Source organism: Dama dama, chromosome 12, assembly GCF_033118175.1.
Source record: "Dama dama isolate Ldn47 chromosome 12, ASM3311817v1, whole genome shotgun sequence".
Lineage (NCBI taxonomy): Eukaryota > Metazoa > Chordata > Mammalia > Artiodactyla > Cervidae > Dama > Dama dama.
This window is the reverse complement of record NC_083692.1, coordinates 29,911-174,089: the sequence shown is the minus strand read 5'-3', so window position 1 is coordinate 174,089 and position 144,179 is coordinate 29,911. Positions and strand designations below refer to the sequence as shown.

Here is a 144,179-nt window from a genome sequence, read left to right as displayed (position 1 = left end):
CTATCCGCCAGCCCTTTGTTTAGCTGAGCCCTGGCACTGCCACCCCCTTAAATCATCTCTGCAGGGGACTTCCGACTGTTCAGATGCAAATGCACCCCTGACCCCCTCTCTCTGCACTACCTGTGCACACACACGTCACACACACACATGCATTGCATGCTGGCATCACAGTCACACATGCATCATGCATACACACACAACCACACGCCTGCACAGTGGAGCCTCCGAGGCCTCAGCACAGCGAGGAGAGAGCCTTGGGAGAAACTCGTGCAGGATGCAAAGGGCCCTGGGAGCCAGAAGACCTGCTCTGCCCTGTGCATTTAGCTGAGGATTCCTTTTCTGGACCCGTTTCTGTATTTTCCCTTTTTTCTAAAAATGCCTGTTAGGAGCCGGTTCAGTGCCAAGAGCACTGTGAGTGGGGCTGGGGGACATCTTCCCTCTTAATGCAGGTCAGCCGGTTCCTCCTTCTTGGCTCCCACCCCATGGGCCTGGCCAGGTGTGGTTGTGAGGTGGGCTGAGGCAGGGCTGGACCAGGTGGGCCTGGCGTCAGAGGAGAGGGCACCATCCTCACCAGCCAAGGTGGACAGTGTGGGACTGGATGGCGACACTGGCCCCTGGGGTCCTTCTGGATGTGGCAGAGTGGACCCTGGGCATCAGGAGAGCGGAGGTCAAGCCCAGTGCACTCCCAGGGCCCTGAGGTCAGGGGACAAAAGGTCCTTGGAACCAAGTGGCGGGGAGGTGGACTGGCTGTGTCATCAGCGTGGAATCAGCCGCTCATCCCGTTCTTTTGCTGCCTGTGTTTGGAATCACGCCCAGTTTGCCCTGCTCCAAACGAGCGCAGGAGCGAGTTTATCTGATTTTTGCTGCTGGCTTGGCCATGGGATGGCTTTGGCCAGCGAATGTTAGCAGACAGGACGCAGGCTTGGCCCCTGGGCTAACATCTGCTGTGGGAAGGTGTGCCCAGCAGACACGGGTCCCAGAGGCACGGAGCCGGCTGACCACACATGGGCCAGGGGCGGTGCCCCAGCCTGCCTGCAGCCCCGAGGGCCAGGAAAAGGAGGGCTCTTCCTAAACCGCCGGCTAGGAGGGTGGTTTGTGACAGACATTACCGCAGCAGAGACCTAACTCACACACAGGCTTTTATACTCCTGAGAAAATACTTCACCCTTTCTGAGCCCGACTGTCATTGTTCATAAAGGTAACAGTATGAGTGTAGCTTTGTGGGGAAGTGTGTTAGTCACTCAGTCGTGTCTGACTGTTTGTGACCCCACGGACTGTAGCCCGCCAGGCTTCTCTGTCCGTGAAATTGTCCAGGCAAGAATACTGGAGTGGGTTGCCATTTCCTTCTCCAGGGGATCTTCCCAACCCAGGGATTGAACCTAGGTCTCCCGTGCTGTAGGCAGATTCTTTATCATCTGAGCTGCCAGGGAAGCCCAAAATTTAATTCGATTCTGTCTGAGCCTGACTCTGGAAGCGGCTCAGAACTCCTGAGCTCTTGGCCAGCCGCTGCCTCTCCAGCCTCCAGCTTGGAGTTTGCAGATGGCTCCTCCAGCCTCCACCCTCACAAGGATACGGCCTGGGCAGCCGCCCTCGTGGCTGAGGAAACCAGGACCCAGGGGCCTGAGGGGAGGCGCCCACACGGTAGGGGCGTCACGCTCCCAAGGCCTCCAGCTGCTCTGCGATGGGCTGAAGCAGGTGGCCCGCTCCCACCTGCGCTGGGATTCTGTGCTTCTCTCTCTGGCTGCAGTAAATGCAGACGTGTGTGGGGCCAGTCAGATGCGCAGAGCACCCGCGAGATGCACCCGGGCTCGTCCGGGGGGCTCCCGCCTGGCAGGCAGAGCCGCACTGCTGACCCTCCGCTCAGGATGCGGGAGGCCGTGTTCCAGCCGGGAAGAGCCGCCCCTGCGTGTCCGTTAAACAGGGGTTTGCAGAGACGGGACCCAGCGGTGCCCCTCCACTGTCCCTTCTCCACCAGAACTGCCCGCCCCTGCAGGTCAACTCAATCCAGCCACAGGGCCATTAAATCAGGGTCCCGTCAGGCTGAAGGATGAGCCTAAGGGACTGGACGTATGAACAGCGCCCAGTGAGGATGGGGCCGCACACAGTTGCTAAGTGTGTGTCACCACCCTGTGGACTGTCATTCCCTTCACAACCTTTGACATCCACGGTGCTGGAGGACACAAGGGTCCCTGCCCTCCTGGAGCTGGATGTCCGATGGGGGAGGGGCACAGAAAATCAACAGGGAAGTCCAGCAAGTGGCTGTAGGTGGTGGTGATGCCACAAAGCTGATACCAGGGGGTCTTGATGGCAGCAGAAGTGGACGGCGGGTCAGCTCAGCACACGTGGCCACTGAGCGTCCACGTGGTCACGAAGCACCCACACGTGGTCACCGAGCGGCCACGTGGTCACCAAGCATCCACACGTGGTCACCGAGCGTCCACGTGGTCACCAAGATCCACATGTGTCACTGCAGGCTGGACAGGGCTCACAGAGGATGCACACTCAGGCTTATCCAGTGGAGCTCGGGGGCTGGGGGGTCGGATGCAGTTGTGCGTCCTCACTGTCTGTGAGCATGAGGGGCAGCAACCGGTGGGGTCGGGGGTCGCTGAGACAATGTGGGCTGGTGGGGAGGGTGTCCAGAGCCAGGCGCCTGCTTGCTCAAACCCAGGTGGGAGGGAGATGCTGCGTCCACCTGCCTGGGGCCGGGGTGTGCCTCTGGCCGCCCCCACCGCTGTGTGCTCTGGGCTCAGGGAACAGCTCTGGTCTCTGCTGTCCATTGTGAAATGGGCAGCATGTGAGTGTGTGATCTCCTTCAAGGCCCCTTTTGTCCCCAGAGCCTGACCTGTGGTGGTGAGGCGGGCAGTGGGCACCAGGCCCTGTGGCAGCCTGACTCCACCCGCACGGTCTGCCACTCAGCAGCAGGCGCCATCCCCGCACCCTTGAGCACCCAGACGAGGTGACTCCCTGAGGCCGAGTCTCCTGAGGAAGGACCAGGGTCGTGATGCCAGCTCTCCCTAAATGCTGGGCAGCTTTGGCTGAGATGACGGACACTCAGGCACGGTCCTCAATGACCAGAGCTCGGAGTGCCGGATGGAGACCCTCACGTGAGCAGAGACTTCTGGCAGGAGCAGGTGGGGGGCCCTGCCCTCTCTGCCAGCTGCCCGGTGGGTGTGTGGAGGGCGGGCCTGGCCTCGTGGGCCCCGTGGATGAAGGTGTCCCAGGCCACAGTCGCACCCCGTGCTTGCCCGTCTTCCATGGCTGCCCTGGGGCTGTAGGAGCGGAACTGAACGGTTACGGCGAAGGAAGGCTTGCACAAGTGGGAGCATTTCCTCTGTGGACCTTCACAGAAAACGTTAAAGAGCCCTGGTCCTGAGCATATGAGCATGGGGGGAGGAGAAGGCTCCAGACGGGGTGGAGGAGGGGCTCGTACATCTGGAGAAGCTGGGGTTGTGATTCCAGGGGTGGGCATCCCAATCAGGCCAGGGACCCCAGGGCAGACTGTCCCACGCTGTCACACAGACTTGAGGGCTTGCCCTGTGTCTGAGGCTCTTGGGGCCCCAAAGGCTTTGAAGGTTGGCTGACATGCTGTCCCCACAAGAGGACGCTGGGCAGTGACTGCAGCCCGCCCGGCAGGTTCTGGAGCACTGGCGGCCCGGAGATCCCCGCACACCTGGAGGGAAGACGCCACAGCGCAGTCAAGGCATGGAAGTTGCTCTTGAGCACTACTTGATTTGTGTTGAAATAAACATTCCAGAAGGAGAGATAAAGGAGAAGTCTCCCAAAAGAAGAGAAAATGCTCCCAGCTGTCCTCTGACTTGTCCCAGCCACACCCTCCAGCTCACACAAGAACCAAGCGTTCTGTAGGGCAGAGGCAGGCAGTGGTCTCTACCATTGCTGTCAGAGAAGGAAGCCAGCTCGTCTTAATGAGGGAATCAGGGAAGACTTCCTGGAGGAGGGGGTGTTAAATAAGGCATTGGTGTGGGGCTAGAAGGTTGGTGGAGAAAGATGATAGGAGAAAGGGCATCACAGAGAGAAGACAGTGTGAGCAGTGTCTCTGAAGTAAGAGGGGCAGCAGGACTTTGGGGGACAGTGAGTGATCCAGTTTTGTTGTGGGACAGACTGGCCATAAAGTTGCTGTTAAATGATGAGGCTGGACAGGAAGACCTGGGCCTGGCAGTGGATGACTTCATCAGGCACATGTGTTTATTTTAATTTGACAGATAAATAGGAAAACAGTGTGCTCAGAGAGCAGGGGCCACTACTTTTTAACCTTTCTTTATCCTCAGTACCTGGTACATTGGGGCATATTAGGGGGCTTAATTAGTATTCACTCAGTGGATAGTGGATGGTTAGGTGGCTGGCTCGCTGGCGGGCTGGATGGGTGGATAGCTGGATGGATGAATGGTAGATGGATGAAAGGTGAGTGGACGGGTGGATGGGTGAATGGATGGGTGGATGGGTGGATGGATGATGGTTGAGTGGATGGCTGGATGGGTGGATGGATGGATGAATGGTGAGTGGATGGAAGGATGGATGAGTGGATGGGTGGATGCATGGGTGGATGGGTGGCTGATGATGATGATGAAAGTTGGAAGGCTGGAATGGAAAAATGGGTGGTGGATGATGGAAGATTAATGGACAAATGGTTGGAGAGACAGATGATGGACAGATACAGGCATGGAGGCATGCTGGGGTGAAAGGATGGGAAGGCAGGCAATGCGTGGGGAGAGGAATAGATAGACGGATGGGGGGATGGATGGATTAATGGGTAGATGGATGAATGGGTGGGTGATGATGCCTAGATGGACAGATTGGCTGGTGATGAGGCACATATGGATGAATACATTAGTGTGGTTGGGTGGACGGGTGGGTGGATGGATGTACATTGTGGATCCTGCAATTCCTAGAGCCAGCATAGATGAGGAAAGGGTGAGTATTTTTGGGGGGGCTATCACTTATTAGAGATAACCACATCTCTTCCCACAAGAGAAGTCAAAGATCTTCCACTCAGAGGCAGGTTTTCACCTCCCCACTGTAATTTGAGGTCTAAGTTTCTTCATAATCGTGTCCCTTTGTGTTTGGGATTAGTGTCCTAGGCGTATTGTTTTTAAATCATGGAAATGCTGTCAGGAAAGTTACTTAAGACTTGTGAATATGTTGCTGAGAGACAGAGAAGGAGGGAGGGGGAAGGAGGGAGGGAGATGGTGTGGGGTGGCGGGCAGCCCCACGATTTGCCTCCAGACTGCCAGTGGGGAATGCTTGGCCTGGCAGGCTGGCTCCCAAGCTGTGACTCGGGGCTTGGACCTGGTGAGGCCTCGGTCTGAACGGGGCCACCTGCCCAGCTGTGAGCTCCCCGCCTCACGCGGGCCCTGGGCCTGTCCCTGGCTGCGGCCGGGCCTCGCCCGGGGGCCCCACCCCTGCTTGGTGTCTGGGTGGCTCAGGTGGTCAGCTTCCTCTCCGAGGACCTACTGTGTGTCCCCGGCATTCGCTGTCTTCTGGGGGCAACCAGCTGCACCCTGATCCCAAGGTAGTGGGTCCCCGCGGAGGGACTCGTGCAGGGTGGCACCAAGGGGGTGGCACCCCGGAGCTGGGACAGGTACCCCGGGAGGTGGAGGGAGAGCTGTCTGCGTGGGTGCTCACGGTCCCTGGGGAAGGCAGTGGGCATCCCAGGGGACAGGCAGGCTCGGCGCCCACGTGAGTGTGAAGCCCATTTGCACCTTTTTGAGCCAGGACCACCTCCTTTCTCTGCCTGGACGGCCTTGGCTTCCCACTCCCCGAGCTGAGCCCAGGGTCTCTCTCCAAGCAGACAGAGCGTCATGCTTGTAAGGCCGGACAGTCAGGGGACTAAGCAGGACACACGTCACCGAGCCTGCTTGGAAGGACCTCGCGGCTGCAGGTGCACGACGGAAACCTCCCACAGCCCGACGGTCTGCTTAGGTATACTTCGAATTCTTACTGAATTATATATGAAGTTTTCTACAACACTAATGGATGTACTCAATATGTTAACAGAGGGATCATCCTGACCTGTAATAATATTCGGTGAATTATGAGAAGTAACAGTTTAAATAACCTGTGTTTTTTAATCCTAACAAGCAAGTTCCCACCCACAGCAGCCCCGTGGGTGTCGGACCTCCCCCGCTTTCTGGAAGAGCTACCATGAGGACTTGCCCCTTGGCCCCAAGCCACTGGCTGCAGAGGACCAGGGCAGAGGGTGGCGCTTGGGGCCACTGGCAACCAGACTCCTCCCCCTCGGCACCCTCCAGCCTCGTCCCGTGGGCTTTCCCAGCGCCTGCCCTTCTTGCCGACGGCGTCTAGGGAGCCGGAGGCTAGCTGGCTATGAGTGGTCAGACCCTTCAATGTTTGATTTCATTGGGGCTGCTTGTCATTGTGTTAATTAAAGTTCGAAGGTGTTGGCAGCAGCGAGGGTGTGGAGGGAGCGTGTCCAGTCTGGAGCAGCCGTGCGTTGGCCTTTGTGTGTCACTGGCTGACAAAGGTCCATCTAATCAAGGCTATGGTTTTTCCAGTGGTCATGTATGGATGTGAGAGCTGGACCATAAAGAAAGCTGAGCACCGAAGAATTGATGCTTTTGAACTGTGGTGTTGGAGAAAACTCTTGAGAGTCCCTAGGACTGCAAGGAGATCCAACCAGTCCATCCTAAAGGAAATCAGTCCTGAATATTCATTGAAAGGACTGATGGTGAAGCTGAAACTCCAATACTTTGACCACCTGATGTGAAGAACTGACTCATTGGAAAAGACCCTGATGTTGGGAAAGATTGAAGGCAAGAGGAGAAGCGGACGACAGAGGGTGAGATGGTTGAATGGCATCACCGACTCGATGGACATGAGTTTGAGCAAGCTCTGGGAGTTGGTGGTGGACAGGGAGACCTGGCGTGCTGCGGTCCATGGGGTCACAAAGAGTCAGACACGACTGAGTGAGTGAACTGAACTCTCACTGGCCGAGATCCTCCGGGAGGGAGTGGCGGGGGGCGGGGGGGCAGGGACCACTGTGCCTGGTTGCTGAGAAAGGAGCAAACAGCGTTCTGCTGGCCCGTGGCCGGGAGGGGCTCCCACGAGCCTTCCGGGAGCCCCTCTGTCTGGGCCCATCAGGCCCATGCACACCTCCCGTCTCACCCCAATGACACTGCCAGCCTGTCCCTGAAATACAGGACCCCTCCCTCGGCAGCGTGGCTCCTGCGGGGCTCTGCACGCCTGGCTCCCGCTGCCCGCCCTGAGCTTGAGTCCTGGGGTGGGGCCACCCTGGCTCTCAGCACACAGAGTCCCCTCGGAGCGGATCCCGCCTCAGCTGCCTGCTGTTCGCGCCTCAGCGCTCTCACTGGATGGCTCAGGCTGGCAGGTGGACCGTGCCTGTGGGCCAGTTGGTCAACAATGCCCAGAGCCGGGGGTTGAGAAAGGTTCTGAGGCTGCATCTGGGCTGCAGGGGAGACGCAGAAAGCAGAGGGTCAGTCCCTTCCTGACCTCCGCCTTCTCCAGTCCCTTCCCAGGAGGGTGGGGGCCTTTGGAAGGGCCCCTGAGCCCAGCAGGCTCTTCTGTTTGCAGAAGGACCGGCCCCAGAGAGGGGCCTCCCCACATGGGCTCGAGGTGGCAGGCAGGGAGCGCTCCCTCCGGACGGGCCAGTGTCAGGTGGGCGTGCTTCGGTTCAGTTTTGTCTCCGACCTTCTCTCTGGGTGTCTGGCTCAAGCCCCGAACACGCTGCTCACATCTGGAGGTCAACAGAGGGGGATGAAGACTCCACCCCGTGGCGCAGCTCTACCTCCCCCCCCCCCCCTTCGGCCACCCCCGCCTTCCTCTCTGTCCCCCTCCCTCCACCCCTCCCTCCACGAGAGCCGCGGCCTGGCCGTCCAAGGGCTGGGCTTGGCCTCAGATGAGGCGTCCCTGTGGACAGCGGTGACGTCACGGATTAGTCTGTGGCTCCCAGGGTGTGGATTGAGAAGGTCTGCTTCCCTCTCCAGACTGACGGTGGGGGTCTGGATGCCCGTCCCCTGGTGTGACCCTGAAGGAACACAGAGGGAGATTCAGTGAAGGACAGTGGGTGTGGAGGGGCAGGCTGCCCAGGATGGCCTCTCCTTGCTGGGAAAGACCCTGGAGAGGTGCTGCCTGCGCTAGGCTGTAGACCATCCAGTGGAGGGGCCCCGGGGAAGGACCCCTCCCCACCAGGATCAGTACCCAGCAGACGGCCGGCGGTTCCAGGCCTCGGCTGACTCGTGTAGCCCAGAAACATCTGTAGAGGTCGTAACCCCCAGCAACTGTGAGTGTGACCTTATTTGGAAATATCAACTTTGCAGCCGTAATCAATCAGAGGAAGGGGAGGTCCTCCTGGAGTCGGGGAGGACCTAATGCAAGGACCTGAGAAGATGAAACTTGGACAGGCAGGCAGGGAGCCGGCGACACGTGCCGATGAGGCAGAGACTGGTGCAATGTGCTGCCGCCCTAGGAGGGTCGGGGGCGTCCTGCCGCCCCTGGGAGCTGGACCGGTCCTCCCCCTGGGCCCCCAGAAGGAGCCCTGGCTCTGGACTTCCGGCCTCCAGGCCCCGAGGGAGCAGACCTCTGTTGTCTAGAGCTGCACAGGCTTAGGAATTTGGTGGCGGCCCTAGGGGTCGGTGCCAGCCGGGCATTCACTGCCTGTGGTCACTCTGGCCGGCAGGACCGGCCATCCTCGCTGCAGCTGTCTCTGCCCCCATCCGCTCCCTCTCACACGGGCTGATGGCGCTGGTGCTCCGTGCCCTGGGCTGGGCTCTGGTGATGCCTGCGCCAGCTTCTGAGCAAGGAATGACGGTCTCCGTTTCCTGCTCCGTCTAAATGGTAATGCAGAGGCTGTCCCACTGCCTGGCCCTCCAGTTCCCCGTCTGCCACCTGTCCCTGGAGGGACCCGCACCCCTGGGCTGGGACGGTCATGGTCTGGTGCTGGGCACGGGCCGCCGTGGGGCGACAGCGTCCATTTGCAGCGTCCTTTGTTCACAGGGGGACACATGCCCAGATGTGACAGAGCAATATCATCTCACTGGCAGCCCTTGGATCCCCAGATAAGCTGTTGATCGGACGGCGCCTCCAGTCTCTCGCTATCTGGCTTTATTTCGCTGTAATAGCGGGGAAGATGCAGTTGGTAACGACCCGTGACAGCTGCTATATGGATATTCCCAGTCTTGGGGAGAGAGACAGGAAAAAAAAATAAACACTTGATAAAAGTATGATTGAAGATTAATAGTTGTCTGGTGACGATTCACAATGAAACAGCCCGTAAAGAGATTACTTGTCTGCAGAGTCCAGCTGCTCCCGGCTGCAGAGAGGCTGGCGTTCAGAGAGGGTGCTGCTGGGCCGGGGGGGACAGGTGCCTCGTGCAGGCCCTCGGGCCAGCCCCGGGGCTCGAGGCGGTTTCAGGAACTCTTGGCCAGCAGCTTGGAAGAGTCCCAGCTTGGGGAGGGCAGATGGAAATTGCTTTGGAACTGTTTATTTATTTATATGCCAGCATGTTTCAGAAAGGATTTAAAGAGGCTTAGAAATTGCTTTGTCTAAGAAGCTCCTAGTAATCCTCAAGGCTCTCCCCCAGTGGTGCAGCAGATTCTGTGGCATCAGAGAGCCAGGTGGGGAAGGCTGGGCCAGGAATAAGACTCAGGTCCTTGTGCTAACAGTAAGGAAGCTGGGTCCCATTGGACTGCAGGGACCTCAGTGCCATGGGTGGAAAAGCCAGGACTGAAAACAGCTACTCACTCATTCATTCATTCATTCTCTCATTCATTTTTTTCATTGGAATCCTGCATCCTATGTGAAATTTTGCTCATCAGAAGAAACCAAGAGACTAGTTACAAACTGGGACAAGTTATCTTGCTGCAAACATAACCAAGGAAAGGTCAATGTCCTGAATACAGAGACACAGCTTGCACCTCCGCCCAGAGGAGACCCCCTTGGCCAGTGAGGACCAGGAAGTGACTTTGGTCACTGGCCATCAGGGGAGGCAGGTCCAAGTTCTGGAGGATGTGATGGTGCCTGTTAAATTGGCAAAAATTACAAATTGGAGATGAAAATCACCTGGATGGGGGAGCAGGGGCACGGGATACAGGACAAAGGGTTAAGCATGGGTGGCTGCCGTGGCTGTGTTGCTGAGGGGGTTATGAGGGTTTATTGCATTTTACAAATAACAGAGTAAGTGCATTCATTCCCTGTGGCCACCAAACAAATTGGCACAAACTAGACAGCTTAAAACAACAGAAATTCATTCTCTGCCAGCTCCAGAGGCCTGACAGCAAGCTGTACCAGACCCCCTCCCCGAAAGGCTCCCAGGGAAGGGCCTTCCCGCCTCTCCCAGCTTCTGGTGGTCCCCGGGGTTTCTCGGCTGTGGCAGCATCACTACAGTCTGTGCTTCTGTCTTCACGTGGCCTCCCCACTCCCGGGGTGTCCCTCTGGGTCCGCCTCTCCTCCGTGTCTTCCGAGGACAGCAACCATTGTAACAGGAGTCGGCCCTCAGTTTAAGATTGTCTCATTTTGAGACCCTTAACTACATCTGAAAAGACCTCTTTTCTGAACAAGGTCCCACCCACAGTTTCTGGGGTTTGGGGCATGGGCGTACCTTGGGGGGCGTTCTGTCCACCACAGTGAGTGGGTGTGAACAGGGATGGAAGCAGGTCCGGTGGGGAGCATCAGGCTCGATCGGGGTCTCTCAAATTAGAACAGCCATGAAAGGCAGACGGTTCATCTGTCTCCTGGGGTGGGTGTGTGAGAGGACAAGGTCCTTCTCCCAGGAGACCGCAGCCAAGCCTCCCAGCTCAAGACCACCCGCCTGGCTGGGCCTGTGGGCCTCCAGATCTCAGGGCTTCTCTGCTCGACCAGGGTTCTCTGCGCAGAAAGCACACAGCCCTCTCCGGAGGCTTTGTCCTTCTGTGGGACGTGCTTGTGTGTGTGTGCATATGTGTTGTATGTGTGTGTGTTGTGTGTGCACGTGTGTATGAGTGGCATGTGTATGTCTGTCGGTGTGAGTGTGTAGGTGTACCTGCATGTTGTGTGTGATATATGCATACGAATATGCATGTCCGTGTGTGCATGTGTGTGCGTAAGCAAGCTTGTGTTCACAGTGTATGTGTGTGATGGGCGCACGTGTGTGCACACTCAGGAACGTGAGTGATGTGGCGCTCACAGGCAGTGCATCAGCTTCCCCAGCATGGTGGAGCGGTCCTGACCGGTGAGCGGGGTCCTGGCAGTGTCCCCGGAGGGCAAGGCTCAGGGAGGCAGAGGGCGGCGGGGCGCCTGTGAGGCACAGGCTCCTCCTGGCCCGGGAGACCCTGCTTCCCTCTCCCAGACCCTCATTCATATTTCTTTGTTCCAGTTTATGAATCTTCATAAGCTGTCTTAAATCCTTTTTGAACAAGGCAGGGCATAAGGAGATAAATAAATAAAAACCCCGTGATTCCAATTTTAAAACATCTTTCCCAGGCCCCTCATTCCGGGAATGATCCATGCATTACCTCTGACAACTCCCCGTCCAGGCCCCAGGTGCTTCGGGGCTCAGAAAAATGAGCTGGTTCAGAAGCAGCTTTCATCGTCCTGCTAACACTTACCAAGTGTCTTCTGACACCGTGGAGGAAGCGTCAGCAAGCACTGGAGACAGGAGCTGGGGCCTGGGAGGTCCCGGGCTGACCAAGCACCTACACCACTCTGCCTCAGCTGACGCTGCAGCTGGAAGGCCATCAGAGACTCCAGGCAGCAAAGCACCCCTACCCCCAACAAATCAGTGCTTACTGAAAACCTACTGTGTGCAACCCAGGAGGCTGGGTGCCCACAGGAACTGTGTTCTAGGAAATAGCTTTAAGTCCTGCCCTTCAGCTTCCCCAGTGCTGAGAGCCTTCAGAATGGGACTTGGTTTCAGGTACTGGAGGCTGGCAGGGCTCCCGGTGCAGAGAAGGTGTCAGTGAAGGTGTTTGCTGATTGGTTGACCTATTGGTTGATTGGTTAAGAAACCAAGAAAGTCACACTGTTAAGTAGCTGCTGCTGCTAAGTCACTTCGGTTGTGTCTGACTCTCTGCGACCCCATAGACGGCAGCCCACCAGGCGCCCCTGTCCCTGGGATTCTCAAGGCAAGAACACTGGAGTGACTGTTAAGTAGAGGCTGAACTAAAAGGTGAGCTAGTTTGTTTCTTCATCAGATAGACCAGGATGCGTGTGTGTGTGTGTGTGTATGGATTAACATCCAGATCGGATCATTTTTTTTCCCTTACCCCAGTGCTCTTTTTGGTGCCCCAGACAGAAATCAGTAGTCAGCCCCTTCCACTGTGAGCATAGAACACGTGTGAGCACGCATGACACAGTCTCAGTTCCACCGAGATTCAAGGTCATTCTCAGTGCATCCCTGATTTTGGTGGGTCCTAAGTCAGAATTGGGAGGAATTCTGAAATAAATCACGGTGCCTGAAGCCCTTTCCCGAAATGAAGGCCCTCTCCTAGGTGCAGGCGTCACCCTGGCCCCGGCCCAAGCGTTCAGTCTGATGTCAGGGGCTCTGGGTGAGTGACGGAGATCAGATCCCAGGGACCCGTGAGCAGCTGGCACTTGACCACCATATTTCAGGCCCATCCCCACCATTTATTCGGTGGTTTATTAGGGGAAGCACACATTTTGGCTGTATTGTCCTCTGTTTCATGAGCTGGAACCAAGATTGTTGGCTCTTCCATGACCAGACACATAGGCAGTTGTGCTTGGCTGAAGCTATTGGAGACGAGGAGGTGAGATTCTCAAACATCTGAGGCTTTCCTGAAGCACAGGCTCAGTGGATGTACATTAATGAAGGGAGAAGTTGGGTGTGTATGTGTACGCCATAAGTGGGTATGGGTTTTTGGTCACTTGGGCTGCCCTTGGAATTGACCTCAGATGGGAGACAAACGATGCTGTAGAAAGCATGTCGGTGTGCGGTTAGGACTTGGGCTCCGTTCCTCAGCACGATTTAATCAGCTTCTCTGACCCGCCATGTCCTCGCCTGTGGAAACGGGGCGGCAGCCATGACTCCGTCCGGTCCGCCTAACGCTGCTGCTTCGCGGACTCTAAGTGCACACGCGTACAGAAGTTCAGACAGGCAACACGGGGCATTTTCTCCAGAGATACGTCTAATCATCTTTTTTTCTTTATGCAGGATGAGGAATAACTGGTGCCAATTAAAAAACACACATGCATTTATCGTATTAGCATATGAAACATGTTTGCGGCAAATGCAGGGGATGCGGTTGGGGGCTGGGCCGGTTACTAAGTCCACATGCCCTGAGATAGCCATGGACTCCAGCTTTCCTTGGAAGTGACGGGTGATGCTCAGTGGCCTGAGTTCAGGCGCATCAAGCTTGCGGGGATCAGGGTTCTGTTTTCCTCTGGTGGGGACAGAGAGGAAATAGAATTCATTCTATTTGAATGAAGAACTTGGGGACTCAGGCCCCAGACACCTTCCCAACCTCAACTCCAAGTCATCCTCTCAGACTCGCCTCCCCAAGGGACCCACAAGGCTGGTCACTGGTGTCTCCAGACCTCCTGCCCCAGTCCTCCTGCCTGGAGAAACAGGAGAGTAAATCTAACTGGTGGGATGCTGAGCACAGAGCTAAAATGTAAGAGAGTTGAGGCTGCAGACAGGCTTCTGCTCATCTCCTATCAGCAATGACATGGTTGACAGGCCCTGGAGAAATGCAGAGATGCTGGTGGTCCCAGGGGGAGGACAGGGCACAAAGGCCCGGGCAGTGGGCGAGGCTTGACCGAGTACAGGCTGGCCACTCATAAACGGCACAGCCTTTGGAAAATTTTCTGGATGCTCTGAGCCTTGGTTTCTTCATCTCTACCATGGGTGTAGTGGTTGAAGTGTGTCCCCCTTCCCGAAACATCCAAGTCCTAACCCCGTGTACCTGCGAGGGTGACTATATTTGGAAGCAGGTCTCTGCAGATGACCAAGTTAAGATGAGGTCACGGGGGCGGGGCGGCCACCACCTGATGTGACCCTGCCATGGTCAGACGAGGGTGATCGGGACAGACAGGCACAGGGAGGCGGCCATTGCAGACCAGGGGAAGGCCGGAAGGAGGCCTCCACACCCCAAGGGTGCTGAGGATCCTGTCCACGCCAGTGGCTGGGGGCTGGGCAGGGAAACACCCTCCCCTGGAGCCCTCTGTCGGAGCCCAACTTGCTGACACCCTGATTTCAGATTTCTGGCCTCTGACTGTGAGAGAATAAATTTCTGTTGCTTCAAGCTGCCCCAGTGGTGATATTTTGTTATGACAGTGCCAGGAAATCAGTACACAGGCTGCAACTGCAGCCTCCCCGTTGCGCACAGCTGCTGACCGGGACTGGGCAGGCCCCAGGCATCCCTGCTGCCTCAGCGGCTGGTCCCACATCCTCCAGGTCTGCCAGGCCACGGTGCTCGGCGGGGTGGTCTTCAGCAGGAGAACAGAGGGGTCCCACCCAGACCCCAGGCCCCCTCGCTCCTTAATGCTTCTTACTGGCATTTACCCACCATCATTTAATCACTCAAAAATTTACTCTAGGTCAGAGCTAAGTAATACCAAGAGTAGGGAGAGAAAATGCTCCTGGGTGTGCAGTGGAGTGGTGTCAGGAGACGAATCAGGTGACCATTCTATGATGTGCCTAGCGCAGCCCGTGAAACATACAGGAGGCATCTCGAGAGCGGGAGCAGGGCCATAGAGGTGAGCTGGACATTGGGGCAGCTTCCCTGGAGGAGGGGAGAGTGTGGCAGGCCATGGGCACCAGGAAGGGGCATCCCTGGAGGCCAGTCTGTGACGAAGGTGACAAGATGCCAGGGCTGCCAGAGCTGTGAGTTCCCAGGTGATGCCGCGTTATGGAGGGAATTTCTCGGAGGACTTCATGCCACATGGAGGGCTGGGGATCTACGCCCTGTACACCACTGGCATTGATGGGGTGGGGATGGGGGCTCTGGAAATGCAGATTCTTGCTGCCCTGGAGACCAGTGTGGGCCCCTGCTGGGACAGACTGGTGCTGCTTGGACCGTGGAAAAGACACAGCCTCATGACGCACCCCCGGGATCTGAAAGATGTTCCCCAAATCCCATGTGGGGCTTTCCATGCCGCTTCCTAACCGGTTTCTCTCGACTTTCTTCCTGGCTCTCAGAGTTGCGATTTTCATTCTGTCTCCATGTCTGGGAGCTGCTCTCTCCCTGTGCGACCCGGGGACAAATGCACCAGCCGTCCAAGAACTCAGATGGCATGGGGCCTGCAGTGCAGGGTCCACCAGGGGTCCCCAGGGGACGCTCAGCCCAGAGACTCTCCCAGTCCCACATGCAACGGCGCGGGAGGCAGGCAGGGGCGAGGCCTCTGGAGAAGGACCCGGCCATCAGGTCCAAGAAACTCGGACATGGGTCCTCGTCACCCCACGGAGCCAGCGGGAAGCTGGCTGCCACGATTCCCCGTGCAGTGGGCGAGGCACCGTTTGCCTCCCTTCAGGAAGGGACCGGGAGGAACAGCTAGAAGTTTCCTTCTGCAGGACAGATGCTCCTTCTCAAGGGCTGGAGTGATATGAAGGGATCTGGGAAAACTGCCTCAGGGAAATTCTTTTTCCCACTCTCTAAGCAGAAGGTAACCTTTGTTCATTCTGCTCAGGTTAAATTACCATATTAATTATTCAAGAGACTTAATGCGCTCAAACCAGAATCCATGTACCGGATCCAAGGGGGAACCAGAAACAAAATCAATGGGTCCAGAGGCCTTGGCAGCTCATGAATAATTAAGTATCCTCCCCCTTGGAGTGAGACTGGGAAAGAAAGTTTACATGATGTGCGGACAAGACAGATAATAGACAGTGCTGCGATGAACATTGGGGTGCACATGTCTCTTTCAGATCTGGTTTCCTCAGTGTGTATGCCCAGAAGTGGGATTGCTGGGTCATATGGCAGTTCTATTTCCAGTTTTTTAAGAAATCTCCACACTGTTTTCCATAGCGGCTGTACTAGTTTGCATTCCCACCAACAGTGTAAGAGGGTTCCTTTTCTCCACACCCTCTCCAGCATTTATTGCTTGTAGACTTTTGGATAGCAGCCATCCTGACTGGCGTGTAATGGTACCTCATTGTGGTTTTGATTTGCATTTCTCTAATAATGAGTGATGTTGAGCATCTTTTCATGTGTTTGTTAGCCATCTGTATGTCTTCTTTGGAGAAATGTCTGTTTAGCTCTTTGCCCCATTTTTTGATTGGGTCATTTATTTTTCTGGAATTGAGCTGCAGGAGTTGCTTGTATATTTTTGAGATTAATCCTTTGTCTGTTTATAATAGCCAGGACATGGAAGCAACCTAGATGCCCATCAGCAGATGAATGGATAAGGAAGCTGTGGTACATATACACCATGGAATGTTACTCAGCCATTAAAAAGAATTCATTTGAACCAGTCCTAATGAGATGGATGAAGCTGGAGCCCATTATACAGAGTGAAGTAAGCCAGAAAGATAAAGAACATTACAGCATACTAACACATATATATGGAATTTAGAAAGGTGATAACGATAACCCTATATGCAAAACAGAAAAAGAGACACAGAAATACAGAACAGACTTTTGAACTTTGTGGGAGAATGTGAGGGTGGGATATTTCAAAAGAACAGCATGTATACTATCTATGGTGAAACAGATCACCAGCCCAGGTGGGATGCATGAGACAAGTGCTCCGGCCTGGTGCACTGGGAAGACCCAGAGGAATCGGGTGGAGAGGGAGGTGGGAGGGGGGATTGGGATTGGGAATACATGTAAATCCATGGCTGATTCATATCAATGTATGACAAAACCCACTGGAAAAAAAAATAATAATAAAAAAAAAAAAAAGACAGATAATAGAGAGATAGACAGATAGCAGGTAGATAATAGACTGACAGATAGACAGACAGATAGATGACAGATTGACAGAGGGGGAGAGAAGGAGACAGGTTGATAGCTAGATAGATGATAAATAAATAGAATGGCAGACAGACAGATGATAGATAAAAGACAGAGAGAGAGACAGGGAAGGGACATGCGACCAAGTCTAGCTGAGTCTCTCTGTCCTGAGACCCGGCCCAGCTGTGTCTTGGGCGTCAGGAGTCACAGAACTAACCGGGTTTAGAAATGACTGTCTTTCAGTGTGACCCCGAGGGAGGAGCTGGGCCCCTGCGGTACTGGGATGAGTTTCACGCCATCTATTTATATCCAAATCAATTCTAAGTTGGTTGCAGGACTCTTAATCGAATCTGTTGTCCTTCATCCACAAGATGAGCCGCCCAGCTCTATGCTCCTCGGGGAGCCAGGCCCTTCTCCTGGTGGTCAGGCCACTGACCCAAGGCAGCCAGTTCTCTGATTGGCTCAGTCTGGGGTGGGCTTGTCCTCTGTACTTCTCTGATGGCCCAATATTTGCTCATGAACAATAGCGCAAAGAGCCCAAGCTGGCCAGACTCTGGGGAGACCTGAGGGTGCCCCATGGCACGGATGTCCATCCCATCACTAAACTTCTCGGAGGAGCCTGGGAGTCCTCGTGGAAAGTGGGAGTGCTAACACACTCATGACATGTCCTCGGGGCCGGGAGGAAAGCAAATGAGACATGCATGGCCTTTGAAGGGCGAATAAAGAGGCTGCTCCATCGGCTCAGAGGCTGGGCCGGAAACCCAGGGCTCACAGAGGCTGGTCCCAGGACCTGCTGGGGACCCTAGGCATCCACCTTCCTCATCAGAAGCTTCAGCGTGTGTGCCAAGCACCTAGTTCACCACTGAGGGGAGAGACATGGTTCCCCAGGACCCCTTGGCATCATGGGAGAAACCGCCGGCCTGGGCTGCAGAGTGGGCTATCTCCAGGAGGGGTCCCTCCATGCCCTGTCAAACCGCCCCCTCCTCTTGGCCCTCCTGGGCCTCCCCGCACTCCCCTTGTCATCTCTGCTAAGCTGTCCCCAGGGTACTGCCTTGGTGGCTGGAGGCAAGGACACCTGCAGCCTCTGGGATTGTTAGGAACGTGGCTTGGGGTTCCACCACCCTGGGCTGCAAACTTGCATCCACGTGGCCTCCCGACTTCCCGTTTCTAATCCTCTGTGTCTTCATCTTTAACATGGAATAACAAGCATGCCCACCTGGGAGAGCTGTTGGGGGTCAAATGAATAAAGTGATAATAAAAACTGCCAGGGCCTTAGCACAACTCTGGCCCAGAGGAGGTGCCTGATAAGTGTTGAGTCACTAGTTCTTCTCTCACAAGTATTAGTGAGTAATTTACCCAGGCTCGAGAACGTGCCTATTTGCGTCGTAAGACACCAAACTCACACCTGCTATGTACTCTCCTGTGATAGCCTGGGGGGCACCCACATTGGAAAAAACTAGCCGTGTGATTAGATCTGGATCCAGTGTAAGGGGAGCCCAGGCCCTAGACCTGCTTGAGCAGTGAAATCACAGGATCGCGAGGTTTTAGAAGCGGAGGGTTTCCTCTCCTCCCGGGAGCAGGAATGTGAGCTCTGCATTCCCTCTCTGAGCCTGGCGAGTGGGGAGGAAAAGTCTGGAGAAGGGAACCGCCTGCCCAGGTGACGGAGCTGCTCTGTGACCCATCGTCACAGGTACTGTGGGCAGAGGCCTCGCTCTTGAAGCAGGCTCCACGGGTGGACTCTGGTCCTTGACAGAGTGCCCCAGGGTGTGCACCCATCAGCAGATGGCCAGTCCAGCGGCAGGTGATGTCAGGGAGCACTCAAGGAAGGAGAAAGCCTGGACGGAACTGGTGCCATGGCCCTCTGGGAACCATGAATCAGCAGCTTTATTTCTCTGGTTCTAAGTTACATAAAGCAGCCTTCAGCCATAAATGGAGCCTGCAGAACTCACCCATCATCCGTGGTAATGTTCTGTATTATTTCCATTTTAATTAGAAACAACTGATTATGCTTCTTGCTCACCCGCCCTCCTTACCCCAGCTCAGTGCTTTAGATAATGCCTTTCTTTAATGGCTGCCCCAGGGGGCTGCTGAAGAGGACAGTCGCATCTCAACACGCAGTTCCCACGGCAGCAGGACAGTGAGGAAATTGGCAGGCAGCAGAGGGCGCTGGGAGCTTGCCCTGCCCCTGGGAGGAAGCAGGAGGCAGGGCATGGGGAGTTTACACTGTGTGGCCAGAGATGCCCTGTGGTTGCCCATCCTCTTGTACATCACCAGATTTCTGATCAATGTCCTATGGGAGACTGCATGAAAAGCACATGTGTATTCTGACCAGTGCTTGTCCTGGATGTCCTGACTTCAGGGGACTAGTTCTGTACAATTTAGATGAAAATAAAAAGAAAACAACAACCCGCTGACCCGATTTTTTCTCTTTTGACCCAGCACCAGCCACACACCGCTGGTAAAAGATGCCCTGTAGCACAGAGAGCTGCCCATTCACCAGCAACCCGCTTCCTTTCTTTCTGGGGCACAATTAGATCCCCAGCTGCTTTTGGTGCCAGGTATGGCCAGGCTGACTTCCTTGGTGGCTCAGACGGTAAAGCATCTGCCTACAATGCGGGAGACCCAGGTTTTATCCCTGAGCCAGGAAGACCCCTGGAGAAGGGAATGGCAACCCACTCCAGTGCTCTTGCCTAGAGAATCCCGTGGACAGAGGAGGCTGGTGAGCTACAGTCCACGGGGTCACAGGAGTTGGACATGGCTGAGCGACTTCACTTCACTTTATGGCCAGGTGACCACGCTCTGGGCAGCGGGTATGAGCAGACGGGATGTGCTTCACTTGGGGTCTGGGACACAAGTTTTCCTTCCTCCAGCCAGATGTGGACTCTGGGAGGACCTGGGTAGCAGAGCCACGAGAAGGGAGGCTCCAGGGGACTCTCCCTGGATCCTGTGAAGCCTGCCTGCTCAGCTCGCCTCCAAGTGCTACGTGAGAAGTCAATTCCCACCAAGGCCCAGCCAGGGCACAGGTGGGTCTGTCTGGTCTCTGGTGTTTGTGGAGTCACTCCCACACTCCAGGCGCAGGGCCAGGTGAGTGACAGCTGAGGCCAGGCTGTGGGCCCTGCCCTCATGCAGGCAGCACTGTGGGGAGACAGACAATGAGGAGTCACCCCCGGCAAGTGAACTGTCAGGAGGAAATGCAGGGACAGTGATGGTGGCAGAGGACCCGGGGACGGGTGGTGGTGAAGGGCGCCCAGAAGACGGACCTTCCTGCTGAGGCCTGGGGCTGGAGAGGAGGGCCCTGGAGGACGGGTGGAAGGGCCCCCCAGAGCAAGGAACGGCCTGGAGGCAGGGACACGCTGGGCGGGCTCACAGGTCCGAGGGGAGGGAGCGTGGCGGCAGCCGGGAGGGCCAGCGGGGGACTGATGGGACGGGCGGCTGTGGTGCGGTCCTCCTCTCAGGCCACAGTTTGGCATCTGTGAGTGCGGAGCCGGCCCCTCATATGAGCGTCGGGCTGGTGGAATCAGAAGCATGGGCTGCACACAGCACGGTGCCCGGCCCGCAGCCGCCTGCTCTTCTCCCAGCCACCTGCTCCTGGGAGGGGCCCGGGGCGTCTGTGACTCCCGCTTTTGCCTGAAGCAGTGGCCTGAGGACAGCCGATGACTCCAATAATTGCCTCCTTTCCAGCCGCAGGCAGTGATGAATGGGCCCTGAATCCGTGTGGTTTCAGGAATCGATACTGTAATATCTTTATACTAGCAGGGAATGAGGTGAGGAAGTAGAGCACAGCCTTTGAATCTCCCCTCCAGGCCCGCAGAGGCCACAACCTCAGGCTCAATGACCTCTGGGGACTTGCAGGCGCACGTCCGTGAGGGAAGGCGAGGGGACGCGGTGGGCAGGGTGCAGAGACCCGGCACCCAGGGCCAGCCCGGGCAGGGGCTCTCATCCTGGGCTCTCATCACGGACAATGTGAAGAGCTCTATAAAGTGCCAAGTGGCCAGCACATGCATCCAGTTGTCATGATGGCAGAGAGCTGAGTCCTGGGGACCGCGGAGCCCCAGCCCTGAGATGCGTTCGGCAGTGTCCCTGTCTTCAGATGGTGATGAGACCTCAGGCATCTAACCTGGTCCCACTCTGACAGGTGATATCGCTGGCTTCTAAAAGATGAAGTTATAGACTCAAGGTCATGCTGTAAGTTGGGATCAGAATAATTTTCCAGAACATTTGCTCTGAGCTTCACTTTGCCCACCGAGAGAGTTCAGGAAAGAGCAGCTTTGCTCTAAGTCAGCTTGGAAAGTGCTCTGCCCATGGGACCAAGGAGCAGGGTGTGGGACAGGGGCCCGCAGCGGGGGCTCTGCCCACGTCCCATCTGTGTCTTCAAGAGGAAAACCGGAACACCCTCCTTTCATAGCAAACATACATCCATCTCTGTTTTTTTTTTTTTTCCCCAGAGCACCTAGGGTGAGAAATTGACTTATTTGCCATTGCACCAAGACTAAAATAAATGACACTATTTCCTGCTCATCTTGTGAGCGATGTTTTCTTCTTTAAAAGAGAAGCATCGTGGTCTCCTTCTGTTTGCTCAGCTGTGTGGGTTGCTCATTTGTTCAGATGAGTCCTCTGAGAGCAGACATCCCAAGCTCCTGGCCAACAGAGTGATCAGAGACCAGCACATCCACCTGGTGGTCAGGGACACACCCTCCGTCACCCTCTGTGGAGAGAGCCTGGGCTCTGACAGAGGAAACTGTGTGAGCTGTCCTCCACTGAGAAGGAGGTACCGAGCTTGGTCACGAAGACACAGCTCCTGATCTCAGGGCATCTGATGGAGGAGGCGGTTCCTGATCTGCTGGACAGATGGAGGGGATAGAGCCTCTGATCCATAGCCCCTGGCCTTATGCTCAGATGGGAGTGATATATCTCCTCAACTGCTGGTCAGATGCAGGACATACCACCTGCCAAATCTTACGGTCAGATGGGGGACCCTCTGCCTCTCCACCTGCTGCTCAGATGTGGGAGATGTGATCTCTAGTCTTCATGGTTCCCTGGTTGGGGCAGAAAGGCAAGATTCTTTCTTCTGAGAGCCTAGCCTCCCAGGGAGACCATAGCCTCCAGGGGGCTGCACAGTCTTACAGAGGTTGGAGACCCCCTGGTCTCTGCCCACCAGGCACCCTGCAGTCTGAAGCGGAGGGTCAGCACCTGTCCACAGAGAAGCATAGGGATGGCGTCAAGACAGATGGATTGCTGCTCCAAAGACAACCAGCATCTGCCAGGGCTGAGGAGGTGGCTGCCTGATTTGGTTTTATTGACTCTGGAGGGAGCTAAGAGGCATTTAGCCAACTGGTTGAAAGGGAAAAATCCAAATGTTCTCAGTCACACTCTTGCTGAGCAGCACATGTGGCAGATTCTGGGTGATGGACTCGGTGTCCTTCCGATTCTGACCCTTGGCTATGGCTGGGGTCCCAAGGGTGGCTGGGCTGAAAGACTTCCCAGGAGGAACCATGAAGACTGTGATATGAAGCCCTGGGATTGGGTGGGGGTGGGGTTGAGGGGAGACCCATGCTATATCTTCAGTAAGAACTCAGGCCTTACCTGATGGGCTCTGCTTGAGAGTATCCCAGAACCCCTTAACCAGTGTCTTTAGAATAAGACCCCAGAACACCCATCCCTGGAGAGCTCAGGGCACGGACGCCCCCCTAGGACTGGAGAATGAGTCATGACCTTCGTCCAGTCTCTATGTCCAGGACTCTGACAGGTTTCCAGGTCAGACTCATCCAAACCGCTGTAATTCCTGGACAGTTCGGGGCAGGAGGGGGCAGAAAGCCGAAGCTAAAGTCTGGCTCCAGGAAAGTGTCTCCATGAGCTCTCCATGGTGCTGAAACCATCTGCTTTCCCTGGCACTGGGTCTGTGTTACGACTTCTCTCCCGCCTGGGGCCACTGTGAGCCCTGATCACTCAGAGTGGGTGGCTCTCGACCTGTGGTTGTAGGGCAGCCCCGCGGGGCCTCCTGCCAAGAAGTACCTTCCCTCGGCATCCTGAAGCCCCTCCTGTGTGTCTGCACGCTGGAATGTGAGGTCATGGGGTCAAAGAGCCAGGACCATTTTCTCTTCCCTGCAAAGAACTCTACACAGTGTCCTGAGTCCTTTAATGCTTGGTCAACAGTTTTGGGTGCAGTGGGTGGAGATTACACATAGCTCACCAGATCCTTGGACCCATTTCTTTACCTAGCCCAGTGAGAGGTGAAAAAAGAGTAACAGCATGTAATAGATAAAAAGAAAACTCACAAAGAATTTTCCATGATCTAGTTTTATTTACAATTCACCTTTCAAATAGACCCTCCAATCTTTGCCTTTATGATTATCAGAGTCCCCACGGCTTCCTGAGTGTGGTCTGAGGTCCACGTAGGAGTGGTTGCCAGGCTTCCTCTGAAGGTTAGAGCGTGCAGCTGACATAAGACAGTAACAAACCCCAAACGCCCACATCAACGAGGGGTAGGGTTTCAAGAGCCAGCCTCAAGTATCCAGCTTCTCCCTATCGTTTTTTGCCCACACTCATATTCAATAAACCTGCAGGCTGACTTCCCCAGTCATCTGATCCAACATTGATCCCCTCCTCCCGAGTGCCCACGGCATCTCGCTTTCTGGAGCACGTGTCCAAGTGTGCTATTTTCATATTTGTTCTATTCTCTACTTGCCTGAGTGTTCATCTTTCTGTGAGATCAATGTCTGATTCATGTTCATACCTTTCATCACCTAGCACAGGAACTTGTTGACCTTTTAGGGAGTTACTGAAGGAGCAGCTCCTATGACTCCTGCCCCTAGTCATACTGATAATGAGAGTGCCATCAGGTGCAGTTTCAAGTCCACTTTAGCTTTGTCGCTTCTATTTGTGCTCCAGAGAATTTCAAGAGGTCTAATAGAGAGTATTCTCAGTTTATATAGAGAGCACAGAGAAGTTAAGGAAGCTGCCTGAGGCCACACAGCCCAGTCAGTTTGTTCCCAGAGCCTGTGCTTCCTGAAAAGAAACAAATGGAACCCAAGCACAGTAAACTGGTTTAGTGAGTGTAGGTGTATGGAGCAGGAAATAAAGTCAGGCCTGTTTTCCTAATGATAGACTCATATAGAAATCTGAGGCATTATAGATCATCTGGTCCAAAAGAACGGTTTTATAAATGAGTCTTTGCATGAATGGGTGGTGAGGAATTACACTGCACTTGGCTACAAGCAGATCAGCCATGAACAGCGCCTGGACTTCTCTACCTGTCATCAGGGACCTGCAGAATCACAGCGCATGGGTATTTGGGGAGCTGGAAGACTACATGCATGTACGATGCCTTGGGTCACTGTGGTGCTTGTTTTTCTAAAATGAAGTGATCATAGTAGGTAGTGGACTGCATTTGCAGAACATGGCAACATTTTTTACAATTTTTACAAAAAACTGCGTTTAGACCGTGTATTTGTTAAGTTATGGGTTCCTTTGTACATGATGGAGAATCTGAATTTCGAGTGACTTGAACACGTGTAAGTGCAGCAGAAGTGAGCCAAGGAAGCCCGGGGAGCAGGGCACGGGGCACGTCCAGGCTCAGCTCTCACTGGGCACGCCCGCCGTTCAACGTGGGAGAGACACGGGCAGAGGGGCAGGTCTGTCCCTTCCTTCAAGGGCACGACATGTGCTCCCATCTGAGGACGTGAGCTAGTTCACAGGAGCGCTCTGAGACACACAGGGAGACGACACACCCTCTTCCTGGGCAGCAGGTACCCTGCTGAAAACTGGGGAGGAGCCGAGAGTGGACGCCGGGCGCAGCCTCCCCCACAAGCTGGCCGGCAGGGACCTGTGCCGTCTCTCCATTTCTCTCGTCTGCCCTGTTTCTGCCTCACCTGCTATCTGTGCTACGGTGTCAGATCCCAAAGCATCCCAGTGACCTGGGTAGGGCTGCGGCTGGTCCTCGGCATCCAGAGGCAGTGGGCATCCCAGGACTCTGGTCCGTCCCAGGTCAAGAGTAAGCCCAGGCTCCTAACTGCTAGGGTGCGTGCCCCCGCGGATACAAGCAGCGCTTTCACCACTGGGTCCTGGCCTCCCACTAGCCTTTGCAAAGCCTCGTGGACTGACTCAAAGTGCAGAGCCTGTGCCTCGGCTGGAGGGCCAGCCTGCAGTCGGCGTGGGAGCGGCAAGTGGGGCAGGCGCCGTGCGCTGGCCTTGACGCTGAAGGCAGCAGCTGTCTCGCCTCAGGGGTTGTTTTATTCTCATTGACCTGTCCCTCCCCTCCCTGCCCAGCTCAGATCCAGATGACCCAGGTATCTTGTGGGCAGAGCCAGTCCTGGGCCTCTGCCAGGGAGGGAAAGGCAACAGGACAGGGGACATCGGTCGCGGACCTCCGGTGATGGGGCTGTGGGAGAACCGGGCCTCTGGCGGGGAAGTCCGCATCGCCCTTCCAGGCCCAGACCGCACACCCTCGGGGCCTCCTTCTTGCCCCATTGTGGGAGTGAGCGCAGCTCTCCCCACTTCTTGCTCACATCTGGGCACAAAACAGAGCCCGGCCTGGAGGATCTGTCTGCATGGCGGAGCGGATCAGTAAGTGATTAACGACTGCCTGGCCCAGCAGGGCGAGTGGCTGGATGCTGCCCGGTTAGACTCAGGGTCTCCAGCTCCTGTGCAGTGTTTAGTGTTTCGACCTTCACAGTGGACTTTTCTTCCTTTTGAATTTTATTCCAAGTGCATTTGACTATAAGTAAGAATTCAAATTTTAAAAATAGTCAGTTCCTTGGGGTTAGCCTCTTGCCCTGGCTGGCCTCCTCTTGCCCTGATGGCACACGGTCTCCTGATCACCAGCCCACTCATAAGGGAGCAGTGTATGCCCAGTGGTCAGCACAGCTCTGGACTCAGGCGTAGCCGGGGTCCCAGCACTGGCCCTCCTGGCCTGGCCGCTGTGGGTGAAGTCACGTCCTTTCTCTGTGCCTCTGTTTCCTCATCTCAGATGCGGTCTGAACTAGCTGAAGCGGTGGAGGCCTGGGCCCCAGCTCCAGGCAGCCCCAGAGGGATCTGGTTCCATCTCATGAACTCACCTTGAGGGCCTGGGTGATGTGCTGAAGGGCAGGGGGTTGTGGGTCTCATGGGGCTTATTTCATTTCAGACACCCCATGGCCTCACAGAGTCACCCCACAACACAGACACAGCCTGCTTGTCCTGTGCCAGGGGCCTGGGTGGGCAAGAGATGTGGGTGCTTAAGGAGATATTAAGTCACGTGTCTCAAAGAGATGCTTCCGGTTAGTCCTGTGTCATTAAGCATCCCTTAATTATTAAAAATTAATAACCTTACAACTGTGAGACACATCTGATTACAGATACTTGAAGTCCATAAATATCTTTAAAGGACCAATTACAGCTTCATTAAGGGACACTACTGATGACAGATCATACCCCAGAGACCCTCAGAGCTGAGCGGATGCACGGGTGGGTCCCCTCCCGGTGGGTCCCCTCCCTCCCCCGTCTTGCTCAGTCCTGCTCCCCCTCGGGCACCCCCGCCCTCAGATTACATCAGCTGCAGGAGGAGCCTTCCAGGTGCGCCGGGCAGAGCATCTGCTCTTCCCTCTCCTCTCTCGACTTGTCATCGGTGGGTTTGCCCCACCCCTGGCCCTGAGCGCTCTATCCTGGCTCCTCTCCTCCCCCTTTCTTTCTCTCCCCCTTCTTTTCTCCCCAGCTTTATGGAGGTCTAATAGACAAATAAAACGGGTGTATACTTAGGGTCGCACGACACATTTAAACATTGTGAAATGGTCACACAACCAAGCTAATTAGCTCACCCATCGCCTGACAGGGTCTCACCACTTCCTTCTTTTTCTCTTTTGCTTTGGTAAGAACAGAGGATCTGCTCTCTCAGCGACTTTCAAGCACAGGATACAGTATTTCCAGCTGCAGTCATCTGTGCATTAGAGCCCAGACTCACTCATTCCACACTAGGACCTGGTGCCTTGACCACCTCCCTGGCCCCCACCTCACCCCAGCCCCAGTGACCGGCAGCCTGCCCCCTGCTCCTGTGGGTTCGTGTTTTTCAGATTCCACATCTAAGTAGTATTTGTTCGTCTCTGACTTCTCTCAATCTTAAAGTCAATCCTAAAGGAAATCCTAAAAGACTCCAGTCAATACTAAAGGAAATCAGTCCTGAATATTCATTGGAAGGACTGATGCTGAAACTCCAATACTTTGGCCACCTGATGCGAAGAACTGACTCATTGGAAAAGACCCTGATGCTGGGAAAGATTGAAGGCAGGAGGAGAAGGAGATGACAGAGGATGAGATGGTTGGATGGTATCACCGACTTGATGGACATGAGTTTGAGCAAGCTCCCAGAGTTGGTGATGGACAGGGAGGCCTGGTGTGCTGCAGTCCATGGGGTCACAAAGAGTCGGACACGACTGAGAGACTGAACTGACTAACTTCTCTCACTCAGCATGAAGTTCTCAAGGCCCATCCATGCTGATGCAAAAGCAGGATTTCCTTCTTTTTGAGGCTGAGTAACATCCCATTGTGACTCACATACCACATTCTCTAGTCTAGTCATCGTGCATGAACATGTGGGTTGCCTGCACTTCTCGGCTCTTGTGGAAGATGCTGCTGTGGACACCCTCTCGGTCAGTCTGTCGTATCCCCTTTTTTCTTTCCCCTCCCCTCTCTCCCTGCATTAACGCCATGGTGCTGTGTCAGGCATATCTGTGGGCTCCGTGGGCAGTGCTGCCGGGCCCGGGGTCAGCCTCTGCGGCATTCTGATGTCGGGCACTTGGGTAATTTCCACTTTGACCAGATCTGCTGATGGGGAGGCTGAGACACGGCCCAGAGGCCCAGGCAGGTGAAGGGCCTGACCAGTCACGTGAGTGGAGGGTGAAGACCTTGGGGGCTCGGAGCTCTGTGCTCTGCTCCCTGAATCAGCCCGGGGCCCCCCTTAGGGCCAAAGCAGACCCCCTGTCAGCTCTGGGCCCCCTGTCAGGTTTCAGAGGGCCCCCTGTCAGGTTTCAGGCCACGCTGCTTAGAGACACAGGTGGGTGGCCTTGCAGGTGGGAAGAGGCACTGATGTGTTTCTACCCGTAGGATGACCCATACATGTGTGCACACACATGTACGTGTGCATCGTGCACACATGCTTACTCACACACAGGCACGACCCCCACCCCCACCTGGAGATGCTCAGCCAGGATGACATCACTCCTTTCATGTTTGGAGTAAAATAGCTTCTCTCCCAAGGGCCCTGGGACAGCAGCTTCCCGAGCCTTGGCCTGTCCCCTGGAGATGTCCTGGGCCCTGTTGGGAGAACTTAACTAAATTTTTCTGTGTGACAAGGACTTGCACCTGGTGTCTGCTCTGGGCAGGGACGTGGGGGGAGGATGAGGCAAGAGGAAGAGCTGGGAGGGCGGGCTGCAGTCGGGAGGAACCCCCGGGCCTTCAGGGGCACGCGTGGCTTCGGCTTGATCACATCCGCTCCTGGGTGCGTGGTGGGCTGAGCGCCTGCCTGTCGGGGGAGCTGGAGGCCACGCGGGTGCCGGTCACAGGGGAGGTGGGGGTTGGGGCAGCCCCTGTGGCACTCGGCAGCCGGTGGAGGGCGGGTGTTAGTTGACCCCTGGGGACAGAGCACAGAGAGAAGTGGATGAGCCAACAAATGAGGCTATTTATGGAAATTTAAAATATGGACACAAGTCATGGTGTACATTTTGCCAAAGCATAATTGTACAAAAAAAAAAAAAAATCCACCTTAAGCCCATTAGATGATGGCCTGTGGGCTGGAAAGGGACCAACAAGGACAAGTATCTGGAGCGATGGGGAGAAGGGCCCTGCGTGGACTCGCACGGTGGGCTGGGCTCCCGAGAGGTGCTGGCTGGGGGTGGAGGTCAGGGAGGAGGTACCGGCCGCTGCTCCCTGGCTGCCTGCCTGCCGGGAGTTACTCAGCGGTCTCCCACTGGCTAGGACAGGCTGGGCAGCCTTTGCTTAGTGCTGACCGTCCTCTCTGGAGACCAGGACTGGTGGGGCTTGCTCTCACTGCTCTTCATTCACTCCTTTTCCTGCTTTCTCTGTAAATGCTGGACAGCGTCACCCTCAGTCAGGCTGTGTTGTGTGTCGGGGCCCAGGATGGCAGGAGCTCCCCTGCCTGCCCAAGGAATTCAGAGGAGGCAGTTGAGCAGTCAGAGAGCACCTGGAAGACTTCCTGGAGGAGGTGGCATAAACAGAGTCCAAGCAGTGAGGCAGAAGGGCTGCATGAGAACCCTGGCTGGGTGAGGGTCCAGGGCTGGGGGCTGAGACTCCACCCTCTCCTGGTTCTCCAACTCTCGCGGGCTCATAAAAGAGCATCAGCCTCAGGAGGATTACAGGAGGGGATGCCTGAGAGTTTGGTGCCTGGGGACCTGTGTGTTCCCCTCTGCCTCTGGGGTGGGGGTTCAGGGGTGTTTGTCCTCTCTCCTTACACCCTCTCTGCAGCAGCCAACCTCTTCTGTCTGCCTGCGAGCCCCCGTCTGCCTCTGCGCCCCTGGCAGGCCTCTTCCAGGGGACCCCGTGGGCACCTCGACAGGAGACACGCTGGGAGCCTCCCCTCCAACAGCCCAGGCATGGAGTTCCTGGTCCTCAGGTGGAACTGGACACAGGGCACATAGAGACCGGCTCGCCTCCCCCATCCTTTCTCTCAGCCTAGCATCCAACAGGCCAGTAAGTCTGCGTGGACTGACCCCACTGGCCTGTGTGGTCAGCCTTGACTGGACCTTCTGAGCAGCCTCCCCACTGCATGTCCTGTGGCCTGTTCACCCTATGCTGACATCCTTCCCAGCGGTCTGCCCCCATGGGAGTCCGGAGATGGACTCCAGCTTGGCCTGTGCCCACCCCTCTTGCGCCTCTGTCTCCAGCAGTGCCAAGTTGCTTGAGGTTTTTCCACGAATATAGAGAACACAGTGGGAAGGATATTACTTTCCTGAGCTTGTGCACTCTTCTTCCATTTTCTTTTTTGTTTCTAATTTTTTCCTTGTTCCATTTTCTTGAATGGCTTTATGCTCTACCTGGCAAACTCCCATTCACCCTCTAAAACCATGCTAACACGTCCACCTGTTGTGATGCCCACAGACAGGGTTCAGTTCTCACTCCCTGTGCTCAGATGCTTCATTTTTCCTGTATCCTAATTAGTTGTTTACCTGCCTGTCTCCCCCATCAGATCAAGGGTTTCTAGAAGGCAAAGCCACACGTGTCTTTCCTTAGCCGAGGTCAGCCTCAGACCCCTGGTCTACAGGCATGTCCCCGAGTGGATGAGTGGACAGAGCAGTGAGGTGCTCGCGGTTCTGCATGTGACTCGTCCTCTATGACGAGGCTGGAGCGGTCAAGGTCAGGCCTGCTGCTCGTCACACTGACACCATCTCGGGGAAAATGACAGTGTGTCTCCGGACTCACTGCCAGCTCGGTGACTCGCCAGGTTCAGGCAGGACAGCCGCTCAAACTAGGTCAGAGGCCCTGCCGCCCACCTGGTTCCAAGGAGCGTGCTTCGTGATTGCAGGAAAGAGTTAAGCTTGAGTGTGATTATTTATCCATTTGGCTAATTAGATTTTAATAGGGCCTGCACACTGCACCCTGCAGCGCTGCAAGAGGAATTTAAATGGGTTTTGCCAGGAAGCATGTTGGTGTTGGACACTGACCAGAGGCTGGAGCAGGGGTGGGGATGGAGAGGTGGGGCACGGGCGGCAGGGCCTCTGTCCGCCTACCAGTCTCTTCCCGTCACCCCTGGGCCGGCCTTTATTCCTTCCCATCCTCCTTCCTTCCTGGGGCACCCTATGGGCCAGCTCTGAAGACAGTGGTGAGCCGACCTTCCCCTTGGAGGCACGGTGTCTGATGATGGAGGAAGACACCAATGACAAGGTCGTGTCCCCCACAGAGGCCCCGTCCCAGGAGTACTGGACCTGTGTGAACTCATTAGATACTTTCCTCATCCCTTCCCACAGCCTACACACCAGGAGATCAGGGCACCGAGAGGCTAAGAGACTGGCCCAAGGTCACACAGCAGCCAGCGGAAGAGCCAGGATTCGAGCTCGGGCTGCCCGCAGGTGGGGCTGTGTGTTTACCTGCCTGTCTTACTGCTTCTCCATGTCTGCCAAATGCGTAGGGCACGGTGGTGCTAGGGTTCAGAGAGAAGTTAGCAGTGACCAGATTTAAACTTGGGGCAAGTCAGGGGATGCTTGGACCAAGGTTCTACGGGAAGCTTGTGCAGTCGAGGGGAAAGGAGGTGCAAAGGCTCTGAGGTGGGCAGCCCCTTGGTGAGTAGGAGGGGTGGGAGAAAGTGAGTGAAAGGCTACCTGAACTGGGACAGGGGTGGAGTCAGACCAGAGCAGGAGGCCTGGGGCCGGGGACGCGGGGGGCTGCAAGCAGGGGGACAGTCCTTAGACAGGCAGGACTGGGGTCCTGCTCACCTCTCCTCCTCTGGGAAGCCCACCTAGGTCTCACTTTTCGGAAGGAGAGGGGCAGGTGGTTGGCTGGCTTTTGTTGGCCTCTGTCTCTCTCTGCATTCCTGTCCCTGAGTCTTGGGCTGACTCCGGGCGTTGGTGCTTCAGCTTCCCACGCTTGTCCCAGGTATGGTGTGCATATCACTTCCGGCTTACTAGGGTTTTGCTGGGCCCAGCCACCCTGTGACTTGGTGGGCCCGCCTCTCCCCGGCTGTGCCTCGTCGCAAACTCCACACTGTTGCCTCCCAGTACACAGGGTCTGCCTTATCGTGCGCTCCCACATCAGGCCACCAACACTGCAGCCTGGACCCACCAAGAGCCCTTTCCTGCTCTCTGCCCCCCCCCCAAAGCCTGGAGTCTGAATCGGGACCTTCCCCCCGGGTCTTGCCACAGGCTGTTGGCTCTGCAGCGTGGATCTGTTGTTCTGGATTTTTAGTTTAACTCCATTATGATCTGAGGACCAGTTCTGTATGATTTCTATTCTTTTAAATGTATCAAGGTTGGTTTTATGGCCCAGGACCAGGCCAGTCTTGGTGAGTGTTCCGTGGGTGCTGGAGAGGAATGTGTGCTCTGAGGTTGCTGATAGAGAGTTCAATCAGTGTCAGTTAGGCCAGGTTGCGGACAGTGCCGTCTGGTCTCACACATCCCTACTGATTTTCTGTCTGCTTGTTCTATCAATTATGCGGAGAGGAGGGTTGATGTCTGGACTTGAATTGTGGATTTCTCCTCTCAGTCCCATCAGTCCTGCCTCCTGAATTGTGAAGTTCTGTCATTAGGCACGTCTGCCTTTGAACGGGGCCCTTTATTGTTAGGTAATGTCCCTCTTCATCTCTGATTATCGCCCTTGTTCTGAATCTGCTTTGTGCGATGTTCATTTACCTGCTTCAGCCTCCTTTGTTTAGTGATTGCTGCTACCTTTCACCATCCTTTCTCTTGAAAGTGTCCACATCTTTATATTGAAACCTTGTCAGAATAGAGTTGGGTTTCGCTTTTTTTAAGATCGACTCTGACAATCTCTGTCTTTTACCTGCTGTGTTTAGACTATTCACGTTTAAAGTGATTACTAAGATGGATTAAAATCTGCCACTTTGACAGCTATTTTCTATTTGTTCCCCTTCTACTTTGTTTCTCTTTCCCTCTCTTTCTGCTTTTCTGCATTTAATTGGACACATTTTATGATTCCATTTTATCCTCTCTGTTGTCTTACTATTTATGTCTCTTTAAAAAAGTACTAGTTCTTTCCCCAGGGTTTACAACGTATGTTTTTAAGGGAACTGAGTCAAATACTGTTATTCAATTTCATGTGTACTGTAAAGATCTGATAACAGTAGTCCCAATCCCCCCTCTCACTTTTTTCTGTTCTGTTTTTCTTTTGCAGATTCTATATGCACACAATACCTTGTTATTATTTTTCTCTTAGGCAGTTATCTTTCAGAACTGGGGTCAGTAAGCCATGACCAGTGGCTTGATTTATAAATAAGGGTTTCTTGCCACACAACCCATTTATTTACATTTGGTGCTGCTTTCATGCTGATTTACATATTTACATATTTACAAGGGCAGAGTTGAGTGCAGAGTCAGCTAGTTGAACAAAGAACATCTGGCTCACAATACCTAAAATATTTACTATCTTTCTCTCTAAGAAAACATTTGCTGACTCCTAGTTTAGATCAGGGCTTCCCTGGTGGTTCAGATGGTAAAGAATCCGCCTGCAATGCGGGAGACCTGGGTTCAATCCCTGGGTTGGGAAGATCCCCTGGAGAAGGGAACGGCTACCCACTCCAGTATTCTTGCCTGAAAAATCCCATGGAGAGAGGAGCCTTTAGTCTCCTGACGGACGGGCTACAGTCCATGGGGTTGCAGAGTCGGATAAGACTAACAGACACACTGTTTAGATCAATTAAAACTAAAGAAAAAAGTAGATTTTATTTTATCTCATTCATTTCATTTCTAACAAGCCTGTAAATGCATTTTCTGACTGATCCATTCTTTCCATGAAGAATCTCCTTGATCACTACTTAGAGACTCTATGGACAGTAAATTCCCTCAGGTTTCATTTGTCTGATAAAAATCTCAATTTCTCCTTCATTTATTCATGAACTCTTTTTTTTTAATTGTAAAAATTTAAAAGCTGTTTAAAATTGGAGGGCTGTTGTATAATGAACCCCAATGTAATCATCTCCCACCTTTTATAATATCAACTCTGGTTCCATCTTATGTCCTCTATACACTGCCACTCCCACCTGAAAATCATGTACATGATATCGTCCATAAAATATTAGCATGTGTGTGTAAAAGATAGTGACCATAAACCACTGAAGGTAAGGATTTAAAAATCCTAAAAAATGAGCAGAGTTACCCATGAAAAATTAGCAATATTTTCTTAATATCATAAACTATTCAGGCAGGTTTCAATTTCCCTAACTATTTCATGGCAGTTTATTCCAGTTTTGAAGGACTTTTTGAAGAATCTGGGGTTGACAGGCTTTGTCTTTCATCATTTTAAAGATTTTCCCCATTGTCTTCTTGTATTCATTACTTATGAAGATAAGTTGACTATAATTCTTATCTCAGCGCCTCTGTAGGTAATGTATTTTCTCCCCTTCTTCATTTCAGTTCAGTTCAGTTGCTCAGTCGTGTCTGACTCTTTGCAACTCCATGGACTGCAGCACGTCAGGCTTCCCTGTCCATCACCAACTCCCAGAAATTACTCAAACTCAAGTCCATTGCCTCGGTGATGCCATCCAACCACCTCATCCTCTGTCGTCCCCTTCTCCTCCTGCCTTCAGTCTTTCTCAGCATCAGGGTCTTTTCCATGTGTTGGTTCTTTTCATCAGGTGGCCAAAGTATTGGAGTTTCAGCTTCAGCATCAGCCCTTCCAATGAATATTCAGGACTGATTTCCTTTAGGATGGACTGGTTGGACCTCCTTGCAATCCAAGGGACTCTCAAGAGTCTTCTCCAACACCACAGTTCAAACGCATCAATTCTTCAGCACTCAGCTTTCTTTATAGTCCAACTTTCACATCCATACATGACTACTGGAAAATCCATAGCTTTGACTAGATGGGCCTTTGTTGCTAAAGTACTGTCTCTGCTTTTTAATATGCTGTCTAGGTTGGTCATAACTTTTCTTCCAAGAAGCAAGTGTCTTTTAATTTCATGGCTGCAGTCACCATCTGCAGTGATTTTGGAGCCCCCCAAAATAAAGTCTTTCACTGTTTCCATTGTTTCCCCATCTATTTGCCGTGAAGTGATGGGAATGGATGCCAAGATCTTAGTTTTAGGAATGTTGAGTTTTAAGCCAACTTTTTCACTCTCCTCTTTCACTTTCATCAAGAGGCTCTTTAGTTCTTCACTTTCTGCCATAAGGGTCGTGTCATCTGCATATCTGAGATTATTTATATTTCTCCTGGTAATCTTGATTCCAGTTTGTGCTTCATCCAGCCCAGCATTTTGCATGACATACTCTGCATCTAAGTTAAATAAGCAGGGTGACAATATACAGCCTTGACGTACTCCTTTCCCAATTTGGACCAGCCTGTTGTTCCATGTGCAGTTGTAACTGCTACTTCTTGACCTGCATACAGATGTCTCAGGAGGCAGGTCAGGTGGTCTGGTATTCCCATCTCTTTAAGAAATTTTCACAGTTTGTTGTGATCCACACAAAGGCTTTGTCATAGTCAATAAGGCAGAAATAGATGTTTTTTTCTGGAACTCTCTTGCTTTTTCGATGATCCAGGAGATGTTGGCAATTTGGTCTTTGGTTCCTCTGCTTTTTCTAAATCCAGCTTGAACATCTGGAAGTTCACAGTTCACGTACTGTTGAAGCCTGGCTTGGAGAATTTTGAGCATTACTTTGTTAGTGTGCGAGATGAGTGCAATTGTGTGGTAGTTTGAACATTCTTTGGCATTGCCTTTCTCTGGAATTGGAATGAAAACTGATCTTTTCCAGTCCTATGGCCACTGCTGAATTTTCCAGATTTGCTGGCATTTTGAGTGCAGCACTTCACAGCATCATCTTTTAGGATTTAAAATAGCTCAACTGAAATTCCATTACCTCCACTAGCTTTGTTCATAGTGATGCTCCCTAAGGCCCACTTGACTTCACATTCCAGGATGTCTGGCTCTAGGTGAGTGGTCACACCATCATGGTTATCTGGGTCATGAAGATCTTTTTTGTAAGCTTTTCTGTGTATTCTTGCCACCTCTTCTTAATATTTTCTGCTTCTGTTAGAAAAATGACAGAGAATGATCTCCGTTCGTTTCCAAGGCAAACCATTCAATATCACAGTAATCCAAGTCTATGCCTTGACCAGTAATGCTGAAGAAGCTGAAGTTTAATGGTTCTATGAAGACCTATAAGACTTTCTAGAACTAACATCCCAAAAAGATGTCCTTTTCATTATAGGGGACTGGAATACAAAAGTAGGAGGTCGAGAGATACCTGGAGTAACAGGCAAATTTGGCCTTGGAGTACAAAATGAAGCAGGTCAAAGGCTAACAGAATTTTGCCAAGAGAATGTACTGGTCATAGCAAACACCCTCTTCCAACAACACAAGAGAAGACTCTACACAGGGACATCACCAGATGGTCAATACCAAAATCAGACTGATTATATTCTTTGCAGCCAAAGATGGAGAAGCTCTATACAGTTAGCAAAAACAAGACAGGGAGCTGACTGTGGCTCAGATCATGAACTTCTTATTGCCAAATTCAGACTTAAATTGAAGAAAGTAGGGAAAACCACTAGACCATTCAGGTACAACCTAAATCAAATCCCTTACAATCATACAGTGGAAGTGACAAATAGATTCAAGGGATTAGATCTGATAGACAAGAGTGCCTGATGAACTGTGGATGGAGGTTCATGACATTGTATAGGAGGCAGTGACAAAGACCATCCCCTAGAAAAAGAAATGCAAAAAGGCAAAATGAGTCCATACAAATAGCTGAGAAAAGAAGCTTAGCAAAAAGCTGCCTTTTTTGCTAAATGCAAAGGAGACAAGGATAGATATACCCATTTGAATGCAGACTTCTCCCCTTCTGGCTGCCATCAATGTTTTCTTAGTTTTAGTATTCTGAAGTTTGAATATTTGGGGAGAGGAGAAGAGTGGTGTATCCTGCTTACTGTTCTTCGAGTTTCTTGAATCTGTGTTTTGATGTCTTTCATTAATTAAAAAAAAAACTGGCCATTGATTCCTTACATGTTTCTTCTGACCAGACTCTCTTCCCCTTTCAAGATTCCAATTGTGTGTATATTAAGATATTTGATGTTGCTCCCATGGTTCTTAGATGCTCTGTTCTGTTTTTCCCCTCCTGTGTCCCTATTTTTCTCTTTGTGCTTATGATTGGGTAACTTCTAGAAATGTATTTTCTGGTTCACTGATTCTTTTCTCAGGTTTGGTTCTACTGATGACACCATCAAAGGTGTTGGCAGTATTTTCACTTTGCTCTCTTGCGCTTGGTGGTAATTGTCATTTTGCAACGGACCAGTGACAAGCCATGCGTTTCCACGGATTCGGGGAGGGGCGCAGAGGGAGCAGAGCAAGCTGCGCATGCGTCAGTCACTCGTCGCCGCCTGCCACGTGCTGTGCCGGGGCACCTGTGAGATCCTTGGAGGCGTGCTTCGGTTTGTGCAGTTCCAAGCCTAGAACCTAGGCGGCGCATCCTAAAGTAGCCCCGTGCCCCGCCCAGCGAAATTCTTTGGTCTGGTTTTTCCGTAGCTTCGTGCTCTGGAAAATATGAGTATGTTATATAGTAAGAGCCATTTATCAATATTAAGTATCTTCCAGGTGAAATTATACCTGCGCTCCCCATTGGTCCCCACAACAACCCTATGGGGTAAATGCCGTCTTCATCCCATTTTAAGAGACAAAGAAACAGGAGAGGCTGGGTACTTTGCCCAAGGCCCTATGACTGATGAGAACTAAAGTCAGGGAAATACTCTGAGCTTTCCCACTACGCCAGGCTCTTTCCTTAGAAACACAAATTAACGTATAATAATAATAATAAAAATATTAATACCCAGACTTCATTCTTATGGCTCACAAGGCGTTTCAGTGCCCAGTTGCCCAGATTCTGACATATTGGCTCATTTGTCAGCTCTATTGTGGCGATGTTGAAATACTGAAAATATATTAAACGTGCTGCTCACTAGCTTTCCCCATCCCCCAACTAAGTTTTCCTCCCATCCCTTTTTTTAAGAAATTCAGGGAAGCCTGGTTTGCTGCGGTTCATGGGGTCACAAAGAGTCAGACACAACTGAGTGACTGAACTGAACTGAACTGAACCTACTTCGGGTGACAATCCATCTCAGTTTACCCAGAGCCATCGTGGCTGTAGCACTCAAAGTTCCACATCCATGGGACCCCTAAAGCAAACCAGAACTGTCACTGCCCACCATGTTTCTGACCATGCCTGCCTTTCAATATGACCACAAAGTATGGCCGACCTCTTTCTAACCATGTCTGCTCTTGGGCTGATACTTTCACGTGCAAAAGATATATACACACAAGAGTGTGAATCGGTGATTGTGATAGCGTGATGAAAAAAAGGAATGCATTTGGTATTTTAGAAAAACAAACTCTTGCAGACTCAAAATACAGGTAGCAAAATGGTCTGAACTGAGCCACATTTTCTGCTTATAGGAAGTATACTCAGGAACCCACTGAAGCACCAAGGATGCATACTTTTGTGTGTGTGTAGGCCCTTGCGACACTCTACCCGAAATGTTCTTTTTTTTTACATTATAGGTACATAATGACTATATCATGGCACAGATGAGTTTAATAAAGGAAACAAGTTTATCTCCCTTCTGGTTGTAATTTGCCTTTAAATTTTTTTCTAGGTAAGTCAGAGGTATATAAGAAAGTAGCACTTCATATACAAAGTTATGGATGTTCAGAATGTGGGTAATACTTGAAAACATAGTGTAACTGTGTTATTACAGAAGTCCAAAGTCAGAGAAGTCTGTTATAGCATTGCAAATATCTCATCTTAGTTTAACCTCAGTGTATAGTGACTGAGTTGGTTATCTACGGAACAGTGGCTTGGACTGAATGCTTTTTTTTTTTTTTTTTTGATGCTTTTATTTTATTTTTTCATTTATTTTTATTAGTTGGAGGCTAATTATTTTACAATATTGTAGTGGTTTTTGTCATACATTGACTTGAATTAGCCATGGATTTACATGTATTCCCCATCCCGATCCCCCCTCCCACCTCCCTCTCTACCCGCTCCCTCTGGGTCTTTCCAGTGGACTGAATGCTTTTAAAGGCGTTTTCCAAATTCAAACTTCAGTACCTGGGTCTCTTACTTATGGAGACAAAGAGTGTCATATTTTGAGTTTTGAGAGTGGAAACTATTATATTATTGATTTCTATGCCCGAGGAGTAGTACCCTGGGCATAACTGATAAGGATTTCTTATCTAATTAGATGCCCTTGTCTTTTGATCTAGGGCATCAACAAAGATGAAATGCATTAAAGAGCTGACATAAGCTATTTGATTACATAGTCTGTTTCATTATATGACTTACTATCTAAGGTAAACAAATAGTTTTTTTCACCCGTTGTTTGTCATCCTTTGAAAGTAAGATCCATTTAACTCTTATTTTAACAATAAGACTGAAATTATAGTTCAGTGAGCACACTATTGTTAAAGTATTTACAAAAAGCTGTGTAAATAAAAAATAAGTAATCTTTAGAGAAAATCTTGAAGGTAGTTGACGTTTACTGTTTTTAAAAAGAATTATTTAATTAGGTTGTAGCTTCTCTAACAGCTTTAGTGTATTTAAGGTATCTAGAAACTTGAAATATATTTGACTTTATGGATCTAATTCAGTTCATAATCCATATTCCTTCTATTTCTTAGCTCTGTGACCTTGGGAAAGTCACTTTGCCTTTATGTCCCTCAAATCCTTCAAAGGAATTTAGAGTCTAGCTGTCTCAAGTTCATAGCTGCAAATAAGACTAAGGTAACTTTGTAAGTGTTTGATAAAGGTCTCACGGCGACACTGCATGCCATTGTCTTCTGACATGAAGTGCAGTTTAACAATTGGTGCCTTTTTCTTTCCACGTGAACACGGATATACTGAATCACTTATGGGGATATCTGAATGAATTCTATAACTTGCCTTCTGACAACAAGCTTTTTTCAGTCTAGTGGAATGACAGGCATAATATTTTGTCATTTAAAAACTCATGTAAAATCACCAATTACTCCTAAATGATCAGTTTAGCGGCAGTTTAGTGTATTAGAACTTCCCTAACAACCTCTAGTTCCCTAATGACTTATTTCCCACAGAAGGATTTTTCCCTTTTATATGCTATATAATGCTGTAGAGGAGTTCCACTAAATATGGAAGGAACTTGTATCAGTTTCTTTCTCTTAGTTTTATGATTTTGAGTTTAATCCATGCTGTTACATGTGTGAATAGTCTTTTTATTATTGAATAGTATTCTACTATAAGGATGTACCAAAATTTATCTATTCACCAATTGGTAAACAATTTAATTATTTACAGTTTTAGTGTTTATGAATACAGCTGCTATAAATATTTACATGTATGTTGATAAGCATAAGTTTTCATTTCTCTTAGGTAGTTTTAGGTCGGACATTACTTCATGAGAAACTGCCAAACATTTTTGGAAGTGGCTGCACCATATCTTAAGTCCCACTAGCAGTGTCTGAGAACTCAAGTTGCTCTGAGACCTTACTATTGATTATTTGTCTATATATTTATTTTTAACCACTCCAGTTTCCTTTGATTCCTCCATTATGATATTTTAGGTATTTTTTTGGTCCTGGGAAAGCCTCTTTTCTCTTGGTAGGCTGACAGTTTGGCTAAATGTTTCTATTAAGATGTGAACGTTTGTTTATGTGAAACTGATTCTCCATCAAGTGGAGCTTAGTTAGAAGTGAGCTGTTTTGAATTGCCTTTTGTCAACATATTGAGTTGGTTAAAACACAATATTAATGATTTTTAGGATTAATAAAATTGTTTGCTTCACTGCAGAGACTGCTTCCATAATCCCATATAACTGTTTCATACTAACGAAGCACTCCTAAGAAGAGAGCAAAGGCTTCCATGGAAATTTGTCATCAGCCCAGAAAATCCCTAAAGCTGTGTGTATTCAGTTATTACCCACATAACTAAGAAATGAGAAGGGAGGTCAGGTGAACAACAGTAGGCTTAAGTACAATTGAAATGTCATTTTCACCATTAAACAACAGAAAATTGTGATGTGTGATAATAGTTGACGGTGTCCTGTTTCTTTGTGTAGAATGGCTTTTCTCTCAGTGCTGACTGAATTTCATCGCACTAGTTTGTCACCTGTCACGTTTGGGTTGCTTCAACTACACAATATAGATAACGACAGTCTGTATAATTTAACAATCCCGTGCCAACATTTTGTTTCTTCTTATCAAGAAGAACTAAGATTATCTTTCCCCCCTATAACTTTGGAATAACAAAAAATTGAAGGATTTCTCTTTTTGCTGTCTTGTATTTTGCAGGTGGCTTGTCTAATATCTTGCATTTTTGTCCTGGTAGTCATCTATGCGATAGGGCCCCTGCTTTACTGGCTGCCCATGGTAAGCAGTACTTTTTATTATTTAATTTTAAACTTTAACATTAAAGAGAATCATTCCATTTTAAGCATTTCTTTGAAGAACAACCTCAGTGATCCTAACTCTGAGAAGTTATGTGGCATAAGTAATGGTTGTATGGAGGAGAGATAGAAAGAGCCCACATCTGATGGGTAAGGTACGGGAGGGTACCACGGCTGTTTTCATTTAATTAGATTTATTCTGTGTTCAGTTGGAAGGTAGAATTAAGCAATCTTTGTTATGAGAAATAGACTTTGGAAGAAGTTTATAAAATTTAGACTCTTAGAAAATGCATGCTGGGCAAGAGAGTAGGGAACAAAATATTTCTTGCCACCCTTGATACATCTTTATACAAAGTGACTCAGAACATTAGTGTGGGTATCTGCCTTGCTTTTCGCAGGCCTGGGACACTATAGCAAGATGCTGGTCTTCAGGGATCCAGAGACAGTTCTTGTTCTAATTCTTCATTCATGTAATTAGAATAAATCATTTTCATGAGAGGATCTTCCAATAATCAAGTTTATTTCTCAAGAGACTTATAAATATATTCTGATGCAACCAGATAATTTATATTCAAGATGATTAAAGAAATACATGATACACTGAATTTTGCAATAAGTTGCAAACAAATGGCAATGAATAATTATTATAAAGTTAGCAGGACATTCAGTCTTATCACATTCACCCTTATAATTCACTACTTTTCTTTTTATTTCCTCCTTTTTTTAAGAATGGAATAACATTTACCCTGTGACTTTTCTAGAACTGATATTATGTTCTTAAAGTACAGTAATAGGTTAGTTCTAAACAAAATGAATATTACTTTAGTCTTCTAAATGGTAACTATTCTCTAGTAAGTATTTAGAAAACAAAGACATAACATACCTTGATTCTTTTAAATTTAGATTAAAGTCTTTATCTTGCATCTTTATCAGCTTATTTTTTATTTGTAGTGTGTTTTTGCAAGTATTATTGTTGTGGGACTGAAGGGAATGCTAATACAGTTTCAAGATTTAAAAAAATACTGGAATGTGGATAAAATTGACTGGGTAAGTAGAAGTTTAATCTAAAATTGCTCTCTTGGCTTAAACACATGTTACAAAATAAGCTTTAATAGTTCCATTTGCAGAAGATAGTTTTAGCCATTTAAGTCTTACATTTTACAAACAGTTTTTACTTATTTACAAACTATAATTTTTTTCAAAGTCTTAAAACATTTTTTATAAGAACAGAAATGGAATTGTATCAAGTTTTGACTGATGTGCTGTTTAAGACCTTTTTAAAAAAATGTTATCACTTGAATGGTTTGTGAATTCCCAGTTTCCATTATGAATTGATTATAGAAGTTAAGATCATCAAGAAACAGCTAGTAGAAATATGACTATATATAACATATATGAAAAGCCAGCATTGATTTCTAAGAAACATGTGCTTCATTGACATAGGATAAGCATACTAATAGTGACCATGTTCTCAGTCGCTCAGTCATGTCCAAGTCTTTACAGTCCCATGGACCGTAGCTCCCTAGGCTCTTCTGTTCATGGGATTTCCCAGGCAAGAATACTAGAGTGGGTTGCCATGTCCTTCTCCAAATGGTGACCATATTCATTCTAAATGCAGAGTCTCATGAATTGCTTTTTTAAATGAGTTACATTGAGAAGAATATTATGTTAATAGTATATCACTAGGAACACATTCCTCTGGTGGCTCAGCTGGTAAAGAATCTGCCTGCAGTGCGAGAGACCAGAGTTCGACCCCTGGATTGGGAAGACCCCCTGGACAAGGGGATGGCAACCCACTCCAGTATTCTGACCTGGAGAATTCCATGGACAAAGGAGCCTGGTGGGCTACAGTCCATGGAGCTGCAAAGAGTCAGACACAACTGAGCGGTTAACAACATAACACAAAGGAACAGATTAAATTATACTATAAAATACGGATTCCACTAACATCAGTTTTTAGTATGCTTGTTCTAGAGAAATGTGTCTATGTGAGAACATTCAGTATTCTCTCCCTCCCATAGATGGGTGAGCTATTTCATGAGTAGACTCTGCTTAGCTCTATTATGGCATTTACCATATTGAAATGCAATTATCTATGTACTCCTCTTTCAAATTCTTTACTCTGAGAGACTTTGGAGGATTATTTATCCTGGAGCCTAATTTAATAATACTCCTCTTATATCTCAATATTACTGAGCTCCTACCAAGGTACAGTACTAGGTGTTATGTGAAAATGCAGAGATGAATAAAGAAGTACTTATCGTCTTCAGACACTGATATCTGTGCAGCGTGCAGACACAGACACATTAACTGTTACGTGAGGCATGATACAACATAACAGAAGCAAAAGTAAGAACTTGGCACTGGAGAAAAGTAGAAGCTGAAACATTTAGTTTGGACTGGGTTAATACAGTAGAGTTACAGCAGAGCTGAAATGTGGACTGAGACTTGAAGGAACAATGTTTTTTGGGCAGTCCAAGAGGCCAAAATTAACCAGGCTGATGAAGGAACAAGACTTTTTTAAGGTGATATATATGAAGTGGCACATGAAAATAGAAAAACTGAGAAGATGCAAAGTTATTTAACAAGCTATTGATAATCCCATGATAAAGGTATTGATAAGAAACTCATTAATCACATAAGGGGGAGGACATTATCATAATGGAAGGGGAGAGATCTCTAGGAAGTGTCAGAGGATGAGATGGCATCACTAACTCAAACTAACATTAGTTTGAGTAAACTCAGGGAGATAGTGAAGGACAGGGAAGCTTGGCATGCTGTCATCCAAGGGGTCGCAGAGTTGGACATGACTTAGCAAATGAAAAACTATATATATGTATACATATATATATATATATATATATTTATGCAATGAAATATCATTCAGCTATAAAAAGGAACAAAAATGGGTCATCTGTAGAGATATGGATTGACCTAGAGACTGCCATAAGGAGTGAAATATGCAGAAAGAGAAAAGCAAATATCATAGAATAATGTATGTATGTGGAATGTAGAAAAATGGTGCAGATCAACCTATCTTCAGGGCAGGAACAGAGATGCAGATGCAGAGGCTGGACATGTGGACGATGGTGCAGGCGGTGGGGTAAGATGGATTGTGAGGCTGACATGTATACCCTACTGTGTGTGAGGCCAGTGGGAACCGCTGCGTAGTGCAGGGTGCTCAGCTCAGGGCACTGTGGTGATCTAGGCGGGTGGGATGGAGATCCAAGAGGGTGGGGATACATGTAAAAGTTCAGTTCAGCTCAGTTCAGTCTCTCAGTCCTGTCTGACTCTCTGCGACCCCATGGACTGCAGCACGTCAGGCCTCCCTGTCCATCATCAACTTCCAGAGCTTACTCAAGCTCATATCTATTGAGTCGGTGATGCCATCCAACCATCTCATCCTCAGTCGCCCCCTTCTCCTTTCACCTACAATCTTTCCCAGCATCAGGGTCTTTTCCAATGAGTCAGTTCTTTGCATCAGGTGGCCAAAGTATTGAAGTTTCAGCTTCAGCATCAGTCCTTCCAAATGAGTATTCAGGCCTGATCTCCTTTAGGATGGACTGGTTGGATCTCCTTGTTGTCCAAGGGACTCTCAAGAGTCTTGTCCAACACCACAGTTCAAAAGCATCAATGCTTCGTGCTCAGCTTTCTTTATAGGCCAACTCTCACATCCATACATGACCACTGGAAAAACCATAGCCTTGACCAGATGGACCTTTGTTGGCAAAGTGATGTATACTCACAGGCTGATTCACTTTGTGGTGCAGCAGAAACACACACCATTGTAAACCAACTGTACCCTAATAAGTAAACTAGAGAGCCTTATGCATCATTAGTAGTAAGCTACCTTAGTTCTTTTAATAGCAGTCCTAGAAAAGAGAAAGCTATTGAAAATGACCAAAACTATTCACAGTTTTATTTGCAATATTATTACATTAAATGAGAAAATAGTGGAAAATTATGGCATGCTTTTGAACCAAACACATAAACCAACAATTTACAGATTTTAAATAAATTCTTTGTGAGGATTGAATTAGCGGTTGGCAACATCTCTATATAAAAGACTGAACTTTGTCACTTTGCCTTTCCATTAACCTCTACCACAGGGAGTCTGATGGAGTGTGGATTTGTTTCTGTTTTTCTGGACTTTGTGTGTGTGTTTGTGTGAACATATATTTTTATTTCTCTCAGGTAATTACCCAGTAGTGAAACAGGTTGGTTATGTGGTATGTGTATGTGTATATATATATATATATATATATATATATATATATATATATACCTCCCTGTAGCTCAAATAGTAAAGAATCTGCCTACGATGCAGGAGACCAGCATTTGATCCCTGGGTCTGGAAGATCCCCTGGAGAAGGCAGTGGCAAGCCACTCCAGCATTCTTGCCTGGAGAATCCCATGGACATAGAAGCCTGGCAGGCTACAGTCCATGGAGTCCCAAAGAGTTGGACACAACTGAGTGACTAACACACACACACACACACATATATATAATTTAATTTGTAAAAATATATATAATTTATTTTTAATTGGAGGATAATTGCTTTAGAATGCTGTGTTGCTTTCTGCCATACAACAATGTGAATCAGCTATAAGGATACATATGTCCCCTCTTTATTGAATCTTCTTCCCACTCTCCAACCCATCCCACCGCCCCTGGTTGTCAGAGGGCACAAGTTTGAACTTCCTGTGTTATCCAGAAACTTCCCACTAGATACCTACCTTGCATATATTAATGTATATCTGGGTCTTGTAGTGTTTTTATTCCTAGTTTGTAAAGAAATCTTCATAATGTCTCCATAGGGGCCCTATCAATTTACTTTCCCACTAACAGTGAAAGAAGTTTGCCTTTTTTCCACATCCTCTCCAACATTTATTTTTTGTAGATTTTTTTATGATGGCATTTCTGACTAGTGTAAGGTAATACCTCATTATACTTTTGATTTGCATTTCTCTAATAATGAGTGATATTGAGCATTTTTTCCCCTGTGTTTGCTGGCCAGCTGTATGTCTTTTTCAGAGAAATGTCTGTTTAAGTTTTCTGCCCATTTTTAGATTGGATTGTTTGTTTTTCTGATATTGAGCTTGCTGCATGAGCTGCTTATATGTTTTGGAGATTAATCCTTTGTCAGCTATTTCATTTCCAACTATTTTCTCCCATTCTGAGGATTGTCTTTTCATCTTGTTTATGATTTCCTTTGCTGTGCAAAGGCTTTTAAGTTAAATTAGTCCCATTTGTTTATGCTTATTTTTGTTTTCATTACTTTAGGAAGTGGCTCAAAGAGGATCTTGCTATGATTTATGTCGAAGAGTGTTCTGCCTATGTTTTCCTCTAAGAGTTGTATAAACTTTTGGTCTTACATTTAGGTCTTTAACGCATTTTGAGTTTATTTTTGTGTACGGTATTAGGAAGTGTTCCAATTTCATTTTTTTACATGTACGTACACTTGTCCAGCATTCCCAGCATGGCTTCTGGAAGAGGCTGTTGTTTCTCCATCAGCCTGTGTTTCTGTTTTTGTGTCAGGATCATGCTCTTTTGTTTATTCATTCTTTCTGACAAAGCAAGGGACTTTATTAGGAAGGGATGCCTGAGTGGAGAGCAGTAGGGTAAAGGAATCCAGGGGAACTGCTCGGCCACGTGGCTCACAGTCTTAGGTCTTATGGTGATAGTATTACTTTCCAGGATCTCTTTGGTCAATTATTCTGACTCCTTCCTGGTGTTTCCTGGTGGCACGCACATTGCTCAGCCAAGATGTATGCCAGAAAGAAGGATCCTGAGAGGTAGTCGGACATGTGAGTACCATATTGTCTTGATCACTGTAGCTGTAGAGTGCAGTCTAATGTCAGGAAAATTGATTCCTCCAGCTCCATTGTTCTTCCTCAGGATTGCTCTGGCTATTTGGAGTCTTTTATGTTTCCATAGACATTGTAAATTTTATTGTTCTAGTGCTGTGAGAAATGTCAATGTTAATTTGATAGAGTTTGCACTGAATCTGAATTACTTTGGTTAGTATAGTCATTTTCACAATATTTATTCTCCCAGTCTAAGAACATGGTATCTCTCTCCATCTGTTTGTGTCATCTCTGATTTTTTTCACCAGTGTCTTAATTTTCTGCATACAGATCTTTTGTCTCCTTGGTATATTCCTTGGTCTTTTATTTCATTTTATGTGTTGCAATAGTGAATGGAATTAATTCCTTAATTTTTCTTTCCGATTTATCATTGTTCGTATATAAGAATGCAAGGTATTTCTGTGTATTGATTTTGTATCCTGTGACTTTATTAAATTCATTGATAACCTCTAGTAATTTTCTGGTAGCATCTTTAGGACTTACTATGTATAGTACCATATCGTCTGTAAACAGTGAGAATTTTACTTCTTTTTTCATCTAGATTCCTTTTATTTCTTTTTCTTCTCTGATTGCCATGGCTAGGACTTCCAAAGCTATATTGAAAAATAATGGTGACAGTGGGCATTCTCGACTTGTTCCTGATCTTAGAGAAAATTCTTTCAGCTTTTCACCATTGAGAATAATATTTTCTGTGGGTTTCTCACATATGGCCTTTATTAGGTTGACATAGGTTCTGTCTATGCCTATTTTCTGAAGAAGTGTTATCACAAATGGGTGCTGAATATTGTAAAAAGCTTCTTCTGCATCTATTGAGAATATCATATGATTTTTATCTTTCAATTTGTTAATATGATATGTAACATTGGTTGATTTGCATATATTGAAGTATTTGTAGGATTAAACTCTAATTAATCATGGTGCATGATGTTTTTAATGTGTTGTTGGATTCTGTTTGCTGGAATTTTGTTCAGAAATTTTTCATCTATGTTTACCTTTGATATTGACCTGTAATTTTCCTTTTTTGTGATGTCTTTTCCAGTTTTGGCATCAGGGTAATGGTGGCCTTCTAGAATGAGTTCATTAGTGTCCCTTCCTCAGCAATTTTTTGGGAAGAATTTAAGGAGCAACAGCATTAACTCTTCTCTAAACATTTGATAGAATTCACCTGTGAAGCCATGTAGCCCTGGGTTTTGTTTTTGGGAGATTTCTTTTTTTATCACAATTTTGATTTACATGCTTGAGAGTGATCTGTTTGTATTTCTGTTTATTCCTTGTTCAGTCTTAGAGGTTGTAATTTTCTAAGAATTTGTCCATTTTTTCCTAGGTTGTACATTTTATTGGCATATAGTTGCTCGTGGTAGTCTCTTATGATCCTTTGTATTTCTGCATTGTCTGTTGCAATCTCTCATTTTTCATTTCTAATTTTGTTCATTTGAGTCTTCCTTCTTTTTATCTTGATGAGTCTGTCTAATGGTTTATGAATTTTGTTTTTCTTCTCAAAGAACAAGTTTTTAGTTTTATTGATCTTTGGCATTTTTCTTTCATTTCTTTTTTATTTATTTCTTTTCTCATCTTATGATTTATTTACTCCTACTTACTTGCTGTGTTTTTTGTTTGTTTTTTGTTCTTTTCCCAGTTGCATTATGTCGTCTATTTGATATTTTTTCCTATTTCTTGAGATAGGATTGCATTGCTATATTCTTCCCTCTTAGAACTTCCCAATAGGTTTTTTGGGTCATCGTGTTTTCAGTGTCATTTGTCTAAAGGTATTTAAGAAATCTTTTTAGTAACCTATTGGCTATTAAGAAGTATATTGTTTAAATCTCCATGTGTTTGTGCTTTTTTACAGTTTCTTTCCTATTATTAATATCAACTGTTATAGCATTGTGGTCAGAGAAGATACCTGTTACAATTTCAATTTTCTTAGATTTAGTAAAGCTTGATTTGTGACCCAAGATGTGACCTATCCTGAGAATGTTCCATGTGCACTTGAAGAGAAAGTGTATTCCAGTGCATTGGCTGGAATGCTCTGAAGATATCCATTAGGTTCATCTGATCTAATGTGTAATTTGAAGCTTGTGTTTCCTTATTAATTTTCTGCCCGGAAGACCTGTCAATTGGTGGGAAAGTCCCCTACTATTATTGTGTTGCTCTTGATTTCCCTTTTATGTCTGTTAATGTTTGCCTTATGTGTTGAGGTGCTCCTATGTTGGGTGCATGACTATTTACAATGTTCTGTTTTCTTCTTGGATTGATAGCTTGATTATTATGTATCATCCTTCTTTACCTCTTGTAATGTTTTTTATTTTAAGGTCTAGTTGTCTGATATGTGAATTGCTTATAAAGTCTATTTGTCTGATATGCAAATTGCTACCCTGGGTTTCTTTTGATTTCCATTTGCCTGAAATACAATTTTCTATCCTCTCACTTTCAATCTGTATGTGCCCCTAGGTCTGAAGTGGGTCTCTTTTAGAGAGCATATATAAGGGTCTTATTTCTGTATCCATTCAGCTAGTCTATGTCTTTTGGTTGAAGCATTTAACCCATTTACACTTAAAGTACTTATTGGTGTATATGTTTCTTTGGGCATTTCCTTAATTGTCCTGAGTTTATTTTTGTAGGTCTTTTCCTTCTCTTGGGTTTCCTGCCGTTAGAAGTCCCTTTAGCATTTGTTGTATAGCTGATTTGGTGGTGCTGAATTGACTTTTGCTTGTCTGTAAAGCTTTAGGTTTCCGCCTCAAATCTGAATGTGATCCTTGCTGGGTAGAGTAATCTTGATTGTAAGTTTTCTCCTTTCATAACTTTAGGTATATCTTGCCACTCCCTTTTGGCCTGCAGAGTTTCTGCTGAGAGATCAGCTATTAACCTTATATAGTTTCTCTTTATTTTACCTGTTGCTTTTCCCCTTCTTGCTTTTACTATTGTTTTCTTTGGGTGTAATTTTTGTTAGCTTGATTAATAAGTGTCTCGATGTGTTTCTCCCTGAGTTTGTCTTATATGAAACTCTCTGTGCTTCTTAAACTTGTTTGGCCATTTCCTTTCCCATGTTAGAGAAGTTTTCAACTATAATTGCTACAGAATTTTTTCTCAGGCCCTTTCTCTCTTCTTCCTCTTTTGTTGTTCAGTCACTAAATTGTATCCAACTCTTTGTGACCCCATGGACTTCTGCACGCCAGGATTCCCTGTCCTCCTGTTTTGTGTGGATCTGTATATTCCTTCCCAGTGGTCAGGGACTCCTGCCAGTCCTCAGCTGGTGCTCTGTGGGATCCCCACCTGCAGATGTATTCCTGATGCATTGTGGAGAGAGATGTACTCCACATCCACCTAGTCCTCTGCCATCTTGTCACCTTCCCTGGGCTTTTGTCTACTACTCCTTAAATGATGTATTCTTGCTGAGAGATTTCATCACAGGGATGTTGTAGAGCAAGACTGTGAGGACTTAGCAATCAGGAGGAAGATGAGCATACGAAAGGACCCATACACTCTGTCTCCTGTTCTCTTCAAGGGCATATGGGTCAGTACATACTTATTCACAGTATGTTTTGCTGCCAACATTGGGCTGCTGTTTGGTGTTGTGTGTACTGTAGCTATCATGATTGGTCGCTTCCCAAGGTAAGATATTATTTAAATGCTGTTTATTCTGACACAGCAGCAAAATAAATGGTGTTGGCAGTTACTTTTATTTCTGTGGAATAGATGGTATTATAATCTCATGCTTTTAGATTTAAAGCTAGAAACAAAAGTTTTTATCTACATGTGATATATAACAATGTTAGTCTTAATGGAGAAGAAATGGCCTTAATGGAGGAGAAATATTTTGTTATAGCTATAAAATAGAATATATAAAAACTATTAAAGTGAATTAATTAGCCTCATAGCCATATACTGCATTATAGAGTTACTTTTTTTTTTTAATTAAGGGAATGGATATAGTCTCTAATGAGATTAATCTATGAGATTACAATATAGCAGTGTAATCATTTGAAAAGTTAAATAGCCTCAATACATTTAATTTTTCTGAAGTTGTATTAATTTAGTTACTTTTTCCAGATAACTTATTAAAAAGTGCATTGTTTTTGTTTTTTACTAAACATCTGTAAAGCATTCCATATTTTGACTATTTTTTTGTTTGCTCAGTGTTCACCATCTGATAAAGCTTCTACTCATATCTTATCCTTCTTTTGAAATTCTTTGTGAAATAATGTAATCTGAAAAATTAAGTTTTATCTCTATAGATTCAATTGTTATAGAGTCTATCAGTGCAGTTCAGTTGCTGAGTGATGTCTCATTCTTTGTGGCCCCATGGACTGCAGCACGCCAGGCTTCCCTGTCCATCACCATCTCCCGGAGCTTGCTCAAACTCATGTCCACTGAGTCAGTGATGACATCCAATCATCTCATCCTCTATCATCCCCTTCTTCTCTTCCTTCAATCTTTCCCAGCATCAGGGTCTTTTCCAATGAGTCAGTTCTTTGCATCAGGTGGCCAAAGTATTGGAGTTTCAGCTCCAGCATCAGTCCTTCCAATGAATATTCAGCGTTGATTTCCTTTAGGATGAACTGGCTGGATCTCCTTGCAGTCCAAGGGACTCTCAAGAGTTTTTCCAACATCACAGTTCAAAAGCATCAATTCTTCAGCGTTCAGCTTTCTTTATGGTCCAACTCTCACATCTACACATGACTACTGAAAAACCATAGCTTTGACTAGATGGACCTTTGTTAGCAAAGTAATGTCTCTGCTTTTTAATATGCTGTCTAGGTTGGTCATAGCTTTTCTTCCAAGGAGTAAGCATCTTTTAATTTCATGGCTGCAGTCACCATCTGCAGTGATTCTGGAGCCCATGAAAAGAAAGTCTGTCATGGTTTCCATTGTTTTCCCATCTATTTGCCATGGAGTGATGGGACCATGATCTTAGTTTTTTGAATGTTGAGGTTTTTTTTTTGAATATTGAGTTTTAAGCCAATTTTTTCACCCTCCTCTTTCACTTTCATCAAGAGGCTCTTTAGTTTTTCTTCACTTTCTGTTATAAGGGTGGTGTCATCTGCATATCCGAGGTTATTGATATTTCTTCCAGCAATCTTGATTCCAGCTTTTGCTTCATCCAGCCCGGCATTTCGCATGACGTAGTCTGCATATAAGTTAAAAAGGCAGGATGACAATATGCAGCCTTGGTGTACTTCTTTCCCAGTTTGGAGCCAGTCCGTTTTTCCATGTCCAGTTCTGACTGTTGCTTCTTGACTTGCATACAAGACGGTCGGGTCATGGTGGAGAGTTCTGACAGAATGTGGTCCACTGGAGAAGAGAATGGCAAACCACTTCCATACTCTGGCCTTGAGAACCCCATGAACAGTATGAAAAAGCAAAAAGATATGACAGTGAAAGATGAACTCCCCAGGTCAGTAGGTGCCTAATATTCTACTGGAGAAGAGTGGGGAAATAACGCCAAAAAGAATGAAGAGATGAAGCCAGAGTGAAAACAATGCCCAGTTGTGGATGTGACTGGTGATGGAAGCAAAGTCTGATGCTGTAAAGAGCAACATTGCATAGGTACCTGGAATGTTAGATCCATGAATCAAGGTAAAATGAAAGTGGTCAAACAGGAGATGGCAAGAGTGAACATTGAGATTTTAGGAATCAGTGAACTATAATGGACTGAAATGGGTGAATTTAATTCAGATGACCATTATATCCACTACTGTGGGCAAGAATCCCTTAGAAAAAATGGAGTAGCCCTCATAGTCAACAAAAAAGTCTGAAATGCAGTACTTGGGTGCAGTCTCAAAAATTACAGAATGTTCTCTGTTTCCAAGGCAAACCATTTTTGACTGATGCACTTACATGTGTGTTATACTTCAACGAAACTGAAAAATTAAATCTGTTGTGTGTCAAACGGGGAGGATATGGGGAAAGCCAGATTCTAATTAACATCTTCCTTTGCTCAGCATGGTATATTAAATTTAAGAGGGAAGAGTTCATTGACTTAAAAGGGAGTTGAAGTTAAAAAAAATTAACTATGAATCTTCTCTATATACGTAGGAAAATTCCTTTTCTATCTTTGAGTTTTGATGTGGAAGATATGGTGAAATGTAAGAACATTGGCTTTGTGGGGAAACCTGATAGATGGACTTATGTTTTAATAACATGCGTGCCCTTTCTTCCTCTCTAGCCAGATGGATGGAAGAAGACTGACCTTCTGCCAGCATGCATCTGTCCCTTTGGGTCACCTGTGGATGGTACTTAGTGTTCAAGATACACCTGAGCTTTGTGAGTTCACACTGTAAGTAACACATTGCTGCTTGTGTGTTAGTCTTATCTCCTCAGTTAGACTGTGAACATCATGTAAACCAAGACCTGGCATTTCTTATTTCTGTGCAATCTCCACCATAATAAGGAGAGAATGGACCACAGAGGCTCAGTAAGCATGTTCCATTGTATTCGGTTGGCCAAAAAGTTCGTTTGGGTTTTCCTAATATCATACAGAAAAACCTGAATGAGCTTTTTGGCCAACCCAATAGAATGTCAGATCACTGAGTTTGTGAAATCTGAGGTCTAAGGAGGTAAGTCATTTGCCCAAAGTCACTTGGCATCGTTGTCTTCTAAGTTCCATCCTTGTCCAGCCAAGATCCCTGCACAGCCTTGGTGAGGAGAAACAAACCACGCGCCTTCTGTTCTGTTCCCTTGGTCCTTCCTTACTTCTTAGTGCAGAGATGCAGAAATACAGTAACTCAAGTTTGTGAATTCTGATTGTTCTGCTTGCTGATTCACAGAGCAAATAACTGCCTAAATATGAGGCTCCTTGGCTTTGGGAAGGAGGAACAATCTGCATAGTCTTAAAAAAGTCGAAGACAGTAAGTGACCTGGCTCAATTCAGTGTTCAGATCTGCAAAATGAGAACGTATCAAGCTTTTGTGCACCTTCTGTGCCTTTTCATTTAACTCCAGGGGTGATGATGAAATTCAAATCCTTATAAATCCCGAAAGGTGTTGAAATCTAATCTCAGTCTTTTGAAAAATTGCTTATTGTTTGCTAAGGGTCACTTGAGTTCTTTTCAACAAGAATGCTTCATCCAAGTAAGGATTATTAACATTGGTTTTCCAAAGTATAAAAATAAGGTAATTAGATAAGAAACAACCTGACTTTTGAGGCTCTATTCTATAGATTCATTAGGGATCTAATCTATAGATTCATTAACTTAAATAATTACTAGCATCTCTTATAGACACAAACAATTAATAAGCACAGACAACACGTTAATAAGCACTATCCAGAAGTGTCACATGTGTGTGTGTGTACCTCTACTTGGGGGGAGGTGAGAGTGAGGGATGAGGGGAGAGGGAAGGAGGAAGGGGAGGAGAGAGAATATGAATGTGAATGATTGTGTCTTTTACTGAGCACTTATTACATGTCAGGCACCATACTAAGCATTTTAAATTCCTTATTTTCTTTAACCTTCATACTTATTCCAAAAGTATTATCTTTACTTTATATTTAAGGTGTAGCTGATTGCTTTTTCCAAATACCACCACTGCAACCTCTCCCATTCCACATGTTCTTCTTACAATGTGACTTTTGACCCTTGTCCTACTGAAAGGTAGGACAAAGGAACATATGTTCCTTCCTTTCTGATCTGGCTGGGCTGGTGACTCTGGCAGAAGTCTCGGGGTAGGTCATGAGATGTGTTACAGCTTTTGCCTGCTTCCTCTTGGTTGCTTGCTCTTGGGACCTGGCCATCATGCTGTGAGGAACCCCAGCAGAGCTTGCAGAGGGAATGTGTAGGTAGGTGGTCAGAGCAGCAGCCTCCATTGCCAGCCATGTGAGTGAGTGAGCCTGCAGGTAATTCCACCCCCCACTGCCAAGTGATCCACAGCCTTGTAGCTTCTCTATCCGAGGTCTCAGGCATCTGTAAGCAAGAACCAGCCATCCCACTGTGCCTGTATCCAAGTTTCCTGACCCAGGGAATCTACGAGCAGAATAAAAAAGCTGCTGTTTTGTGCCACAAATCCAGGCTTGTTATACAGTAACAGAGGCTCGGAGTTGCAAAGCTAGTTGCCCAGGATCACACAGCAAATTAGAGTAAGAAGCAGAGTTAAGCATAGGTCTCACTCCAGAGCTCATGAGGTTCTTAATTACTCTCTTGAAAAAGCCTCACATAGTTGCAAGTCCTGCAAAACCAGTGTCTGTACACACTCTGGGATACAGAGGAAACCATCATAATGCTGACTGCTAAGGAACAAAACCAGGTACCCGGGAGATCAGGAGGGGACTGGTGGGCAGTGTGGTCCAGCAGGAAGAATCACTGCCCCGGTGATGAGTTTTGCCAGGGAAGCAGGCAGGAGCTCAGATGCAGTTCCTGAGGCTTGAGCCATGGAGTAGCCCTGGGATGGAGTGATGCTGCCAGCGTGCTCGAGTCGTAACTGCACCTGGCAGCCTTCCCTCTCTCCGTGGGAACAGCCTCCAGACGTCCCTCTGGCCAGTGCTGGGCCAGGAGCACATAAAGAACTGCATGTCAGCAAGCGCTGGAAGCTCTTAGCAGAGAGTAAATGATTAGTGGGAGGCCAGGGACAAAGCTGAAAAAAGGAAAGTGGTAACACAACAGAAGGGAAAGAAAATTAAAAATGTTTGAACTCCTGGTGTATGCCAGGTATTAGGCAACATGCTTTAGCTTCTCTTTGTTCATGTACTCTTATAAGATCCCATGATATTTGTATTAGTGGCCTCTTTTTAAAATTAAAAAAATTTTAATTGAAGTATAGTTTACTTACAATGTGTTAATTACTGTGGTATAGCAAAGTGATTCAGTTATACATACATATATGCATATATACGTATATATATACACACACATATATATACACAATATTTTTGTTATATTCTTTCCCATTAAGGTTTATCACAGGATACTGAACATCGTTCTCTGTGCTATACAGTAGGACCTTGTTGTTTATCCATCTCTGTTCAAAGTTTACATCTGCTAATCCCAACTTCTCACTCCATCCCTTTCCCAACTGCTCCCCATGGCAACCACAAGTCTGTTCTCTATGTCCGTAATTCTGTTTCATAGATAGACTCATTTGTATGATATTTTAGATTCCACATGTAAGTGACATCATATGCTATTTTTCTTTCTCTTTTTAACTTACTTCACTTAGTATGATAATCTCTAGTTGCATTTATGTTGCTGCAAGTGGCACTATTTCATTCCTTTTTATGGTTGGGTAATATTCCATTATATGTATGTACCACATCTTTATTTAATGGCCTCTTTTTTTAAAGAGGAAACAGACTTGGCAGTTAAGTTACTGGCTCAAGCCTTACTAGCTAAGAACTGATGAACTAAGATCATGGCTCAGTATAAAGTGTCTGTGTGCAAAGCAGGAGATGTGTGTTCCATCCCTGGGTTGAGAAGATCCCCTGGAGAAGGAAATGGCAACCCACTCTAGTATTCTTGCCTGGTAAATCCCATGGACAGAGAAGCCTGAGGGGCTACAGTCCATGGGGTCACAAAAGAGTTGGATGTGACTTAGCGACTAAACAACAACACCAAAGATCAAAACCCAGGTCTGAGTAATTAACAGGATACTTGGTCTTGAAACACAGTCCTACTCTGCTTTGCTTGGGCTCTCCTGCCACAAACCACGTCTTAGCCGAAGCTCCTTCTAGAAGTTCACCTTCATCCCTTGGGACCAGTCCAAGTCCCTCTTTTTCTTCAAAGCTAACCCAGACTATTTTGGGTCTCAGTGATTTTCTTTTCTATCTGTTGACTATAAATCCTGCACTTGGGAATTATTCAGATGAACATTTTGCTTTATTATCCATCTTTTTTCCTTGTGTATCTTGATTTTTGCAAAGTCCGAAGTCTGTACTCTGGTTTCTTTCTTTTTCACACTGGCCATAATGCCTACCACTGTGCCTAAGGCAAAGTTTATATCCTAATGGTCCTCAACGAAAACATTTGATTGATGAATCCTCATTTGAATCTGTAGGAAAACATACCTACAGTAACCAGAAACAAAGCAAGATAAACTCCCTCTTCATTCTCTCTCCCCATTCTCAGAATGGGTACTGCCACAGAGAACAGGGCATGAAAGAGGGGAGATGGATACCAGCTGAGTACCCAGCCAGACTTGCACAGAAGGGAAGGCATCTTTCTGCCTGACAGCCCCTTCTGTCTGCTGCTCGGGAGATGAATTACCTGGCAGCAGCAGTGGCAGGGATTTCTTAAGAGCCAAGGTCCTCTGATTCAGAAATTAGACCCTCGCTGACATGGTTTCGTCCACAGTGGACCAAGACTTAACACCAATCAGTAAAGGTGCTCCATGGGGAGTAGGGAGTTACTTCCTGCAGCAACCGAAGAACTGGCCCAGCACTGCCCACTTTAGACTTTCTGTTTCTTGGGTGACACTCTATTGGCTATACAATAGCTTATCAGGCCCCCAAAGTCATGGTATTGAATGCGTCATTAAATCTTGTGAGCTCTGAACCCTTGGCTAATGAGTCCCTAGCGATGAGCGTGATTGAAAGGTCCCCCGGCTCAACACATGCCCGCTTCAGTGCCTCTGCTCACAGTGATTCCCCCACCAGAGACTTCCGTCTTCATTTCTCTCTGCTTTTGTGGAAAATCTTAGCTCATTTTCAAGGCACAGTCCAGCGCTTCCCAGAGGCTGTTTGTACTACAACCCACACTAATGTTTCATTTCTCAGAAGAAAATCTAGCATGAGCTCTGCATACCACAGAGTTTAGTCCTCAGAGACACATTCCCCTAGTTCCCCGTGTTCCAAAGAGGCAGCAGGATGCAGTGAAAAGAGCCTACAATTTTGGATCAGTGGGACCAAAACCCATTATTCCCCTGCTATGCAGTCCTGAAGATCTTTTCAGAGTAGCACAGGCATCCTTGTTCATCCACCCTAATAGCTGCATTGTCTGCCCCTGGATGATGAACCATCACTGTCTTCGGCTGATGGGCAGCAGGCTACTTCCAGCTTTTTAAAACAACAGTGAGAGGAGATTGATTCAAGATGGTGGATCAGAAGGGTGTGTGCTCACCTTCTGTGAGAGCACCAAAATTGCAACTAGCCGCTGAGCAACCGTCGACAGGACACTGGAACCCACTCGAGCAATGAAAATTCTTATACATACCTCTTGTCACATGTGCACAACTGTTTCTAGAGGATAATGTGTCGACTCCAGATGGACCATAATTTTAAGGCCATTTGTAATCCTTTTTGCCTTGTCCTTCCTCCATGCAAGTCTAAAATACCACAGGGAAAAACATGCCCTCTCCAGCGTTTGGCTCTGACTCTGGCATCCACCCTATGCCCACAGTCACCTCCCAGCTGAAACCAAGAGACTGGCTCCTCCAAAGTGGCACGAGTTTCATCTTTGCTCTTGTCTGTTCCACCATCTCCCTCACCAGCTGGCCGGGCTGCACACGCTCTGGGTGGGGCGGAGTGCACTCCCAGGGGGCCCCCTCTTCTTCCCCAGGAGGTGACTTTTAAGGAAAAAGATACTGTAAGGAATATTAATGGAAAAACTCAAAGCCAGAAAAGTCTGTATATATATTTTTAAAGCTAGAGAACCCCACAGAAGAAAAAGGATGTTTTTTATTTCCATGAAATCTGACAATCCATAGGGAGCCCTGAGGGACCATCAAAAGATTTCTGATCTTGGAAGACAATGGTATCTCAAAAATAAATCACGAGTCTTTGAATCCAAAAGACACAGGTTATAATCCCAGCTCTGCTAGAAAACCATGAATAAGGGAGTTAATTGTTGTCTGCCTCAGTTTTCTCATCTATAAAATGGGGTTGATATCCCTGAACAGTGGTTGTCATGATAATTAGAGGCAACATCACATGACACTTAAGAGAGTGCCTGATACATAGTAGACAGGGAACTTTGTTTTCTGGATTGGTCTATTTCATTTCCTTTTCTCCCATTCTTCCTGCTTTTCCTCACATCTATTGAGATCCCAGGACTGACTTTCCCCATATTACACAGGTTAGTGACCACCAGAAATTCTCTCTTGAGTTGCTTTCTCTCCATTAAGTGAAAAATGTGACATGGTCCTTAGAAGGCTACTTGTGAAAGTGCCTATATCCATTCAACAAGCACGTGTTGAGTATTAAGAATGCCTAACCCCTGTGTCAGGTTCTGGATGAGTGGCAAGGATAGGTTTTCCGGTTTGTGTTTTGATAAGGAACAGAATTGGGCAACAGTAGCTCAGGATTGAAGATAGACGATGCCCCCAGAGAGGTTCAGATGACAATTTGGCAATAGCAGCAACTATGTCAATAGCATTTACTGTGTTCATCACCTCTGTGCAAAGGAAGAGCTTTCCACACATGATGTCATTTAATACTCAGAGAATACCCTTGAAGTCAGTGTTCTTACTATCTCCACCTTCCAGAAGAAGGAACTGAGGCACAGAGAAGTTATTTTCCTACGCTGACATGGCCAGTAAGTGGCAGAGCTAGGATTCAGCTGGAAGTGGGCCAGTTCCAGAGATCAAGTTCTGTTCCTGCAATGCATAGCTTCCCGGGAGAACTGGGGTTAGGAGGGCACCAATGGGACGTCAGTATTTGCAAGAGAGAGGGTCATTGAGCAAGAAGGATGATAGAAGCTGCTCCAAATAGAGGGAATGGCAAGACTATAAAGGCAGCTCGGAGCTGAGGGAACAGATTGATGCACAACCTGGCCTGGCTAGAGCCTTGTCTGGACCTGGGAATCAAAGGGACACCAGTCTGAGATGGGGGCTGGAGACATGCCAGGTACCATCCTTCTCCCATTTTGAAGAGGGGAAAGTGAGAGGGGTGGGAAGTGACTCACCCAGTGGGCTAGTAGACTGAGCTTTTTTCTAAGATCTTTTATCACCTCCTCCAATCCTGTGGGCACACCTCCTGTGACACAGCTGCTCCTGATTACCCCCTTGGAAAGGGCTCCATTCTGCTCCCAGCAGCTACTGTGTCTCCTCATTTTAAGGTCCTCTTTCCTAAGCCACCAGATTCACATGGTGACTGTCATCACGTAGATCTCTTGTTTCTGTGCTAGAGGAACGCGCTATTTTCTGCTAGCAACCTTGGGCTTCATTCACCTATGATCTTGCTTGAACACACTTGGGTAGAAGCATTCATTTGCCACAGGTGGATGGTGGTCCTTAAGTCATACTCAAACCATGGGGGTCCCCACAGGACTCTGAGCACACATTCTCCATCAATTCAATTAATGATGCTTTCATTGTTCTCTTTTTAGAACTCAGGACTTCTTTCCAGGTGAACGATTGGGTCTCTGGATCTCAGGGTGCTGTATTTCCGGAGGGGAATTAAAAAGAAACAGGGGTTCTCTCCAGGAAAATGTAGATCTCAGGAAGAGATAGGCAAGTCTTTCTGCATATAGAGCTGTGAGGACTTTGTTTTAATGTAGTCCCATTCACAGCCTGGATTTTCCAAGGTACGTGACAAGAAAGAAAAACACAGCAATCAGATTTTTATCCTTGGAACCAAAAATGAGGGCTGAGAGAGAGGAGAATTCCTTTTAAAAAATCTATGAATATGATATTCTGAGTGTGTCTAAATGCATTAAAGGTACAGTGGTGTTTTATACTCCCCATCATTCTTCCAGGGGTGGCCAACTGCTGGCCCATAAGCTGAATCCAGGTGAACTTTGGCTTCATCTGCAGAGCTCTGCTGGAAGTGACTGTCCAGGGCTGAGTGGGAGTGGTCCACTTTTAGCTGATGCAGGCTTGCCCAGGTCAACACAACCCCCAGCTGACCCCTGTTTTTGTGTTATTGAAAGTGTTAGTCAGTCATGTCCAACTCTTGGCGATCCCATGAACTGTAGCCCACCAGGCTCCTTCATCCATGGAATTCTCCAGGCAAGAATACTGGAGTAGGTTCCCATTTCCTCCTCCAGGGGATCTTCCAGACCCAGGGATCTAACCTGGGTCTCCTGCACTGCACGCAGACTCTTTACTGTCTCAGCCACCAGGGAAGCTTATGCTAAATATCTCTTCTGAGTCCCTTCCCCTTCCCTGTAAGCCAGAATCTTCATCTATGGAATTGGGATGGGGGTGTGATTGCATTTTTTTTTTTTTTTTTTTACTGCCTGCCTCCTCTCACTGGAAGCTAAGCTCTAGGAGGATGGGGGTTTTGTCTGCTTTGTTTGGTGATGTCTCTTGTAGCAACCTGAACCATGTCTGAATGTAACAGGTGCTAAAGAAACATTTCAGGAGAGAAATTGTCCTAAACATCCTTTTCAGCTCGGGAAACACTTTCTGAGTGTTTTCCTATTGTGATTTTGGAGGAAAACAACAAAACCAAACACCTTTCTCCTTCAATTAAACTGTTCAAACCCTGGACATCCATGACAGTCTAGAGATTTGACTTGCCCATTGCTGATGGCCAGAACTGCTGGCTGAGGGGCAGAAAATGGTGCTTTTCATTTGCATGTCCAGCGAAGCTTTTACCCTCCTGTCACTGCCTTCATTTGAACACTTGTATGTGGCTTGTGCAGGCTCTGAAAGTTCTACTCCTGTGCTTCTCCACGGTCTGAGAAACTGATCACTGTCAGAGCTTGGCTCTGGGTCTCGCCACTGGGTAGCAGAGGGTTAAAGTTGGAAAGGAAGGAGGCATGGAGCTGGAGTCCCCAGTGATGGAGGATCACTGTCTCTGCCCAGATCACCCTGTCACAGCTGCAGCTCCTGTTACCCGGGGAGATGTACTCTGGTGAGTCCTATAGGAGCTCCTCCCAGGAGCCTGGCCTGTGGAGGGAGCAGGGTCCCTGCAAGGCCTCTGCCTTCAGTGGCCATGCCCAGGGTCTCACTCCTTTGGCAGATAACACATGCAGGGCAGGCAGATGCTGGGCTCAGCGATTGTGGCAGTTGACTAGCGTGATTTCTGGCTGAACCATGGACCTCACTTCTTACACTTCAAACTGACTTAACTAAACAACATCCTAGCTCAGTGGCTTTCCAATTTTAATGCCCACCTGCCCTGGGGGATGAGGAGGGCTTGTGAAATGTGTATTCCTCTCTCTAGATGCAGAATTTCCAGTTCCTCAGACTTAGGGTGGGGCCTGGAAATCCATGTTTTGACAGGCATCCCAGGTGATTGTGATGCAGGAGTCCCAGCAGAAACCCTCATACCTAGTCCTAAGAGCATCAAACACACATTTCTTGCATCATCGCTGTGCACACATCCTTCCTTACAGCACCGAGTCTGTGTCCTAAATGAGGCTTATGTTTTCTAAAGACGATTAGGATTGTGTGTGTGCTCAGTCATGTCTGACTGTTTGCAATCCCACGGACTGTGGCCCGCCAGGCTCCTCTGTCCATGGAATTTTCCAGGCAAGAGTACTGGAATGGGTTGCCATTTCCTACTCCAGGGGATCTTCCTGATCTAGGGATTGAACCCACATCTCCTACATTGACAGGCAGATTCTTTACCACTAGCACCGCCTGGGAAGATGAAATATTTTATAAATTCAGGCTGCTTCCATCAACTTCCTTGAATATTTGCCCCTTTCACCCCCGCAACACTTCAGTGACACGAGTATTGGCCAGAGGAAGGGGTTTGCATGACTGTCTCTGGGAGGGAAGTGGGGAGAACAAGAGGTGGAAGGGGGAGATTCCTCATCACCCCTGTGTGCACTATAGTCCTGGTTGCTGTGGATTTGTGTGTGAATGCGAAAGTCAGACTGTCATTGGTTATCAGTTTAGGCTCTGTTCATTGGCTACTCTGTTCCCATGGTGAATCAGTCTCAGGGCCCTCAGCAAGCACATTAACCAGGGTTGGGGGGAAGCAGAGTGGTAGTACAGGGTTCCTGGAGATCTCCAAAGTGCCACCACTCCCCTGCCTTAGAATTCTTCTTGCTGAGAGTGATTATCTTCCCTAGGTGAAGATAATTATCATGCATTCTGTCACATTCCAAGATCAGGAGTAAGAGTTCTGAAAGCTGGAATCATCATTTCCTATTTTCCTCTCTTCCGCTAGGAACTTCCACACCCTTCTCCTTTTTCTTACTAGGTCATCTGATCCCAGGAAAGTGGAAGCCAATGGGGAGGGGAGAGGGCCATGGGAATAAAGAGTTGAAAGGCTCACTCTCAGTCCATTTGCAGGCGGTGGAGCCTGGGAGGACACTGGAGGGTGGGCAGCAACAGGCCAGAGGTGTTGCCTTGGGGACCTTAGAGAAAATCCCTTCCCGCTTTGGGGCCTCAGTTTACTCCTGTGTAAATGGGGTAGATGAATTAGATCCTTCTCTTGATCAGAGCCAGACCTAAAGGTCCCTGGAAGTGTGGTGCCATGTTTTCCAAGTGCCCCCTTTCTCTTGGAGGCACCACTGACTCTTCCTCTCCTCCCCTTCAGATATCCAATCTATCAGCCAGTGCTGTCATTTCTAGTTTCAGAGTAGACCGCTAATCCATCTCCATGACCATCATAATTTCCATCACTGTAATTGCCCCTAGACAGCTGTGAGAGCCTGCTGCTCAGTCCCTCTGCTTCCCCTCTTGACTTTTTTCTTCTTTAATTCATTTTCCTCATAGCTCCCCAGAGTAGCATTATAGCATGTAAATCAATCCTTCTCTTACTTAAAACTCCCCGGGGCCTTCCTATGTATTTAGAGTAAAACTTTCAATCTATGCTATGGCCCCGAGTCTCTGTGAGATCTGGCCTCTGCCTGCTTCTCTAATGATACAGTTCTGTGTCAGCCTAGCTCTTCCTTACCTCTCTGCGCCTCGGAGAAGCTTTCTCAGGATACCCTAAGTAAGTCCCCTTTAATTCCACTTCCTCTATTATCTGTTGCCGCAGCAGTTTCATTTTATTCATAGTGCATCACAGTTTGTACATTCACAATTGTTTATTTAACATCTGTGTTACCTCACTGTACTTGCCAGCTCCCTGAAGCAATGACTCCCATACCCTCATACGCCATCATCAACATATCTTTATATCCTCAGCATCCTGTGCTGTACCTTACAGGCAATTAGTAATAACTGTTGAATAAATAAATGACACAAATAGGGGACACAAATGGGTGGAAAGTTATAGAAATGAAAGTTGTGGGAACTGAAGATAAATTTTGCCTGGGGTGATTTTTGTTCTTTCTTTCTTCATATATCCCTTCTGAAAATGTTCTTATCTATGAAAAAAGAAATCTAAAATATCTATTAAAAATAGGTATTTTGGGCACAAGACATAGGCCTGCAAATGCAATTCATGATGGCATTTCTATCTTACCATTAACCAGATTTAAAAAAATTATTTCTTGTGATCACAGCTCAACTGAGTTTTAACTTTCAAAGTTAAAATAGGCTACACAAAGACAATTTCTCATATAAATATTTTAAAGGGAGGAGGGAAGAATCTTGAAAGCCAATCAGTAGCATTTCCTGGTATACATCATTGAAAGTGCTAATGACAGATTATTTTGTCTGTTTGTGGAACTGGTGTAGAAAACTTCAGCTTGAGGGCATGGCAACCCACTCCAGTATTCTTGCCTGGAGAATCTTCATGAACAGAGGAGCCTGGCGGGCTACAGTCCAGGTCACGAAGAGTCTGAGGTCACAAAGAGTCTGAGGTCACAAAGAGTCGGACATGACTGAGCGACATAGTACAGCCCAGCATAGGCACCGTGGCCCATGCTGTTGGCTCACTCATCAACGTCCATTCTCACCCTCCCCATTTTAGAGGCTGAAAAACCTTATTCTTGTCTTTCCTACCTTCAGTGCTACTAGAAGTGATCACAGGCCACTGTTCTGACTAATGAGGTGGATAGGAGACGTCTGCTTAGGGTGGGAAGTATATTGCTCAGCTTTTGTTTTCCTGATCCAGAGAGGCAGAACGGGCTGCAGTACTTCCTCCCCGTCTTCCTGCTTGAACCTGGACACGGCACCTGGGAGCTGCCACCTTGTGCATAGGAGTAAACGCCGGGGCAGCCACACAATAGCAGATCCTCATTTCACTGAACCATGAGCTACTGTCTGCCTCCACTTTCCTTTTCATCTAAGAAAGATAGCTCTCCATCTGGTCACATTACTCTGGTCAGATGATTGAGCTACTTACAACTAACTGTATTTGGCCACATTTCATTGTTTTTTTGTTTTTTTTTTTAGTTGTTGTTAGTATACATTAATATAAATATTGAACAAATTAAGGGAAAAAAACCAAAGCTACTTGTGTATGTATGCAGATATATGCAATTTAGGTGGAATTTAGTCTCCCAAATTCTAAATTCTGAGAATTTATGATACACTGTTAATAAATAGCAAGAAAAATTAATTGAAGCTGATTTGAAAGGATGTTTGAGTATTAAAAAAAAACGTTAAAAATATAATACCTCCTACTGTAACCCAAGGGTGTCTAGTGCTATGTATATCAGAGGCTCTTAAAGCTCCATGGACTTTGATGTTGTTTGTGTCAAACATATAAACAAAAATAACAGAAGCTTCTAGTTGTCTGCTTGGCCCTGGCTTTCATCACTGTCTTAGCATCCTTGTGTTTTTGTCTGGTCCTATTGACAAGTATGTGCCTTTTTTTAAAAGCATATATTCCCATCAAATGTTGCGACGCACATTCTGACTCTTAGCAGGGTTTCTACAGGCTGCTAAGTGCTGGAGTTGGCCAAGCTAGGCCTGGTAAGCATGAGTCCATCTCACGTGGCTAAAACTCCTTATTCTGGCAGGTTGACTCCTCTCGCTGCCTGTCAGACCCTCAAAACCAAAATGACAAATCCTTCTGCCCAGTCCCTGTTAGGGGCGTCTCAGGCATCCAGGAGTGAGTCACTGCGCCTTTTTGTCTGTGGGTTTGCCCAGGAGAGAGAGGTCCTTTGGCTTTTCATTGTGAGCCATGGCATCCTTCCTTCTAGTGAAGTTTACAATACAGAAATTTGATAGAAGAACTGCAGTAGCTTCTCGTTTATTTTGTTTCCTATGTGTTGTCTAAATAGTGTGTTTCGAGTTCTACATGTTTCGGTCTTCATTTGTTGTCGGGTCATAGTTGTGGCAGCTGGGACCTTCGCTGAATTGTGCTGGAACTTTTATGGTGTACATGGACTCTAGTTGTGGCCCACGAGCTCAGCAGTTGGGGCGCCTTAGTTATTCCATGGCACGTGGGCTCTTAGTTCCCTGACCAGGGATGGAACCCACGTCCCCTGCATTGTAAGACAGATTCTTAACCACTAGACCACCAGAGAAGTCCCTGTATCAATCTCTTTTAAACCTCACAACAATACTAGAGGTTGTTTGCCATTTTACCAGTGAAAATACAGAATCACAGAGAAGAGTTGTTTTATTAACAGTGAGGAGGAAGGAGGCTGGGTACTTTCCTGTTGAGTCTCATCTTCACCTCAAGGTCAGTTCCTAAGATAGCCTCACAGAACCCTCAGGAGCCCTGGAAACACCATATGAAAACCCTCTTCTAGCCAGAAGTCACAAACTCACACGCCCTCTCAGGGGCCAGCTGAGCCACAGAGGAGTGAAGCGGCTCACTGGGGGCTGCGGTCCGTGGGGATGTCATGGATCAGCTCCGGAGGGCAGCTGTCACTCGGTTTTGGAGCGTCATTGGCAGATTGTGCAGGTTATAGAAGCATGCCTGGTAGCAGATTCAGTTTGTGGGTCACTAACTTGAGACTTCAGGAGGAACAGTGGGGTGTGTGAAAACACAGCCTGCGGTCAGACCACACGGGTGCCTCTAGGAGGTAAGATGCCCAGCCAAGAAGGGAATACAGGAGAGAAAATAAGCCCATGGGCCTTCTCAGACACCTGCATGTTTGGATGGCCCGTGACACTGAATCATTGCTTCCCACAGTTTATCTACTGGCCTGAGTTATTTTTAAGCAAGCCTTTCCCCTGCTGGGTTCTCTCTGCTCTTTACCATGTGTCTGCCAGCACTGGCCAGGCAGCCAGTCTCACACCTCTTCTCCCACACAACGCCCCCCTCCCCCGACTGTCTTCTTATTTAGAGAAAAACAAGATTATAATGGTGACTGATGAGATGATCTAAATTATACAGCAGGTGAAATGAGTCCTGCGGGAAGCTCCTTAGGAAAATTTTATTCCACTGCCACTTAGGAATATTGGCCCTCGCTGACACTCAAATGTGAGCCAGACAGGTGGTACCGACGCCTCCGGCACATGTGTATGAGGCCTTCGTATTTATGCAGTTATGCCCCCAGAAAGTGAGAGTGTGTGCAAATCTATTCATGCAGCCAAGTGCTAAGCCATGTCTCCCCGCATGCTTTAGAAGCTTGGTAATCGATAAGGGACTGCCTGATTAAAGAGCTCATAGATATTAAGCAACTGTAAAAGGAAGTACAGTCAGTGCTTATTTATCAGGTAAATTGGAGGGGATTTGTGACATGAACATTCCAGAATATAGCTGAAAGAACATTACACAGAGAGATGGAAAGGGGGACCAGTAACTATGGGAACTGATTTAGATGAAAGTGAAGTGTGTCCGACTCTTTGCAACCCCAGAGACTATACAGTCCATGGAATTCTCCAGGCCAGAATACTGGAGTGGGTAGCCTTTCCCTTCTCCAGGGTGATGGTCAAATTTCTTTTCCCCCCTTCTCCTTTACCTTTTCCCTCCCTCCCTCTCTCTCTTCTCTTCTCTTTCTCCCTCCCTTCCTCCTTTCCTTCCTTCCTCTCTCCCTTCCAAAAACCTTTCTCAAAAGAAATTGTATTCACAAGTCCAATATGTAAAACAGATGAAAATGGAGCTACTCATGTCCAATATGAGGGCTGAAACCTCACTAATTTGGCCACCCCAGTATTCTCAATATGATATCTGAGGCATTTCCAAGAAACTTCATTCCCCAACCACAAGAAATGAATTTACATCACCATTGGAACTAGACAGTTTCCAAGATCTTACTCAGAACCAAGAAAAGAAGAACCATTTTCTCTTAGAGATGAAGACACCAAGGTCTACAAGAGTCAAGTGACTTGTCCAGAGCCACACAGAAAGTGCTAGAACCAGAGCAAGAACCCAGTCAGAATTCAGTGTTCCTTCTGCCACTCAGAAATAGTTTGGGATTGTGGTCTGAGTCTTGACTCACCTAACTACCAGCTGTGTAACCTTGGAAAGATATTCCACATTTCCATGGTTCCTCATTTGTAAAAGGAGGTATCACAAGTGTCCCCACCTAATGCTTCTGTGAGGATTCAGTGAAATAAGGCATGAAGAGGACTCAAAACCTTGCTTAGCATGTGCTCAAAAATATTACTGGTACAATACCGCCCCCCCCCACCCCGCCCAATCCCTTTTCTGTACTATAACTACAGAGCACTACACAGTGTATGTCAGACAGTGGGGGTGCCAGGGGAATACAATACTGAGAACCTTCCATCATGGAGCTTAGGATCTAGAGAAGGGAGAGAGATGATGTACATGTGAGTAAGATCGTTAGGATCTGAGAAGTGTTAGGAAGGCAATGATATGAGATGACGGGAGTGTGATTGATGGGGCTACTTACATACAGGGTGAAGGAGACCCTCTCTGTGGTAGTAACCTTTGAGCTGAGAAAATGAATCATATGGAGGAGCTGGCCAGGCAGAGGGCCAGGGAAACAGTTTCAGGTGGAAGGAACAGGAAGTACAAAGGCTCGCAATAAGGTTCAGGAAAATATTGGTGAAATTGAGAAATAAAAAGAAGGCCAGGGTAGATGCAGTGCAGGCCAAAGGAGAAAAGTAGTAGCAATGGAGGTGAAGGAGGACACATGTAACTTTCTGAGTAAACCTTAATGCTCCCCTAAGGCACCCAGCGCTTCATGTGTGGCTCGGGTACCTGCTGAGCTCTAGAATATCACCTTGTTCAGAGATAGTCTAGGTCTGATTTTAACTGAGCCCTCAGCTCTCACATCCTATAGATAAAAGCAATGGAGAAGAGACACAGTGGAGGGAAAGCTGGTTCTGATCCAGTGCAAAATGGGAAAAGGAAATCTGACTTAAGTGTAGGGGGCTACAAACATGGACCGGTGAGTTCATGGGGTTTGAGACTTCTGCCGTTTCCCTCTACAAATTCTTTCCAATCTTTAAAGGTTCCGCTTAAATGCCACCTCTTCCATGAAGCTCTCATGCTTCCCTTTTCCTAACTGTAGTCTATAAAACTCTCCATTCCTCTCTTAAATGTCCACAGAAATATATGCCTCATCAATTTTTATGCAGCCCGCATGCTTTATTAGTTTGAGTTCTTTGATTGCAAGGACAGAAATGAATGCATCCTAACTGAAGACAAAAGAAAGGAGGGGGGACCGCCAGCTCAAAGACTGAACCTTAGGCAGATGGAAATTGCATGAGATTGGGGAATCTAGGTGTGAGAATTTCATAGATGGTGTCTTCAGAATATCACCGTTGCTTCAGCCATTTGTGATCACTGCTCCACACGGCTCCAGACAGGCCTTTTTCAGAGTAGGAGTCATCCCTTGGTCAAGGGAAGGCAGAGAAACTAGCTAATTATCTTCCTAAGATTAGGTAACCATCTTACTAAGAAGGTATCAGACAAAGGAAAATGAATGTGTTGTGGACAGAGAGAAGATGGATGTCAGGCATATCAAACCAACTGATGTCCACTACATTTCTATCTGCCAGTATTTTATAATACAAGTCGAAGTCTAAGACCATATTAGGAGCTCCATAAATGTCACAGTCATCTAAACACCACGTCTGTCTGTTTCAGTCATTATTGCCTCTCTACTATGGGTTAGACGCTGTGCAACAGAGTGGTGAATAAGATAGATGGTGCCTCTGCTTTCATAAAGCTCATTTGATTCTTTACAATCCTTAGAGGGCATCACACAATGACTACACAGTATTTCTGGTAAATGAGAGACTAAAGACTGATTGAATGAATGAATGCCTATCATTCACTTATACTACTTGGTACTCTTTTTGACAATTGACCTAATCTTGCTTCCATGGCATTTCTTACATTGGGTAGACTTTTCTTTGTATTATCAAATGACTTTTTGTATATGTACATTTTTCACCCACAATTGAGGTGTAAGCTCTCTTGAAGGTAGAAGCCTCTCAACTCCTATGATTTTTCTCGGCATGTTCAATGTGATGTGTCCTGTATATAGTTGGATAGGGAATAACCATAAATGCTTGGTGATATTGCTTTGTTTCACAGTCTTCTAAATGAAGATGACCATCTAGCAACCATGAACTTGGGGAATATCCATTATGCCCCCACCCTTGGTCCAAACTCCCCCTGCTTCAGCCCACTGAACTGTGTCACTCCCTGTTATCTTAGGCCAATAGAGAATGAGAGAACTTCTCCTAGGCTGGTGTCCAAAACTCAGCCACCCTTAATATATTCCGCCTGCAGCAGTCAGTCTCCTTAACCAGTGCTCCCCAGGCAAGAAGATTTACATCCTATTATATGACTCAACCCTTAGGTTTTCTAAAGGATTCAAAACGAGGGCGTTTTTCACCCTTGTATAGCAAACCAGGTAACCATTTAGTATTATGGGCAGAAGAGCTTTCAGAGATAGTTCATATAATCACACACACACATACGTGCTGTTCTCCTTGCCTCTAACTTAACCCAAAAACTGTTGTAGGATTGTTAGAGCTGAAAGGTACTTGGTCTTGAGGGCCTTTTAACCTAGAGAGAAGTCTCCTAAAAGATGTCTGTCTGCCTGACTCCACTTTGAAGTCTGTAGAATTTAAATGTGCTTGGAATATGTAAAACCTGATGTCAAGGTCACCACTAGCCACAGCTAGAACCTCCTGAAAATGGTGGCATCCTGGAGACTTCTCACTACCTATCTGTTCTGGGTGGCTGTCCCTACTTGGGGAAAATTACTCTTCTTCATCTTATTTATTATTATAGTTCTGTCCCCTATTGAGGGTTTACTATGCACCAAATCCTGGTCTAAGCACTATCATTTACTTCCCACAACAACCTTATAATTTTTTTTTTTGTCCTATTTCATGCATGAAGAAGCTGAAGCTCAAGGAGGTTAATTAATCTCTCACAAGTCATTCGTGTGATAAGTGGCAGAGTTGAGATATGAATCCAGGTCAGTTCCCCTCCCCTGTGCCTTGAACCATATTAACTCTGGTCCCCAGAAAGTCTGTCATCACAAACCAGAGCTCTCATTTCCCTGATAATAGTACCAGGCAACACTGAACGCTTACTGTACGCCAGGGACTCTGCTACCTGCTTTCTACGAATTACTCATTTACTGCCATTTCACTAATGTAGAGGGACTCAGTTCTTATTGCCATTTTATGGAGATAAAAAAACTGGGGCTAATTTACTTGCCCAAGGTCACATAGCCACCAAGTAGAAGATTCAGCCTCTTAAACACAGGAATTCTAGCTTCAGAGCCATTGCTCTGCTCCTCTATGCCGGGTGACAGCAACTTTTTCTGCAAAGGAACAGAGTATCTTAGGCTTGGTGGGCCCTGCAGTCTCTGCTGCAACTGTTCTATGAAGCTTGGTAGCACAGAAACAGCCAAGGACAATAGGTACATAAAATGAGTGTGAAACTTTATTAACCATGTAAACCTTTGTTTACAAAAGCAGACATCATGCTAGATTTGGTCTGTGGCCAGCTCCTACTCTGTGGGCTTCTGCTACTGGACAGCAAGAAGGCTGAAATGTTGACATTTTGAGCAGAGGTAGTAAAAGTTCACAGTGCATTATATGAGCTTTAAATCTCTCTCATCCACTACCTGTTGAGACTACCCATTGGGGCAGGTAAGGCAGGATTGATGACCCTCGAGCCCACATACAGATGAGGAACCAGGGACACAGGTGTGAACCCGTGTCTTCCTTTCCACATCTTGTGGTTCTTCTGCAGTGGCTCTGGCAAGGGAGACCTGGGTCTCGAGAGGCCAGGGGCTTTCAGAGGCTTCCTTCAAAGGGGACGCACGTCACTGTGGCTGCACCCTTCAAGGCCAAGGCTCAGGCACACAGAGGGGCTGAGGCAGAGCACTTGGTCCAGGGCTGGGGGAGGGGCTGGACAAGGTTGGGACTTGGATTTGAGGATGAGGTCAGGGCTCATTCTTGGGTCGAGTTCTGGGGCCAAGGTCAAGGCTGCAGACCAGCGCTAGGGCATGTGCTCGCTCAGCCTCATTTGTGGGTAGGAGGTAGGGTTAACTCAAAAGTCCAGGTAGAGATTACATCTATCTAGCTCTGCTGCCGTGCAGCCTTGGGGAACTAGCACAGAAACCCACTAGAGCAGAAGGAATGGGAGTGAGACACTAGCCAAAGGGAAGGGGTTAGCGGAGAGATCAGCCTCATAGCGGCCTCTGCCTCTGGCCCCGTCACCCCCCTGTGCCACCTCCCCCCGCATCACAAAGCATCTCTGATGGTTCATGAATGAACAGTCCCTGCAAGGAACACCAGGTAAATCATTCCGGAAATGAAGCTAGACCCACCCTCCGACGATCTTGATTGTGTTCCCTGGGTGAGTGGGAAAAATATTTTCTCGCTTGCTATTCTTTTTCTATGAAAATCATGCATATAAATAGGTGTTCCTAAGCCAAGTGGCAAGCCTGCAATGCACTGCACACCACAAACTTGACTGGCACCTGCCCATCAAGGCAAACCTTCTTGAAAATCTGCAGATGACTGCCTGAGCGTGCCCTATATCAGTGAAATTCATTTTTCTAGCGAGGGTATATCTACTGAGGAGGGGAAGGACAAAAATGAAGGAGGAATAAGGCTATAGAAACAAGAGGTTCCAGCTCTCAAAACTATATGACTCCACCAGGAATCAAATTCTACCTTGCCTGATATCTGAATCCACTCCTGACTCTGCCCCTGGCTGAATTCTTGAGCTGAACCCTAAGCAAGGGGAGAGGTGGATACAGAAGAAAAGCTCAACATTTTATTTTCTCTCCTGCTCGTCTAATCCAGGTCTCAGAAAAGCATACTGAGAATAGTGAATTTTAAACAAACCCTCAACCAGTAGAGTCCAACAAGGACGTGAAGGTCCATCAAGGATTTACCAATAAGGGCACTTTGAATTTTAAGCTCCCTGCCTACCTCTCCTTGGGCTTCCCAGGTGACTCAGTGATAAAGAATCTGCCTGCAATGCAGGAGATGCAGGTTCTATCCCTGATAGAGAAGTTCCCCAAGAGAAGGAAACGGCACCCACTCCTGTATTCTTGTCTGGGAAAGCTCATGGACAGAGGAGTCTGGTGAGCTACAGTCCATGGGGTTGCAGAGAGTCAGACACAAATTTAATGCTAAACAGCAAACTATCTCTCCTGCCACATCTCCTACCCAGGCCATGTCCCTTTTGTCTATCCACACACTGGTCTTTCTTTCACCTTTCAGGACAGTCCAAACTTTTTTTGCCCTGGGGCTTTAGCACATGCAGTTCTCCCCTAGAAAGTTCTTCCAAACCCTCTTCAAGTGGCTGAGTCTGTAGTCTTTAGGTCTCCACTTTAGGTTCTTTCTTCAGAGAGGCTTTCTCTGTGCTTTTGCCCTTTTATTCTCTACACCAGTGCTGTGTTTATTTACATCATAGCTTATCTCTGTCTTTAATTATCCTCTTTAGCGTTTTGTTTATTGGCATCATTTCATTTCTCCCAACACAGCAGAGATCATGATTATTTCATCTCCTGCTTTAGTCCTGGCATCTCGCAAGGTACTTGGCGCCGGGGACTCACCAAGACATTTGCTGAATGGAATGGATGAGTGAATGACCAAACAGACTGCCCATTCTCTATATTACCTTTAGCAAGTTATTCCCCCTCTCTGGAGTTCATGTCCTCATTTGTTTAAAAAAAGTGAGATTCATTTAGCTATAACACTCTTCCACCTCTAAAACTACACATTTTCTTATTTGTCATTTTCCAGATGGGAATGTTGAGGCATGAAAGCATGCTGTGCCCAGGGATGAGAACTCAGGTCTCCTAGACAATTTCCAACTGACACTCTTTAGCAAAAGCCCAGCCTCCTCCTCTGCAGAGATGCCTCCCCTCCAAAGCCAACTCCCTGGTATTTAGTTCCCTTTGTTCCAAAATTTGAGTCCCTTCTCAAGGTTTCTCAGAACATGAAATAGTTTTGATGTCCATCCATGAAGTAGGATGAAATGGCTCCTGCTAAGAAACAGTCCAGATTCCTTGATTTCTAAAAGAACTTCTGAGAATAATAGCAGTTCTTACTGACTAGGGGTGTTCTCTTTGTATGCTTCCCGCCCCCCCGCCCCCCGCCCTGAATTAAGATCCAGGAGTGTGTGTGTGGGAGGGGAGAGGCTGAGATTCAAACTCATTCTGGGGAAAATAGTAAGTGAGGAAGGAGAGAGTAAAAGACACAGATACAATGCAGAACTGCTGAGAGCATTTGGAGAAAACATACTCATGAAGCTACTGTACTAGATTGTTTTTTGTTTTTTTTTTTTTGCTTGGGTGTAATGCACCCACAGGGCTCCATGTGGGAGAGCCTCAGTGGCCCTGATCCACCCCCAGCCTCATTTCTTAACAGCCCACTGAATGCTGGAGACCACAATCACACGGCTAGGTCTTCATACCTCTGTAGACATTCCTTACAAACGCCCCTCTGCACCTGAAAAACTCCTACACTTCCTTCAAGACCCCAGTTAGATGTTGCCTCCAGTAGGAAGTCTTCCAACCTTTCCAGAAAAAAATGAGTTCCTCCTCTGAGCTTCTACTGTGCTTTCTTTCTTAGCACTTCCCTTGATATTCTGTAATTTCATGTCTGTCTCTTCACCAGACTGTGAACTTCTACAGGGTGGGGCTGGGTCTAATTTGTTTTTAAAGTCTCAGGGCCTAGCCCTGGTCTTGATAGAGTAGATGCTCAGTAACTGTTGAATATATTTGGGTTTTCTCACCTGTGAAGTGAAGGCAGTAAAATCTGCCTTACCAGTTGTAAGATTATCCAAGTCCTTAGATTCACTATAAAGGGTAGTATACACATCGATGTAGTACATCATCTTATTCAAATTGCATAACTTAAATATAATAGAGACTGGAGAGGATATTATTATTCTCTTTATTCAGATGAGCTTCCAAGGGTTCAGAGTCTTGCTTTAAGTAGCACAGTCAATAAGTATCAAACTAGGAGAAGAAAACCAATTTACTTGACTTCTGGGTTCCCCCCTCCCCCCAGATTGGATCATAAATACCTTTCAAAAATTAGCTGTAAGTTTGGCCATGCTGATTGATTGACAAGAGAAAACATGGATATACGTCCTTCTAAAGATGCCACGAACGCATCTCCTATACCCCCGGCCCCCAGCGGCCTAGTGCTGCATCGCTGTTCACCATGCATAGTCAGTTCTCGTACCTGTGGGTTCCATGTCCACGGACCAACCAACCATGGATTGAAAGTACTCACAAAAAAGAATTGGGAAAGCTGCAAAAAGCCAAATTTGAATTTTCTGTGTGCCAACAACTGTTTACATAGCACTTACATTATAACTGTTTCACAGAGTTTACTTGCATCAGGTGTTATAAGTAACCTATAGATGCTTTAAAGTGTATGGGAGGATGCACATAGGTTATATGCAGAAACTGTGCCATTTTTACATAAGGACTTGAGCATCCAGGGATTCTGGTATCTGAGGAGGGTCTTGGAATCAATCCTCCACAGATACTGAGGGATAGCTGTATTTACTGCTTTCTTTATCACTTTCCTGCATCGCTGCCTCCATCTTGCTCTCTTTCTCTTTTCTCACCCTCCTCCATTCTTCACATAGCAGCCAGAATGTTCTTTTGAAAATGGAAATGGGGTCCTGACATAGTCCCCTTGAGCTTTGAGAGGGTCCTCAGCATGTGTTCAGTAATTTTTAAATATTTATTTATTTGACTGTGCTGGGTCTTAGTTGTGGCCTGTGGGATCTTTAGTTGCAGCATGTCAACTCTTAGTTGCAGCATATGGGATCTAGTTCCCCGAACAGAGATCAAACCTGGGCCCCCTGCACTGAGAGAGTGGAATCTTAGCCACTGGACCACCAGGGAAGTCCCTGTCAGTAATGTTTATATTGCCTTGCATGACCTGTCAGGGGCCGCCTTTTGACTGAACCCTGGTAATCTGAACAGTTTCATTCATCCTCTCCCTTTCTCTATCCACTGTTGCACCTTCTTCAGCATACTAAGGCTCCCTGCTAGGCTGTGCCTTCAACCTAGAACTCTTCTCTCCTACTTTTGTCTGGCTGGCTGCTTTGCATCTTTCAGTGACCGCCCTAAGTAGGTCATCCACTGTGCTCTGTCACCTCACTCAGCTGGCTCCCCTCACAGCACTTTACTCAAGTTGTAATTGCAGCAGAAATCCTTTCATCTGATACAGTAAGGGGCTGCTATTAGATTATTTGGAAAAGATGGTTAAAATGGAGAATTACAAAAAATGATTCATCACGAGGATTTTCTTCTAACTTAAAACACTTAAGTGCACACGCATTTGTCAAACTTTTGATGTAGTGGGAACTTGAAGACATAACATAAATGTAAGCACAGAATTTTTGTTGTGTCCCCCCCACCAATCTTTTATAGTTTCCTTGCCTACACCTAGCATTGTAATGTTTCTAGTGATTCATCTTTGAGCCTTTCAAAAGCATATAACTGACTTTCCAGAGAAGTAAATCAACTTTCTTTTTGCACTCAAATTTTACATAACTTCTAGTTACATGGCAAAAATTTAAGTAAAACACAGAAGTATAAATAGGTTTGGAAACAAATGGAATGGATTCCTAGTCTATCTTCAACAAAGCTAAAGTGAACAGAAATACAGGGACTGATCAGAGAAGAGGCTACTGTCCAGAAGGAGTGGGGTTTACAGAGATCATGGAGAATACAGGTCAATCCAGAGACATGGTTGAATAGAAGTTGGTCACGAGAGACTTCACTGCATCTGATGGATTGTTGGCTTGTTGATTATCTGTCCCTCTTTTAGGGTGTACGTTTGTGAGGGCAGGGCCTCTTTCCCTTTTTCTCGGCTTGTATACACAGCATATAGCATAGTCCTTGGCATTAAGTGGTACAGTCCGTGCCTAGTAAGTGAGTAACCAAGTAGGTGGGCTATTTCCCTTCTTAAGTGAAGAATTTTGTTTCCTCAGCTGTGAGAGGATAGGCATGTACTATACAAGCACGGTCATTTTCAGCTCCACATTCTGTTACCACTGACTACATCCAGTAATCATTTCTGTGTTTCAGATTCTGTTTTTCTCCATACTTTCTACACACACGTTAGAGCATCATGCTAGTGACCTTCTTTGCACCCACACGCCTACTCACCACTACAGCCACGCCAGTACCTACTCTCCCACCTGGTTTATGTTGGTTTAGGATAACCCACTCCCCTTGCTCCTCCCCTCAAAGCAAGTAAGGAGGTCGCATGACCAGTGTGGGCCTTGGTGCCACAGCTGCTGGCTTTGTTTCTTTGACGTGATAGGCAAGCCTGGGGCAGCTTTGAGTGTGGGTAGGATGGACCTCTTTCACCCTGAAGATTTGAGTGGAAAGCTTGGACTGCCTTATTTGAGGAATTAGGCAAAGCTTCTCCCCTCACCCCTTCATTGCCTTGTTGTTTGTTGTTTAGTTGCTAAGTTGTGTCTGACCCCTGGCGACCCCATGGGCTGTGGCCCACTGGACTTCTCTGTCAGTGGGATTCTCCAGGCAAGAATACTGGAGTGGGTTGCCATTTCTTTTTCTAGGGGATCTTCCTGATCCAGGGGTTGAACCCATGTCTCCTGTGTCTCCTGCATTGGCAGGCGGATACTTTACCAGTGAGCCACCTGGGAAGCCCCTTCATTGCCTTAGGTTAGTCTTTTCTTGTCTCCAGAGGGCTGGCATCCACAGAGCCAAGGTTAGGGGAGAGCCTCAGGAAAGAAGCTTTCAGGGACCCTTCAGCGCACAGAAGCCCACCGTGTGGTTTGGTGCGGCAACCACAGAGTAAGAAGCACTGGGTTTGTTTTCTTTCCTTCAGTTTATTCCTTTGCATCTCTCCCTCTCCTATCTAAGGAAAGACAGGAACTGATTGAGGATTTGGGGATTTTGGTTACCAGCATAATAACTGTCAACAAACGATGATGGTGATGATGGTGGTGATCTCTGATATTACTAATAGCTGCTGCATATATTGAGCCCTTTAATGCTAGGAACTAACTACACATTTTAAAGTAATAAACAGTTTAAAATCTGTGTGGCAGTCCTATAAAGTATGCACTATTGTTATTATTTTATAAATGGACTGAGGCATAGGTAGGTAGAAGTCAGAGAACTGATAAAGGCAGAGCTAGCATTCAAACCTATGTCTGATCCTCCCAGGTGAGTTCTTACTATTAAGCTAAAGCACCTTGTAGTATATCTGACCATAATATTCACTAAATAATTAACATCATATAATTAATGTCATAATAAAACATCATATAAATAACATCATAAGCACATTATATGTGATTCAATACAATATTGTTGTATCATGTATTACATATGATACAATGCAACTGTATTGTATAATTGTATTGTTGTATCATATGTGATACAACATACAGTCAGGGGGCCTACCTTTAAGAGGGATGTTCTTTTTTTAAAACTTATTTTAATTGGAGGATAATTGCTTCATGATGTTGTGTTGGTTTCTGCAGTACAACAGCTTGAATCAGCTATAAGTATACATGTAGCCCCTCCCTTTTGAGCCTCCCATCCCACCCCTCTAGGTCCTCGCAGACCACCGAGCTGAGCTCCCCGTGCTATACACCTGCTTCCTGCCCCTGTTTTATACACGATAGTGTTATTGTTTTGTATGTGTGTCAGCGGTACTCTCTCAATTCACCTGCCACCTCTCTTTCCCTTGCTGTGTCCACAAGGCTGTTCTTCCATCTGCATCTTAAGAGGAACGTTCTAATGTGAAGAGGAAGACAGACCCATGATCCATGAATAAAAACTGGACATGAGAAAATGAAATAAATTCCAAAGTAGAAGTATAGCATGTTCTGTATATTCAGAGGAAAGGGTGAATGCTTCTCGAGCGGGAGCCTGGGGCAGACACAGGATTCTACCTAGCCTTCTTGCCTGTGGAGCCCAGGCGCTGCTTTGAAATTTTCTGCAGCCTGGTCACCAGCACCAAACAGCTGGGGCTGCCGTGTGAGATGAAAAGCCTTTATATCCTTGATCTCAGGGGAGCAGAAGGCAAGCGTTAAGGTCTCCTCATTTTTATCACTTCTCTGTGATGTTGGTCATCACAAATGTTTCCTGCCTCCCTTCTCACTTCTTTAATTCCAAGGCCATTTAAAGTGTTTTCGGTCTTCTTGCCTCTCTTCCTGTCAGCTGGTCTCCAGACTGTGAGGCCCCAAGTCAGTACGTGGTATGTAAGCGGCATCCAAGGATGCTTGTGGGAGTGGTGTGTGTGTGTGTGTCCAAATGGACCTCTAGGGGGCTTTACCCAAAGTCAGGAGGGAGGGCGAGGCGGATGAAGGGAGAGAAGGAAATGCATCTTTGACCTTATCAGAGCCCGGGTCTGCAGAGCAAAGGCGCAGAGGTCATGTGGGAAGTCATTCAGGGCGCACTGACCTGTGAGCTCCCACACTTGGGGTCTAGTGTGCAGACTCACCCCTGCCTGCCTCTCTGCAGGAACTTGACAAATGTCTTCCTCTCTCTGGCCTGCGTGGTGCTCCTTGGTAAAACAGAAGATTTGGCTCTAGTTCCCTGCAGTTCCAATGTCCTCTGTTGATTCTCAATAGCATGGTGATAAACAGGAGACAGAGCAAACTTGGCTATGAACAAGACAGGACTTTACTCGAGAAGCTGACTGTGATAATGGCTCTTGTGCCTTTACTGCTGGATCTGAAAGTACCTCAAAGAGTGTACCCTCCAGTGTAGAACCTTACTGCATAAAGAAGTGAGAAAACTAGACCCAGTAATTTAGTCCATTGTACGGATAAGAACACCAAAACACAAATCAAAAAGGCAAAACTATGATTCAGGAGTAGACAAAGAGGCTGGTTGTGCAAGGGTCTGGGGAGAGGGAAAATGCACACAGGATGAAGACAAGTGCCAAGGAATATGCAGGTGCATTTAGTTAATTCTGGAAGTTGTCTGAATATCCAGCAGTGGCTAAATAGTCACATGTTGTCCAGATGAGCTAGATAATGTTCAGTATCTAATTTGAAACCTTACAGAAGTGCTGGCTCTCTGCTCGTGGTTTTTAGTTAGTTTGTTTGTTTGGTTTTTTAACCAGTTCACTTCACATCAATGAATATTTGAGCATTGTCCTCCTGAAAAGGTCTTCCCTGGTGGCTCAGATGGTAAAGAAACTGCCCACCACAATGCAGAAGACTTGAGTTCAATCCCTGGGTCAGGAAGATCCCCTAGAGAAAGGAATGACTACCTACACCAGTATTCTTGCCTGGAGAATCCCATGAACAGAGGAACCTGGTGGGCTACAGTCTATGGGATTGCAAAGAGTCGGACACAACTTAGTGACTAAAACCATCTGTGAAGCAGTGGATGAAGACCTTGAAGGCATGAAGACATGAAAAGTAGCCTAGACCTCTCTTTATTCCCTCCATTGCTGTGTAGGGGAATTATGGACTTGTGTGCATGCTCAGTCGCTAAGTTCATTGTTCTCTCTGGAGTGTTCTACTGATGACTGGGCCCTTTTCCTTCACATAATTTCAAATCATTTGTCACCTCTTCAGAAAAGTCTTTTCAGATCACACCATCTAAAGTAAACAGCCCATGCACATATTTTTGTAATCACAAAAATAATATGCGTATGTACAGTATCAGTTCAGTTCAGTTCAGTCGCTCAGTTGTGTCTGACTTCTGACTCTTTGTGACCCTATGGACTGCAGCACTCCAGGCCTCCCTGTCCATCACCAACTCCCAGAGTTTACTCAAACTCATGTCCATTGGGTTGGTAATGCCATCCAGCCATCTCATTCTCTGTCATCCCCTTCTCCTCCTGCCTTCAGTCTTTCCCAGCATCAGGGTCTTTTACAATGAGTCAGTTCTTCACATCAGGGGGCCAAAGGATTGGAGTTTCAGCTTCAGCATCAGTCTAATGAATATTCAGGGCTTATCTCCTTTAGGATGGACTGGTTGGATGTCCTTGCAGTCCAAGGATGTCTCAAGAGTCTTCTCCAACCAAAGCATCAATTCTTTGGCTCTCAGTTCTCTTTATAGTCCAACTGTCACATCCATACATGACAATGGAAAAATCATAGCTTTGGCTAGATGGGCCTTTGTTGGCAAAGTAATGTCACTGTTTTTTAATACGCTGTCTAGGTTGGTCATAACTTTTCTTCCAAGGAGCAAGCGTCTTTTAATTTCACGGCTGCAGTCACCATCTACAATAATCTGGGAGCCCCCCAAAAAACAAAGTCTGTCACTGTTTCCATTGTTTCCCCATCTATTTGCCATGAAGTGATGGAACTGGGACTTCCTCTGCATCCCTGACAAGTGAACATTACTGTCCCCATTTTATTAATGAATAAAATGAGCTGAAAGAGGCTAAATGACCTGCCTAAGGGGTAGGATTGTGATTAGAAAGCAGGTCCAAGGAACTCTATCCATCCTGGTTAATGCTGGCTGGTACTAACCTCTCTCTCCTCTGCAAAGGCTTAAGGTTACCTGGAGGACAGCTATACCAGCACCCACCTGGTTTTTAACTCAACATTAAAAAACTAAGATCATGACATCCAGTCCCATCACTTCATGGCAAATAGAAGAGGAAAAAGCGGAAACAGTGACATTTTATTTTCTTGGGCTCCAAAATCACTGTGGATGGTGACTGCAGCCTTGAAATTAAAAGATGCTGCTCCTTGAAAGAAAAGCTATGACAAACCTAGACAGTGTATTAAAAAGCATAGATATCACTTTGCCAATGAATGTCTGTATAGTCAAAGCTATGGTTTTTCCAGTAGCCATGTATGGATGTGAGAGTAGGATCATAAAGATGGCTGAGTGCTGAAGAACTGATGCTTTTGATCTGTGGTGTTGGAGAAGACACTTGAGAGTCCCTTGGACAGCAAGGAGATCAAACCAGTCAATCCTAAAGGAAATCAACCCTGAGATATTCATTGGAAGGACTGGTACTAAACCTGAAACTCCAATACTTTGCCTACCTGATGCGAAGAGGTGACTCATTGGAAATGACTCTTTTAAAGTCATCCTCATATAAAGAGGATGAGACGAATAGAGAGAGTGGGTGATAGTGGAAGACAGGGGAGCCTGGTGTGCTGCAGTCCATGGGGTCACAAGGATCTGGACACAACTTAGCCACTGAACAATGACAATTGTTAGTAGTAGCATTATCATAAAAATCTTACGCTTACTCTGTGTTAGGCAGCATTCTCAGTACTTTACAGATTTCTAATCATTGAATCCTCTCAACAAGCACCTTGAGGAAAGTACTATTATTATCATCATTTCATAGTTGAGCAAATAATATTAACGGTGATGATTTGGAATAAAAAGTAAAAAAATAGTAATAATCTGCCATTATTAGTTATTGCTGCTAAGTCACTACAGTCATGTCTGACTCTATGCGACCTCATAGATGGCGGCCCACCAGGCTCCCCCATCCCTGGGATTCTCCTGGCAAGAACACTGGAGTGGGTTGCCATTTCCTTCTCCAATGCATGAAAGTGAAAAGTGAAAGTGAAGTCGCTCAGTCATGTCTGACTCTTAGCGACCCCATGGACTGCAGCCCACCAGGCTCCTCCGTCCATGGGATTTTCCAGGCAAGAGTACTGGAGTGGGGTGCCATTGCCTTCTCCATATTAATTATTAGTTACATATAATTAATTATTATAATGTCATTCCATAGATGATAAAGTACCCTCCCTTGGTCTTGCATGATCGTATTTAATCATATAAAGTCTATGAAACAGAAAGTGGGCAGGTTCCACCAAGCACCTTGTGTAGGAACTGCCCTTGGCAACTGGTCATCTGAACCTTCCAAGATGATCTTTCCCACTAGAGCGTGTCTCCAAACACCAGGAAGTTCTTTCCTCTGTCTGAAACCTGTCTCCCTTTCACTTCCTCCCAGCATTCCTGGATTCACCCTCCTGGGCCACATTCCCTCAGTTTAATCCCTTTTCCACTTGATGCCATTTAAATGCTTTAAGGTTGTGATTCCCTCTCCCTGAGTCCCCTTCACTCCAGGCCAGATGCTGTCGGTCCCTTCAGCTGTTCCTCATGCCATGTGGCGATGGAGTCACTAAGCATTCCGGCCACACTGTTGAGGGTACGTTCCAGTCAGTCATGCCCCTCTTCATTTGAGATAAACAGGGCTGAGAGTACCAACCTGGACGGACAAAGAGCTTCGGGAAGGGAGGGAGTCATCCATCTACTAGCTGTCTGACACTGGGGAAAGGATGGACCTTTCTGAGCCGATGTATTCTAGGCTTTGCACCAGGACTGCTAGAATGTCTGTGATAAGATATGACATAATCAATTATGTGAAGCCCCTGAACATAATATTCATTCATACATTCATTTATTCATTCTACAATGATAGAATAAAGACTATTCTACAGAGAGTTTAAGGAGCCAATACTACATGTTATTGAGAATACAGAATGAGAAGTAGAACCTGTAACCTTGTAGGACACAAATTCCTACATGTTTAAGGTAGAATAATTTGTATTATATCAAGATTCCTTGATATGTAACTGTCAATCTAGCATTATGATTATTTATTTTACACAATCTATCCATTTCCAATTCTCTTTTTGAAACCAGGTGCTGAGCTTTGCTTTTCCCCATTTTATAGGATCTGAGATCTGTGAACAGACCACCTGTATTGTATCTCAGGCAATTAGCTGCATGATTTGGGACAAGTTCCTTCACCCACATCTATAAATTAGGGAAACTAACAGTACATTCCATTAAGATTGTAGTGAACATTAAATCAGAAAATGTGTACAAGATTTGATCAGTGCCTGGCACATAGCAAATTAGTTCAGGCATTAATCACTGTGATAATCATCACTGATATTGGCAGTACTAATATTATATTGGCCAATTATTTCAGTCCGTTGGTACATTGTATGTTTGTTTTTTTTAATCCAATTGCCAAATATTTACAGAGCATCTTTGAGGGATTCTGTTCTCATCTTGGTAGGACAATAGCTTTTTTGCTGATTTCAATAAACTCAGAATTTAGTGGAGGAGATGCACACACAAGTAACATACTCTACTACCATGTTGTAAAGACAATACTAGCAAGCGTACAGTGCACAGAAGAAGAGGGGCCAGGGAAAGGGTAATCTAACTCATGGGATGGCCAGAGGAGACTAATTACAGCATCATGCCTGATGTGTGTTTTAAGAGATAAACTAGAGATAGCCCAATTAGGCTATTTTTTTTTATCCAATAAATAAATAAATGACATAATAATATAAACATTTTCAAATACATATTTTCCAAATGCTCTCTTCATAATATGATTTTCCCTTGGGAGCAGTTCTTTCACTGTGAAATGCCACTCCTACCTCACAGGGACAGATCGAGTGGGTTTATTTTTACAAACGTTTCTGCTGGCTACCGACAATCACTTCTCATTACAGAGAAGGTCAGCAAATTTGGAACATTGGCCTTTATTGTAAAAGAGGAATGCACATCTCTCTTTATTGTTCTGCAGCCCCTTCAACATTTTTGCCATGAGGTAATTTCCACAATAAAATCTGTAGTGTAAAAAAGATTGCAGTCATTTCCTATCTTATGGAAAATATTACTTATTCTTTCTTGTTTTAGAGACTTTGACAGCATTAAGTGCATTCCATATGTAAAGCATTTTTTTTGGTTTTCACTCAACTTTGATGCAATAGCTTCTCCATAACTTACACAGTAAATAACTTTTAAATCTGGTGCCCTCTTTGTGTTAATTATGCAAACTCATAGCTTCTAATGTGAGAGCTTCTGCTCCAACAATGGTAGCATTCAGACACTTCTTCCATAAAGTACTGTGTTCATTAAACCAACTACTGTCTGTGAGGGTATTTTTGCTTTCTAGGATCACACTTTTTTTTCATACCCTTTAATATTACATGAGAATCCAGAAAATTCTATAAACTGAAACATGTTGGAAACATTTGTACTTTCATTCCACTGTAAAACATACATTCTGTTGTGTAATTGTTTGAATGTTTATTTCTATAAATATTTAGCAGCATCATAGTATTTGTTGACAAAGGAATACATCTGGCTTGTTACTATGTTGTTTTCCAGTTACTGCATCAGCCTGTTTCACTGGATCAGGAGATAGCCACAGAGATATATGACTTTTTGTCTTTTAAAAGACACATGTTTGTCTATGACCAATTCATACTGATGTATGGCAAAAACCATCACAATATTGTAAAGTAATTATCCTCCAATTAAAATAGATACATTAATTAAAATAAATAAATGAAAGTCAATTTAAAACTGAAAGGTTTATAAATTATTTTTAAGTTTGTTGACATTTCATGAACCATTAGGATAAGTAATGCATAACTTTAAACATTCCTGAAAAAAGTACTGTTAACATTTGTCCTCATATTGTTCATACTTTCTTATCGAATGCCCTGCTCATTGCAGTGGCTTTGTGCTCTTATTCACTAACATCTCAAGGCACAGATACACTTGAAGTGAGGTTCACAGTCAGTGTGAGTGACTATATAAATCCATATTTCACATAGACTGTGATCATGTCAACGTTTGGGGCTAACTTCCTGTGAGATCTGATTTTATCATTCTTATTTTTCCTTCAGAATTTGGAGATTAAAACATTGCAGGGTTAGGAGTGATGCCAGCTTGGCTATTTCCTCATTGTTGTCTGGTCTTGCGTGATTAGTGTTTTGCGGTTTCTTTACCAGGAAGATTTTCAAGGCACTCATCCACTTTGTGAGGGGCAGTTTAATTAAAACTCCATAAGATCATCTCAATTCCCAGAGCAGAGCCCAGGAAGCTGCAGAGAGCTGGCAGAGCATCTGCTGGAAGGCTGATCTGGGGACCCTGGGGAGGGAAGGAGGGAACCTGCCACGGATTGAGCCCAGTGTTCCCAACCAGCTGAGAGTTCCCCTTATGCAAAGTTTAATTATAAGACAGTTTACATCTGTATGTTTTTTGGCAACCGAGGAAATTTTGGTCCCAGTAAATGCAAATTTTGTGACCACTATCATAGTTAGAAAAAGAGGGAGAAGGTACAGGAAATGAAAACAAAGCCAGTGGCAGGGCAGTTAAGAGAATTTTCTCGGAAGCTTTGGGAAAGGCGACAAGGATGAGGAAAAATACAACCTAATTTTAGAATTGCAATAATTTTAGAATTAGAGTAGGTTTAAGAGGAGCTATTGGGGCAGGACAGAGGGAAGCAGCAAACAGTGGGCGTGGCGACTGAGGGCAGCAAGCGTTCTTGGAGGTTCTGGATCCCATATGGAGAGACTGGAGGGTCAGCCTTAGGGAAACACAAGCAAGGGTGCCAGTCTGTGCATTGCCTCAATCAAGCTGAGGATATGAAACAGTGTAGGAGTTATTTCCTGGAGAGTTTCTAGCTCAGTTCAGTCGTTCAGTTGTGTCCAATTCTTTGCAACCCCATGGACTGCAGCACACCAGGCTTCCCTGTCCATCATCAACTTTTGGAGCTTGCTCAACCTCATGTCCATCGAGTCGGTGATGCCATCCAACCATCTCATCCTCTGTTGCCCTCTTCTCCTCCTGCCTTCAGTCTTTCCTAGCATCAGGGTCTTTTTCAATAAGTCAGTTCTTCGCTTTGGGTAGCCAAAGTATTGGAGCTTTAGCTTCAGCATCAGTCCTTCCAATGAATATTCAGGACTGATTTCCTTTAGGACTGACTGGTTTGATCTCTGTGCTGTCCAAGGGACTCTCAAGAGTCATTTTCTAACACCACAGTTGAAAAACATCAATTCTTTGGCACTCAGCTTTCTTTATGGTCCAATTCTCATATCCATACATGACTACTGGAAAAAATCATAGCTTTGAGAGTTTCTAGTGACAAGGAATTCTAAATGCCCATGAATAGTGAAGGATTTACTACTGCCCCTTTAAAATGTGCAAAATGTTAGCATGGTTTTATTTACTATATAATCAAGGAGTTGGCTGCATTCCTTCTGGAGGCAGCAGGGAACAGTCTGCTTCTCTGCCTTTTCCTGCTTCCAGAGGCTGCTCATGTTCCTTAGCTTGTGGCCCTTTTAGCACTGTGCCGCCTGGGAATCCCCAAGAACAATCTGCATCAAAAAGCATGGAGGGCAGAGAGATCAGAATGTGGAAGGAAAGGCAAGCAGTCTTACCAGGTTGCAACTCAGGGGTGGGAGGTCAGTGGTGCAGGAAAGAAGGGAAACAGAAATGTAGAGGTGAGACGAGAGAGGAAACACACAAGGGAAGTGGAACGCATGTTCCTCAGTCACGTGGAGCTGGGTAGTTTTGGGTCATTGCTAGCTCTTCCTGGGAGAAAAGTCAACTCATCTCTCCACTTCTTCAGCAGAGAGAGAGAGAGAGAGAGAGAGAGTGTGTGTGTGTGTGCATGTGCATGCACACACACGCTCTGAGTCATGTCTGACTCTTTACGACCCTATGGAATATGGCTGCCAGGGATTCTCCAAGCAAGAATACTGGAGTGGGGTGCCGTTTCCTCCTCCAGGGGATCTTCCCAACCCAGGGATTGAACCCGTATCACTTGCAGCTCCTGCATCAGCAGGTGGATTCTTTACCACTGCACCACCTGGGAAGCTTCTTCAGCAATGCCACTACCTAATAGTCCAGATGACCAGAGTGTCATGACTTTCCCTCTTTTTGAAAGTGAAGTTTGAGTTACTCCTGTTTAGAAACCTTGCTCATAGAACATTAATGGTAGCAAGAGATTGACTTTTGTGGGACACAATTTAAATCATCAAGTCCCCATTTGACATTTCAATGATATTCTTGCTTTTAAAGCCTTGGGTGGATCTGTATCTTCATATGGCCAAGGAATTACAAAGTCGTCTTGTGTCCCTTCTGTGGACAAAGGACATGGCAGAAACAAAGCTGATGGAAACAGTCACGTCGTTTGCTCAAACGGTATCTGCAGCCTCTTCAGTCTGCCTCATCCTTAATGTCATCAGCTTGGAGGGGCAGCTGCCACGTTAGAAGAGGCTGGACATTCCTTGAAACAGGTGTCTTCTTTTCCAGGACTCAAGCAAGAGCTGAAGATGCTTTCATTAATGTCAGAAAGCACATCCTTAAAAAACAAACAAACAAAAAAAAAACATTAGAATCTCTGAACGGGGACACTCGGTCTCAGTTCTCTAACCTGTTTTTGATTTGGGTTCACCATCAGAAATTGTGACAATATTTAGAAAATCTCGACTTGAGGGATCCAGAGAGGAATAACTAGGAGATTAAAATAAAACCCTATGGTCAGAAGGAATAAGTTATTTGTATAATGGAAAACTGACCACTTTATGCCACTTCTTCAAACGCTTAGTAAATATTCATTTCAGTTAGAATACAATCTAATCTTTTTGACTCCATTTCAGAGCCCTCCACGCTACGACATTTCTATGCCTTCTATGCCTCAGTGCATCACTCTTCTTTTTGAGACTGCTCCATTATTCTCTCTCACCTCCCATCCCCGCTCCCTACACACCCTGACCTCAGCACACATCGTGCTCTCTGCCTGAAACACTCTCCCTGCCCCTTGATTGACCCTACTGACTCCTACTTGGCTTCAGCTTAGATGTCATTCCCACTGGGAGGTGTTCACCATCTCCTCCAAACTGGGTGAAGCGTTACTCTGTTCTATCACCCTACATTTCTCTAATCAAAGCATTTATCACCCTCTATTAGAATGTGCCTCCCCCGTAAATCAACTATATTCTAATAAAAATAATAAAAAAGAAAGGGAACTGATGGAATCAAGAGCAAAGAGGAATTGTAGTTACTTAGTGATTGTGTGGTCTATATAATGAGTCTGAAGTGATAGGCTGAAATATAATGGTGAGGAGTGCAAGGAATTGAATACCAATGTTTGGAAAGACTTTAAGTACCTATTAAAGTTGTAGGTATTTAAGATGACGGGTAGTTAATTTTTGTTGTATGGGCGCTACAATTTATAAAGCTAAAATAAACCTGGAGAAATCACCAAGCAAAAATACAAGTGCCTCCTATCGAACTCTAAGCACCAAGTCGAATGCTAGGATTTGTAGTTATTCTGTTCAGCATCACATCTTCAATTCTCTAAAAGTACCTGGAGTGTCACTGGAACTTATATTTGTAGAAATGAAAGACCAGTTGAATGAACAAATAAATGGAGAAATGGATAAATGATTGGGTGAATTAATACAATCAAAGGAACTGGATAGTTTCCCTGAGGTGAATACCAAAAAAGAACTCATAATTATTTTAAGTATGGGAAAGAGGATTTTATAAAGGAATCAGTAGGTTTGTTTTGTTCCAGGCCGAAGAGTTAATGCCTGAAGCTAGGAGATGTTTGGAGTGAAGTTTCTGTCCAGAGAATTTTACTGAAAATAAAGTAGCCTAACAATGGAGCAGATCACCTGAAAGGTAGATATGCCCACAGGAGAAAAGATGCTGTAGGGGATGTATGGGATGCTGTGTGGGGATAACCAGGGACTGAGGACAGGAATACAGAAAAAACCCTAGAGGAGATAGTTTATTTAATCATCATTCATTCATTCGGTGAGCACTTACTGAGCACCTGGGTTCTGGGTGCTGAGGTAGAATTGGAGATTTATGGTTGTATGAGATCCAGTCACAGGGACCCTGATGCCAAAGTACATATATTCTAGAGAAAAAGGAAAAACACACAGCCAAGAGTGTATACAGCTGCTTTGATTAAGGTATGTGCAGGATAATGTAGAGGTTAGAAAGAGGGGAACTTAACCCACCTGGTGGGGGCAAAGGAAGGGAGGAAGATATCAGGGGACCTTCCTACAAGAGGAACCAACTGAATTAATCCCTCAAATGTAACAAAGTAGGAGCCTGAGTCAGTTAACAGTTCAGTCACTTAGTCGTGTCCCACTCTTTGCGACCCCATAGAGTGCAGCACGACAGGCTTCCTTGTCCATCACCAACTTCTGAAGTTTACTCAAACCCATGTCCATTGAGTCAGTGATGCCATTCAACCAGCTCATCTTCTGTCATCCCCTTCTCCTCCCACCTTCAATCTTTCCCAGCATCAGGGTCTTTTCAAATGAGTCAGTTCCTCGAATTAGGTGGCCAAAGTATTGGCCTTTCAGCCATATCATCAGTTCTTCCAATGAATATTCAGGACTGATTTCCTTTAGGATGGACTGGTTGGATCTCCTTGCAGTCCAAAGGACTCTCAAGAGTCTTCTCAACACCACAGTTCAAAAGCATCAATTCTTCAGCCCTCAGCTTTGTTTATAGTCCAACTCTCACATTCACACGACTACTGGAAAAACCATAGCCTTGACTAGACGGACCTTTGTGGACAAAGTAATGTCTCTGCTTCTTAATATGCTGTGTAGGTTGGTCATAATTTTCCTTTCAAGGAGTAAGTGTCTTAATTTCACAGCTGCAGTCACCATCTGCAGTGATTTTGAAGACCAAAAAAGTAAAATCTGCCACTCTTTCCCCATCTATTTGCCATGAAGTGATGGAATCAGATGCCATGATCTTAGTTTTCTGAATGTTGAGTTTTAAGCCAACTTGTTCACTCTCCTCTTTCAATTTCATCAAGAGGTTCTTTAGTTCTTCTTCACTTTTTTTCAGATTGGTGGTGTCATTTGCATATCTGAGGTTATTGATATTTCTCCCAGCAATCTTGATCCCAGCTTGTGCTTCATCCAGCCCAGGGTTTCTCATGATGTACTCTGCATGTAAGTTAAATAAGCAGGGTGACAATATACAGCCTTGATATACTCCTTTTCCTATTTGGAACCAGTTTGTTGTTCCATGTCCAGTTCTAACTGTTGCTTCTTGACCTGCATACAGATTTCTCAGGAAGCAGGCCAGGTGGTCTGGTATTCCCATCTCTTGAAGAATTTTCCACAGTTTATTGTGATCCACGCAGTCAAAGGCTTTGACATAGTCAATAAAGCAGAAATAGATGTTTTTCTGGAACTCTCTTGCTTTTTCGATGATCCAGTGGATGTTGGCAATTTGATCTCTGGTTCCTCAGCCTTTTCTAAAACCAGCTTGAATGTCTGGAAGTTCATGGTTCACGTATTGTTGAAGCCTGGCTTGGAGAATTTTGAGCATTATTTTACTAGCGTGTGAGATGAGTGCAGTTGTGCGGTAGTTTGAGCATTCTATGGCATTGCCTTTCTTAGGGATTGGAATGAAAACTGACCTTTTCCAGTCCTGTGGTCACTGCTGAGTTTTCAAAATTTGCTGGGATATTGAGTGTGGTGTTTTCACAGCATCATCTTTTAATTCCATCACCTCCACTAGGTTTGTTTGTAGTGATGTTTCCTAAAGCTCACTTGGCTTCACATTCCAGGATGTTTGGCTCTAGGTGGGTGATCACATCATCGTGATTATCTAGGTCATGAAGATCTTTTTTGTACAGTTCTTCTGTGTATTGTTGCCAACTCTTCTTAACAGCTTCTGCTTCTGTTAGGTCCATACCATTTCTGTCCTTTATTGAGCCCATCTTTGCATGAAATATTTCCTTGTTATTTCTAATTTTCTTGAAGAGATCTCTATTCTTTCTCATTCTGTTGTTTTCCTCTGTTTCTTTGCACTGATCACTGAGGAAGGCTTTCTAATCTCTCCTTGCTATTCTTTGGAACTCTGCATTCAAATGGGTATATCTTTCCTTTTCTCCATTGCTTTTCACTTCTCTTCTTTTCACAGCTATTTGTAAGGCCTCCTCAGAAAACCATTTTGCTTTTCTGCATTTTTTTTTCCCCTTGGGGATGGTCTTGATCCCTGTCTCCTGTACAATGTCATGAACCTCCATCCATAGCTCATCAGGCACTCTGTCTATCAGATCTAGTCCCTTTAATCTATTTGTAATTTCCACTGTATAATTGTAAGGGACTTGATTTAGGTCATACCTGAATGATCTAGTGGTTTTCCCTACTTTCTTCAATTTAAGTCTGAATTTGGCAATAAGCAGTTCATGATCTGAGTCACAGTCAGCTCCCAGTCTTGTTTTTGCTGATTGTATAGAGCTTCTCCATCTTTGGCTGCAAAGAATATAATCAGTCTGATTTAAGTGTTGACCATCTGGTGATATCCATGTGTAGAGTCTTCTCTTGTGTTGTTGGAAGAGAGTGTTTGCTATGACCAGTGCGTTCTCTTGGCAAAATTCTATGAGCCTTTGCCCTGCTTCCTTCTGTATTCCAAGGCCAAATTTGCCTATTACTCCAGACATTTCTCGACTCCTACTTTTGCATTCCAGTCCCCTATAATGAAAAGGACATCTTTTTTGGGTGTTAGTTCTAAAAGGTCTTGTAGTTATGTCTTCATAGAACCGTTCAACTTCAGCTTCTTCAACATTATTGGTCAGGGCATAGACTTGGATTATCGTGATATTGAAAGGTTTGCCTTGGAAACGAACAGAGATCATTCTGTGGTTGAGATTGCATCCAAGTACTGCATTTCAGACTCTTTTGTTGACCATGAAGGCTACTCCATTTCTTCTAAGGGATCCTTGCCCATAGTAGTAGATATAATGTTCATCTGAGTTAAATTCACCCATTCTAGTCCATTTTAGTTCACTAATTCCTAAAATGTCAACATTCACTCTTGCCATCTCCTGTTTGACCACTTCCAATTTGCCTTGATTCATGGACCTACCATTCTAGCTTTCCATGCAATATTGCTCCTTATAGCGTCAGACCTGCTTCCATCACCAGTCATATCCACAAATGGGTGTTGTTTTTTCTTTGGCTCCATCTCTTCATTCTTTCTGGAGTTATTTCTCCACTGATCTCTAGTAGCATATTGAATCTGAGTAAGACGTGCCAGTGGAGACAGTGGGAGTCATGGTGAGAAGAAGGAGGTAAATATGGGAGAAAAAGAGGAAGGGCTTTCAGACAGAGATGAATGCTTATAAAAACAGTTCAGTTTTACTGTAGTGAAAAGGTCAAGGCTAGAAAGAAGTAGCTTCAAAGTTCACTTAAACTTTCAGTTCTCTGAAAAGCAGGTGGAAGTCAAAGATGGAAGCTCGAAGTATAAAGAGCTGGTTCTCACAGGTCTGGATCTTGAGGGTTCAGTGGACAAATGCATTAGGGCAAAGCCTTTGGGCAGAACTGCTCCACGGGGGCCACCACAACCTTTTTAGGATTCCTGCCCCATGCTCTCACTCTGCGGCCGTGTGTCTGAGGACAGGATATCCTAGTGCTATTTGTGAAAATAAATCCTTTTGGACAAAGGCCACAGCAGACCAATGCTGCCATTCATACCCTACAGCAACCCAGTAGCAGGGCGAATGCCTAGAGATCAGTGTTGTCATTTGATGTCAGCTGTTCAGTGAGAGGTTGGGGAGTAATGACAAACAGACTTTTGAAAAAATTAAGTAATTGTATTTTTGGCTGTTCTGTGTCTTTGTTGCTACATTCAGGTTACTCTTTAGTTGAGGTGCTCAAGCTTCTCATTGTGGTGGCTTCTCTTGTTGCAGAACACAGGCTGTAAGCGTGGGCTCAGTAGATGGGGCTCGTGGGCTTAATTGCCTCATGGCATGTTGGAATCTTTCTGGACCAGGGATGAATCAGTGTCCACTGGACCACCAGGGAAGTCCAATGAAGAACAGTGTTCATGGTGAGACTGATAAGATGAAAACTTAATGATTTGTCAGAGCAGTGACTCTTTCACAGTGTGGTTCAAGTCAGAGCTAACCCTGAACTAAAATAAGTGATAGGCACCGTTCCAAGTGCTCTGAACACACCAGCCACTTAAAAGTAGATACCACTCCCCCCGTTTTATACATTAGGAAGCTAGTGCCCAGAGAACACACATGGCACAGAGCAGACCCGCTTTTCAGACTCAGGCCATCTCGGTTCAGAGTTCAGCTTCCTGATTGCTACTGTATTCTGTTTTTCAAAGGGCGGGGAGAAATGAAATCTCATGAAAATTTCACAACAGATTGGGAAAGAAAAGAAGAATCCGTCTCAAGAACCTTGGGGGACAAGCCTTATCTTATGCCATTTCCACCCTTGCTTCCTCTGCTGTCACCCTGGCAGCCTTCTCATAGATTCTGGAATGTGCCAGGCTCTTCCTTGCTTCTGAGCCACGATTCTTGTTGTTACTTCTACCTGGAGTAGTTTTCCTAGTCAATGCATGGATCCTTCTCATCATTTAAATATGGGTAATGTGTCACCTTCTGAGAAAAAACTTCCCTGATGACTCTGATAGGATTGCCCCCTTAAACTCACCCCCATCATATCACCATTTTTATTCCTTTTGCTAGTATACTTCATAATATATGTTTTCTTTTGAATATGACAGTTTGTTATGAACTAAATGCTTGTATCCATCCTCTGAAATTCATATGGTGAAACTTTAGCCCCCAGTGTGATGAAATTTGGATGTGAGGCTTTAAGAAGGTTTAGACAAGATCATGAGAGTGGGGACACTATGGTGGGATTAGTTCACTTATTGACCAAACCAGTCAATCCTAAAGGAAATCTACCCTGAATATTCATTGGGAGGACTGATGCTGAGGCTCCAGTACTTAGACCACCTGATGTGAAGAGCCAACTCATTGGAGAAGACTCTAATGCTGGGAAAGATTGAAGGCAGGAGGAGAAGGGGATGACAGAGGATGAGATGGTTGGATGGCATCACCAACTCAGTGGACATGAGTTTGAATAAACTCCAGGAGATACTGAAGGACAGGGAAGCCTGGTGTGCTGCAGTCCACGGGGTCACAAAGAGTTGGCCACAACTTAGTGACTGAACAACAACATAAGAAGAAAAGAGAATGCCAGAGCACTTTATATCGTGTAAGAACATAGAGAGAAGCTAGCTATCTGAAAGCCAGGAAGAGAATCCTTTCTGGGAACTGAAGCTGCCAACACCTTCATCTTGGACTTCCCAGCTTCCAGTGAGAAACAACTGTCTCTTGTTTAAGTCACCCAGTATTTGATATTTTTTTTTTATGGCAGCCCAAGCTTATTGATACACAATTTATCTGTACCTTGTTTGCTTCCTCCTTTGTAATATAAACTCCCCAAGGCAGAGACCACATAATTCTTTAAAGGAAGACTTCACAATTATAATTTACCACGATTTCCCCATCACCTAGGAAGGAAGAATGACCAGCTCCTGGGGAGTTTGTCTTAGGGGTTTCTCCTAAAATATCTAGTTGTCTAGTTATATCCTTCACTTCTCAAACAGCAAAAATTTTAATAATGTTTACATTTTAAAGTATCTGTTAATACGAGAGGGATAGATTAGATAATTGCTATGGCACTTTCAACATCCCTTCCACAGCTTTCCAATCGACCATCCATTCTCAGACCTTTCCAACGTCAACACATCTTACTTTTACTTCATGTCAGCCATTCTCACAACAGCCTACTCTTGCCCTGGTTACCATCCATTATTTCCTTAGAGTTCTCAAGCACTAGTATCATAGTTATTTACTTCAACTTCCAACTCTTACAGGTCTCTCAAGTCCTCACTCATTGAACCCTTATCTTTTGTTCTCTGAGAAATTTCAGGTACTTTCCAGTCCACTCTGAAAATCAGGTCTCTTCAAATCTCAAATTTGAATCCAAACTTTCAATCCAAATTTGGCTCCATGATTAATCAGCTAAATCAAAGTTAACTAACTATGGAACAAATCTGGTCTGCATCTGTCCTTGCAAATAAAGTTTTATTGGCACACAGACCTACTCATCTCTATACATATATTTTATGGCTGCCTTCATGCAGTAATGGCAAAATTGAGTAGTTGCAGGTGAGGCTGTGTGACTCAAGAAGCCTAACATATTTACTATCTGTCCTTTATATAAAAAAAATTCCAATCTCTGGTCTCAATTATAATCTTCAATGTGAACAGTGAAAGACGATTACTTGGTGTCAAAGAGAAAATTTAGTTATTGCTGTCCAAAAGAAGAAAAGCAAGTTGAGTTATTTATGTTTATATTCAATTAGACACACTCTCAGTTCATCTTCCCCAGAGAAGACACCTGCTGGGAAGAGGAGAAGGTCCGCAGTCTGAAGAGGTTTCCAGACCAGCCTAATTCAGTCAGTCACTACCAGCTCCTTATTACACTGTCTAGTTTGTCTGTCCCTGGTGTGACTTGATTTAAATAAAATATTATCTAGCACTACCTTAAGTAAACTTCAAAATGGACAGATATCTTTCAAACACTCTTGCAAAAAGTGATTAACGATTATACTAATCATGTAAAGAACTTGCAAATAATAAGAACTTGGAAGGGCACAAGTGATTCATCAGCCTTATTATGAGGTATATAAAACAATAGTGATGTAATCATATATGACAAGAAGTCTGTGAAAAAAGTTCTAAATTATCAGGAAGGCTATTTGATACGCAAACCTATATCTACTAGCATTAATGTTGGAATTGGCCCTACTTGTTATTGGTGCCTTGAGCAAGGACAATAGGAAGATACTATTATTAATAAGATATTTACATTTCAGTATCCACAATATTCATGTGACATAGTAAAATCTACTTTGAAGGCAAATTCTGAGCAATGAGTACCTTTCCCACTTAGAGAGTGAGAGAGTGAAAGTCGCTCAGTCAAGTCCAACTCTTTGTGACCTAGAATTCTCCAGGCCAGAATACTGGAGTGGGTAGCCTTTCCCTTCTCCAGGGATCTTCCCAACCCAGGGATTGAACCCAGGTTTCCCGCATTGCAGGTGGATTCTTCACCAGCTGAGCCACAAGGGCTCCAAAAATCACTGCAGATGGTGATTGCAGCTATGAAATTAAAAGACGCTTACTCCTTGGAAGGAAAGTTATGACCAACCTAGACAGCATATTAAAAAGCAGAGACATTACTTTGCCAACAAAGGTCCTTCTAGTCAAGGCTATGGTTTTTCCAGTGGTCATGCATGGATATGAGAGCTGGACTATAAAGAAAGCTGAGTGCCAAAGAATTTGATGCTTTTGAACTGCGGTGTTGGAGAAGACTCTTGAGAGTCCCTTGGACCACCAGGAGATCCAACCAGTCCATCCTAAAGGAGATCAGTCGGGGATGTTCACTGGAAGGACTGATGCTGAAGCTGAAACTCCAATACTTTGGCCACCTCATGCGAAGAGTTGACTCATTGGAAAAGACCCTGATGCTGGGAGGGATTGGGGGCAGGAGGAGAAGGGGGTGACAGAGGATGAGATGGCTGGATGGCATCACCGACTCAATGGACATAAGTTTGAGCAAACTCCGGGAGTTGGTGATGGATAGGGAGGCCTGGCGTTCTGCGATTCATGGGGTCGCAAAGAGTTGGACACGACTGAGTGACTGAACTGAACTGAAATATGAAAACAAAATACTATATTTGAGGGTGATGTTAAATAATTCAACGTTTAATCCTTTATTTAACTTTTCAATATTTGATCCTTTACTACATTTTACTACAGTTTGTGATATTTAGTGGTGTTTTTAACAATGTAAGATAGAAGTTTCATATCATCAGTTAAACATTTTTTTCTTCTTGTCACAAAAAAAAGGAGTTAAAATAATAGGTGGAAAGTAATATTATGATAAACTAAAATTCATTTATTTTTCAACAAATACTTTTAGGAAATAATTCGGTGGGGGTTTTATTCTGTATGCATTGTGTGAAATTACAGATGTTTCTGAATGTCTCAACTAAAGATATTTTTTCTAAGTTCTATTTCAGAAGTGAAACAAAGAAAGTGCTTTTCAGAAGGCCATTAAAATAATGAATCAGACTGAAAGATCTATTCTCTACAGAAAACTATTAATACTTCTATAATAACAACAACAATTACAATGATACTAATAATGTTTTCTTGCATAGACTGTGCTAAGTTCAATCACCATTGGAGCAGCTGAAATGGAAACAACAAATTACAAAGCAAAAGGATTCTGGAGGATATATCTGTAATTTCTCTAAAAATTGCTCCCTGCATCACTCATATTCAAATGAGTAAGTCCGTTTTTTTATGCCAAAAGGAGCCAGAAGCATTCAAATGATATATTTGTCCTTATAATGGGAGTGATGATCATCAGGTAATGACAGTGGTGATTTAGGACCCTTAACATACAGGATATCCTAAATACGGTTTGCAAAAACCATAAGAAACTGATAGTGCATTTTGATTATTTCAAGATTTCCAATCGAGTCCCAAAAAAATGCAATTAAATCTAGAAGATTTATTTGCAAAAAGGTTTAATACTATTGCAGCGTACCTAATATGATTCTTAAATTAATCTTTGAAAGATCCAACATTCTAAAGTCTGATTTCTTGCTGCGATCCTGAATATTTTGTGTCATTTGCCTTATCACAAAGCTTTTAAAACTTAAGTTTTTGTTTCTCTCTGTCTCTGTCTCTTCCTCTCTCCTTCCTCTTTACTGTGGACAATTTCAAGCAATCAAAGAAAATATGTAAAAGAGTTCAGTAAGTCCTCACATACCAGCCTACCAGGCTCCTCCGTCCATGGGATTTTCCAGGCAAGAGTACTGGAGTGGGGTGCCATTGCCTTCTCATGTTCACATAAAACCACCCATCAATTCACAACCCCTCTTGCTTCATTTGTACCCACATATATTCCCTCGTATTGGGGAAGGAAATGGCAACCCACTCCAGTGTTCTTGCCTGGAGAATCCCAGGGACGGAGGAGCCTGGTGGGCTGCCATCTATGGGGTCGCACAGAGTCGGATATGACTGAAGTGACTTAGCAGCAGCAGCAGCAGCAGCAGCAGCATATTCCCTCATCCTAAGATCGATCTGGGCTTTCCCTGTGGCTCAGTGGTAAAGAATCCACCTGCAATGCAGGAGGCAGAGAAGACACAGTAGATGTGGGTCTGATCGTTGGTCAGGAAGATCCCCTGGAGGAGGAAATGGAAACCTACACCAGTATTCTTTCCTGGAAAAATCCCACAGACAGAGGAGCCTGGCAGACTCCCAGCTGAGTGACTGAGCATGAAAACAATGAGCAAAACACAGGTCTATTTGGGGTATATCTCATACATACTGACATTGCAGTCAGAGACATTTCAGTGTATATACTAAAAGATAGAGGCTTCCTTTAAAAATATAACCATAATGTCATTATCACAAGAAGAAAATTAATAATAATTGTATATAGATCTCTTGATCAAGTATGTATATTGTTAATACCATAAGGTTATGCTCCACCAAAATTTGCATTTATATTACTACCAAAAAATCACCAATACTCTTTTTATCTTTAATGCTAGACTCTTATTGAATTTGTAACAGCAGTCATGATAATGTAAAATATCTCACTTTGAGCAGAATGCACTTCCAAACACTCTACTTTTGATTCTATAAATTGCACAAAAGGATCAAAAAATTATTTCAATTATTTTAACTGATTTTCTACCTAAAGGCTCTGATGACACTAACATAAAGCTGACTTCACTTCCTGGTTTACTAAGTTTTTCCTACACTCATGAAACCAAAACACATATATTAATAGCAATTATTTCAGGTTTTGTAAGTGCACAAGAAAATGTGGAATTGACAATAAGTGAAATTAAACAGAAAATGGAACCATTTGATCCAAATGAAAAGTCATGTTTTTTATAATAATACATAAACACAACTCACTCAAGCAGGGGATTTCTGAAATAATGTCTATCTTTTGAAGTAGATGCTGACATTTGTTCTGCAGATCTGAACAGTTTGGATTTCAAATAGCCTATGATATAACAACTGCTGCCCTAAGATGGGACCACGGCTGACTGGAAGAACAGAATGGATGGCTACCAAACCCATCATGACTTAATTCAATGCACATTAACAACAACTTTACACTTCACAAAAGGAAAACTATGGGACAAATATAAACCAGAGAGGGCACTAGAACAATAGGCATGAATGGGACTATTTCACGCAAACTAGAATGTATGGTCATTTACTCTTCCAATTTCCATGGATAGAAATACAGAGAGTTCAAACCAACTTGTTTGGCTCTTGGAGAAAAGAAGCTAAAAGTGAAAGCCATTGTTTAAAAGGAATGTTAAAATTTCTTTAATTGATTTCATTGAAAAAAATGGTCAATTTTGACTAAATGTTAGGTATTAAGGGAAAACAATTTGAATACATTACTTTTTACTATGGTGAGAATGACTAATAGATAACATTCTTCCCAGAGTCAGCTTCTTTCTAACTCTATAATTCAATAATTTTTTCCTCATTGGTGTGTTGTCATAATTTCAGGATTAGTTATAAAAATAGTTCTTACTGAGTTCTTGAAACCATCTCACTTAAGACTTTTATCTGGGGCTTTCCTGTTGGCTTAGATGGTAAAGAATCTGCCTGCAATGCTGGAGACAGGGGGTCAATCCCTGGGTCAGGAATATCCCCTGGAGAAGGAAATGGCTACCCATTCCAGTATTCTTTCCCGGAGAATTCCATGAAGAGAGGAGCCCTGTGGGCTATAGTCCATGCGGTTGCAAAAAGTTGGACATGACTGAGCAACTAACACACTAGGCTAATATCTATGTTTTCCAAAATAAAATAACTGCACTAAACCCCCCAGATATTTGCATCTTCTACTCTGCTAGTAGCAGTTAAAAGAAAATTGTTTTCACCTGCTCTGCTCTTCTCCTTGTCACCCCTGAGCTCATTAGACATGGTTCTTAAGGCACCGCCTTAGCTGGTCATTTGAGTTCTTCCTGCAGGGGTTGAGCTTTGTCTGGGCTGTCCAAGTATCATGTGGCTGAGGAGGGCTGATCTCTTTGGAGAGAGGGGAGGAAGAAGGGACAGAAGGGAAGAGAAGGAGAAGTAGAGAAATGGGGAGGGGAAAAGAAAGGACTGGGTACCCAGTTTCTTCTCCCATATTCATTCAATCACATAAATCACCTCTTATGGGAGTGAAAAAGTGCAGGTTCAGCTGGAAGCCAGGAATAAAACTTTAGCAAAACTCCCTGTGTGTGAAGATGAGGGGGATACCCAGGTGCCACTAGAGGTAAAGAGCCCACCTGTCAATGCAGGAGACATAAGAGACTATGGTTTGATTCCTGGGTCAGGAAGATCCTTTGGAGAAGGGCATGGAAATCCATGCCAGTATTCTTGCCTGGAGAATCCCATGGACAGAGGAGCCTGGATGGTTACAGTTTATAGGGTCACAAAGAGTTGGACACAACTGAAGCAATTTAGCACACACACACACACGAACACACACAGGGACCCATCTCACAATGAGACACTACAGGTTGTCAGTCTGGAACATTTACCTCTGGTTTCTCTGATTCAGCCCAAAGTGCTTCAGCTCCTCCTACCTCTCTCCAGGAGCCTCTCCTTAAATGCTCCCATACCTTGGACTATAGGGAGTGCATCAAGGTTAGATTAGAGTACACAAGTGTTTATTCTCTGAAATTAAACTATGAGGCTGAAGTCTCCTTTCCCTCCACCAGGGTTCCCTCCCCACCTCAGCAATCAGAGGTATCGTTATAGGTTCAGATGATTTCTGAGATGATAATAATAATCAGATGATAATCATATGCTAATTCTGCTGCAAAAACAGACCAGATGTTTCTACTGCATTAACTGTCTCTTGATACTCTGTTTAGTTCTGTGTTCCCATCATTGTTGAAAATATCCATTGCAAAACTGTCCCCATGGACCATTCTGTCATTATCAAGCAGTATCTAAAGAAAACAGATTAATCAGAAATCTGTAGTTAAAGGCTTCTTTGGGTAGTCCCCAGTGATAGGACACTAGAGAAGGGGAAAAACTGTCAGAGAAATAGTAAGATTCCATTTCTTTGGAGGGAGAAATTATCATTCTCAACTCAATAACTTGTAATTTAATAATTTGGCAATATACAGGATCAATTCAGGTGCTTTGACAGTAATAGTATCCATGATTTGGGATTTAAAGAGATACAAAGGAAGGAATATGTGGTATGTATTTCAGATTATTTGATTTAGTAAAAAGTAACACAAGTTTTGGGAAAGAATAGATGTTGGTGTAGCACCTGAGTCAAAGATTGTAAACCCTGGGCAAGTCTGTTTAATCATCTCTAGAATACATTTCTCTGTGCATGAGTGCTAAGTCGTTTTGGAGTCTGAGTGACGGCATGGGCTGTAGCATGCCAGGCTCCTCTGTCCATGGAATTTTCCAGGCAAGAATACTGGAGTGGGTAGCCATTCCCTTCTCCAGGGGATCGTCCAGACTTGGGAATCATTTATTAACAGCTCACGCCTTCTGAACCATGTGCTTTATCATATACATGTGCATGTAGGACACACACACACACATAGGATATAAAAGCCCTGAACACAGTGGGTCCTAAAATAATTTTAGTTTCCCTTCTCTTTATGAAGGGAATTTGAATTGAATACTTACAGTTGGCTAAGAGGATTTAAGAGCATCTTAAATGCTCTCAACACACACACACACACACACACACACACACAGACACACACACAGATGAAGACTATGGGAGGTGATGGAAATGGAAATGTTAATTTGTGACAATCATTTTACAATGTATAAATATAACAAAACCTCACATTGTACTCCTTAAATATACATAGCCTTTGTCAATTATGCCTCAATAAAGCTAGAAAAATCAAATTATAATTTCAAACCAAAAATAAGAAAAAATTTAATTTTGAGCTTCTAGCTTCTAAAATTCTGAGACAGTAAATTACTTTTGTTTAAACCACCAAATTTGTGGCACTTGGTACAACACTCATAGTCAATTAATACAGAGTAATAAAGTGAATTACCATGCTGGGTTTGAATAACTTGAACCAGAACCAGAAGACTTAGTTTTAATAAGATCCAGTGTACTTTTTCTGGTAACTTGGATGCCTTCTGTCTAACAATTCATTAATTCTCCTCTGTTTTCCCCCTTCTGATCCATTTATTTTTTTTTAATTCTACTGAAGTTGATTTATCATGTTGTGTTACTTTCAGGTATACGACAAAGTGAATCAGTTATACATCCATCCACTTTTAAAGCGAGGAGGAGCTTCCTGATTTGGAATGTTCTGCATAAGGCAAATACCACAGGACAAAGTAAGAGTTCACTGTATGTCTGTCGGTTGCTCACATCTGCATCAAGGATACTCCTTAGTGTGTTCTAACATGAGATGTGACATTATTGTGTAGGAATAACAAAATCACAGTCCTGGAGAGTTTGCACGTGTGCAAGCTCAGTCATGTCTGACTCTTTGCCACCCTCTGAGCTGTAGCCTGTCAGGCTCCTCTGTCCATGGGATTCTCCAGGCAAGAATACTGGAGTGGGTTGCCATGCCCTCCTCCAGAGGATCTTCCCAACCCAGGGATCAAACCCAGGTCTCCCACATTGCAGACAGATTTCTTTATCATCTGAGCCACCGGGGAAGCCCAAGAATACTGGAGTGGGTAGACTCTCCCTTCTCCAGGGGATCTTCCCTACCCAGGAATCAAACTGGGGTGTCCTGAATTGCAGGCAGATTCTCTACCAGCTGAGCTACCTGGGAAGCCTTTAGAGAAATTAGATGCCCACAAAAACATTATTCTTAAAGCCAGCCTCTTCAATCATTTCCATCTCTTAAGTTGTTCAGGTGTCACTCAAGCTGAGATTTCTCAGGATGTGTACCATCCCCCCCACCCCCTCCACCCTGCAATGACTCTAGTTCACCCAAGGAAGTATAGATAAGGTGAAGGAGCCAGCATCTCTCATCTCCTCCTCATTGTCTGAGGATTCAGGCCCGAAATGCTTTATAAACCACAATTCTATACAAGTACAACACAGTTTTCACAAATGCACATTCAGACATTGAAAATTATATAATATGGACAGACTTAGAAATGATTAATGGCTGGCTAATGAGATCGTATAAAAGTATGCGGTCCATAAATAGAGTCTTATAAAAAGTGAACTGTTAGTCGGAAGATATTGCATTTTGCCAAAATGCCATTCCTCTAAGGGCATCGTGTCCTATTAACAGCTCAGCAGCATCCATCGTGTGGACACCACTGTCAAAGGTGTGATTAGAATGACTCTAAATTCTGATAAGCTACCCCAGTCCTTTCACGGGGCTTATTTTAAGCTGTCTTGATTCTTTGTCTCATTCTGGATTTTCAAAGCGTGTCTTAGAAAAGCAGTCTTTCTGCATGGTCCAGGACCTAAAATCATTCTGTGGTCTTGAAAATTTTTCCAATATTCAGCACACCTACTCCTGTTCTAGAAAGGAGTCTATATTGTCCATGTGGGACATATTATTGACTTCTAGGATTTATTACTCACATTTCCAAAGAGGGTTAGGCTTGGTTACTAGTATGTCATGACACTTGACGTAGGGGTCAGAAGTTAGGGTTCTTCAGTAGCTTCAGGCCCAAGATCTATGGCTGTATTACCCAACTTCAGAAACTTGGATTCTCAGCTCAGCACTGTCATGTTTGACTCTACATATTTAGTAAATCACTTATATTTTCTGAAATAAGGAAGATAAATTTATTGAGTTTTGTCATATGTATTTTTTAATCCATGCTGTTACATGTCCAGTCATTTTTCATTTTTTTACCCTTTTATTATTGAGTAAAAGTCCTTTGTATAAAAGTATACATATACCTTTTTATACATACAGTATTAATTTACAAAGTATATACATAAAGTATATTACCTTTTCAATAATTTATATAAGTATAATATAAAATATAATGATTATTATTCATTATGGTTAATAAAATGAATAGAATACTTTGAACTTGGGACCTAGATCCACTACAACTAGCTTGTGATTTTAAGTAAGGCATTTGGTTCTTTTAACTTGTTTTTTTATGTCTATAACATGCAGAATGACCACATTCCTCTCTCCTAGTTTATCAGTTTGCAATAAGAATTTATACGTACTGAAGCCTCATGCAGACTAGTCTAACCACCATCCACTCCTGCTTGAATTACTGGTAAACCCCACACAATCAATGCATAGAATATCATGTATCTACAACATATAGAAATCAATGTATAGTACAGGATATACTCTTTCATGTCTGACTTCTTTGGTTCAACAGGTCTGTGAGATCAATCCACACTAGTCTGCCAACTGATCTTTCAGCTTCCACCATTCTCCAATCAGAAGCCAGGGTGAACTTTTAATTATAAATTAGAATATGTCATTCGCTTCCTTGAAACACTTCAATGGGGGCTTCCCTGGGTGGTCTAGCAGTTAAGAATCTGACTGCCAATACAGGGAACGCGGGCTCAATTCCTGATCCAGGAAGATTCCACGTGTCACGGAGCAAGTAAGCCCATGTACCGCAACTGCTGAGCCCACACAAATTAGAGCCCTCCTTCGCAACAAGAGAAGACACCACAGTGAGAAGCCTGCACGGCCCAACTATGCGGCAGTCCCCACTCACTGCAGCCAAAGAAAGCCTGTGCGTAGCGACAAAAACCTAGTGGAGCCAAAAGTAAATAAAAAAATCTTAAAAAAAAAAAAAAAAAAGCCACCTGGAGCATTCCCATTTCCTTAGAATGAAATAGAAATTTTCACCAGGGCTTACCCAGACCCACTTCCCCTTTGCCCACCCGTCTTCACTTCTTCCCACTCTCCCTCTGGTTGACATACTTTATTACCATGTTACCAACATGTTCCCTTCAGTCCCACCACCAGAGGATCTGAAGAAAGCTTCCCTTCTCTGTTGCAATTTTGTGGGGTTTTCACATTTGGATCTCGGCTTATAAGTCATCGTCTCAGAGAGGCCCTTTCTGCCTTCTCTGACCAGGCAGAGGATCATGTAGGGCACTGACAAAGGGTTCAACAGTGGTTTATTAGGTTAGTGAGAAAGGGGAGTGAGAGTGTTTTATACACTATTAAGCATAAAATGCATGTGAACATTTGTTAGTTGTTTTTTTTTAAGTAACAAATGCATGTAATAAAATGTACACTAATAAATGAGACCATGTCTTCATGGTCACTATGAGAGAAAGACTGCTCTAGACCTTGTATTCCATAAGCATACACTTAAGATGTGGAGTAAGACGGAGAACGCTGGAAATTATCTAATTGTCCAGAAATGATAACTAAAAAACTCATTAGCCGCATGTCTGAGTGTGAATGCCTGGCAAGTAGGAGGCTTCTTACAGAAGGGAGGTAGAGGCAAGTCTTGAGATCTGTACAAAGACTCGATTTACGTTTCAGGAGGTAATGTGAGGGTGAGGACAATAAAATTATTGTTGCTGATTTCTTTTTCATTTTCATTTCTATGAATCAGAATGTTACTGTATAAGCTATATAAGTGAATACGATTTAAGATATTTCATAAATAGATTCCATTTTTCTTCTCTTGAAATCAGCGACGTTCTATTCCCTGGCTATTAAACGTGCAGGCTGATCCCCAAGGCGCAGTCAGTACTCTGGGTCCGGCAAACAGCTCGTCTCCTGCTCTCCTTCACCTCCACCAGTCTCATCAAGAGAGACTTGTGTTTGTTCCCAAACTTATGTATTCATTTGTACTTATTTATAAATTAATAAAATATGGTTCCAAAAAAACCCCCACAACTGTTTCTATGAAAACTAAGATGAATCTATTGAAAAAATTCAATAAGGGGGATTTGCCTTTTTTTTTTGTTGTTGTTGACATGGGTGTAGGTAACACCGTTATAGAATATTTGGATAGGGTTGTAAAAATCTATAGACATATTCTGCATTAAAATAGCTGTAGGTGTCTTCTTATTTTTCCATAACTTAAGGAAATAAAAACTCAAATATTTGCCTTTAGGCAACTTATTTCTATGCAAAAAAAAAAAAAAAAATGGATCTACATCAAAGGATTGGCAAAGTAATGTCTCTGCTTTTTAATAATAATAATATGCTATCTAGGTTGGTCATAGCTTTTCTTTCAAGGAGCAAGCGTCTTTTAATTTTATGGCTGCTGTCACCATCTGCAGTGATTTTGGAGCCCCCCAAAATAAAGTCTTTCACTGTCTCCATTGTTTCCCCGTCTATTTGCCATGAAGTGATGGGACTGGATGCCATGATCTTAGTTTTCTGAATGTTGAGTTTTAAGCCAACTTTTTGACTCTCCTCTTTCACTTTCATCAAGAGGCTCTTTAGTTCTTCTCCTTCTGCCATAAGGGTGGTGTTATCTGCATATCTGAGGTTATTGATATTTCTCCCAGCAATCTTGATCCCAGCTTGTGCTTCATCCAGCCTGGCATTTTGCATGATATATTCTGCATATAAGTTAAATAAACAAGGTGACAATATACAACCTTGACATACTCCTTTCCCTATTTGGAACCAGTCTGTTGTTCCATGTCCAACTCTAACTGTTGCCTCTTGACCTGCATACAGATTTCTCAGAAGGCAGATCAGGTGGTCTGGTATTTCCATCTCTTTCAGAATTTTCCACAGTTTGTTGTGATCCACACAGTCAAAGGCTTTGGCATAGTCAATAAAACAGTTCAGTTTAATTGCTCAGTCATGTCCGACTCTTTGCAACCCCATGGACTGCAGCATGCCAGGCCTCCCTGTAAAGCAGATGCTTTTCTGGAACTCTCTTGCTTTTTCAATGATCCAAAGGATCAATATCTGTTGGATCCTTGGACTATAAGGAGATCCCACCAGTCAATCCTAAAGGAAATCAGTCATGAATATGCATTGGAAGGACTGATGCTGAAGCTGAAGCTCTAATAATTTGGCCAACTGATATGAAGAACTGACTCATTGGAAAAGACCTTGGTGCTGGGCAAGATTGAAGGCAGGAGGAGAAGGAGACTATAGAGAATGAGATGGTTGGATGGCATCAATGACTCGATGGACACGAGTTTGAGCAAGCTTTGGGAGTTGGTGATGGACAGGGAAACCTGGCAAGCTGCAGTCCATGGGGTCTCAAAGAGTCGGACATGACTGAGCCACTGAACTGAACTGAACATCAAAAGATTAGCGAAGTACAACTCTTCTGATCAGTGAACCAACTGAAGGTTCTGACTCAGGGAGAAAAACATGCTTCCACTGAGCTGAATATTGTCTTTTTTCCTTCTTTTGGGGGCTTATAATCAGTCATCAGAATGGAGAAACTGAGACTGCCACTCAATTTAGTAACTGACCACTGCTACATTCGGTGATAATTTCTCAACCTTCTGCATATGTGAACTTAAGCTTTTGAAACCGTTAATTCCCTCTTCCTCCCTGAAATAGTTTCTTCATTTTTATCCCCAGGAATCACTCTTTTTGTCTTTTTGTTCACTCCTTAACCAGATGACATCTCCTCATCAATTTTGTTTTTTGTCCCTCCTCATCTTCTCTATCCCAAGGGCTCAATTTTTAGGCCTCATCTCTTATGCCTCTAGACTAACCCCCTTGGTGATCTTGTTTGATGTCATAATTTAAAGTTTATGTACACTGTCTCCCACATTTGCATCTCCAGCCTAAACTTCTCACCTGAACTCTTGATTTATATAGCCGTTGCCTACTCTCCATCTCCATGTGAGTGTTTAATAGGTATTTCAAACTTAGCATATTAAAAACCTCATTTCTCATCTTCCTTCACCCCAAACTGCTTCCCCACTGTCTTCTTCATCTTGATAAATAACAGCTCCATTCTTTTAGCTGCTCTGTCCAAAAAACTTGAAGTAATCTTTAATTTCTGTCCTTCACAGTGTACAGTTGTACTATCAATAATCTGTTTAGCTCTACCTTCAAAAACCATCTCAGATCCAACCTCCTCTTACTTCTCATTCAGTTCACCATCATCTTGGATCTATAGCCTGCTAGACTCTTCTGTCCATGGGATTTCCAGACAAGAATACTAGAGTGGGTAGCCATCTCCAGGGGATCTTCCTGACTCAAGGAAAGAATTTGTGTCTCCCATATTACAGATGGATTCTTTACCATCTGAGGCACTAGGGAAGGCCCTATCATGAACCTACATTTATGCAGCAAAGTTTTCTATCTCCCTTCTTCTACTGTTGGTCTCCTCCATTCTAGTCTCAACACAGCAGCTGGAGTAATAATAAAAAGAGAAATAATAAAATATCTTCTTTCTAGGATTGTTGTGAAACCTAAAGACAAGGGATTTAGAAGAGTGTATGTGGAGAGCAAGCAATTATCTTCTCTAATGTTTTGTTATTATAGGACATACCAACACCAGTTTTTCCATGCCTCCCATGATTCTTTAACAAAATTCTTCCCTGCATTCATAAATATGTTCATGTCTCCAAGAATATTTCCTTGAACCACATTACTCTTTAACCTTCTGGTCCAACTCTGATCTCCCTTTAGCAAGCAAGCTTATTTCAAAACTAATACACTTTGCTAGCAAAGCTTCCTTATCTTGCATATACTTGCATCAAAGAGTATACTCTTTGATGCAAGTATATGAAAGAGATGTATCTTTGCATATATGTATTTATGCATACAAGAGATGCATCCTCTTGTATGAGCTGTCGTTCACTAAGTCACTGATGCTACAATAAACAAATCTACTCCAATGTTCTCTACTTTCTAAAGTGTAGACTATAACTTTCTTTAGAGTCTCTTCCAGTGATTTCCTTTCTGTGACTCCCTCCAGGGTATTCCCTTACTGTTGGGCAACTCATTTAATCTTTATACCTTCAAATGTTAAATGTTAGTGTTTGTGAGAACTATGATTTCAAAGCTCGGCCTTCCTCTTTATGCTCATGTTGAATCACATCAGTCAAGCTGGTGGTCTCTGCTGTGTTAAGTCACTTCAGTCTGCATCTTCTTTTCACTTAAGGCTCAGACTAAGAACAGTCTTCACGGAGTTACCATTGGCTACCTCTGTGCATTCATCATTTTTTCTCCTTTGCTCCCATTGCTCTCTGCATATCTGTATCACTGTACCAGCATCATTGTTTAAGTTCATTCAATTCTGATGTTTTTTCTGCCTCCCTAACAAGACCATTAGCTTCCTGAAGATAGAGAGATGGTCTTGTCTTATTCATCCCAGTATGTGTCATTCTGTGTGTATGGCATTAATGATCCCCAGTCTTCAATGAGTGTTCCAATTTCAATATTATGTAACTGAATGATTGACTAAACTGTCAACCATTTATCCTGATGTCACAAGATAAATACAATTTCAAAAATCTTAACTTACTTATTTCTAGGAAGTTCCAACTGGACATAGCATATTACTAGGAACACATCCATGGATATTATAAAGGTTCATTCTTTATGAATGAAAGTATGCCTACGTTGGTGAGAAAGACTATGGGGATGAGGAAAGAAACTGATACATATTCATTACCTAGTATGGCCTCTTTTACACAATTTTATTTAATTTTTCCAATAATCTTTAAGTGCAGACATTGCATTTTTCATTTAGTTGAGATGATAATGAGGCTCAGGGAGCTTAACCACCTCACATAAGATTATATAGTGTTTGTATTTGTAAACAAGGTTAGGTTGAGTTCTGTTGCACCGTGACTCAGATGGTAAAGCATCTGCCTGAAATTCAAGAGACTCAGGTTTGGTCCCTGAATTGGGAAGATACCCTGGAGAAGGGAATGGCTACCCAGACCAATATTCTTGCCTGGAGAATTCCATGGACAGAGGAACCTGGCAGGCTGCAGTCCATGGGGTCACAAAGAGTCAGACAAGACTGAGGGACTAACACTTTCACTTCAACACTAAGTTCTGCTGCAGTAAAGAGCAATTCCCAGAATATTAATGTCCTAAAACACTTCTTCCTCACTCATTCTATACGTCCCCTCTGGGTTAGCAAGGGTTTTCCGCTCAGCATAGCCACTCTGGGATCTAGACTGACCAGCCCCTTCTCAAACATTGTCAGACACTACTCTTCACATTTCGTTGGCTCAAGCTCCCCCTGGCTACATCCACCTCCAAAAGGTCAGAGAAATACAATCCTAGTATTTTTCCCAGAATGAAGAAATCAAGAACTATTTTCCAGACAACACTAATGACCACCCCAGTTTCGAAATTAAAAATTAAAACCACATCTGATTAAATTGTAAGTTTTTCCCCATTTCTACCGCACCAACCATTTCATTTCTTTCTTTATTTGGAAATGCATTGAACTGAATTTTAAAATGAAACCTGATATACAGTCTTTGAGGATAGTAAGGTATATGGTCTCTATAATAGTAATTCTCAAAGTGTCAGTGTCCATCAGGATCACCTGTAAATTCTAGGATTCCGCATACAAAATGAGAATCTCTTAGGGAGAGGAGCATGCGCTTGTATTTGGGACAAGGTCCCAGGGTGTGTGGGTTGCTGGTCGGGGGCCACATGGGGAAGAACAGTCCTCTAGGTCTAAGCTTTTTATCTTCCACCAACTTACTTTAGATTGTCTCACTTATTACACACACTTTCCTTCATCTTCAGTGCAAAGTGTAACACAAACATGCTTCTTATGAACACATGATCTTCTCAAAGTCTCTTCTAAAACAGAGTCCCTTTTTCTCCTAAATTTCTTTGGGCACTGGAGAGGACAGAGCCTATTGAATAATGCATTTCATCACTAGACAACTTGAAAGGGGTTCTGCTTAATGCAGTAGAAATTTTCAGATGATTCATTCTGAAGCCACTGATCAAAAGTACAGCTAATGGGAACAGGTGAGCTCCGATGATTGATATCTTTCAAGGGACAAGGAGCAAAATCCCTATCACTAGCAAAGAGGCTGAATACTGAAATCAAGTGTCAGACAGGCAGAGAAACCATTTAGGCTTTAAAATAAATTTAGTCATAGTCCCCTATAAGCCTCAGACTAGATGTTACCATTTCCAAATGGATTCTACAACATTGGCATCATGTTTCTGAGTCTGAGCTGGTAGAGCCTCCTGGTGTTGGTGAATGAGGCAGGCAAGGAATGAAACTGACAGGGCCAGCAAAACATCAAAAATTCCTCAGAAACACAGTGAAGGGGAAGAAAGTCAGCCCTCATCAGACAGAAAGAAGGCGATTCTCACAGAACTCCTGCATGGATGTACCTCAGAGGGAGTGCTTCGTTTCACTTGGCTTCCGTGCCAATCAAAATGCCCCCATTGGCAGTGGATAAAATCAAATAAAGAAGGCAGAAATAAATGCCAAAACAAATTCATGCACAGAATGACCTTCCAAATGCTGCATGGCCCTGCTAAGCTGTCCTCTACCAAAATGAATGGAAAGGGCAAAGAAAAAAAAAATCTATAATTTATCTTCAACTAGAAAAATCTTTAAAATGAGCTGAGGCACTAAAATATTTGCCCATCCCTTCTTTCTGATGATGACCTAACATTCAATGAATGTCTCATAATGTGTCAGGTGTTTTATATGCATTTTCTCTTAGTATTTCATAATAGCAGTGTGAGATAGATGTCATTGTCTCCAGTTCATGTTTGAGGAAATAAAGGTTGAATAAATGATTCAAGGTCACATTGGAAAGAAGTGAGTCTGAGATACTTATTTTACTCTAAAATCCATTACATGTTTTACCCCACACAACTCTTCAAAGTTGTATTAGGATAAGAAAACTCCATCTGATGCTTCTAAAATATCAATGTCTTCTCTGTCCTTTGTTTGGTGTCAAGAAATGTGATTCATCCACAATAGTTGGCTGGATTTAAAGTAGCTGAAGATAAATGTTGTAAAAGCATACAAATGCATTTTTCACATCTTTAGTTTAATTGAGGTACAAGAACTTTGGTCCACAAGACTAGACTCTGATCTTCAGAGGTTATTCACGAGATTTTAGGCTTCATCTCACTCTGCTTGAGTGCTTACTAGCAAGGACAGTACAGTTGAGCTCCCAGAACCACCTGCTAAGACATACAAGGATCTTAAAATAATCCAGTAGATAAAGCCATAAAGAATCCAAGGGCAACTACAGAAAGCAAAACCTCGCATCACCAGACCTATTGCATCATGTCAGCCTTGGAGAAAGAAGGCCATGTTTCTCTCATTATCCCAACATAAGACCTTGGCAGAAATTCACTCTGAGAGAAGGGACTGGGTACCGTTACTTCGCCCCATAGGTTCAGATGGGACTAATCACTGTAGTACCTGCCATGGTAATACTGGAACTGACACAGCCCAGAAGGACTCTCTCCGCAAGACACTTTCTCACCCACATGGTGCTATTTGATAAGAAAAGGTATCCATCCCCTTCCTCCAATCCCCTAAGCAAGAATAAAACAGAGCAAGAAGTTTGAAGAAGGAGGTAAATCTGGAGACTCTAGTAGTGATAGGTTATTAGATAAAAAAATGAAAAGCACACAGGTTCAGAGATCAGACAGATCTGGGTTGTAATCCAAACTCTGCTGCTATCTAGAGTGGTGGTCTTGGGACAAGTTACTTACCGAGAACCCACTTCACAGGGTTCTTGTGTAAAACAAACTACATAATATTTCCAAAGGGAAGAGATAAACACGCACTGCTCTATTTAAAGTAGATAACCAACAAGGACCTACTGTAAAGCACAGGAAACTCTGCTCAATATTCTGCAATAACCCAAATGGGAAAAGAATTTGAAAAAGAATAGATACATGTATATGTATAATGGAATCACATTGCCGTTCACCTGAAACAAACACAATATTGTTATTCAATGATACTCCAATAAAAAATGAAAATAAAAAAGAGTAAATACGCATTACCAAAAAAGGGAAGCAATATACTGGAATATTCAGGAATACTCTGTCTGGAAGAAAAGATACCTGAAGACTATCTCTACAATTTGATATCCTTGTGATGCTGTTAAGCAATTAAGATTACTTTCTTTCATCTTGTAAAATAGAGCTGGTAAATATACAGCTTGTGTTAGCGGTACACGGAGAAACATCAATGGCACTAAAGACAAAGCTCCAGTGAAAGAGAAACTCAGGTTACACACTATGTAAGACCAAATCCAAACAAAACACACAGATCAGTACAATAAAAGTTCTCTGTGAAATGGAGGGATGGGAATGGAGTGTGGAATAAAAAGGGATAAATAAATCTGTTAAAGGGGGCCTGTAGAGATAAATAATAAAAGAATGCATCCACCAGGGAGTATGATTAACTCCACCCTCTGAATCAGAGGTCTTCACAAACCAACAATAAATTCAGAGGTAATAACGAAGCATATTTCCCGGGGTTGTTTGAAGGTTAATTGTAAAAAAGCTTGGGGAAAGTTTAGCAGATTATCTACAATATGCCCAAGGATAGTGATGACTTTGTTGGATCCTTAATATGTAGCAATCCTTCCTTTTTTCCCATTATGAAGCTTGGACTATCTTTTTTATCTATCTATCCATCTATCTATTTTATAAATGGGTGTGTGTGTTAGTCACTCAGTCGTGTCTGACTCTTTACGATCCCGTGGACTGTAGCCCACCAGGCTCCTCTGTCCATGGAATTCTCCAGGCAAGAAGACTGGAGTGGATTGCCAATTCCTTCTCCAGGGGACCTTCCCGACGCAGGGATCGAACACTGGTCTCCTGCATTTCAGGCAGATGCCTTGCCATCTGAGCTACTAGGGGATTTATTTATTTCATAAATAGATAAAATTAAATATATATCTACATACAGTTGATTTACAATATTAGTTTCAGGTGTACAACCTAGTGATTCAATATTTTTTTATATACTTCAATTAAGTTTATTACAAAATAATGGCAATGTTTCCCTGTGCTGGACAATACATCCTTGTTGTTCCCAGTTTCTTTTTTTGAGGTTACTGCCAAGGATGTCTGCCAAATGCAGTTTTTCATCTTTTTTCACAATTTTCACAATTTTTCACAACTTTTTCCAAAAGTGGGAAGCCACCTCCCCAAAGTCACTATTCCTTTTTGCAAAGGACACAAGCAAATAACCCTCTGGTGTAACACAGAAGACTAGACTTTGGCCTGTATAATCATGAGGATGATATCAGCTAAAAGGGAATTATGTTAACTTGATCATTTCTCATCTTTGAAATTCAACATGACTTGGCCTGGTTACATTTACTTATGCCTCAGACGATTAAGGGGGCACAGTGGTCTTGTCCCATCTAATCCTTTATTAAGCTAAAATTAAAAATAATTTCTGAATTCCATTATTAATATCCTCTCTCTGTGAAAAGGATCTCCCTCAGCAGACCCTATTGACATTCCGTCTAGACACTGCTGGGGGAAATCACTTCATGAATATCAATAAATGTGTTGCATAGAGATGGGAGGATATTAAATTATTTCTGAGCCTTTGACAGTTGACAAAATGTTAGTATAATAATTACAAGTGCAGGCTGTTTAAATGCTAGGTAGGTGCTCCTTGGTGCAACAGTGAGCACTGGTCATACAAGCACAGCATCTTTGTTGGAAGGTAGCTTAGGGAAGAAACTTAACCTTGCTTTCAGCTCATTATGGCCTTATACCTTCTGCAAATCCTACACACACACACACACACACACCAGAAAAGGGCTTCCTTTCAAAATACCATTGACAGATCGATTACACTTTTGATTTAGGAAACAAAAATTAAAAATATTTTATATCATTTCTTGCCATCATTTTCTTTGTCCTCCAATGGCAGATGAATTTAAAAGCTAATGGATTAATTAGAGGGCAAAAGAGGTCTCAATGATCACTGTTTCCCCCTCCATTCCCACCATCCAGCTATCCTAACCCTTATCCGATGTCTGCCCCTGATCTGATATTCTTATTCAGTTCTTCAGGGTAGAAACTTGGGCTTTGAAATTTCCCAAAAGTTCCCAAAAATATCATATGTTAATGCATATATATGGAATCTGGGAAAATGGTACTGATGAACCTATTTGCAGGGCAGGAATAGGGACACAGATGTAGAGAACAGTTTTGTGGACACTGAGAAGGAGTCAGTTCAGCATCAGTCCTTCCAATGAATATTCAGGACTGAGCTCCTTTAGGATGGACTGGTTGGATCTCCTTGCAGTCCAAAGGATTCTCAAGAGCCTTTTCCAACACCACAGTTCAAAAGCATCAATTCTTTGGCACTCAGCCTTCTTTATAGTCCAACTTTCACATCCATACATGACTACTGGAAAAACCATAGCTTTGACTAGATGGACCTTTGTTGGTAAAGTAATGTCTCTGCGTTTTAATATGCTGTCTAGGTTGGTCATAACTTTTCTTCCAAGGAGCAAGCATCTTTTAATTTCATGGCTGCTGTCACCATCTGCAGTGATATTGGAGCCTCCACAAATAAATTAAGCCTGTCACTGTTTCCATTGCTTCCCCATCTATTTGCCACGAAGTATTGGGACCAGATGCCATGATCTTAGTTTTCTGAATGTTGAGTTTTAAGCCAACTTTTTCGTTCTCCTCTTTTAGTTTCATTAAGAGGCTCTTTAGTTCTTCTTCACTTTCTGCCATAAGGGTGATGTCATCTGTGTATCTGAGGTTATTAATATTTCTCCCAACAATCTTGATTCCAGCTTGTGCTTCATCCAACCTGGCATTTCACGTGATGTACTCTGCATATAAGTTAAATAAGCAGGGTGACAATATATGACCTTGACGTATTCCTTTCCCAATTTGGAACCAGTCTGTTGTTCCATGTCCAGTTCTAACTGTTGCCTCTTGACCTGCATACAGATTTCTCAGGAGGCAGGTCAGGTGGTCTGGTATGCCCTTCTCTTGAAGAATATTCCATAGTTTGTTGTGATCCACACAGTCAAGGCTTTGGAGTAGTCAAGGAGAGGGAAGGAGAGGGTGGGACAAATAAAGACAGTAGCAGTGACATATACACACTACCATTTCTAAAATAGATAGGTAGAGGGAAGTTGCTATATAACATAGGGAGGCCAGTCTGGCACTCTCTAAAGACCTAAAGAGGTGGGATGGGGGTGGGGGTGGGGTGAGAAGAAGGATCAAGAGGGAGGTGATGTATGTACACTTATGGCTGATTCGTGTTGTTGTAGAGCAGAAACCAACACAACATCAAAAGCAATTATCCTCCAATTAAAATTTTTAAAAAGTTCCCCAGTTCTTTCTAGTGTATTATCAAGGCTGAAACCAAAGAACAATGGTTCCCAAATTTTAGTTTACCTGGGGTTCTCACACACAAAAAAACAGTTTCTTAGGATCCATCCCTGGAAATCTTGGGTAGGTCTCAGGAGTCTGCATTTTTAACAGATGCCCAGAGATTTTGATTCAGGTAGTCCGAGAAACACATATTGAGAAAACTAGGCTGGTCATATTTTTCACTTTCAGCTTAAACAGTCCCATCACTCCAGCTGTTGAAGGAATGCGGATCAAAGGGCAGGACTGCACTCTGTGGCCTGCAAACAAGATATGTTTGGTGCAGACAGCCAAGTACATTTTGCTGATAACAAAAGAATATGGGGAAAGAGATGTAATATTTACCAAGCACTTGGTATGCTCCAGGCATTTTACAAATGCTCTCTAATTTAAATCTCAAAGCATACAGGTAGAAAGAAGTTACATATTCTTCCCAGACCTCTTACTGAGAAGAAGACACCTGGGGTTCATCTGATGTTCTAGCTGCAAATTTCCTGCAGACGAAGGGCAATGGGCCAGGGGTTGGGATGTCTACATACCAGTCTCCGATGCCGACACTCCCTCCTTCCTGTTGGTTATGAGACAATCACTCAGACTCTCTGTTACTATCCCAACATCTGTCCAGGTAGGACATGGGGTGGGGTTGGGCTGGGGGCTGCTACTTGCCTCTGCCTGCTTCAGAAAGATCACATGAAGGTGAAGAAGCATGAATCGTGACCCATGAAAGCATTTGAGGCTTACTGGAAGAAAACTAGTCTGTAGACAATAAGATTTTGTGTATCAAAGGGAAAATGCTAACATAGTTGGACACCATTTTTCAATTTCTTAATCTGACTATTCATTTATCAGACATTATATTGTAAGTGTCTTATATCGTAAATATCGTAAATGTGGTTTCCCTGAAAGCTCAGGGAAGTTGGTAAAGAATCCGTCTGCAATGCGTATAACCCTGGTTCGATTCCTGGGTTGGGAAGATCCCCTGGTGAAGGGATAGGCTACCCTCTCCAGTGTTCTTGGGCTTCCCTTGTGGCTCAGCTGGTAAAGAACCCGCCTGCAATGCAGGAGACCTGGATTTGATCCCTGGGTTGGGAAGATCCCCTGGAGAAAGGAAAGGCTACCCACTCCAGTATTCTGGGCTGGAGAATTCCATGGACTAGTCCATGGGGTCAATAAGAGTCGGACACATCTGAGCAACTTTCACTTTCACTTCACATATTGCTTTCAGAACCATGAAAATTGAGAAGGTTACAGGTTCTCTGCAGACAATATTTTCAGTTTGGTGGGAAGAGCAGGAGGTGAAGTGGCTGAGAGACGGTGAGAAATAAAGGAAGTAGAGCAGAGAGACAGGGAGCAGGGAGAAGAGAAGGAAGAATGTAGGTGGGAGAAAGTTGGACAGAAATAGAACACATTTGTTTGTATAAATGTTTTAACATTTACAAAATGCTTATTTATCCATTGCATTACTTAATTCCATTCCTCTCAGACTTTCACATGCCAAAGAATAGTGTTTAAATATATTTGTTGCCTCCACCTCCAGAAATTCTGATTCAATGGTCTGGGCTGAGACTGGGGGTCATGAGATAGATGGTGGCCCACGGACAGATCATGCTTCAAGTGGCAGTGATTCAATCATCAGTCCAACTTTATGCGGCAGGCAAGGCTGGCATTGGGTGCCCCATTTATCATTCTCATTTTTTTAAAAGAGAGGAAACTGAAGTTCGGAGAAATTACAGAGCTGGTTTAAAGTCCCAAAGCTACCAGGACTTTCTGATGCTAAGCTGTGGGTTTTTCTCAGTGTGGGTGATTTAAGCTTGATATTCTTCAAGGTAGTGCTTGGGGAAATCAGAATAATGGTCATTGCCTTCAAAGCAGAGGGAGTTGCCATGGATACAAACATTGTCTTAATGTCTTGCAAAGAATTTCCTTTAACCATAAATTCTATAAGAAATAGTCCCAGCAAGATAATAATCTATTCTGCTTCTTAAAGAATCAACATTCCCACAGCAGAAGAAGTAGATAACAGTTCTCTTTGTGAATATTGGCAAGATTTATAACCTCCTCATAGGTAAGTTTTAACCACCTTTTGGGATTGTTATAAGGACTGAATGAGGATCAAGTTGACCTACCTGGGCTACCCAGATGGCACCAGTAGTAAAGAATCCAGCTGCCAAAGCAGGAGACAGAGGAGATGCGGGATTGATCCCTGGGTTGGGAGGATCCCCTGGAGGAGGGCATAGCAACCCAGTCCAGTATTCTTGCCTGGGGAACCCCATGGACAGAGAAGCCTGGTAGGTTACAGTTCATGGGTTCGAAGAGTCAGACACGACTGAGAGACTGACTACAACACACAACCTGACCTAAAGTATTTTTGGCAGTTCCTGACACATAGTAGGTGTTCTGTGAGTGCTAGTTTCCATTTTTCCCTTTCCATTATTAATCATTGAACCACTAATAAAATCGTGAGAACTTACATGATGGGATGTGAACCATTAATTTACATTAATTTGTTTAAGTCTCATCATAATCCCAGGGAGCTGGTTCTGTTAGCATCCCCACTTCATGAACAAGGAAACTGAGGCTCATAGTGCTGAAGGTCTTCAATTCTCACAGGAACTAGAAGCGGAGCTAGGAGTTGATCCCAGGCAGCCTGCTTCCTGAGCCTGCTCTCCTAAGCATGTTGTAAAGTTGCTTTCCCAGCTTGTCAATCAAGAGATCTCAATTAGTTAAAATGGTGAAAGTGAAGGGACAAGACAAAAAGAATACTCTCAGAACTTGACTGCCAAGCCTGAATTTTTCACAAGCACCAGGGCATGGTTGATAAGACAATGGCCACTGAATGTTGCTTATGCTACAGAAATGGTGCTTTGTCTATTTTTCCGGGACAGGACAGAAGAAAATGACTTTCCCTTTACTCCTATTCTCACTTCTTTTGGTCCTGAGTCTTTCTGGCAAGAATTCACTATTTTATCCCTATTCTGCTATTTGATCCCTGCAATTGCTTGTTACCTTGCTTGTCAGCTCTTGTGTTGACAAATGGACCTCTCTGCCATTTACTTATTCATCCTGATAGTTCTTGGATGCAATTAGTTCTTTCATCCTTTCTGTGTGCAGGCCCTGTGAACTTCTGGAGGTGCGAGGCACTGTGTGCCTGTTCTAATGGTGCTTTTTATCTGGTGAGGGAGGTAAAGAGACCTACAAAAGAAATAATTGCATTTCTGACTATAGAATTCCAAATTTATGTGAGTCCTGAGTGACAGAAACATGGTCTTGTAAGAGAGTAGAGGGAAAGAAGTGGACTTGGGTTGTCCATATAGGGGACAAGGTCTGCAGCAGATGTCAAAGAAGGAATCTATGTGTAAATGGTCTTTGAGTTGAGATTTAAGGGGTGAATAAAAGTCCGCTAGGCTAAGAAAGGTGGGAAGAGGGATAGGAAGGGGTGTGACATCTCTGTGGTGAGAGGAGCAGGGCAAGTTCAAAGAACTGCAAGAACGTGAACCCTCAGAACAGAACACTGCCAGACCCTAGAGATGTCCGACTCAAGAGAAGAGAAAAATCAGCCTCAGAATAGATATCTGTGTGCTGTCGGAAGAACATGAAGTCACTCGTTGATGGAACAAATGTGAATTGAATTTCTATTATGAGCCAGTGTCCGTTAAAGATATAGGAGGTACGACAAAGATGAATAAAACATGTTTCTTGTTTAGTGGTTAAAAGTCATTGCAAATTCCTTTAGGATAAGGCCATGTTTTACTCAGCATTATATCCTGTATGTAGCAAGTATTCAGTGAATATTCATTAAATAAAAGCAATTTTAGGTCAGTAATTTTTTTTTATTATTGATCAAATAAACATCAATGCATTAATATTACCATAAATTTTAGACATGTATATATACATTTATATGTATATATGTGTGTTTGCATATGTATGTATACACATACACACACAAACACACACCAAAGGCTTCCTTCAGAGTTAATAAAGTACAATCCTCAGGCAAGGGACTTTGGCTCCAGAATTTTTTAAGAAAGCAGAAGTGATTCCCATGTATAGTTATGGTTGAGAACCAGGTTGATATCAAGGTTAAATGAATCAGTCTAGGCTCCCACTGTAATATACAAGAATTAAAATTTAAACATATTTCAGCATCAGTATGAAGTCACATTTTTTTCTCCTCCCTAAACCTGAAGAATGCCACTAAAGAATGCCTATAAAAATAATGAGCTCGCTATCTCAAATGGAGATTGGGGAATGTGACATCCTTAGGAAGGTATATCAGAACAGTTTGAACTCTGTGCCCCTGACTCCCATAACAAATCTGTTAAGACCCCTCAAAGGGACATATGCTCTGGTTAAGAATTATTCTTGTGGGGAAATTTACTTGATTGATCATTTGCTTCTGCAAATGATAACATTAATCTGGTAACATTAATGAAAGCAAAATTCATGCCAAAGGAACAAAACGATGAGCTTTGACAATACATGATAGCTGAAACTTAGTGAGCCTGCTTTTTGGTGATGACCTTAGCCTCCACTTGGTCATTAGCCAGGGCAGGTGAATGTTTATATGTAGTTTAATTAGTTAATGATAGTTAAGTGCCTCAAGAGCCCATCAACTTGGCATTAAAGGACAATTACCCATCATCACTGAATTCCCAGGCTATTTGATGAAGCTGAATCATAGATCTGTCCCTGAGTGAGGGAAATTCGTCAAAGGCAGAGAGAGTGTTTTGCTAAATCCCTGAAGCTCTTACAAACACAGAGAATGGTCTAACCAACCACTGAAGCTTTCAAAGCCAATGGAAAGGAATCTTCACAATAGAGAAGAATGAAGTGAAAAACAAGCAGGAACTCTTTCTTAACCCAATCTCACCTTAGCCGTGTAAGCTGTAATAACCTGGACTGGATCCACCAGAGATTGGCTCCAGTTGTTTTACAGGAAATCTTTCTTTTTGAAAGTGAGATGCTAAGCTCTTCACTGCCTCCAGCAGAACATGTTAGTGCCTTGATTCCAGGGGTGTGGATCACATAAATCTGAAGTATCTCTGGTTTCGGTGGGAATAATGAAACCTTTCTCGGCTGACACATCTAGGAATTAAAGAAGTGTAATAGCTTTGAACCATTGTCAAAAGCCGCGTGGAACCTCATTGCTGGAAAGGGTGTTTCATTTTTTTTTGTGATTTAGCTTGGAAGTATCTCCTTCTTAAATACTTTCCTTCTTTCCTCCACCTACTTTATCTCTACTCCTTTTTTAGCTCTGCGCCCCAAAAGTTTATAATACAGGAGTTCAGAGACAGAAAGTAATTTGGGGAATCTGACGATCATTACATTGTGCTGGCAAGACACACAATTTCAATTGATTTGAGAAGATTGCTATGTCTACACATATATAAACACATCTCATTTTCTGGGGGTCTTTTTGTTTGTTTTCACAACAGGCATTTGCATGTTTGAGAAAGAAATCTTGTAATTACAGGTGACTGAAGATTTTTCTTCTAATTGGTATACTGAGTCTCCTGTTGGGTAAAAGTATATTGTTGAAGGAATGTACTGACTTTACAAGCCCAGCTGAGTCAATTTCCAACTTATCATGATGGTGTTACTGAAGAAAGCCCTGATGTTTTGTGTTCATTTGTTGCTTCATGCACTTAGCCGATCTGCATTTGAGGGTACTCTATAGCAGGACCAGTGTCTAGGGAATAAAGAGAATAAAGAATAAATAAACTTTGCTTTTATTTTTATTTATTTATTTAAATAATTTTTATTGGAGTAGAGTTATTTAAAATGTTGCATTAGTTTTTGTTGTGCAGCAAAGTGAAAGAGTTATGCTCACATCTTTCTTAGATTCTATTCCTGTGTAGGTCATTTCAGACTGTTGAGTAAAGCTCCCTGTGTTATTCAGTAGGTTCTTACCAGCTATATATTTAGGGTACATATGTGTCTCCCGATCTCCCAATTTACCCTTCCTCCTTCTCCCCGCTTGGTAACCATAAGCTTGTTTTATACATCCGTGACTCTATTTCTCTTTTGTAAATAGATTCCTTTTTACCTTTCTTTTTTAGATTCCACATATACATGACCTCATATGACATTTGTCTTTTTCTGACTTGCTTCACTTAGAATGACCATCTCTAGGTCCATCCATGTCACTGCGAATGGCATTATTTCATTCTTTACATAGCTGAGTAATTTTCCAGTGTATATATGCTTTACATATTCTTTATCCATTCCTCTTAGCAGCTTACAAAGTTGTGAAGGTAAGAGCTCTGTACAATATGTTCCTAGGAGGAATGTGTAGATGTCCCAAGAAGTAGCAGCAGGGAGGCACTGGGTATGGCTGGCGATTCCAGTCAACACTTCAACGACAAGGCAATTGGCTGGCCCTTGAAGTATGATAAAAGCATGAATATATCGAGATGGTGAAGGAAAGGAGGCAATTAGAGAGAGAGCACCAGGTCAGGAAGCAGAATTGAGGAACCAGTTGTTGTTGCAATAAAGCAAAGCACAATAAAAACAGGTATATTTGGAAATTTATGTTGCTTTGAACTGCTGAGCTTGTGGTAATATTTTTTACAAGAGCAATAGGAAAGGAATACAGTGGGTTTAAGTGCAATGCTGGCAAACTTGTTCTCAGGTATCAGATGTCTGCATTAGCTGGTGCCAGGTTAGACATAGGTGACGGTGGGCATAGGGCTGGAGGAACCGAGTTAGGTAGGCACAGCAGCAGATGTAGCAGTAAGCGAGACAACAGGGGTAAAATACTAATGTTTCTCTCAAATAGATGCTCTTAGAGAATGGGGAAAAACTATTTAGGACAGTAACCTGGAACGTAAGTGCTTAATATACAGTTGGTTAGAATATTGACTCCTCTGGGCGAGACAATCCATCGGTGGGTAAAGACCTCAGAGAACACAATGTTCTGTCATCTCTGAAGACAGTTTTCTACAGGCAAACTTGGATTATGTTGACCCTCAAGGAAGTCTTTAAGTGGGGAAAAGATCTGTGCATGAACAAGAATGGTTAGAAGCATGGCAGCCTGCTCATCCTGGTCCTACCTGTTTGCCTGGCTGACTGTGCTCGTAAAAGCTTCAGGGTGTGTTAGTACCAGCTGAACATGCTGCTTCATTCCACCTCCAGCCGCTTGCCTCCCTGAGTCACGGCCCTGTCTTCCACCCTGGAGGAAGGACCCGAGATCACTTTAAGATAGATCCTGTGCTTACTCATCTCTATACTGCCATCACCTAGTGTGATGCCCAGAAAGCAGCAGATGCCCAATAAATCTTCATTAAGTGAATGCACAAAGGGACAGAGTTCTACTCTTCACACATTTAAAGATTCATTGCAGGGTAGTGGGTATTACAAGGCAGTGAGTAATCTTATACTCAGATCTGCGGTCCAGAAAAATGGTTTCCAAAAGCTGATCCACACCAGTCCACCAACTGATGTCAGGTCAGTAAAGATGGTTGGTCTCCACCCTCTCCATTATGATTCAGCAGGCTTGGGCATTTGTTTCTTTAATAAACTCCACAAGGATTCTGCTTTTCAGGCAAGTCTGTGAACTGTTGGTCTTGACCTCAAAGAGGACAGAGATCAGGCTTCTCAGGTGGCTCAGTGGTGAAGACCTGCCTGCCAAGGCAGGAGATGCAGTTTTGATCCATCATCTGGGAGGATCCCACATGCTATGGACCAATAAGCCTGTGCGCCACAACTACTGAGCCTGTGCTCTAGAGCGTGGGAGCTGAAACTACTAAAGCCCGAATGCCCCTAGCCTATGCTCCACAACCAAAGAAGCCACTGCAATGAGAAGCCTACATACCGCAACTAGAGAGTAGCCCCCACTCGCCACAACTAGAGACAAGCCTGCACAACAACAAAGACCAAGCACAGCCAACAATAAATAAATAAAATCATGTACATAAATAATGAGGACAGAGTTCATTCTGAACCAGGGTGATCAGAGAAAGACTGAGAAGGGGGGCAGTGATCTGAAAGGAGCCTTCAAGCATGGGTGGTTTTGGGTAAATGAAGATAAGGAAGAAAAGCCAGAACAAAGGTACAGAGAGACAGACACTGTAAGAAACAGCATTCTGTATCATTTGGGCTTCCTACTCAAAACACCATTGACAATCTGTACCACTTATTTCTGCATAATATATTATCCTATAACTTACTTTCTTAAACAACAATCAGCATCTATTACCTCTCAGTTTCTGAGGGTTAAGGATTCAGGAACAGTTTGGTTGAGCTTTTCTGACTTGAGGTCACTTAAGAGGTTGCAGCCAGATGGGGACTGGGCAGAGGTCAATTCAAAGGATTCTTTGACCTGATGCTTGGAACAGAAAGACCTTTGAAGCTAGAGACTGGAAGAGTTAGGGCCCCTCTGCATATTCTTCTACCTATTTTCTCTTTTTGTATATGATCTCTATAGCAGGGTGGCTTCAGATAGCTGGACTTCTCACATGGTGACTCAGTGCTCCAGAAGCATGTGGTCTGAGAGAGTGCCTCGTAGGAAGAGACAGGCAGGGTGAAGGGGAACTAGGTAGTGGTATATGTGTGCAGTGCAAACATGTGTGCAGGTGAAGAGTTAAGTATTTATAGTAGGTGGGCAAGGGAGCCATGATTTCAGGATTTCAGGAGTTCTTCATTTAACTTTAGCCAGAGACAAAGAGGTTATTCAGTGTTTCTTATTGGAATATGGATTGTATACCATAGAGAAGAATTACATAAAAGATACCAACTTCAACTATATGATTGAATCTAACTTTACCACAAAGAATTGCAATGCATCTTTCAGCAATGTTCAGTAGTCTCTGAAGGTCAGGGATCACATTCATAGAAGAATTAGATTTGTGTAGTTGCCATTTTCCCATAATCAAAGGCAGAAGACTGGTGTCCCAGACCTCATGCTTGGTAAACTGTGATCTTGGGCAAATATGTAACCTCCTTCCTCATTGAGCTATTTATTTCTCTAACTTCACTTCCTTTGATATATTCCTCAAGCTTCACTCTCCCAAATTTTGGATTACTTGCTTTTTCCCAAAGCATAGAACTCTTTTAAGACTCCCTACTTTGCATGTAGTGGTCTTTCTGTTTGAGACACTGCACCTCCCCACTTCTGTCTCCTGCAAGTGCCCCTTCCCCTATCTTTCAGCTTCTCAGTAGAACTGTCAGATTCTACTCCTGGCAGAAACCACCCTCTGAGTTCTCCCAGCACCCTGCATGTATCTGTATCATCATCCAAGTCTTGTTGTTTTCACTACTAGACCAAGAGTCTCTTAAGGAAAGATTTATGCCTTGTTGATATCTGCTGTGTCTGCCAAGAGCATGATGTCTGACATACAATAATCTATCAGTAAATAGTTATTGTGCTTCAGTGAATAAATAAATCCATGAAGGCAGGAAAAAATATTTTAAAATGTGAACTGTCCATTCTTTGGCTTGATTGGATGGTACACATGGGACCTTCAAAGGACATTAGCTAAAGTATCTTTTCATGATCATCAAGTTGTCAAGACTGAAAAAATGAACAATAAGAAACAATTTTATTGTCTCTGGATAATAGCAAAAGCCTTAGGCTTTTGAGTCTATTGTGTTCTTTCTCACTGAGAATCCTGTGCAAAGATGAAGTTGAGCTTAGAAAGCTCCAATTTTTATCTCTTTGTATCAAGAGTATAGCTCCTTCTACTTTTCATCTATTATGAGTGGCGGACACCTTTTCTTGCTCCAAAAAGAACTGCAGGCAAATTCATTCCTGCTGGGCTGTGGATGCCTATCAAGTGAAGGTCAATAGCAATCTGACTCTCATCTCACACTATCTCACAGGGACAGGGACAAACAGGACTTGAGGCCTGGCCTTGTTGCTTTCCCACTCCAGCAAGAGACTGAGCTAAAATATGGACCTGTGGCTGCATAGATACCACTGAGACCTTGCCCCTGTTATTAGCCAGCAATTTGATTTCACTTTTCTGAGTTCCTGTTTCTCCACTATAATTTGAAGATTGTGACCTCATAATGCTCAGCTCAAAAAATGGGAACTCTTCTGAAGATTGAAAAAAACCCTCAGCAAAATCACCCAGCCTGTTCTCTAATGTACAGTAGGTGATTACAGATGTTCATCTTTTCCCTTCTCCCACTGGACCCTCCTAAGAAGAAAATATTCTGGCCATCCATGATAAAGAGGTCATTACTGGCTCCTTTTTTCTGCTTAGTAAGGATAGGGTAGGGCTCCGGTATCTCATGTGTATTTCTCTGGCTTGCATACCCAGGCACACCCATCTACCAGGCTTTGTTTCCTTAACCTCAAGTTATGTAATGAGTAGGTGTAGGGCCCTGGATCCATTTCCACAGGGACCCGTTTCAAAATCCCCGCTGATTGCTCTATGTTGAATGTGTGTATGAAAGAGAAAGGCCCACACATGTTTCCCACTTGAACATCCCGGCCTGAATTAGGTCATGCAATCATTGCATTTTTCACTATTTCACAAGCTGCTGTGATGGCACAAAGAATAAGGCAAGAGCAGGGAGTTGCTTAACCTTGCCCTGTATTTACACACACACGTCGGCAGGGAAACCGTGACTCATTCCCCTCACTGGAATACAGCGGGGAGGCCGGCTCTTAATGACTCTATTTTAAAAGCCTACTTTCCCTCACCTTCAGCTAAATCCTCTACAGCTGAACTTAACCTCTGGAAGTACAGGACAAGTTAGGAAGAGCATTAACCTGTTCTGACCCCTAGGGTACCATTGGGTAACATTTAGGGAATACACAGGCAGTATCCAAGGAACCCTCCCCCAAAACTGTGGGAAGTGAAATCGACAAAAGCTGACGACTCAAAGATTGGTGACAGTGTCCTATAGAAGTTCCTACCTACTGTGTGCCAGGTGCTTTGTCTACATTTTCTCTAATCCCCATGTCAAACTAGCTCATCTTGTAACTGATGCAAATCTGGCAAACTCAGCAGTGGCCACAAGACTGGAAAAGGTCAGTTTTCATTTCAATCCCTAAGAAAGGCAATCCCAAAGAATGCTCAAACTACTGCACAATTGCACTCATCTCACATGCTAGTAAAGTAATGATCAAAATTCTCCAAGCCAGGCTTCAGCAATATGTGAACCGTGAACTTCCTGATGTTTAAACTGGTTCTAGAAAAGGCAGAGGAACCAGAAATCAAATTGCCAACATCCACTGGATCATTGAAAAAGCAAGAGAGTTCCAGAAAAACATCTATTTCCGCTTTATTGACTATGCTGAAGCCTTTGACTGTGTGGATCACAATAAACTGTGGAAAATTCTGAAGGAGATGGGAATACCAGACCACCTGACCTGCCTCTTGAGAAACCTATATGCAGGTCAGGAAGCAACAGTTAGAACTGGACATGGAACAACAGATTGGTTCCAAATAGGAAAAGGAGTACATCAAGGCTGTATATTGTCACCCTGCTTATTTAACCTAAATGCAGAGTACATCATAAGAAACGCTTGGCTGGAAGAAGCACAAGCTGGAATCAAGTTTGCCGGGAGAAATATCAATAACCTCGGATATGCAGATGACACCACCCTTATGGCAGAACGTGAAGAGGAACTAAAAAGCCTTTTGATGAACGTGAAAGCGGAGAGTGAAAAAGTTGGCTTAAAGCTCAACATTCAGAAGACTAAGATCATGGCATCTGGTCCCGTCACTTCATGGGAAATAGATGGGGAGACAGTGGAAACAGTGTCAGACTTTATTTTTTTGGGTTCCAAAGTCACTGAGATGGTGATTGCAGCCATGAAATTAAAAGAGACTTACTCCTTGGAAGGAAAATTGTCACCAACCTGGATAGCATATTAAAAAGCAGAGACATTACTTTGCCAACAAATGTTCATTTAGTCAAGGCTATGGTTTTTTTGGTGGTCATGTATGGATGTGAGAGTTGGACTGTGAAGAAAGCTGAGCATGAAGAATTGATGCTTTTGAACTGTGGTGTTGGAGAAGACTCTTGAGAGTGCCTTGGACTGCAAGGAGATCCAACCAGTCCATCGTAAAGGAGATCAGTCCAGGGTGTTCATTGGAAGGGCTGATGCTGAAGCTGAAACTCCAGTACTTTGGCCACCTCATGAGAAGAGTTGACTCATTGGAAAAGACCCTGATGCTGGGAGGGATTGGAGGCAGGAGGAGAAGGGGACGACAGAGGATGAGATGGCTGGATGGCATCACCGACTTGATGGAGATGGGTTTGAGTAAACTCCGGGAGTTGGTGATGGACAGGGAGGCCTGGCGTGCTGCGATTCATGGGGTCGCAAAGAGTCGGACACGACTGAGCGACTGAACTGAAGTGACTCAGTGCACATGTGCACACACACACACAGCGTGTATATGTCAATACTAATCTCTCAGTTCATCCCACCCTCTCCTTCCCTCAAGTGTTAAATTCTGAGTGTAGCAATAGATCATTTGTTCTCAGCCTAACACTTTGTTTATTCTCCACCACTGAAGTTACACATCACAAAACCATATGGGTTTGTCTTCCTCATTATAATTTGAGCTTTCTGAGAGCAGGTATTGTAACTCCAAGCACACTGCTGTATTCCTGAGCAGTAGATTGTATTTCACAAAGATGGCTGCAATGATAGCTCCTATTTCAAGCACTCTTCCAGAACCTCACCCCTTCCAGAGCTGGATTCCCTGTCTCGTCCCTTTGGACCTGGATGGAACTTTGTGACTCTCTCAAACAATAGACCTGAAAGGATGCTCTGTTACTTTCAAGGGTAGGTCATCAAGATACCACGCACTGTTGCTTCTTTTCTTCAGACACTTGTTCTTGGAATCCAGTCCCTGTACTGTGGGGACACTGAAGCCCTCTGTAGAAATGCCACAGGGAGAGGAAGTGAGGGCCCCAGGCCACAGCTGGAGCCGAGCTCCCAGAACAACAGCCAGTGCTCACTAGCCACGTGAGTGGACCATCCTGGAAATCGATCTCCCAGCCCCAGCTGAGTTTCCCAAGCCAACATCCCCTTGATCAGAGGCGAGCCACCCCTTCTGAGCTCGGCTCAAATTGCAGTTCTGGGAGGAAGATAAATGACTGTGATTGCTTTAAGCCACTAGGTTTTAGGATAATCTGCTATGCAGCAGTATGTAATGGGGGCATCCAGCACAGGATATCTGAGATATCACAGGCATTTGACAAGTATTTGTAAACTGGCCAATGATTCTAGTTTCCTTATACAGCTGCTTTCTGGGCACATTAATACACTTGTTGTTCTTTAAACAAATCTTGAACTCATCTGACTTGAGATTTGTGTTCAAGCTATTCCTTCTGCTGTTTATTGCCTCCCTACTTTCCTTCTACATTTGCCTGTTCAAATATTACACTTCTGAAAAAAATTCAGTTGGATATTCCTTCCTTTATTCCCTCCCCTCCATCCTTTTAATAAATATATCATGAATGTCATATCAGGATATGGAGCAATATGGACCAAATCCCCACCCCCTTGGAGATTTACATTTCAATGGGGGGTCCAGTCAATCAATAAATATGTAATTAAAAATTATAGCATATGATTCATGTCTTAAAGGAATTAGATAGTGTGCAGTAACAGAAAATGATGGTGGGGGTGGGAGGGGTAGAAATGAGGTTCTATTTTAGATGGAGGGTTTAGGGAAGGTCTCTCTAAGGAGATGACATTTGAGATCAGAACAATAAGAGGAAAGAAGTCCAGAAGAAAAGACCATGGCAGCCTGGGCAGAGAAAACAATAAGTGCTAAGCCATGAGATGGGATAGAGAATGTTTCCTGTTGGATAAAATAAAGGTGGTATTTATGGCTTCTGCCTAATGACTGGAGAGAAGACACTGACTAGAAGAAGTGGGAAAGCTAAGCAGGCCTCAGATATTTTTGCTTAGCATCATGGAAAGGAATTTAGAATTCTAAATACATACGCTAAGTTGATTCAGTCATGTCCAATTCTTTGCGATCCTGTGGACTGTAGTCTACCAGATCCTCTGTCCATGGGATTCTCCAGGCAAGAACACTGGAGTAGGGTGCCATTTTCTCCTCCGGGGGAATCTTCCCAACCCAGGGATCAAATCCATGTCTCGTATGTCTCCTGCATTGGCAGGCGGGTTCTTTACGTCTACCTGGGAAGCTCAATTCTAAATACAAAGGATAATTATTGAAAGACTGTCAAGTGGGAGACTGCCAGCGTCTGCTTTGGATTTTAAGCTTACTGCTGCTGCTATGCAGAGAACGGGTTTAGGTCGGCTGGAAGAGGCGCAGGAGTCAGTAGGGGAACCTAAGCAGACATGAGACAGTGGTTCCTTGGGTTAGGGTGGTAGCAGTAGACAGAGAAAAAGGACGTTTTGGGATAAAATCTGTGACTCTAACATACAGGATTTGTTGGCGACTTAGACGGGAGCTGAAGGGAAAGGAGGACTTCTGGCTTCAGTAAGAGGTTGGAACAAGGCAGTGGGGAGCCCTGGGAGGATTAGCAAGGCAGTGTGCGCTCTCCTTTCTTTCTGAGGTTACTCTAGATGCCTCCTCATGGGGTTAGTCTCTCCTCTGCGTATTTAATCCTGGTTTTGACTCTTCCAGGGGACGTAGCACCAGGTATGGGTTAAAAGCATAAGGAATTTTGAGGGCTGAACTGATGTGGGTTAGTTTGGGTTCCACCTCTGCTCATATGAGGTGTAAGTGTTGGAGAAGCCCATTCATCTCTGTGGCCTCAGCTTCTTCAAAGGCGGGTAGCGTCTATGTTACAGGCTTTTTGGGTTCATTAAATGAAACCCTGGAAGAGAAAGATATACATTAGGAAGTTTAGGGAGAAGACCTTTAACTTTAAATTCTCGTAATAATTAATTCTAACATATATGGAGCACCTACCATGTGTCTGAAACAACTGTGTGATTTAGCTGCTTGTATCATCCTGCTTTACAAGTAAATACACACAGGCTAGGGCTTCCCAGGTGGTTCAGTGGTAAAGAATCCACCTGCAAATTCAGGAGATGCGAGTTCAATCCCTTGATCAGGAAGATCCCCTGGAGGAGGGCATGGCAATCTACCCCAGTATTCTTGCCTGGAGAATCCCATGGATGGAGGAGCCCGACGGGCTACAGTCCATAGTGGTCTCAAAGAGTCGGACACGACTAAGCGACTGACGCACTAGGCATGCACACACACAGGCACAAAGAGCTTAAAAATTTACTCGAGGCCATACTGTAACACTTGTATAGATTTGTGCTTCTGTATCCCCATTTCTCCCCGTTTTTCTCAGACAGCAGGGAGTGTATGTGTTTTGCTCACAACTCTCTTCCCTATCCCTAGCACATTGCAGAAAATGATTTCATGTACACTGAGTGGGTGAACTTTCAGGCATTGAGTCGTGTGTCAAAGTCTGGGTCTTGACAAGACAGAAGTCAGAGTTCTGGGGCACTGTTTTTACTTGAGTAGGCCCACCCAGTTGAGCTGGGAGAGTCCTGAGCTAGACTGGTTCGGAAGGCTGGTGAGACCCAGGGGGAGATCCGATCCGCACGGGTCAGCGCCGGCTGCCGAGTCCGCTGCAGGGCGGTGGTGAGGCCCGTCCAGTGTGTGTGGTTTCAGAAGCGCAGTAGCGGCACAGTGCAGCCTTATCGACAAGACGACGCAGGGGACGGCGCGTTCTGACTACCCAGGAGGACTGACAGCGCCTTTGTTTAACCCCGTGAAAGTCTCCGTAAAATGCGGTGGCTGCTGCGCCCTGGTCACCTGTGCGGTGAACACGATTTGTGTCTTGAAGTTGAAAAGCTGCTGAGCCTCCGATCTTACAGTGGGGGCTGTGCTTTATTCTAAACTTGATTACTTTGGAGGGGAGCATGTAGAGGAGATTGGGGTAAACATACTCTGAGGTGAGGTGCTACCTTGAGATGCTCACTTTAAAATCACGTAGTGATAGGGACTCATGTTCCTGCAGAACTGACACTGCCCCTAAAAAAAAGAGTGATGGAAAAAGGGAAAATTAGTGAAGGATTCTGGTCAAAGTCTTAAGGCTTCCTGTAAACAGCAGCTTAATTTCTCCCATAAGAAGACCATAAAATGATGTTTACTTATCAGAGCTGCGCTTGCTCTGTGTGGTTTAGTACACGTAGCCCCCAGCCCCACCCCCACTGGTCTGCCGAGTAAGAAAGAAGAAGAAGGCAGGGAGCAGCCCTGGGTGAGGGAAGAGTTGAGAAGGGACTGCTCTATGTCCTTTAAAGGGGGTCTGGAGTGGATTCACCCAGAGAGCACAGAGCACTGTGACAGAGGGGACATGATGTGACTTCAGCAGGCACACGGAGAAGGTCCTTCTGCCAAAAATAGACCCACCTGCTTGTGAATGTCTGGCATTCCTCTGACTGGGGACAATGCCAGAAAGGCCAGCTGTTCCCTCAGACACTCCTCCCACGGGCTGGCTGAGACCTGACATTCCAGCCTTGAGCTTAAGGCTAAATTTTCCTCCACAATCTACTGCAAAGCACGTGTTCCCCTCTCCACCCCCCTCAGCTCTAAAATAAAGGTGTTAATAGTTATCTACACCACAGTGTGAATTGTATAGATTTGAGCAAAGAGCAGAAACTATGAAGCAGGAGAATCCTTGGTCTGCTCCTCCCCACTTAACTCTTGTGACTCTGGTCAAATCCTCAACTGCTTAAGCAATTGTTTGCTCTTCTGTAAAACAAGACTAAGCCAAAGCACGGGGCTTCTCAGATGGCACAGCGGTAAAGAATCCACCTGCCAGTGAAGGAGACACCAGACACGCAGGTTTGATCCCTGGGCTGGGAAGACCCCCTGGAGGAGGATTCTTGCCTGGGAAATCCCATGGACAGAGGAACCTGGTGGAATACAGTTCATGAGGTCACAAAGAGTTGGACACAAACTGACAGATTGAGCACACTCACAGAAGGCAAAGCAACTGGATTCTTCGAAGGGCAAAATAAGACAAACGTAAAAAACTAACCAGCAAAAGGCTAGACATGACCTGGATGTCTATCAAAGGGAGGTGAGGCAAATAAAGCTTGGAGCAGCCACGCAATGCCATGTTATGCATCTGTGAAAGGGAACCAGGAAGCCCTCTACACCCCAACGTACAGTGGGCTGGGGCATATTTTTAAGTAACAAAAACAAAATGCATCATGGAATTTGCACAATGTTGTAGTTTAGATAAGAAAGGAGAAGACATAGTAAATACACACTTATGTATAATTTCTGTAGCTGGATAAACCAAAAATTAATTTAAAAATGGGATGGAGGGAACAAGGAAGTAGAAGATATGAAAAAGATATAGATTTCTTTATGAAACAATTTGTTCTTTGACTTTGGAATCATGTAAATATTTCACCCAATTAAAAGCAAAGAGAAAATCACACCAAAACACAAGTCCTAAAACTTTAAAATAAACTGGAAAAAATTAACCTAACTTTATATTAATTCTCTGGCATAGCAATCTCAAGAACTATAGCAAATGATTTTGAAACACATATTTAGACTGTACATCCCTAGGGAGATATATTCTAAGGACAAAAAGAAGTAAAAGATCTCTTACACAAATAAACGTTTTTACAAACCATATAGACTCACAGACACAGAGAACTGGCTTGTGGTTGCCAAGGGGGTGGGGGTTCATATAAGTGTGTTAAGTCAACAGGCATCCACCTTAAATTTATACAGTGTTATATGTCAGTGAAATCTCCACAAAGCTGGATTAAAAAATCCCCTCCATTCTCATGACTCCATTCCAGTCATCAATATCTGACAAAGCCATTAAGTGAAGACCTTTGAGGAATTTTATGATGGAAGTAGGCATGTGGTGTTCAAAATAAAACAAATAGCAGATTCCACATATAAGCGTTAACATACGATATTCTCCTCCTGGTTCAGGTTGGTGCTCCGAGGTGACTTAGATGGGTGAGATGCGGGGTGGGTGAGAGGGAGGGCCAAGAGAGAGGATATACGTGCACCTACAGCTGATTCACATCACTGTACGACAGAAAGTAACACAACATTGTCAAGCAACTATGCACCCCCCAAACAAACAAACAAACGAACGAACAGCAGGCCGTTTTTCGCAAGTGACAAGGCTGTAGCACAGAAAAGGCTCCCTCCACGAACGCAGATGTGAGCTGCCCACGACCGTGGATGGAGGCAGAGCGCAGTGGCAGACTTGGGGGTTTGGTGGCGGGTAGGATCCACGTCTCTCCACCTCCCACTCTTCTGATTCTCCCTGCCGCTGAACTGCACGGGCCTGACTTCAGGGCAGAGAGGGACGGGTGCCTGGGCTGAGCGCAGAGCCCTCAGCGGGTGGCGCTGTCTCTCCTTGCTCCACACCCTGCCCTGGCGGAGGAGAAAGTCTTGGCCTCGGACCTGGCATTTCTCCACCTCCCCCCTTAGTAGCTGTGGGGCCCTCGGTCTGTGAGCCTTGGCTTCCTCTACTGTGGAAGGAGGGTGATAAGACGGTGTCCTTGGGAGACTCAGGTGCCGTGATAATTCAAGCACCCGGCACAGCCAACGCCCGGAGAGCTCCACCCAAGGCCACAGACGCCGCGGGTCTCTGCACCCAGGGCTGTGTCCTTCCTCCTGCAGAGGCTCGGTCTGCAGCGCCTTTCTCGCTCAGGAAGGTTGTGATTAGAGTTGAACGCTGACTAAGACTGGCTGAGTGAAGTCGCAGTTACCAATTTTGCTCTTTTAGATAAATCAGTTTTTCTTGTTTAACACTGGCTGCTTTACTTCTTCAAAGGGGCCTGAGTTTTATTAGTTTCAGTGTTATACTTTTGAAAATGTCGCTCTTCTCTTGGCCATTGCCCTTGGCTCCACACAAAGGGAGCGCATGTAAGTCCTGCTCAGTTTACACCTGGCAGATGTTACTCAGGTGAAACTTACACCAAATGTATCCTTGATTTGTCTAAAATACTTGCCTCATCTTAAATCAGAGGCATGATAACCTGCAAGACCATAGTTGCTGCAATATGTTTTTTTATACCTCTGATGTCACTTAAATTATGGGCTTCCCAGGTGGTACAGTGGTAAAGAATCTGCCTGCCAATGCAGGAGACACAGGAGACGTGGGTTCCATCCCTGGGTGAGGAAGATTCCCCTGGAGGGGGAAATGGCAACCCACTCCAGTACTCTTGCCTGGAGAATCCTGTGCACAAAAGAACCTGGCAGGCTACAGTCCAGGGGTTCGGAAAAGAGTTGGACAGGACTGAGTGGCTGAGTAAGCTCAGAACATCACTTTAATAGGCTTGTGATACAGCAAGGAGGAGCACAGACAGTGTCCCGTTCTTCAGGGAGTATTGTTCTATTGTTCTTCATTCCCACTTGCTGAACACCCAGAGGCAGTTTCTCCAAGTGGCCATCAGAGAGCGAACTGTTGAAAGGCTCTTTCACAGTACTTTCTCATCTTCCACCGTGTAAACTGCTTTCCTTTCCCAAGTGCGGTCCTGCTCTGCCTTAAAAAAAAACAAAAACAAAACAAAACAAAAAAACCAGAAAACAAAACAGAAAAACGCAGCCTGGACCACGCGGTTGTGTTCCCACTGCTGGCATCTAGTGGTGATACGTGGTAATGCATGCTGAAGCGAGGACCTGGGCTGTGCTTTGCTTTGTCTCTGTCCCATGGAACACGGGCAGACCTAGACTCACATCTGGGAGCCAGCTCTTGTGGGGGTCGGTAGCCTAGTTGGAATTATTTAATTTGTTTACCCTATCGGGGAATCGGTTCGTCTGTATGCATCGACGCTGGAATCTGGTTGTGCCGTTTCTATTAGAGTTTGTCTGCGTATTCTGTTTTGTGGTTATAAAGCTCACAAAAATAGGAAATATTTCCTCTATCCTGAAAGAAATATCTTTGGGGTGCACATCAGATATATTAAGATCAGAAGAGCAATGGCACCGGAATGGCTCACAAACAATCTGGTCATTAGAAGTGCTTGACAAAGGAGAGGAACACTCTGATCATGAACATTCCGGGGGGAGGGGGGTGCTCACTTGGACTGGAGGTGTCCAATTCTAATTTCCCCTACAGGAGCACTGGAGAAGGCTGGCAACTCTCTCCAGTGTTCTTGCCTGGAGAATTTCATGGACAGAGGAGCCTGGCAGGCTACAGTCCATGAGGTCGCAGAGTCAGACAGGACTAAACGACTAACACTTTACTTCATATATATATGTGTGCGTGTGTGTGTGTGCGTGTGTGTGTGTGCGTATGTGTGTGAATTTTCCACAGTTTGTTGTGATCTACACAGTCGAAGTCTTTGGCATAATCAATAAAGCAGAAGTAGATGTTTTTCTGGAATTCTGTTATTTTTTCTATGATCCAGCAGGTGTTGGCAATTAGATCTCTGGTTCCTCTACCCTTTCCAAACTCTGCTTGACCATCTGGACATTCATGGTTCACGTACTGTTGAAGCATGGCTTAGAGAATTTTGAGCATTACTTGGCTAGCATGTGAAATGAGTGCAATTGTGATGGGATTCCAGTTGAGTTATTTCAAATCCTAAAAGATGACGCTGTGAAAGTGCTGCACTCAATATGTCAGCAAATTTGGAAAACTCAGCAGGGGTCACAGGACTGGAAAAGGTCAGTTTTCATTCCAATCCAAAGAAAGGCAATGCCAAAGAATGCTTAAACTACTGCATACTTGGACACGACTGAGCGACTGCACTGCACTGAACTGAACTGAACATTCTTTGGCATTTTCTAACACCCTGGGTGCCTACCTGGAGCCCGGGCCTAGGGACCTCAACTGGCATTTTTCTCCTGGGGAGCCCTAACGTGGGGCGGCCCTGCACTTGCTTCCAAAGGCCTCCCATGGCTGTTTGGTTCTTCTGCCAGAGCTAGCTTTTCTCCCCGCTCTGGCACTGGGCACGCCAGGGGCTGGCCTGCCACCACTCGCCGGGGACACATGGGAGGTGCCAGGTGGCTCGGCCAGGTGACCCCAGCATGGCACCCGGCCCCCTCAGACACACTCCCACAGCCTCATTCCCCATGGGCAGGACCGTGATGACCTAGGAATGTGTTTGTAAGGCTTGCAGACCGCAGGCAGACACCCGGGCCTGACTCAGGAATTGAGGCCCTGAGAGCAGGCCCGGAGGTCTGGCGTCTGAGGAGCCACACACTGGCTGCGTGACAGAGGCCTGAAAACCGACTCTCTGGGGCTGCCTTTCCTGCCTCCCAGGAAGATAGCATCCCCAGCCTCCTGCGGGTTGAGAGTCACCCCCGGCTGGGAGGTCATTTTGCAGTGGCATTGGCCCTTGGGGCCCCGCGCCCAGGGAGGGCTCCCACACTCCCAGGGAATGTCCAGCCAACCTCCACACGGCTGCTCCGTCACGTTTGCTCTGCAGGAGAGAGCTCTCGAGCGTAGGCCTGTCTGCACTGTGCTTGGCTCCTGTGGGCAGGACACCCTGGGCGCCCACCTGGAGCCTGGAGCTGGGGCCCAAACTGGCTTTTTTTGGCAGGGGAGCCCTAATGCAGGGTGGTCCAGAAGCTGCTTCCAAAGGCCTCCCACGGCTGTTTGCTTCCTTCTGCCAGAGCTAGCTTTGCTACTTGCTTCGGTTTTTCGCAAGCTAGGTGCCAGGCCACCACTCTTCGCCCGGGTCCCGTTGGAAGTGCCAGGTGCCCTTGGCCATGTGACCCCAGAATGGCACCCGGCCCCCTCAGACACACTCCCGCAGCCTCCTTCCACATGGGCAGTACTGTGCTGACCTAGAAATGTGTTTGCAAGGCTGGGAAGGTGCAGGGTGACACACGGCCCTTACTTGGGAATTGAGGCCCTTGGAGCAGGCTTGGAGGTCCGACCTCTGAGGAGCCAAACCCCTGCTTCGAGGAGAGCCCTGAAAACACATTCTGTCGCCTGCCTTTACTTCCTCCAAGATATATAGCTTTCCTAGTCTCTTGCATGCTGAGAGTCACAGAGGGCTGGAAAGCACTTGCTTTAATGTCATTATTCAGTGGCAATAGCCCCTGAAGCCCTGCGCCTAGGTCGGGCTCCCACACTCACAGGGAAATCAAAGTGACATCCAAATGAGTCAGCTCTTCGCATCAAGTGGCCAAAGTATTGGAGTTTCAGGTTCATATTAGTCCTTCCAATGTATATTCAGGCCTGATTTCCTTTAGGATGGAGTGGTTGGGTCTCCTTGTAGTCTAAGTGACCTTCGAGCGTGTTCTCCAACACTACAGTTCAAAAGCATCAAATCTTTGGCGGTCAACTTTCTTTATAGTCCAACTGTCACAGCCATACACGACACATGGATAAACCATAGCCTTGACTAGACGGACCTTTGTTGGCACAGTAACGTCTCTGCTTTTTAATATGCTATCTAGTTTGGTCATCACTTTCTTTCCAAGTTGTAAGCGTCTTTTCGGAGAAGGCAATGCCAACCCACTCCAGTACTCTTGCCTGGAAAATCTGATGGACGGAGGAGCCTGGTAGGCTGCAGTCCATGGTGTCGCTAAGAGTCGGACTCGACTGAGTGACTTCACTTTCACTTTTCACTTTCATGCATTGGAGAAGGAAATGGCAACCCACTCCAGTGTTCTTGCCTGGAGAATCCCAGGGACGGCAGAGCCTGGTGGGCTGCCATCTATGGGGTCGCACAGAGTCAGACACGATTGAAGTGACTTAGCAGCAGCAGTAGCAAGCGTCTTTTAATTTCATGGCTGCAGTCACTATCTGCAGTGATTTCCGAGCCCCCCAAAATAAAGTCTGCTGCTGTTTCCCCTGTTTTCCCATCTATTTGCCATGAAGTGATGAGGCCAGATGCAATGATCTTAGTCTTCTGAATGTTGATCTTTAAGATAGCTTTTACACTCTCCTCTTTCACTTTCATCAAGAGGCTCTTTAGTTCTTCTTCCCTTTCTGCCATAAGGGTGGTGTCATCTGTATATCTGAGGTTATTGATATTTCTCTTGGCAATCTTGATTCCAGCTTGGGCTTCATCCAGCCCAGCGTTTCTCACCATGTACTCTGCATATGTTAAATAAGCAGGGTGACAATACACAGCCTTGACGTACTCCTTTTCCTATTTGGAAACAGTCTGTTGTTCCATGTCCTGCGACCCCATGGACCGCAGGATGCCAGGCTTCACTCCCGGGGCTTGCTCAAATTCACATCCATCGAGTCAGTGATGCCATCCAACCATCTTATCCTCTGTTGTCCCCTTCTCCTCTGCCTTCAATCGAGACTATTATAGACAGACATTTTAAAGTATAATTATTTTTAATAGCTTATCTAAAAGCTCATATTGCATTTACATTTTTTAGGAGTTTTTTGTTTTTAGAGGTATTTTCTTTGTTGACAAGCTTGTGACAGATATAACAATATATCAATAATTAACTTATAATAAACCTAGGCACTATGAAAATTTTATGCTTAATGCTAATGACTCTTAGACATGTCTATATTAGAGTAGTGGAAAAAAATACTAGATATTTAATATTGACTATTTCCCAGTTCACATGAATCTAAAATTCATTCAGGTCAATTTTTTCTTGTGTTTAGAACTGTTTGATTTGTAAGGGCTTCCTTTTCTTTAGATTATTTAAATAAGAACTCACTTACAACTTCAGCAATATTATAAAAAAACAGAAGACTCACACTGAGACATACATAAATCCACAGAGACAGACAGACAGAGATCTTTTAGTTTTCCGCCTAAGATTTAAAATATCTCTTTGACCTCCTTTTTTTTTGGGGGGGGGGGGGGGGGCAGGGCTTGAAGATTTCATTTGCCCAAGGCTGAGGTCTCAGGCAAAGTGGGCAGTGTTTTTCAAGGAAAGGGTTAACGTCAAGCTTTGCCCTAGGCAGGCCTTTTTAACAAGCTAATTGTTTTTAATTGCATATGCAAAAGAACCAGCTTTACAGTTTCCAAGAAAATTTTTTTAATTTTAACCAATTTTCTCTGGTTCTATAGAATATCATGGCCATTCTAGGTCAGGCCATCTTTCCTTTCTATAGTCATAGTTTTATCCCTGAATTATAGACAGATCAGCTGATAAAAAACGTGGGTTGTCTCAGTGGGGTGGCTTTGCTCCTGGATGGATTTCACCTGGCGGCAGTATCCATGCCCCATGGGCCTCTCCTGGAAGTGGGCGTATGGGCGGAGCACACCTGGCCGGAGTTGGGGGCGCGGAGCACGCCTCCTCGGAGATCGTAGGCAGTGGGTCCCAGGTCTCAGGGGGTCTCCACTGCGGCTGGGAACGCCCATTTCGTGGGCTCCTGGGTCCCCATCAATCGGCGTTCAGTGAGCGGAGCGGAGGGGTGAGGACCACAGGTAAGGGAACTGGGGCTCGGTGGCGCAGGATGGAGCAGGGAGCCACGTATTCCTCCCTCTCTGTTGGCACAGTCTCGGAGCCCCCTAACGTGGTGGTCGCAGAAAGGCCTCGTCATTGGGGTCAAGGACTTTACCCCTTCGCAAAAAGCTCAGACCTGTGCGGTTTTCCCAAGCAGTCTAGTGCCTGCAGCGAGGTCCCGAAGAAGTCCAAGGGATTTATCCTGCCTGGTGATTTCACCTGCTGGGACGCCACAACCCTTACTCTGGCCGGCTGGCCCAGCCCTGCTACTGGCAGTTTGCAGCCCTGCGGGCCCTTGACCACCTGCTGGGATGGGAAAGGGAAGGGTCCAGGAATTGCACCCTAGAAACTTAGTAGGGTGCATGGATATAAAAACCTGGTGGCCACCCAGGCGGAAAAGAAGGGAGGAGGGCACGTTGCTGCCCTTTCATGGTGAAATCTGTGGCTGTCCTGCTGAGAGGGGGCCTTTCCATGGGGACCCTGTGCAATAAGTGTGGTGTTTTGAAACTGGATAATTAGAACGTGTAAAACTTTTAAATTATGTGGTGCTTTAATTAAAAAAAAAAAAAAGCTCCAAGTTTTCTGCAAATTGCGGTCTAAAAATTGAAGGCCTGTTTTCCTTCCACTGTGGTATTCTATGAAGAAATGTGCGTTTTTTAAAGATGAGTCAGAAAGTGAGGGAAACAGAAAACCCAGAGGAGCCCCTGTAGTTTGGTGAAGGTCTTAGGAGATCACTTGTAAATGCTGCTGGCTGTCGGGAGGCAGTCTCTTCCTGTGGCTGATGGGCACAGAGCTCTGCAGGCTTGTCCTTTGCATGGATGTTCTTGTTTGTGGAAATCCAGCTCAGAGCCATCTCCTGATGTGTAAGAATTTCCCAGACTAGACTCCTAGGCAAATCCCTTAGGGCCACGGACTCCTTCCTTCATTCTATTTGTCTGTTTGACTGAAAAGCAGCAATGATCTATTTTTCTTTAAATCTGGTCTATCATCCAGGCCTTGGAGTAGTATTTCCCATCCCTCTCAATAGGCTTGGGTTCCAGGAATGAATTATAGTCAGTTGTCCATGATTTTACAGATGAGGAAACTGAGACCCTGAGAGGGTGGAGGACTGTCCAAGGGAGAATGGGATATCCTTCCAGGAACCCTGGCTCCTGGGTTTTTAATGAGCTTTCTACCCAGCCTGGTCATTAATTGGCAAGTGTTGACATTGAGAATAAACTATTGGTGGAAATGTAAAAGCCTTTTTTAAAGAATGTGCCTATCAGCTGTGCATCTTATGGAGTATTTTCATTGTACTCCCCAACCCTTGGAAAGTGGTGGGCACAGGGCAGATGCCTCATCATTTTTATTGACTAAGTTCAATTTCACACAGTTATATCCCTAGTGTCAGCAACACTATTAGGTATGTTAGAACAGTGATCATCACAGTTGGTACTTCACAGATCAGTAAAGAAAGAAAACTTTTTCTTAGGAAGACTGTGACAGAATTGCTAAGTTTTAAGTTTATTCCACAAGGATATTAAAAAAAAAATGAAACAAGTCTCTCTAATCATCACCAAGGCTATTGGAGATCTGTTGAGGACCCCACACAAGGGAGGTTCTACCTCTTGGGACACCCCTGTTTCAGCATCTCCCTAAGCCAGCAACCTGGGACACCTGAGTACACTTGAAGTTCCTTCCTTGACCTTGGGAATTTTTTTGGAAGACAATTTTTTTGACAGACAGGGGTGGGGGAAGGTTAGGGGATGTTTCAAGTGCAGTCCATTTATTGTGCACTCTATTTCTCTTTTTGTTCCCTGGTGGCTCAGTTGGTAAAGAGTCTGCCTGCAATACAGGAGACCCGGGTTCAATCCCTGGGTCAGGAAGATCTCCTGGAAAAGGAAATGACAGCCCACTCCAGTTTTCTTGCCTGAAGAATTCAATGGACTGAGGAGCCTGGTGGGCTACAGTCCATAGGGTCACAAAGGGTTGGACACGGCTGAGTGGCCAAACACCTATTTCTATTGTTATTTCATCAGCTCCACCTCAGACCATCAGGCATTTGATCCTAGAGGATGGGGGCCCCTGCTTTAGTTCCCTCTTTCATCTTCTACACAGCTCTAGTGTGCTTCCTCCTCTTCCACCTGCAGAACTACCTGCTGGGCTTCTCTGAATGTGACTAAGAATCTGCTTCCCTCACTTCCTTTTCTCTGAGCCTGTTCTCCTAACTAGGTTTCCCTGATCTCCATTTAGGATCTTTTGCCCCAGGTGGTGCTAGTGGTAAAGAACCTACCTGCCAATGTAGGGATTCGACCCCTGGGTTGGGAAGATCCCCTGGAGGAGGGCACGGCAATCCACTCCAGTATTCTTGCCTGGAAAATTCCCATGGACAGAGGAGCCTGGAGGGCTCTGACAGTCAGACGTGACTGAAGCAACTTAGCCCAGCATACCAGAGGACCTTTGAACTTCAGACTCATGTGATTGTTTTCGCTCCTTGGAGTCCCTTGTCATCCCACGTGTATGTGAGGGTCAGCTTGTGTATTGCTTCCTAAAGTCCTCCAGGGGGTAACAGGAAGGAAGGCCAGGGGTCTTGGAGACAGAAAATAGGCTGCAAGTGTGAGACATTTTTTTCTTTCTCTCTTAAGAGGCAGGAGGAAACAAACTAGTGTTACATTTTTTTCCCCTTTTTGATACAAATTTAAAAGGAGGTTTCTCTTAAAATTCTGTGTTGCCATGACAATTCCTGGCTCCACCTGAATTTAACTTTTGTCAAACCTTGAGCTAAGCAATGCGTTTTTCTTATGGAAATGTTTATCTTAAGCTATGTGAATGTACTATGTATTTACCCTAGACTCTGTCTTCAAGTCAGTTCCTCCCAGAGGCTCAGAACCAACTTGACAAACAGTATGTTTTACTCATACCTTGTTCTCCTAGTCTATGTTCATGAAACTATATGTTTGCTTGGAAATCTGCCTTTTTTCAAGATTCATGTCAATCACTTTATGGCCCGGGATGACTCACCTGCTGCCAATGTTATCTCAGTGCATGTTGTGGGTGAGGGGCCTGGTGCCATTCTGTGAGACATTGCCTTTCTTTAATTAGCAGACTGACAGTGGCTGTATAACATCTGGCTAAAGACTAGCAAGGGGTACTCTTTCTGCCCCTTCTGATGTCTATGTCAGCAGCTTT

At 44.9% G+C, this 144,179-nt stretch overlaps 1 long non-coding RNA gene across 2 annotated transcripts; it reads left to right on the top strand.

Moving 5' to 3' along the window:
• Positions 1-53,037: 53,037 nt before the first annotated feature.
• On the top strand, positions 53,038-106,141 carry LOC133065904 (uncharacterized). Of its 2 annotated transcripts, none has more exons than XR_009695027.1 (3): positions 53,038-53,066; positions 102,746-102,847; positions 104,831-106,141. It is a non-coding gene; the product is annotated as an uncharacterized LOC133065904 (long non-coding RNA). The 2 variants fall into 2 exon arrangements; XR_009695026.1 differs by lacking the exon at positions 53,038-53,066 and adding an exon at positions 97,680-97,776.
• Positions 106,142-144,179: the final 38,038 nt, after the last annotated feature.